The sequence below is a fragment of the Copidosoma floridanum genome, unplaced genomic scaffold, assembly GCF_036245765.1.
Source record: "Copidosoma floridanum isolate Cflo_tuat_1 unplaced genomic scaffold, Cflo_Japanese_pri ptg000019l, whole genome shotgun sequence".
In the NCBI taxonomy this organism is placed as follows: domain Eukaryota; kingdom Metazoa; phylum Arthropoda; class Insecta; order Hymenoptera; family Encyrtidae; genus Copidosoma; species Copidosoma floridanum.
Genome location: NW_028321896.1, coordinates 15,131,359 through 15,250,076, shown reverse-complemented (window position 1 = coordinate 15,250,076; position 118,718 = coordinate 15,131,359). Strand labels below are relative to the sequence as shown.

Sequence of the window (118,718 nt, the reverse complement as noted above, 5' to 3'; positions counted from 1 at the left end):
AACTTTACGAGGTGCGAGAGAGAGATAAGGGTGGCTGCCCTTTATTGGTGAGGGAAGTGTCCCCAAATCAGTTAAATTTTTAATCGTTTATTTTGGCGTTGTTATAAAGTTTTACATATATATGCCACTACACTAAGTATACTGGAGGAAGTTCACATTGTGATACAATAATACATACGTTACATTAGTTTAAGTGTAAAAATACAATTCAACAAGTAATACATGTACATTTAGGATTCCTGTAGAGGGTGGAACAGCCAATAAACTGATTACACAGTAGGTTTGATTCTTGCGTATATAACTAAAGTGCTTAAATACATTACATTAGTTTATACTTATTAGTTCAATTATTTTAATATCAGTTTACAATTAGCTTTACCCAGTGCGACTGATTCCGAATTAAAAAGAACCGTTTAAATCGTTTTCGATCTCAAAAAAGTTTCCACCAGACAGCGCTAGTGAAAATTTTTTTTGGCGCTACTAGCGCAACGAAAACAGGTGGCCTGGCCGGCAACCTGGCGTCGCTCAAGATTTCGCCCACTTCCAGTTCAACTCGGAGAAATGAAAAAGTTTGTGTCACAACGTTATAAAAATATTAAACTTAAATACTTACTTAAGTGTATACTGTAACTAACTTGGTTACTAATTTTACATCACATATTGTCATGGGACATGGAAGAGTGTTGGAACAGTCGAAACGATAGGAGTCAAAGTCAAAGGTGGATGTGAGATATACTCAAAAGGATGTAACAAGTACCATATCTGTTCATTCGTTTCAAGCCAAAACAAGACTATTAATTTATTTTATAAGTTTACCTAAGAAGCCTTTAACCCTAGTGAAAATTATCAGTACCACTTACGTGTTCGTTGCATGAGTTGAGACAAACTAAAATGTGGGGGAACAACACTGAAGAGTCAATACTGGAAGAAAAAAATGTCAATACTTCATTAAACACATCCGGTGACAGTAAGTCATTTAAATGTGGACAAAATTGCATACCCCTTATGGTTGCACATCTCCAGAGATATCACGACAACATCCAAGTTTGGGGGATGCCAGCGAGGCTTATGACCCTTGTGGTGATACTTCGCCAGATTGAAAATCTTAGTACAAAGGTTTCGTTTCTTCTTGAAGATGAGACAGGTTTTTTCTTTTTTTTCGTTCAATAGTGACATTATGAAGTAGTGCTCTGAATAAATTTTTTTTTATGGATTTTCCAATCGGCTTTTAGGCACCATTCAAGGAATTAAATGGCTGGATGGAGAATGCAGGTCAATGTTCCAGTGTCCAGTTGCACTTGATTCTTATGCCAGAATATACGGCTACGCACGCCATCAACACAATGAAACGCATGTGCTCGTAATGAATATCCAGCCTATAGAACATTTAAATGAACTTTTGGCTCACCTGATGGAAGTGACTATGATTAGTCTTGCGGGTGAAAAGATGCTAGACCAAGTCCAAAATGTAGCTGTTGGCAATACATTCGCGAGCCATTCTGAAAATTTGGCCAATGCAAGTAATGAGGCAATTAATATCCATGCTGGCCTGAGTACTGAACAAATACTCATCTTTGATATCGTTAAGAAAAATAGTGATCAAGAGTATGGAGCCGATAGAAAAGAAATAAAATCGAAAGCGCCTCATTACTTGCTAGACAAAGTTGATCAAATCTTGGAATTCTTATCGAGTGAAGGACATGTGTATACCACCCAAACAGATGACTATTTCAAAGCCATTTGAATGTTTTTTCTTATTTATTTTCGTTTTGTCACTTATTATTTATTCAACAAGACAACGGTGCTTCAAGCATATCAAATTTATTAATAGATCACTGGTCCAAAATAGGATTATTTATTCATAAATGAATGGCTATTACTTATATTTTAAGTCTCCACTTGAATGACCAAAGTACTGGGACACTTTGTCATTTCTCTATTTAAAATGTTTTGCGTTTTGTTGATTAAAACTACTCCTCGATTCTGCTGCTATCCAAATATTAGAGTTTGTTTACTCACTTAGATACATGGAATAAAAATCTATAATGAAGATTTAAATTAAAATTTTTTTTCCATTAAGTTTTGTAATTCTACAACTATTAAAACTATATGTGTAATTAAGAGTGAATACTAGTTTTTTTACAAAATAAAAGTTTTAAATTGAAATTCAATTACATTTATTTACAAAACCTTTGTAACATATAAACCTTTTGATTAATATGATCAACAAATCTTTTAAAATATGAAACTTTGTAACAGGTATACATATATATTAATCTTTATAGTTTCAACAAATAACTCGAAAATCGAATAACTCGAGTTAATAAAATTCATTATAACTACACGTGGCATGTAGATTGCAAATTAATTTAAAATACAATTAAAACTAATTTCAGATAAAATAGACAATCATAAAAATGGCGTTGAAATTGATATAGTACCGCCATTTTCTAAACTTAAAACTTCTTGCCATTGATTTTTTTCGTCGTTATCAACAATACTGTTGCTCGATGAGTCTTCGACAATCTGACAATTATCTCCCAAAACTGACAAATCATCCTGAAAGACAACTTCAACATTCTGATCCACCGTTAGGGCTGAAATTCGTTAATTTGATTGGTTACTCATGCAGGTTGGTAAAAACAACAAAAATCAATACGTTATTTATTTTTTTTTTTACTTTCGTATTTTGGGAGGAACGATTCGCTCAGAATATTTGCATTCACCAGTTGGAGCCACAATTTCTCTCGTTTGTACAGCAAAGTCGCTTCCTCCAAAGCCTCGGTAAGTGCAGCCTGAAAAGATGAGCATTTTTTTTTTCACTCATTCAAATACACATTAAAATTCGATTTTGATGTAAAGGAAAGCCGTCTAGTTAGATTCACCGAGTTTTTCCTGCCCCACTGCAAACAAAAAAACAATCGTCCTCGAAAAGACACCCATATAGTACAATAAAAAACAAACAGATTTTTCCTCGCGTTCGAAATATTCTCATACAACGAACGCGCTCCTCTCAACTCTCAAAAATTAAAAATCCCCCCCCCCTAACCGGCCGCGTATGTATATTCCAGTCCCTCGCGAGCTGCCGCAGACGTACCCGACACATTTGTAGCCGCGAGCGTTTCTCCACGTAGTGCACCGTCTCCAGCTCGTCTTTCTCCTTCTTCACCAACGACGTCGTCACCGCGTCAACGCCCGGGTCCACCGACACAACTGACTTCTCTTCCGCAGCTCCCCCTTTCGCCGGCTGGGTAACCTTTCTCTTGATCGCGCACTTGGAAACTGTCGTCGTCGCGAGGCCGGTCTTCTTGACCCCCGTTTTCCGGCACACCCTGGACAGTAGGTCCAACCTGCCCTCGCGGAAGTGCTCGTGAACGAACTCGTGGATGTCCTGCTCCTGAGCCGTGGGTATGGGGCCGAAGGGATCGCGAGTGTTGGTGGCGAGTTTGCGGAAGCCGTAGAGGTTCAGCTGTCGTATGAAGCTCGCGATGTTGCTCGTCTTGAAGATCGACGCGCCGGCCGAGAGGTACTCGTTTTGAAAACTCTTGTAGTTCAGTCGGACCGTTTGACCACTCAAGCCCCAGGTGATGGCTCCGCTGTTGCACTCGTTCACAATGCGCCAGAGCTTTTGGGGAAAACGCAGCGATGGGATTGCCGAGTCGTCCAGGGTCCAGCTGTTGTCGACCACGACGCTACCACCGACGCTGCTGCTGATTGCGCTTGGCATCCAGGGTGACGTGGGGACGAGGAACTGGTGATCGCTGCCGATGTCGAGGTATTCCGTCATCGTCGAGGTGAGTTGCAAATTTTTTACTGCCGCGGCAATATGTACCGAGTGGAAGAGCTGGATACGTTGCGGCCGTACTTCTGCTGCCGATGTGTTGTTGTTGATGCGAGCGAGGAGTCGGCCGAGGGCTTTTAAACAGAAGAGCGTCGGCCGCTCTTTTCCCGGAAGCCTTGCCAAAGCGCACGTCAGTCTATTGGAGAACGAACGGTGGCGGAAGCTTCGTTTCGCCAATAGGGCATTCTCAATGGGTTTAAGTAAAAAATTGTTGCCAAAACGGCCCATCTCATAAATATATGGCTCTTTTGTGCGTTTTGAAAATTTAAATTTGCCTATTTTACTACATATATATATATAGTCCAAGCGTCGTTACTCCCTTTTTTCCAACCTGCTCCGTAATTTTGACATTTTTTTTTTTCATTTTACTTTCGAACATCGAGTGTCCCTATTGAGTGTAAATAATACAAGAATCATCAGTTGATTGAATTTGAAATCTGGCACAATCATTTTTTTATTCTTTTCAATTAAATGGAACATGTATATTATTTATATTGAAGTAAGTTTTCGTGTATCCGAATTTTATTGCTAATGTAAGAGGTTTGATAGTAAAAAAATAAACGCGTTTCATTTGAGATATTAAATTTATAGCCCTCGTGTGAACAATATATATTTCAATACTTTGATCGCATCTGAACAACGTAATACACATCGCAAGCACACCATTTTTTTTAAAACACACATTCCTATCAATTAATCAGCGCAAGAAAAATCTACTCTATGACAACTATTTACAGTAGATTTAAGCTTACATATATCATCCTAGTGAATTATATCGAGAAAAAAAAGTAGAAAAATATTTACATTGCTATGAAAGTTGAATTATATATAAATTGCTTTACGTAACTACGCGTTACAAGTCTCATGTAAGTATTTGATTTTTTCCAAACTTTCCATTTGATTTTCCATTATACAATATACACACGCGTGTGTATATATATTATAAATAATTTATGAAAAATTCAGAGTTACAAGTATGTCTCGTACATTCAGAACTATTCGCCCCAGTATTGTCTGAATATACAAAAACTGTGATGATAAAAAAAAATGGATACTATTCGTTTTCATAAAGCTCGAAACACCATAGACTTTCATTCTCGTACATATACATATAAACGCTGTACAGATCTTTCGGTCGTAAATTGTAATTGTCATTATACATCATGAGATACGTTAACCGCACATGTTATATGGATTAAATGTAGCCATCGAAAAAAGAAAAAACCGTGAGATTCTCATGGAAATTCGAAACAATTATCGTAGACAGCACACCCCTGCAATTCCAACTGATGTACCTCTGATGAAAAGAAAAAAAACACTTCCACAAGTAGCACTCTCCCACACAACCTGGACAAAAGATCACACTCGTGCGGTGTTATTGTAGTATCAAAGGGGAATAGCTTCGATGTACTCGCGCGTCGCGACTGGCGAGGGCAACAAGTAGCCATCGGCATCGAGCAGCCCCGGGGTACGTATGGTCACCGGGCCCTGGGGCGGCCGGGGCAGGGTACCGATGATGGCGCTGTTGACGTCGACTTTGTCGCTCACTCGCAGACGCTCGATTATCTCGGCAAAGGCCGGCCGGTCGCGCGGCTCCCTCCAGCAGTCGCGCATCAACTGGCAGACGAAAGCCGGACAATCGTCGGGCGGCACCAACTGGATACCGTCCATGATAAGCTGCACCGACTTTATCACCGGGAAACACAAAGTTACAGTTTTTTAATACCTTGCGCGGTGTAACTTGTGTCAAATATCGAAGAGAGAAAAAAAAAAAAAAAAAAAAAAAAAAAGAAATAATAATCACGTACCTCCTCGTTGCTGTGCCCGTAGTAGGGCTGCTTGCCAAAGGTGTAGACCTCCCAGAGCAAGACCCCGAAACTGTAGATGTCGCTCTCGAGGGTGAACCTACCGTAGACCACGCTCTCGGGCGCCATCCAGCGTATCGGTAGCATACGCGAGCCCCCTATCTGCAAATTATTCAACTGGTCGTGAAGATAATGTATTAATTTTTTTTTGACAGTGATGAAGTGTCGAAAGTAACAACAACAACAACCACTTGTGCATCATGTTTATGAAATGGCATATACAAAGGGGTGGGGGTATTCGTGAGACAGTTATAATATAAATGCAGGTGTTATGATGAAAGTATTTATACCCTGTAGTAGTCGCAGGTGTAGACGTCCCTGCTCATGCCGAAATCGGCGATTTTAACGACGAGGTCGTCACCGACCAGGCAATTGCGACAGGCGAGATCTCGATGGACGAACCTCTGGGCCGCGAGGTACGCCATTCCGGAGGCTATCTGAGTCGTTATCCACAGCAGAGAGTCCTGTATATATATTACGTTGGCGGTTGGCATTAAAACGTTAATCGTTTGGAGGGGGGGGGGAAGGAAAACAAAAAAAAAAAGGGTATACCTTCGTGAGGGGCTGGAGTACGGGGGTGCGGACGTTGGGGGCGCTGTCGCGGAGTACCTGGGCGAGGTCGCCGTGGGGCATGTACTCGAAGATCATCCATGGCCCGTTGGTCTCGTCGCGCCCCACTACGCCCAGCAGGGACAGGATGTTCTCGTGACGGAAGGTCGACATCGTCTCCACCTCGCGCATAAAATCCTCCTCCGCTTCCTTGTTGGCCGACGACTTCAATACCTTTATCGCCACCACTTCGGTCTTGTCCTCGTGGACCAGTTCACCTGTAGAAATAAACAATGGACATTAGATCGATATATATTACTGTTTCACAAAGTAGGTACTTATTTTTAACATAAATTATTGTCCTCACGCTAAACATGTAAAACTGAACAAAAAATACACCAGCTTATGGTCACTCTATCGGTATTATCTATCATATTGGCAGAGTGATCATTAGCTTGCGCAATTTATTTATTTACCGGGGTGTACATTTTATTTAACATTTTGCTCAGTGTACGTAGCACGAAAAATGGCTTTATTTTTGTGCCAAAGACCCATATCTCCTAAACTAGAAAGAAAACTTGTACAGCATTCGTTATTATCTTTATTCTGGAAAAGCTTGTAAAGCTTCAAATTGTTTTGCACGAATTAAATAAGTCATTATAAGTTTGAAAAAAAAGTACGATTTATTTTGCAACAAGTTAGCACACACCTTTCCTCATATTTCGAACCAAAGTGTGCTCTTACTCGTAAGTTATGTATGGATTATTATGAATTATGAACATTGCCGCACTTGCCTTTGAAAACCTTCCCGAAGCATCCTTCGCCGATGTCTTTGAGAAAAACGAGCGAGTTTCTCTGCAGTATCGGCACGTCCGGCGACGCGCACGTAAAGTACTGTGGATTCGGGGCGTACTTGTTGGCCAACAGGAGACTCTCCTTCAAGCTCATCGGCGACGCCTGAAACCTCATTCATCCATGAGACTCTGGTGTAAACGCGCCTACGAGTTGTTCAAATAAAAACTCCCTCCTCCCCCTCCTCTAATAATAAAATCCTTTACGATAGTCGTGGAAAGGAAAATAAAATATATATGTATATATTACCTACATAGAATTTTATCATTCGGTGCACGCACGTTAGACGCATCATGCAGCTCGCGTGTAAACAATAAAATGATGACGATAATCGGGAGGGCGAGAATAAGCGAGGCGTGTATTAATTTTAATGTCGAGTAGCAGCAGCGGCAGGCAAAATAGTGATTGATTTCGCAACAATATATACATATATTATAAGGGAGTTGCTCATGAGCACGCGTGTTCATTATACATCAACTGCAGCTGTACCACCGCGAACGCGCGCGTGTATGTGATGATTGATCGTGTGTATATAGCGTTTGGTCATCAATAATTTTTATACTTCGAGATCGCCGTTGGTCGACTTTGTGCTGAAACTGCGCCGTCTGAAGTAGAACATTATCAAACCGATGATGAACGTCAGGACGAAAGCGCTGCCTATCAGAAGGACGGTGACCTCGGCTGATCTCGTTTCCAGCGTTTCGATCTGCAAATTTTGTTTGCCGTTGTTCAATCGCACAAACTTGTATTTGCCTTTCCGAAAATATTCCTATGGTATAATGTAATATAACGAGATTCAGGAAATATTGACAAAAAGTTGTTGACTCAAGTGCACATTGGAGCAAAGTTTGGTTAAAGAGTCTTTTTTTTTTTTTCAGCTTCTCTGGATGTTTTCTCGAAATGTTTTCGGAAATAAGTACATACGGCTGCAACAACTATATTGTTACCTGTTCAGTTTCCGGAGTGGCCGTCGTGGCGTTGGTTACATTCATACTCGGCGGTATGATGTCGTAAATGGGTCTCGGGGTGAGAGGTACTGCAACGAAACGTATATGGATACATTAAAAGTACACAAAAGGAGATGCGTATATATGTATGTATATAGGTATGGACGCGTCCGCTAGAGCTAACCGATGATGCGATTGGGACACTTGAGATCGGCAGTGGGCGGTGACTTGTCGTGCGGGCAAATGCACCGGGACGTGTAGTTGTCCTCCTCCTGGCAGGCGGCCTCGCCGCATATGTGGGGCTGGTTGAGGCAGTCGACTATGTGCGCCACGTCGGAGCCCTGATGCTGACCCCATCCCGGTGCCGAGGCTGTATGCTCCTGTTGCGTTGACGACGAATCCACGGGCAAGTGCTGTGGCAACAGTCCCGTCAGCGCTCCCGACAGGGGAAATCCTGAAACTAAACCCACGTGACATTTTGGCACCCACACGCGTAGTGGAAGACCCTCGCGATTGGGCAGGTGAGTGGGCCATTGTAAAAAACCACATTGGATTTTCAGGTCTCGATTTCTTGATCCGTATCTTCAGTTAACAAAGTCCCTCCACGAGTTTTCCAAATAAATGTATTCATCCTCGCGCGAATTTGCAAAGTGACGTTTATCCCCCATCATACCGATACTGATCGAATAGTTATTATTTCAAATGTTCTCATACCATCGATACCCAATCCAAGTTTTTTGTCTTTTCAAACTACTTATGTTTACAATAATTTTTTTACTTCCATACTACTACTAATAAACATCCTTGAAATGGATTATCGAACGGTACCAGAACCAATGCAGTTTTTTATCATAATTTCAAAGCCAAAATTGCAAAGCCAAAATTGCCACAATTCCTGGTTTCAAATACACTTTCTAAGTATACGGATCTCGTTTTGGCACTGCAAGTATATAATATTAGGGAAGGTCCGTGAATAGGCAAGCGTTTAGTCGGAAATTCAATCGTTGCTTCACTCGCGAGTTTTCGGAAGAAGGAAGGAAGAGAGAGTCAGAAAAGGGTAAAAAAAAAAAATCTCTCCGAGTGTATATTATGTAGGACTAGCAGCCCCCCGTCTCGGCTTCGCCCGAGACTTACTAAATAAAACACCGTAGTGTGTTGACACGTAATGTGAAACATTTTTAGTTAGAAAATTTTACACATATTACCGATACATCTCAGAACAAAAATCTTCTTATTAAAAACATATTTTTTCGGAATCCATATAGTTTATTTGGTCAAATAATAAGGTGTACAAATTCAAAAAAATAATTATGCTGAAAAGTACCGTGCGTTCTTTATGCCATAAAATAATCGATGGCTATAAGAAGTTGTTGATTTGGTTTCTTCTGTGTAATTCACGAAAAGGGCTATTTTTTAAAGCTGTTAAGATTTAAAACCCCCAAAAAATTTATATTAAAAAAAAATTGTTTTTTCTCATATTTCACAATTTTATTACCAGAGCAACAAAGTCCTGGACCTTAAACCCAACATCTTTATTGCCACAAAAACACAAATACATTTTCTACTCATTAAAAAATCTGAAGTAGGATCTTTAAAGATTTCAGAGATTGCTGTGAGGGTACAATGAAAAGCTGATCTCTCACGTAATGGACTCTTAAGTTGACGATTTTGACGCTGCTGTTTCAATCTCGATAAATTTTCTGCGTCAGTTTCTTGACGCCTCAAATTGTATTCATTAGATACATTTGAGGTTTTCTTTCCAATATACCCTTTTGCGACTATTGGCATGCTTACGACTTTTATGACCCCTAAAGGCTATTTTCAGTCAACTTTGTTAATTTTAATACATTTGTTGGCAAGGTAGTTCGACGTCCGATGGCCCTAAAAAAGACCGGTGAGCTTCTTAAGTTAACTCTTTCTTGACTGCAGTTAACAGCAATTGTGACTGCCTGGATACCTCAGGGTGATCTTCTCTGGCTTACTGTTGAAGACCCAGACTGATTGGGAGAAAAATTACAAAGTCCGAAGCTTTGGGGCTCTTTTCCAACGTATCCCGGTATAACGTCGAAGACGTTGGTGTCTAAAGCACCTTTTTTATTTTGCAGATTTAGTTGTTTTGGTGATCTTAGATGGGGAGATTGGTTAGTGATACTTGTCCAGTGGAGGCTGTCCCGTTGGCTCAAGTTTTTTTTTCCTTTATAGCTGTTATAGGTTTGCCCAGCGCAGACCTTGGAGAGGATCAGTGATTCCTGGTTGAATGCTTAGAGTCGAGAGGGTAATATAGAGTCGTCGGTCACCGGGTTTCCCAGCCTTGCGAAGAACAACTCCGCAGGTGACGTCTGCCAGTGAATAGCTGACTTGGTTTAATAGTGCCCGTCTTTAGTTAATATAGTCTTATAGTTGACGAATCACTTCCGGAAATGGTAATAAAAATGTATTTGTTGGCAAGGTAGTTTACACTAAGGTGGCCCCTAAAAAGAACCGATGAAATTGATGGTTAAGTAGGGAACGTAAATACTTATAATGGCCCTAAAAAGCGCCAGTGGTGAAACTTCCAGGCTATTCTTTATTATTATTCCTGATGATGAAGAGCTGGCTACGGGTTGCTTGATTCTTACCCTGGGAGTCTCGATGTACGGAGACTGTGATGGAGGGAGGTACGCCGCTGACCAAAGAATATCTCGTCTCGGGTCGTTCCCCGGATAACCAATTGCTCATCTTTAGACGGGAACATGTGGGTAAGCGCGTTGGGGACGCGACTACCAAGAAGGTAGCCGTTGTGGCTTCCCGTGCCCATCAGAGCTGTTTTTCCTTGCTTACATTTGTAGCCCCAAATTCTTTAATTACACCAGGTGGGATGTTGGGACTGCCACACAACTCTGAAGAGTTGGTGCAGATTGTGCTCTGGCTAGATATGTCTCCTGGTATTCTGGCAGAGACGGCATCGGTTGGAATTAATTTATTTTTCTTTGATCGCACTCGTCGAGATTCAGGTCATTCAGGGTGAAGGGACACTTGGGTTCCTTCCCCCTTAGAGAAGAGTGTCGTCCGTAACCGGGATACCCAGCTGCAAGACTATCACCGGCATTCTCTGAACAGCTTGATGAGCTGCTGAAGCTCGACTATACAGCTAATGATACGCTCCGGCCTATTATAACCACACTTATTTAATTGTGTTGCAGGTAGCTTCGATTTTATGTCGACGCCACCTAGCGGATTTTACTGAACTAAAGTGAAAAGCTGGCGTATTTTTGCAAAACTTTGAGCTCATTTATTGCTATTGTTATTAAATTTTTTAAGATAAAAACTATACTAAAACCATCTAGGAGGTATCATGAATCAGTGTGCAAAATTTCAGCAAAATCGGTTCAATAGTTTTCGCGGTTAGCGATTACAACGGTTTTAGCGACTTTGCTTTATATATTAGTAAGATAGACACGTGAAACGTCATAAGAGGTGCACTCTCTTCTAAACTAAACGTACCATATATGCCACAAGAGGAGTAGTCCGAAGATGTATTATAGATAGACCAAGGGGACACATACATGGACATTTATATATTTATATATTTGTGATGATATGGATTTAGAGATTCACCGCGCGGTTTATTTGGTGAGCCCGTAAGCACCACTCGCACGAAGGGATGAGTAAAAAAAAAAAAAAAAAAAGAGGGTTGGCTCTCGGGCCAATCGTTCGATTGTTATTCTTGTCCACGTGGGCAAACACTCGGGTGGAAGCACTACTCCCCCGCTTTCTCGTTTCCTCTCACGTGTTTCTCCTCTTCCGAAAAGAGCAAGCTACGCTTTCTGGTGCATATAGATTATATGCATGTAAGCTCTGAAATGCGTGCAAGACCCCTTGTGTCGCACTCTTGAATTTCACTTGTTGGAGAGGAGAGAGAGAGAGAAAAAAAAAGCGAAAGTACGGCCGTTTTTTTTTTAACGCCTATAAATTTGTGTACAAACGTAATGCATGCATCACGCACCGTATATGTATGGCGAATAAAAAGGTCGTCCAGGTTCACGTACCACGTATATAAATATATATGTACGAACGAAAACACTTGCATTATCATACCCACACAGGGTCGTGCATCGCGTGTCTAGAGCCAGTTAGATTTCACCTTGCCTGCCCTACAAATGCAAATGCTGTGCCATATATACACATACACATAGTCGTACCGAAACGATGTACGCTCTTGCTTTGTGTGAGTAGTTGAATCTTTTGGTCCTTTTATCGGAAGGAACTGTTTTTTCACGATAGATTGAAAATTTTAACTTTCGTCATTATGAATATTCCCCCAACTCGAATGTTGTACCTGATTTCCCTGGGACGTGCGTGCTTTTTCATGTACATGATTTTAATTGTCAATGATAATTTGAATTTTCTAATAACAGCATATTGTATATTTTGCATTTGTGTATCATATGCCTATGGAAAAATGTCGCGTGGACCAAAGTAATGAATGAAACACCCCAATCACGAAACAGTATGAGTGACGATTCGATCGAGCCTGTATATTATAGTACCTTTAACCCGGCAAATCCCAAATTATTGCGTTGCATCGTTGCACCCTCCCGTGAAATCGAACCCAACGAATTTATAGCCATGAAAACGAGGATCGCCAAAATTACCGAGCATATAATATTAGTGGGATATAGAGAAGAGCCCATTAAAAGAGCGTTAGCGGTTTATTGGATCGATGGTGCATATACAAAACACATCAGAGCAACGTATACATCAACGTTTATCTGCAGCTCGCCAAGCTCCCCACCCCCTGTCTCTCTATCTTATCCTCAAGAGCTTCTATTTTTATTTTGCCCGCGAGAATAATAACGTCACGTTGAGGATATCATATCCTGATTTTTCTCACCCCAACCTCGTTTTCGGTGGCCATCCGTATATTGTGATGTACGTTAATTAGATTTCAACTGCAGCGAAAATGAAGGAAAAAAAAAAAATTTTCTTTCCCGTAAAACTCGACGGCACGGCCGATGCTCTCGCTCTCTCGGTACGTGTTGTTTTGTACGTATACACACTCTCGCCGAGCAGCACATTACGTATAGGGTATAGAGTCTAAGGCCTTGTTTTCCCCCTTCGAGAGCGTAGGTATTATCTAAGCGATTACACCGCCTCGTGTACACACTATTTACGAGACTTTTGTGTTTTTGTTGTTAAAGTTGCCGTGTTTTTTTTTTTTTTTTTTTTTCGCTTCGCTTCGCGCTATAGATCGCGATTACAGTGTTTATCACAAGTATAGTTACTGATCGGTGGATATTTGCACAAACAAAGACGTTATACTACACATTTACCCTGTACGATTCGTATATTGTTGTAACAAAAAAAAAATCGGTATTGCATCTTGGCAAGGATTTCGAGACGTACGTTGATTATCGCTGGTTTGCACTTGCACTTTACTTATGAGTTTACCTATTAACTGCAGAGGCCATGCACAATTGTTTGCTCTTCGTTGCTTAATATTGCCATACTTGGGTTTTCTCGACGGTTGTACCGGCTCTTTTTCGCGGTAAACGAGATACCTGTATGTGTGGAAATTAATTATTATGTGCCATATAGTGATATCAGTGGACACGAGTTACACAATAGGATTGCGATTGTACAAACGTAAGCCAGCGATGGCAATGGTGTCGAGTGCAGTGCATTAGTGGTCCCATTGCGGTGCTCGGATCGTATATAGTTTCATGCACCGTTGATGCAGTGCGGTAAAATGGTGTGGAGCCTCTTGAGCATGGCTCGTTGAATATTTTAAAATTACGTTACAAAAGCTCGTTACGTAAACCGATGACGAGTCGCAGCCTCAGATTTAGAAATGTTTACCTTTAAAATTATTCTTTTTTTTTTTTTTTTCTATTTCAATTGATTTTACCTTCTTTGTATCCCACCTACTCAGCACAATTCATACCATACAAACGTACATTATTTGTTTAAAGCGTTGAAGTGAACATTGAAAACACCGATGAAACCCAGCCTCTTTCTTTTCAAGGTCGAGATACTTGTTGAAAAATGCGAAATATAAACAACGATTTATTTAGGGTAAACGTAAAAAAAAAAAAAAATTATTATTCCTTAGACATTTATATTCAAATTTTCAGATGGCAGACAAGTAAATGTTTTGTTTACAATTAAGTAAATTTTTCTTCGATGAAGTATTTGCCTTAAAATGGTAATCGAGGGGCCTGACAATATCACTGTTTTTTTTTTTTTTTTATAAATCATTCGCAAAAATTCAATTGTCTATAGAAAGTATTGATTCATCGGTACCCAATGAAAATAATTATCCTACAAAAAACCACAATAAGTTGGGGAAAAAAAAAAAAAAAAAAAAAATTCATGGTAAACCTACAAAAGAAGCGTATCCATCAGACTGGCTGAATCAGTAGTGACCCGAGGCCAAAACACCCGGGAGCCACGTTTATTATAATATATCCCTCAACTCGATTTCCAGAACGTCAAAGCCGCCCAAGAAGGACCAAGTATAAGCCCAGTCGCGCCCATCAATCGCTACACACACACTGCACCGATGTAAATTATCCTCGGGGCCTCCTTCCTTCTCTTTTGCGTTCACCTCCATCCGTCTCGAGGCGATGCGCGCACACATATATAACTCTTACGAGCGTAAAAGGGAAAAGGGCCTCCTCCTCCTCATCCTGATGACTTTACGCACATACATCAAGGTTTCGCGTTTACGGGTACCACAGAGGCTGTATTCATTCGGGAGCACAGATGCACGTAACGGGTCGGCGAGTTGTTATCTCGCGGTATACGGTCAGCGGTCCCCGACAACAACGGGCCTCCCTGTATATATATGCGTGCTTTGCAATGTTATACTATACTGTATTGGACTATATTATAAAGGGTTTTCGACCATGAAGTCACTATATGCAGTTTCGTGAATCGATTTTTTTTTTTTTCATCTATAATGTATGCGCCTTCGGTGCATCAACTAAGAGAAGTGATTTTTTTTGCGCATATTTTTGTTTGTCGTTGGAAGATTAAAAGCAAGAAATGTTGTTCGTGACGTAACTTTTTCACGGAGCTCGTAAACAAAACGTAACGAAATCTAATCAGACGTTCTCACTAGTGCGGAACACGCGTGGAGCTGATAAGGTTTGAGAAAAAATTTAAAGCTCCAATCTTATAATTTTTCTCGCTCGAGTCCATCTGAAAAATTATTGCGTTTCACTCGAGTCTGGACGGAGGACGGCTAATTTTCTGTAACGCCTTTCCATCAGCGCGATCGTTGAGTCCAGAGTTTCCGATAAGATGTATCTGTATAGCATATATATATGAGCTCTCGAGACCCTCTTTTTTCATCGCATATACGGCGCTTTAAATTTACCGATATTGACTCCTTTCAGAGCTTGTAACTGTGTAAGTCAATATTATAGGTCTATGAACCATTTGACTTGACGTCACTCACAGCTACTTGAAATATTTATATGTATTTTACACGATAAACACGTTTAATATATTTTAATAACACGAACGAAATTTAATGATGAAAAAAAATCATCGAATTTGCGGAATATGAAAAAATATGTGTGATGGAATTCAGTAAAGTAATTATTCATTAGCTTAATTTCATCCACCATCGTACAGTTTGAAATTAACAATTTGGTGCTGGTTGCAAATAGTTAAACAAAATTTTTAATTTAATCAGACGTTTATCGTATACCAGTGATACTTTTAATTCGTAATCGAATAAATGTAAATTAAAAAAAAAACTTACTTATTTATTACATTGTTTATTTGTATTTTAAAAAGTAAGATAAAAAATTTTAAAAGTATTTCTTAGTTTTAGCTATTTCAAATTAAAAAAGTACATTTTTCGTAAAAGCAAGTGAATCGTATTTCAATGAAAACGTGAATCAGATAATTATTATTTTTTTTTTTTCTAAATAATTAATTTAACGGACTAAAGGTGTGATCAACTCGTTAAATTACACAATTATTTTTTAAACTATAATTTTACTTTGAAAAATACGGACGATTCGTATAGGTACTTTATCCTGAATAAAATCCGCACCCATCAGTATACTTTAACTTGTATAACCTTGTAAACTAAATTTCATCCTGACTTGATAAAATTCCATACGGATATTCTACAGTCATATTTGACTCTTCTGAAGACGATCAACTACAAAATTCAATTTGTTTTTTTACTTTATCCATTTCCAAAAATTGAACACGAAACGCATAAATAACTTAATTGGGGGAAAAAAAAGAAACAACTATACAGTAGAAAAACAAAAATGTTGATTGACTAATGAGACAGTGCACAGCACTCAGTTGGAAAAAAAGAAATACTATAGATCCGATCCTCATAGACTGAATAGCCGCATTGTCCTAGCTAAACATATAAGTCACGCGTTGCACCGATATACACCCTACCGCCCAACCGAGTCAACAATATCGACACATATCCATCAAAACCAAACGTACATGCAAAATAGATCAATCGTTCATTCATTTCAGCTGGGGAGAAAAAAAAAATTGCATCGTGGCTAAACAAAAATGCACCCTTAACCGACCTCTCATATAATGTACATCAGTTAACCATGACACACATCACTTGAATCAGAGATCATCATCATCATCTTCTTCTTCTTCTTCTTTCACAAGTGCGCGCATTTATACCCTACACCATCGACCACTTCAAACTATACACACACCATAGCGATATCGATACACCCGAGTTATACACATTACGCAATACAGCTTACAGGACAAATGGTGAACTATTGATTGACCGGCTGTACACCGTCATTATATTATACCGATGTACTTGGTATATGCTTGAACTCGTTGCCACACCGAGAACTCATAATGACACTGTCTATTAATCCGGGAGCGCTAAATAATAATAATGGGCGTGCGAGAAAGGAAAAGAAATAGAGTATAGGTGTATACGTATATACATGTATATAGGCGCGACCAACAACAAGCACCCACAGAGAGTGAGCCATTGTGCATGTGTATTTATATACCGGTTGATTTAATAAGAGAGAGAGAGAGAGAAGGAGATCGGATGAGGGAGATTGCAAGCCGGTGTATTACCGATCTCTCGAAACGAGCGCACGTTGCGCAAGCCGATGCATATAAACAAACAGGGGGCCACTGTAATGCGCGCTGTGGCTGCATGTGTGCACGAGAGTATCATTTTTTCCTTCCACTTTTGCAGAACGTCCGCGAAATGAAAAGTCTGGCGGATGCGTATATATGTATACCGATTATCCATTGTAGCGCGTCGGTCCGTGGGTTTTTCTTGATTTCGATCGGTTTACGGGGCCACTGGATAATTGGAACGGGCCCCTTTGGGCTTGTTCGCGCACATACACTTTATTGGGCCTCCTTTTGACGGACACCGTAAAGATCCGAGAGTAACGAGCGTTGCAACAACGGCCTTTGAGAGAATACTTTTTTTTTTTTTTTTTTTTTCCATCGCACGCGTCCATTGTGAGAGTCGATTCAGGTCTCGATAGACCGTTAAACTTTCGATTTGCGCTAATAAAAATCGGCGTGTCTGTACATTACGGTGCAATAACTACCAGGGCTTGGTAGACTTGGTACGGTAAGCCGTACGATTTACCAGTTTTTCCATTCGTCCCTTTGAACATCAAAATGTAAATATATATGGGTCTTTCACGAGTTTGCAAACACTCGTTACTTCGAAAATCATGATTATTGTTCAGCCATTGTAAACCAGTGCTCTAAATTACAATCGGATAAAAAACCAACAAAAAAATAAAACTAAATATGTATATTTTATACGCGACACCCGCCAAGCCGGGAGGTTTTTCAGACTCATCGTTACACCTACGCGTTTTCTGCGTCGTCATCAAAGCCCTGCGCAGGACGCGATGCTTATGTCGAAAACTCCAAATCACGAAACCGAGTCGGTGCATCGAATTAAAACGTACTAGAGAGGAGGGGGGGGGGGGGAGGGAGGGAAAAAAGTCTCGAGGCGAGATGCTGGAAGACGCGTATCTCCAGTACGGACCGCAACGGAGCCGATAAGACGCGCTGATAAATCACTCGAATAGACAAGTCGAGAGAGATTAGGAGGAAAGGGTATATATTATATACATGTGTGAGCACCAGCGAGATTTTATAAGCTTGGAGATGTGCGTATTAGGCTTGGACCCTGCAGCATCCGTCGTGTCACGTATATATATGTACAGAAGCCGTAGCTTATTTATTTTTTTTTTTTTTGGATTTACACACAGGCCTCTTGGAGTACAATCGCACACTTACGTATACAACGCGTGTAGTGGGCGCGGGCGCGTGTCCCGCGTCCCTACGTAGACTCGACAGATGATGCATCGTGCGACTTTTGCACTTGCACATATACCTACATGTATATTGTATAGTGTGCTGTTGCTGTGTTGTGTCGCGTGTATACACATCATGTGTGCGCATTGAATCGTGGGCGGCAAAAATAATGTAAAGCGCATCGGCTTCCGGAATAAATTTTTCCAATGGAGCCTTGGCTCGTTTGTTTTTCGTTTGACGAATGGTGCGCCTTTGTTTTCCACTTTTTTTTTTTAACGTCAATTTTAATTTATACCCCCGCATACGCGTCGAGAGGAAGAAAATATTATTAAAATATTATTAAATTTTTTTACACGCTCGACAATAATTTCTATTGTGTAGGTGTGCAATGATCATAAATGTTACTCTATACCGAATGATAAAAATTAATGTACCAACGGTGAAACGTCATCGGACGATAAAAGTACATCAAGTATACTCTAACAGCGCTGGCATCGTGATTAAAAAAAAAATTTTTTTCTCTCCTCCCAATGTACGTATACGATTTTAATGTACCTACCAAGCTTTTTTTAATTTTATTTAACTGTGCATAATATTCTAGCCACGTGAGATGTTTGTTCATATAAATTTTAAATCCTATAGCACACTGCAAATCAAATATTATTTTGAAATTAAATACTCAATCGCATTTGAAACGCTGAAAGCGTTGTAAGCATTTTAAAAAAGCATAAACAAATTGACGTATATTTTGCATCTGTGATAAAAAGTTATGCGCTCGAGTGGTTATCAAATATTGCGATTAAAAGTTTAATATCTACATCAGTCAGTCATAGAAAAATGCCGACGGACCTGACACAGTTCGCTGTTCGTTATTGAGCAACTTAAATGTTATATGTATAAGTCATGGAATCTACCCCAGCCACAAGTTACAGAAATGTATATAAATCAAAGTAGTGCAGAATAATCATCTAATATTTTTGTTGAAATCACTCGAATGAAAACACAATTAACTCAATTCAAACTTTTTTTTTCTATTATGTAGACAAAGCACAAAATTAGGATTCCCTAAATTTCAATATATTCGTCATTGAATACTTGAAAAAGGTGTCAAAAAAAAAAAAAAAAAAAAAAAAAACCACCGATTATTCCAAGATTGCACAACCCCTGCTCTCGAGCCTTGATGATACACACTCGCATGTGCACAAAATGTTCATTAACCGAGCTCTGATGATGGCACGCGAGACAAATCGGTGGCGGCTTGAGATATCTCCATCAGCAAGAAAACATCCCCCTGTACTTCGAAACAGACGATCGCTTGCCCGCCCAAGGTTTTACATCCCAAATAAATCGATTTTTCTCCGCGACGCGCAACATTTTTTTTTTTTTTTTACCAAAATTAATTAACTCTTCATTACGCATCATAAATTGTTTATCCACCACCGACTAACGTATGTAGATAAAATTTTATCGAATCAGCTTTTTTTTTTCCTCCCCGTATGGATTCCTCGTGCGTTGGCAGATAATTTTATTACGACCTACCGATCGAGACGTATATATACGTGTATATATTGTAACAGAGAGTTCGCGTGATATGCGCGTTTTTCGATGCACAGCTGCTCGAAAAATGATCGTCGGCGCCTAATGGATCCCGTACTTGTATACAGCGAGAAAATCGAATTCATCGCGAGGGCTAAAAGAAACAAAAGGTGTGTACACGCGGTCGCGCTTTCCGAGCAAATGGATTTCTCGCGTCACTTCGATTTAATGACGCGTTATTTTGAATATGACCTGCACGCGGTAAACGAGCCGGTAGTTCCGTAAAACGCCAAGGGCGTCTTTAGCTTGGCTCTTTCGTTTTGTACAAGTGTTTTTTTTTTTTTTTTTTTTTTTTTTCTCCACAAACCAAGGCACGCTAACGAGCTACTTTTTTTTTCCCTTCCCTCGACTCGATCACCAATCGTACGGTATCGGTAATTGGTCGATGGATTAATAGAATCCAATAGCTCTGCTGTATAGGTGTGTATCGTATTGGGTACATGTGTCCTAAGTAATGGCGCATTGTGAGGGCATTTTTTGTTCCCCGATAACGTGCAATTAAGATTTATACCGATTTTACGGTGTATCGCACGGCCACAAGTCCCAGTTAAGTTATTACACGACTAGTAGAACAGACAGTCGATTAAAATGTTAATTCAATCGGCAATGATTTATCGCGTGGAAAAAAAAAGCAATTGTATACGTGTACTGTATTCAACTAGATGAGGAAAAAAAAAGGAAAATCGAGCAACATTATGATAATATTATAGCAATCGGCTTTGCAGTCGGAGATAATGGATCGGTAATACTTGGCCTTTGCCCTATACTATATACACCGCGATCGAGTTGTACCGAATCCGAATATACGTACTTAACATGTCATGTCGGTGGGATCGAAAATGTTTTAAATCCCTCTTCTCGTCACGAACTCGTAAGATAAAAAAAAAAAGACACAATTGACCTCCAGCATAATTGGAAAACAAGCCGCTGGCCCGCGATAAACCCCTGTACCGATACTTCACGTAAAAAAACTAACTCTTGGGGAGAAAACGAGCCTACCTGCTCGCAGCTCCGTGGAGCCGGTGTTTCCCTTCCTCGGGGGTCTCGACCAGTCTGGCATCTCCTTCGGCTCCTTGCGCTGCTTCTTCCCCATCGAGAGCTCAAACTCGGTACATGGAGAGCCCGGCTACTGCGCAGCGGCCGGCCTTTGATCTCTCCTTCGCGGTAAACTGCACCGCTGTATAACCCGCGCTCAGTCTCCAAACGCGCCCTGATGGCTTTTTTGGGGCTGCATTTCTTTTTCTTCCCTCTCCACGCGCGAGTTTATCGTGAGGCGGATGTAACCACCCCCCACCGATTTCACTGAACTGTACGACGCGCTCACTTTTTTTTTCTTTTCTTTTTTAATGTCACCAACTGAACTCGTGCATTGCGTATCACTCGAAAAATCGGCAACCGAGAAAAACCGGGGACGCAATGCGCACTAAACACCGAGTAGCAATTTGACAGTTACAGCACGCCGTAGTAGTCTTATCAGGGTTGCAAGCTCGCGCGAGGGGCACCAGTAGACATTCGAAAAAGAGCGAAAGTGGCGCGTCGATTTGAATCCGGAAGCGCGTGGAAGTCCTAGTCGAGCAGCGGCTTACTAAGCTCGGCTCCACCAACCGACTGATACTCGAGTCCTCAGCTCCGTCAACTCCCTCGCAGCACAGGCAACGTCTTGGTGCCCGCCTCTGTATACGCGCTATCTCGCTTCTGTGAGCCGCCACTGTGTGCACGTTATACAAGAGCTCGCGGGGCTATCTCCTCCGAGGCTGCCTCTCTCTCTCTCTCTCTCTTGGGCGAGCGCTTGCTTTTTATCTTCGTTTATCTCTCGGTGCACTGCTCTCCTCATCTCCTTTCGCCTCCACCCCCCCCTTTTTTTCCCTCCCCCGCGCCCGCTTTCTCTCTTTGCTCGTCTATTGCTTTCTCGACTTTGCATCGTCTTGTTTGCTAACTATTGGCAATGCGCGTACAATATCACGAGGTAAGTTCGTGGTTTTTCATGAGCTTGAACTGCCTCGTGGGTTTTTGTCTCGATAATTGATCGCATCGCTTTCTTTTTGGGAACGAAAAACGCTAAAAAAGGGTATGGTTTTTTAATCAAGAGTTGGCCAGCCTTTTTCATGTCGAATTTTTTTTCTTTTTTTTTTTAATGAAAAGACAGGGAGCCCGTAAATATTTTTTGTTTCCTCGCTGCTTCGGTCGAAATCGGATGCTGCACTGGGCCTGGGTGGATTGAGCGGAGGATTTATGATAGTGGTATAGAGGTGTACGCGAGGAGGGGCTTCGTTTCGAATTTTGGCTTGTCAAAATGTACATAATGCCCGGCAGTGGGGTTTGTGTTTGCGGAAGAGGACCGAGCGTTTGTTTTTCGAATGAATAAGCACATGGTCGATCGGCTGGTTATAAATTTGATTTGATTTTTTTTTTTTTTTTTTTTTTTAATGGGAGTCGATGAATACGAGTTTGCAAATTTTCTGTTTTTGTCCGAGATTGGCATAGGTAAAAAGTCGGGGCCAATAGATAAACAATGTTTAATTTTAATTTATTTTAGGGGCAAAGAGAACGTTTGTTTCTTTTGTGATATAATACTGTACGTGCAATAAAAAATAATTTTTTTAATTTTATCAAGTTTTTACGAAATTTTTACTACTAAAAAGGTGTAAATTGTTTTAATAAACTGTTAAATACGTCTGTATTCGATCGAACGAATTGAAAAAAATTCATAAATTACTTTAATAAAATACGAATGATTTTTAAAAAATAATTTTGAAACAGCGATCTTGATGCTTTGTTTAAAGTTTTGTGTTTTAAATAATATATTTTAAAACTGAAAAACTTGTCGATGTCGATTATTTCATTGAATATAAAAAAAAAAGGTTCGTGATTGCAATTTATTATTACCGAACCGAAAAGAAAAGTTGACGTCTAATATATTATTTATTTAAGCTTCTGCTTCAAATGAAATATTTTTTTTGACCATTGTATTTGAATAAAGTATATTAAAATAACAAAATGGTGTTAATTAATGTTCAAACGAAGTATTGAAGAGTACATACCGCGTTAATAAATCTGCCATTTATTTTTAAATCGACACATTCATCATTAATTTGAACGTATAAAGTGTAAATGTGAAGACCTCGTGCGATTTGTTAATACACTTTCGTAATTTGCTTTGGTAACGAGTGAAATACGAAGCATCCGTCCGCCACGCCAACTTAACAAGATACACATCAATGCGACGGGCTGTTGAGTTTTTCAGGAAACGCGAGCGCCCGCACAATCGCTTCATTATAAAACTCCGGCTCATTCATAAAACGGAAGCTATTAAATTATAAATCCGATTGAAGCCAGTACAAAAATAATGACCACCTTATTCCGAAACAAATTGGCGAGAGATGAACATCAAATTGCTCCGTTGGCGGTCCATTGCTATTGTAGAAATCATCACAAAAATAATAAAGACAAAACCGACGGTGCGATGCATCGTCATCATCCAAAAATCAAGTAGTTCGTCAATATAATCCTCTAAGCTGTTGTATAGATCATCATGGGCGGGGTCGAGAGCTCGGGGCGATGGTGGATCACAAAAATAAAAATCTCATTATCTTCCCCTAATCTTGGCCGCACACCCGAAACGGCCCGATCGACAAAAACGCGGCCCGTCACGTCATGTCTTTCGATTCTGTTGTTGTTTTAGAAAAATCGGTGCTCGCAGCGGTAGGTGGGGCAAGTAGGAGCGCCTCAGTATATATGGACACGTACACTCACAACGTCGCTGTACGAGTCAAAGTTCACCGAATTCCGAAGAGAGAAAAAGCCAAACGAAAGAGGAGGAGAAAGAAAAACATATCTCTCTCTCTCCCCGCTGCTTATCAGTTTCGGTATTTTACAATGTCGTTTGGCCTTTGCTGCATCTTGCTGTTCCCTATGTATATAATATATCGACCGACGAACAGCTAATTTCGATTTTTTATGTAAAACCAGCCGATTCCGAGAACTTTTCTTCCCCTTCCGAATTATGTGGTGTCCGTTTCAACCAACATCCGAATCATCCGTTTCTTTCACCCAATACGAGTAATCGACGTTGATTAGAATTTTTCTTGCTCCTTGGCGCGTGTACTGTAATACTCGTACGGAATATGGCTACTTTTCCGCGCCAAACGATGAGCTGTTATCGTAACACACTTCAATGTTGATTCCGCGGAGTGTGAATGTGCTTAGTTCTCGAGCTAACTTTAGCACTGCCTTTTCGCGATAAGTTTATTTATGATAAAAAAAAAAAAAAAAAAAAAAAAATGGTTTTGTTGACCAATTCTTCATTGTTCAATGTTTTCTTTCTATTGAAACAATTAAAATGCAATCACATCTCAAACATATTTTAGTTTATAAATAAACTTAAAAACAATACGGTTCACAGTGTGCGTTAATGTACCTGAAAAAAAAAAAAAAAAAAAAAGAAAGAAAAAGAAAAAAACCGCCCTTCGATTGCGTAACTCTCTGACGAAATCATCGGGAAAGATTTCACGACTGGCGGGTCGCAGCGAAAATAAAATTTCAAAAAAACCTGAAAAATAGGAGGTGTAAAGTGAAAAGTGACAAGGGAGCACGCGCCTAATAGTCGTATTTTTATAGTAAACTTTACTGCGAGTACCTGCTACTGTTGATGCATTGCCACACCGCAAGAGTGGTGCAATTTATTTTCTTTGGTACAGCTCCTATAAGGAATATATTTTTTCAGCTTGAGTCCGGGAGTACTTGGTCAACAACCTTTGACATCTCATTTGCGTCGAACGAAAAATCCGAGATTGTTTTCTCTCGTATATGTGTCACCCAATCTACGCCTATCACGAATTATTACGTGCGCGAGGGTGGGTGTACAAACTTTTTTTCTTTGTTCACTATAACTTTGCGTATTTCTGGCTCGTGATAACTTATTTCTGCAAATATTTCTCTTACGCCAATGAAAGAGATTTGTCCGATTGTTACGATTTTTAAACTTGGATTTTGACAACATCTCAAAGGAAATTATTTTTGCTAAAAATATTTTTTTATTCATTACTATATTAACAATACAACATTAATCAAATTTTTTTTTTCAGGCAGATAAGTGCAATACATTTTAGATACTGAAGTTCAAACATTTATATACTTACTTTTTAAAGTACTCTTTTTATTCTAAATTGTTTTTTTCCTTCAAATAATGGCGCATCAAATAATAGACTTTACAATAAGTTAAAACTCAATGCGATTCAGCAGTGTAGGATGGACAGCACAATTTATGATTTTTTTCAATTTTCGATAACTGATAGAACGAATCATCTCAAAATCGAATACGTTGCATGGATGATTAAAAAATCTATGAAAAACTCCTGTTCACCCGACTTTTTTCAAATTCATAACCGAACTACTCATTATGAAAAAGACTGCTCGCAATTATTTAGCGGCGAGTCGCTTCCATGCTCTGTTTAATATTCAGGCGCCACAAACTCGCCGCCAAGTATGAGTACAGAAGTAGTGGCCCAGTGGCAGCAACCGTCCCGAGAAAAGAGCATCATCCTGACGCGGAGTGTGCGCGCATAATCTGCAAAGAAAAGAAACTCTCTCTCCTTCCGCAACAAGAGAATCGACACACACGTTACACGACGTACATAAAATATCCGTCCACGGGAAGGCTTTAACTGGGAGCATAAAAACAAAAAAACAAAAAAAAATATTAAAAAAAAAGGGGGAGGGGGCAAAGTTAAGAGAGAGCCTATACTTGTACTCTCGTTTTCTTGAATAACACGCAAGTATAACGGAGAGGGTCTGTGCGCGCTAAAAGAGTCGCTGCAAGGCAGTCTTGCCTGCTAAAATAATAAAGAACCATATTAGTCCGTGGCTCGTGTATGTGTTGCTCTTCCTATATCCCTATCTCTCTCTCTCTCTCGCTTTCCCATTCCCGAGAAAACTCAAAGTGCAGCGAAAGAGAGAGAGAGAGAGATTCTTTCCTCCAAGTGTGTTTGTATTTCTAAATACCGAGTGCACGGGGGGCTGCTCTTCGCTCATATTACGTGTTCGAGTGCAATTTCTTGCATACCTACGGCGCGTGGGTGGGGGTGTTGTTTAGAGATGGATATGTGTGCTCGAATATGAAACCTTGCAGGGGCAAACAATTTATCACGTGTTCGTCTATTAAGTTATGTAGGTGTGCAACACACGTGGGAGGGACAGAAAAAAAGGGGTTTTCCGTCGAAAGGGATTGTTTTTAATACTGCGCCGTGATTTACTGCTCGTGTTTAACGACAAGCTAAGCCGATTTTCGGGATTTTTTTTCCACAAAAGATTATATTTGTTATTACAACCCTTTTTTTTTTGTTTTGAGTAAAACCGGAGTTGTTTGAATGGAGAAGTTGAGTTTCTTGGGGTGTATTTTGTTTACTTATGAAGTACAACGCGATGCAACACAACAATTCGACGCTGCGGATTCCTCAAAATTAGGTGGATTACATTGGATGAAGAAAAAATAGAGACACTTTTATCAAATTTAAAATTAATCATCCACCAAGGCATTGCACCATTTATTTTATTTTTTTTCCACGAAACAACATACTTTTTTCGGTTATTAATGTTACATTGATTTTTTTTACACCGTAACAAGAACTAAAAAACGTACAGTAGAGAACAGCATGTAAGCCACTCTCAAATGAATGGAAAGAAGAAAAAAAAAGTTGTTCCACGCAAAAAAAAAAAAAAAAAAAAAAGCAAAAACTGGCAGAGCCAATCGGAAGAAAATAAAAGCTGCATCGCCCCCTCAACTACTTTTCTGTAGGCATAGATAGTCCGCAATTTTCCTGACTGACAAAAACAGTCGAGCTTCACTATATACACATACACTCCTCCTTCAAACGCAATATGTTATTTCCATCCATAAAAACAACTATAGACAGCAATTTTCTTCTGCTTCCTTACACGGTTAATGCCTCTGCAGCTACTGTCGCTATTATATAGTGGCTGGCTAATCGGCATCGAGGACAATGCAGGTATTATCGATTATCATGCGCGTTTTACTCGCTCATTATTTTTCCATGCCCTCCACGGCTGCATCAGGGAGTTAATTATCCACAGCGGCCGATACCTCTTAGGCTTCGTGTCCTGTGTGTGCTTTCAAGTAAATTAACTTACTTCAAAGAGAATATGGCTCCATTATACAGCCTCCTCATCGCGGCACTGCCTTGCCTCGGATGATTCACTGCTCAAAGGCGCCTATGAGTATTACTCGCAAAAATTGCAGGATTCGAGCTTCGTAAAGGAGGATATAGCTGTGTTGGTATACTTAGACGTGGGCGAGGATACTTTTTCAATGTTTTTTTTTTTTTTTTTTTTTTTTTTTAAACGTCATCTGTTATATATCTGCTAAAAAGCTGTTTTTACATTATTATTTACAACACGGTGCTTTACAAAAAATTTTTCTAACTAAAACAACGCGGTGCAATTAAAATAAAAAATAAAAAAATTAGGAGAAATAACAATGGTCCATGTATTTGAAAAATTGGTTAACTATTTAATCCTAAATAATTTACAATAAACTTTTATATCTAAAATGTATTGCATTTAACTGACAAAAAAAAATGTTTTCTTATTACTTTGTTGTATATCGTGATGAGTAAAAAATGTTTACCCCAACGACAGTGTATTTTATTTAAGAAATAAATTTTAATTTCAAAGAAAGGTTTAAGAATCCATAAAATAACCTTGCATAAATCTGTCTATCTTTTGAAAAACTAATAATTTTAATGAAATTGTTCGATTCTTTACAGGCTCACAATTTTGTCGAATATTTCGTTGATCTGTTAGATGTTGAGGAGAATATACACATATAATAAATTAATAGAGGGTGTTTTTGACTGTAATCCGATCGATAGAGTAATGGCCTCGTACTATTGGGTTATTGTACAATCATTTGTGAGCAGCTTCTTTTTATTTTCAAATGCCTCAAAAAAATATATTATTTTAGTCAACGAGTCATTCCGTGTTTATTCGGCAACAATTCACGCACAAGCCACCTCATCATTTGAAATCCAATCTCGAACCTTACAAACGCTTCGAGACGTACCAACGACCCCTCGTACCCGACAAATGCAGCGTAAAAGTGTTTTCCCAATCGTCCGCTTTCTCGCCGCACTATTTATAACCCTTCGATTCTCTCCGGGCCTATATGCACGCCTCCCCCCACTCGAAACCACTTTCTTCTCAAACCTTTCACCCTCAATCTCTGACGGTTGAAAAAAGAAAAGAAAAAACTCTTCACGCATCGATGTCAATGTCACAGAGTGAAGGGGGGGAAAAAAATGCTTGAAAAAACCCAAGGATCGGATGGGTCCCCCCCCCCTCCCGCACGACACAATAACGAGGCACACTCGTATCACAATCACTCGTAAATTCAATCGCTAAGTCGCGATAAATCGCCGCGCGACTTTCCCCGCACAATATACTGCGTACATATACCTGCACCACGAACACACATGTATATGCTACCTGCGAGCAATTACTTACACGTATACATGTATGCACCTATAGGCCACGCGTTTGCGATTTCGGAGCGCAGATAAGCCACGCGGACAAGTCACGCGAGCTCCTTTTGTGCCACGCTTTTTCGCCCGAGAGTCGAAGTTCACGTCAGTTTATACTTGCGACGACAGACGCGCGAACACGTACATACAGGTATATGGGACCAAGGGGGGGAAAAAAATAGAGAGAGTTTTCCGCGCCAGTGGATCGGATAACCCCGTGGTGAGAATACACCGGTTCCCATTAGACGCTTCATTCGCGCGGTGTTTCTCTCTCGCGTGTCCTTATTACACACTTTATGCATTAGCGGCGAATGATCGAGGATTTACGATTAGCGACGCGGACACGCTTAGGTTTTCCTTGGTAGGGGGGAGGGGGGTTGAAATTAGCGCCCACGGAACAGCGAATACACGTGTTTACGGCCCATTTGTACGCTAGTGTAGATTGTTATTATTTTTAACGGTTATTCGCGCTTGTTTCCGACCACCTCCTCTCAATTATACTCGACGTAACAATACAATGGGCTATTTAATTGGCCGATAAGATGCAATTGTCCCAGTCATCTGATTTGTAATGAGTTAATTCTGTGTGAATACCGTTTGTAAGGAAATTAATGGGTGCTAATTTTATGTATACTTCGATACAACGATACCGGTATGGTTATTTACATCGAGAGTATCTACAAGATGTATGTGCAAATTGTTTTTTTTTTAACATATAGAATAAATAGTAACGGTTGTATCCAGATTTGATTAAACTTAAATGTGGCTCCATTGATTTGTTTTTCAGCTTTTGATTATCATCCAATTTATTTATCACACAAATTTCTTTTAGACTTTGAAAATTTAATAATTATGGATTACAAGCAAATGATCGAGCAAGAAAAAAAATTTTTTTTTCTTCAGCATCATTTCTATTTTTATAACAATTGTTTCGAGTGACAGGGACAAATGATAAAAAGCAACTCCGAGAAAAATTGTTTCACTTGCAGTTGTGGTCTGCTCGTGGGCATGCGTCACCTGAAACGGTAGTAAAAAGAATGTTAATATTAATCACATGTCCGTTTCTTCCAGTTGTGGGTCGCAAAGTGCAATAAATTTCGCGAGACAGTTCAATTAGTAAGGAGAGTTTATCGACTCTTTTTCACACGGCGATACAATGACATTAAATCGTCTACTTTACATTAAGACATTGTCTTGCTCGATACCTTGGACTTTGTAAATTATACTGTAAATATCTTGTAATGGTGTACGCTTGCAAGACCTAGATTGAAATAATAAAAACTTTTTTTTTTTCATTTAGATCGTTTTAAATTTTATTTTTATCAAATGTTAAAGTGATGGTATGGCTTAAAACAGTCAATTTCACGACAAATAACAATTTTCTCGTAAATTAAGAGTAAAAAAAATACTGTAAGATTGATAAAAAAATTAAAGTTATTAACTTTTTGTCGATTTGTCAATGTATTTACTTCTATCAACAAACAATTAAGCATTTAAAATTTTCTAAGATTCATTATACAATGTACGGTGTTTTGATCTAATTTCAGTAATTAAAAAAATATTTTCGTACTAAAAATAGTTTAAAAAAATTTAATATATAAATAAATTTACAGTAAGGGACAGCATAATCATTGTTTAGAACTCTTATAACAGGGAAGTTCAACCTCTTCAGGTTATTATTAATAAATGGTATTATTATTTCAATCATACGTATTCAGTTTGTGTAGAATCGCATTCTGGATTCTATGTCAACATAAATTTGTACTTCTATCACATTTTAATTATTAATTAAAAGTCTAGTATATAGAAAATATCAGCTTGCACTCGTTGCATTCAAATAATTATCGTAGCTAAAAATATTATCTCCTATGATGCAGGTAACTTTCGAGCGCTCACTTCCAGCAGGTGATTTGGCACCTTTTGTTTTAATGATGCTGCGTGTGTATATTATTTATGAATTTCAAGACCGATCGGAACACATTGAACACCGTTCCATTTGCATATCGATCAGGCCACATTTTTCTTATGTAAACGCTCCAAGAATCTTTGCCCTTGCAGTCCGTGCTTGGAAAATGCATACTTAATTTTACGCCAAAGCACCACAGTTTCGTCGAAAATAATTGCAAGACAAAGAAGCTCTTACTTATCGTACAGCGAAACTTATTCGATATGCATCTTTCGACTTTCGCGATTTCTCGCAGTTGTAATAAATTACGTATTCATGATACAAAATTGTTCGATACGAATGTTTATCGATCTTCGGTCCGAGCGCAGAGCTGATGGCCGTGCCCATTCCTTTACACGATCGATAGTACAACCGGTGAAAATGCAGATATTTTTTTTTCTTGATTATAAGCATAGGTACCGGTTCGTGACTTTTATCGGTCCTGCGAGGACAGAGCTTGCAATATCGAGGAGATTGATAAGCTAACCAGTAAAACAAACAGCGACATCGACAGGTCGTGTGAGATAAAATTCCTGAGAAGTCCGTGCGTGCTTGTTAAGGCTTTTTCTTCGATTTTTCCGTTGGCCGCAGTCCTTGATGGTTTTTTTTTCTACTTGTACTACTAGCGAATAAGCGTGTCATTTGTTACATGAAAAGTATATGAAAAATACAAAATTTGCCAATCAGTACGTTCATGGGAGAAAGGGATAAAGTCAATACACACCAATGATTATAAAATAAATGTATATATTTATTTCTGATTTTTCAAATCCTTTGTTTCACTTGTTTCGCCTAGTTTTACATACTCGAGATAACTCTCGACTTAGTGAAAATCGTATCTATAATTTTTTATTTTTTATTTTCTTTATATATGTATACGTATATTTTTTAATAACCACAGTGTTCGTCAAGTTTCATCTGAGCAAGAGTAGCAGTGGCGAAAATCATTAACATCGTAATTTTCGTTTTTACAATTTTTGATGCCAGTGTAAATGATGAATCTAAATAAAAATTACGTCCTTAACTATTTTATGAAATGCTTTTTCCTAATTTTTTACGCTATACTTTTTTTTTTGGTTTTTTTAACTAACATTTTTTTGCAAAATTCAAATTTACATCAGCAGTACGCTTTTCATCTACATTTTTAATTATCCCCTTCGCACTTCCAATTTAAAAAATTCATAGATAATTTTCTAGTAACGAGTATAAATTTTTTTAAGCTTATAATAATTAATTGATTAAAAATAAAAAGTTTAATTTAAAGTACCTACTTGTTAATAACAACTTACGATCTTTAAAACTTATCAGATCGTGTAACTTTTCAGGTCCCTTTAGAACTGATAACCATAAAGCTTAAATATTAATTATTTATTTTATATTTATTGGTTTTTAGTTGTCCTAATTTCGTCAATTTAGGAAAATTTTTACTATAGAGGGAAACAAATTAAAGTGATATACGAACACAGTTCACTACCCAGATCAATCATACATCGCTAAAATCATAATTTTGATTGCTTTTTCTTCGTGCAAACTATTAATTTATGACCTGAAATCGCATGCATATAAAGTACATATTTTCTCGAATTTTGATATACTGTGTTTTTTTAAACTACTTTTGCTGTGCTGGACAAATAGTTTGATGAGTACTTTGTACAAAAATCTGCATTTGCTCGTTACGTTATTTTGGTTGGTTTTATATTGGTGTGGATCGTGCACGTTTACCTGTCTAATATCGTATCAAAATACATTTTTAGAAATGTGAAGCAACAGTTGTGTCTGTATTGTAGTAAAATTAAAAATAGTATAACCATTAATCTTGTGCATACATGTACATCATATTTCCGAGAGGTGGAAACATGAATGAAATTAAAAACAAATCCTGTGGTAAAAAGCAATGCTCGAGTTTTATGAAAGTACTTTTGTAACTTAAAACCTGTCCAACACTGTGTTAATTATTATTAAATTTGATTCTTTTAGATCTATTTGTCTAGTTAAAAGTTTTTTTTATTTCATATAAATAACTACTTAAATTTGTTAAAATAACAAAAAGTGTGTTATTTATATGCGTTGAAAAATCTCTTTTAGTTGACGAGTATTTATAAACTTAGCCGCATTGGAATGTTACCTCACTTTTTTATAATTATTCTTGTGAGTTGTTAACATATCAACTCAAAGCATGAATCGTTTCTATGTATACAATGTTATGTTTAATTTTTTTTCTTTTTTTTTTCGCAAACTTTACATTTTTTACATAGGTCCGAAGTGCGTAGAAAGTTGATCTAAATTAATTTTCTTCTGTATACAAGTTGTCAAGTTGTCCATATGAAGACGCGCGTATAAGAATTTAAGAGAGTATTATTAGTTTATCTATTTTATAAGCTATTGTTGGTTTAGTAAAATTTTCGCGTTACTTTTATTAACCTTAGTCCCTTTATATAAGTCACTTATCGTTGTTAACCGATTCTAAAATCTGTTTTCCTTAAGATAGTTAACTACCGATTTATTATAACTATTGTAGAAAAAAATCAATTTATTTTCAAATTTCAAACAATGATGGAAAAAATAGCTCTATAAAACTAGAATTATACTATGACGCTACTGTAATGATATATTTTTATCTAAATTGATGATAATATTTGTCGCTATGTATACTATTAAATTAATTTTTTAGTCCAAACATACGTGGATTTATAAAATTTTCCACGAAAATTTTTTGGGGCTTAAGAATGTTGTAGTAAGTGAAGTGAATTTGCAAAGAAAAAGTAAAATTTACAAGAAAAGACTAGTTGCATGGTTCACATGCTTTATGACTATTCTAAAAATTAATAGAAAACCATTTTAAGGAATACTTTAATATTGACTATCGATGTAAAGTTATCACTTGCATAATTTTAGTACATAATTTTATATTTAATAATAAAAACCGCTTTTGATTAAAAAAATTTCAAATTATATGTACAAATTGCACATGTTAATATGGACTAATAATTATTTTTTTTCAAGATTACGTTTTTGTACCTAATACAAATTTTTGTGGAATGATTTGTTTAATTCATGCATCTATGGATTATAAGTGTAATAGTGTAAAGTTATTACTTTCTGATTTAAATACTATGCATGTTCCAGGGCATTTTATAAATTTTGTATCAATTATGCAAGTATGAATTATGGTTATGATATTAGTTACCAAACATTAAATTGCGGATAATCGTATCAAAGTAACGCTTAAATTTTTATGGTTATTATAAAGTTACTGAAATTTCGAGTCATACGAGTTCCTCGTAATACTTTATGAGCAATGCAAATTTAAATTCACACTCGCTCTTACGTATATTTGTATATATAAATATGCATGTGACTATCAAAGGGATTTTGCTTTTTTAAAATACTTTATTATTATTATTATACAGCACTTAGAAAACTTTAAATTGCTGTTACTCGTGTCCAAAAATTAAGTAACTATTGGAGGCCCGCGCGAAATAAGTTCAATAGTATATAATATTCCCAAGAGTAATCGTCGTCTAAATTGTTTCTATACATATTCATAAAATCACGATACAGCATTTTTATATAAATGTTAAGTATAAGCGTCTTCATTGTGCCCTAAGTTGTAGTTTAATCTTTATTGTGTAAGTTTTTATTAATAATTACAACGATTTCTTTTTCTATTTTTATATTTAAAAAATTGAGCCCCTGCTTTTTCATCGACTATTGAAGAGCAATTGTAAGATTTTAATCAGCCATCGCGTCGAGTGTATGCATAATATAAGAGTGTATGTATAATTAGAGTTCTCTTTTTCTAGTTGCTACATTTTTTTACACGAGCCACAAATCAGATTGGTCTTTTCTCCTTCCGTTTTTTCATTTTCTTGGCCATTTTAAAACTAGCAGAGAAAAACTATTCTGATGTACATTTTAGTTTAACAAAAAAAAAAAAAAAAAAAAAAATGATTTTATTATTTTAATATTTCGTTGGCTATGTGAAAAGTAAAAAGTTTTCGCTTGCCCTTAAGTATTTAGTGACTAGTTACTGTACTTTGTTAATTTTATTAAAAACTGTAGTAAGAATTGTTTAAGCTTTTCATGTATGTTAATTTTTTGCGAGTTTTTAGTTGCTGTGATTTAATATCTTGTATTTTTATGTTACTTTTACTATCGTTATGCACGAAAATTTTTATAGCAATGATAATATTAATAATAATAATAATAATAATAATAATATTAATAATCTACGTGTTGTGCGCAATTATACTTCTCGCGTGGAAGACTGACCGGAAGGAAAGTGTCGTCGAACGCGAGCCAATGCTGTCATTTCACATTAATTGATTATTTTATTTTCTCGTTTATCAATTTTCATACACATTTGGTGTCTAATTGCGGCATTAAGTTCGCTGAGATTATTTGTATGTATATATAATATTAGCACTTTTAAATATCTACAGCTTACAGCTATTAGTAATTTTTAAAGTACTTAATTTTTTTATTTTTCTCTTAGCTCTAAAACCTTCTCCACAGTGGCGATGGAACTCTTTCGTTGTGCCACCTATTTATAGTTATTTTGCTCTTTGGCTAATTTATTTTTTAGGTATATATTTGTGTGTATAGCGCAAAAAATCAATAGTAAAATCTCTGTGAAAACGTTTAAACGATCAAGTGTTCTAGAAGATGTACCCTGCCAGAGGGTTATATAATTTATTTTATTTTATTTATTTTTTTGTTTTTACTATTAAAACGTGTACATATTAAATAGAAGCTGGACCCTGAATCGAAGTGAGTATTCGATTTTTCTTGTTTTTATTATTTTTTTTATTTTGCTGCAAACGTCCTCGCGTATTGATTTTTTAATGTAATTGATGGCTGTACGGTATTGGCCGAGTAATTATGTTTTATGGGATTAAAATTTACGCAAACTGAGTCTTTGTGGTAATGTTTAAATCATAAGAAACGAAAATTCGTGAAATTTTAAATAAAGTTATCAATAGTGCGTACCACAAAAAAATATCTCTCGTTTCTAATGTCCGTCAGAATTTCCGACTAGAAAATAAAAAAAATCGATTAATTAATTTAAGAAGCACTGGATGAAAAATATACTTCTATAAAAGTGAATTAAAAACGTTCATTAACCCTCTAATCTTTTTTTAGCCAGCACAGTTTTATGAAATAATGCAAACTCCAAGTTAATGTGTCGACAAGAGCTTTAAAAATTCTATGAATTGAAATTTCTTTTGCAACGCGTGCTATTACTATAAATTCTAATTTTACACAAGATCAAAGAGTTTTTTTTAATTTTCTCTTCCATAAATTTAAATAATTTAGGTAAAAAAAAACTCGTTCTCGGCAAACTGCATTCGTTTCGTTACATCCAGTGAAAAAAATTGCCGTTTCGTCCATCAATCGTCCGCGACACGCATACCTCTTATTTGAATAGTAATATCACTTGCAAAAAAAATTGCTTCGTTCAAGTGAAGACCAATCACGAATCACACTAAACTGATTACTCCTTTAAATTTATTGAAAAAAAAAAAAAAAAATAAAATAAAATAAAATAAAATATCAAATAAGCATTATTTACACTCTCATCATGAAATAAAAATTCAATAAATTCAGATGACGAGATTTCTTTAAAAAACTGTTGGAAAAAAAATTAAATCACACGTACCAATATCGAACCTTCATCGTCAAAAGAATTTCGTTTACGCCCACAGCCCTTACCAGGAGTTCACGCCAATAATCCAAAGGCACTATTAAAAGCCCGCGCCAAACACTCGCAAGGATCTACCTATAACAGCTCGGTTTATCGTTATCTACACAGGAGCGAGAAAATTTCCATATTCTAAAAATAAACAATACACCGTATATACGATTTGCCGAGGAGCTCGAAAACGTCACCGGGTAGCAAAAACGTAAAAAAAAAAAAAAAAAAAAAAAAATAGTAAGCCACCTCTGGCTAACAGGACTAGTCGGTCAAAGGTAACTCGAGTAGTATATAGGTGAGCCTCGTATCGATTTCCCTTCGGCCAATGCCGCACAGCCCACCGCGACAGAATAGCGTTACACACACACACAGACAGATATAGAGATATCTCCCTCGTCGTGCAAGGTCCCGCGAGTTTATACCCACATTTACACCCACATGCATCCCACGTGTAACAGCCCGCAATTTTAAATTAACCTAAAGCTAGAGCAGCGGTATATGGCAACAGCAGTATACAGCAAAACGATCGCGTGCCTGCCTGCCTTCCTGGCCTCCGTTTGCCTCCCCCCCCCCGCTCACGCTCGTCCTTTCGTCGCGACGTCGTCGATATATTTTTTTCGAGGGTATACATGTGTATATATGTTGTGTATACATACTCCCCGCGTTTGTTTTTGTTTTCGATTCGTAACAAATGTACATGACACAGTGACGCCCGAAGGGCCACATCCCTTGGGTCCGAGGCTGGACAGTAAGGAGCGACGCGGTCCATCAGCTAGGAGCGGGACGACGAGGAGGACGAGGACGAGGAGTGGTGGTGGTGGTGGTGGTGGTGGTCGTGGTTTGGTGGCAAGAGAGCCGGCTGTTGGGTGGCCTGCTGCTGGAGCTCGTGGAGGATGTCTTGGCTGCTCTGGACGGGACTTAGGCTCGGGGTTACGATTATCTGGGTGCGCATCGCCGCGCCCAGTAGGGCCGTGTTCTCGCACGAGGTCTCCTCCTCGTCCTCCTCGTCCTCCTCGCCTTCGTCTTCGTAATCGTGATCGCAAGCGTCCAGATCCATACCCTCGTCGTTGTCACCCTCTTCCTCGTATTCTTCCACTTCCTCCTCCTCGTCGTCGTCGTCGTCTTCCTCGTTTTCGTCGTCATCCGAGACGACTCGCGTGTAGATGGTTTCGCGATCCTCCACCCTATCTGAAATCATCCACGAGTTTATTCATTTCTTTTGTTTTGGTGGTGATCCTATTTTTTTTGTAGACTCAGTCATAAAGGTAAATAACATTACAAGTGTAATGGACGATGCTATTCATTGAATTTTGACAATTCATCGTAAATCTCGTTTTCTAAACTATGCTTGAATTCCAGTCGATGAAAATTGATGTTAAATAATTTTTAACTACTTTGTAAAATACAATAGCAAGTAAGATGTATTAGAATCCAGCGTATATACTTTAAGGGGAATAATCGGTCGGCCAAAACGTACATTGAACTACTTCACTATTATTACCTTTCGACTATTACTGAAATAGTACATTTTTATTGCAACTTTTAAAAGTTTGCGAGAAAAAAAATTTTGGTTTGTTCATTTTTGAGTAAGTCAAGTTGTAAATCTTTCAAATAAGTTTCAAAATCATCAAAGTTTATATTCGATTAAGCCAAAACGGATTAAATAATAAAAATTAAACGGATAAAAAGTTTTTACGTACTAGTAAATGATTTTCAAAGTTCACAAATATATTATTCATCATTACGTAATCACAACCTACTCCATGCACTTTTAAACGATCAATAAAAAATTAATAATTATTCAGTTGCTACGAATGCTAATTGTATCACTACGCTATGCTACTTAATTTAAAAAATAAATTAAATTCTTTGGTACGTAAAGTTGAAAAATCATTATATTTAATGAAGATTTGGAGTAAACAAAAATTGATGCTTTGACAGAATGGCCACTGAAAACTATTACCATTAGTTTGTCAATATAAGATTGTACTACTTACGTTTAAAAAAAAACGAATTTTTCCTTTCAATAGTATCTATTTTCATTCTTTTAACACACACACACACACACACACATTATACATGCTCCTGTTTACATAATTAAAAGCCATCAGTAATGATGCCTCTAATCTCATAAAGATAAAAAAAAAAGTGCAAAATGAGGATTCACTCGTACAGTTACCGTGAATTGTCATGCTAATAAGCTATATGCAAATGCGTAGTAAATTGCCTGAGATTCTTCTGTACAGATTTTAATTTCCGTGTACAAAAGTGCGTGACGTATCGAGTGCCAAAGTGTAATAGCCGTGGAGGAGCATCAGACTCCTTTGAAGGAAACGCGAGAAAAAACAGTTAACGCGTCGATTCAATGGAAAAACACGGAGGGGAGGAAAAGATCGTCGAGTCAGCGGGGTAAAGTTAAATATAGGAACCGGGCGAGTGAAATCGCAGAGATAGAGAGAGGCGAGTATATATATATAGCTTCGCTAAGTTATGTGCACCGAAAAGAGAGCTTGCGAACTTTTATATTGAGCGAAAGTTGCCGGGAGAACACGATAGTGCAGTGTTTGTGTGTGCACGCGCGCTCCAACTGAACAAGCGAGTCGTTTTATTTGTTCTCAAAAATAATTCGTGACTGTCGAGGACTTGTTCTCTCAAGTATACTGGTGGTTGTTACACATTGTATTGGTATACGTGATTTTTACGTACCATCTTAGCTATCAGTTTTATCTCATGAGCATTTCAAGTTTTTACTTTACTCCCTCGTTATGTTTTCTAAAAAATTTTAAGTCAAACAAAGCCTCTATGCACTTCCATCATTTAATAAACCAGCTTGTATTATACAATGATTTTTCAAAGTTGACTTGTTAACGATGTTGATTTTGTACAGTAACAAAGTAAACAGTCGATATAATTCACAATATGCCATGAAACAAATGAAAGAGCCAAACGAAAGTCGGTTAGTAGAAAAAATCGTAGGAGATGAGCGAATTGGCAACGTACACTAAATAAGCAATCTCTATAGTGAAACGCAATAAGGAGGAGAGAAAGAATTTGAAGAAGAGAGAGAGTACTTGGGAGGGATCTCTAAAGTTGCGGGTTTCATGCAATAAGCTGGCTAAATTTTGCGAAGCCTGCAGCAGTATGCACTGGATACAAGTAAATAAGTGCTGGATAGCGCATGTACAAGGTATGCGCTCTCTCTATAGGAAGGAATGCATCCAAACAGAACCAAAGAGGGCCGAGGGCGAGGAAGGGATTTTAAACTTACTGTGTTATGTCTGTTTCGCTATAACGACGTAGTAGACGAGCGAGCAGTGTTCGTCGATGCTGTAAAACGCACACACATAGATAAACGTACACAAATAAAGAAACAAACATGCTTTTGCTTTGTGAGTTGGAGTTAGAGAGAAAGGAGCTGTGGAAAGTTTGGGTTGGGTGGGAATAAGTATAGATAATGAACAGGGTATGGGTGCACAATTTGCTTATGATTTACTTCACGCTTGATACTTGTGTACATGATACAATGGGCGTTAGGTATAATCGCCTTGTACATTAGGACTTGTAAAACGTGCGATCGTTAACATTTTTATGATTTTCCTTATCTATGATATTTAAAATTGTGGTTATGGAATACTTTGTTGTTTTATTTAATATAGATCGCACGTTTTAATTACTTTGCCAAAGTTTAGAGAAGCATCTAGTACTCGATGCATCGCTAACTTGCTTATTGTTTGACTGTACGCTTGTACCTACATGAGCTGCTGTTATACTTTTCTACGTGATTCGCGTCCTATAGCATTTTATTGGCCGTACTTTTCGAGAAAAGTGCAACCCTTAGCGTGTTTCAGATGTGTTTGTCAATTTCTTGCACTTTTTGTTAATTTTGTGATTCTATCTATAATCGATGTGCTTTATTTCAAAATAAGTATTACGTGCATTATTTATTTTTTGCTGTCCGAAATAGAATTATCACTACGATTTCTCTTACTGTTCTTCAATCAACTGAATAAAAAAATCTTTGATCCAGTGCTACTGATCAAAAGTTACAGCGATTGAAAGAAAAATAATGGAAATCCCTAACTATGAGATTTTCTCATTAAACTACAATTTTTTTATCGATAGGGCTCCATTTTAGATTTTATTAATGCTACAAAAAAATTTTTTTTTTTTTGCGATTCATCTTAAAAATCGTGATGCGTATGAATAAATTAACTAATCAATAAAAAAAAAAAACAGCTTGCATCTACCTCAGCGAAAAGCGTTGAACAAAGCAAAAGTGGATAAATCTAAGTTTTTTTTCAATATATCCTAAAATCACTCAAGGACCCTCGCACGCTTTCTCCTATTTTACTTGAAAGTGTAGATGACCCACTTAATAAACACCAACACACTTTGGAACACATGAACTAACATCGATTCACACGAATGAACAACAAAACGAACAAAAACAGAAAAAAAGCTCGCATGCGAATGTTGGCGAGGTACAAACCAGTTGTGTCCTTGGAGCTCTGGTCCAGCTCGTCATCATCCGGAGCAACGACAATAGTCGTGGCCGACGACGAGGAGGAAGAGTACAGGTCACTCTCGCCCTGCAGCAGCTGATGATTGCCGCCCTCGAGCTCGGAGCTGCAGAGCGGAGGCACCATTATCACCACGTCGCCCTGGCGCGTCGTCACCACCGAGGTTGGGGCTACCGACGAGTGCGTTGCCACACCAGCCGAAGCCGGTGGTAACGCGACAACTGTCGTCATCGTCGCCGTTGTCGTTGGTATTCGCGGTGGTTTCGTCGACGGTGCGACCGACGATGACGACACCGGGACGCTCGACGAGTCGGTCGGAAGCACCAGGTGCGACGGTATGGAACTGCGGAGCAGACAAGTTCGTGACGGTTGGTGGGAGATGGCTCGGCTGCAAGGATACACAAACATTTTCGTTTGATCAGTCGTCACGTTGGCCCATCAATTATGTATACGGCATTGCGTACATATAAAAGTATTTCTTGTCTAAGTGTTTGTATATAAGTATATATATTATATATACATTTTTATTTTCATTACAAGCGCTTCTAGTCCTAGTGTAGAAGTTTCAAGGATCATCTCATGAAAGAATCAGCATAGAAGAGTCGTAGCGAAAATTTCTAAATATTTGAGGTTTTTTTTTTTTTTTTTTTTTTTTCTTTCTCACTAAAAGACAAGCCAAAGAGTTTTGTGTAAGCGATCAGTATGCGAGAGTAATATTGCTAATTTTTGCTGTCGAGTATTCATTTCAACGTGTAACTTATACAAGACATGACCAGTTTGGGAGAAATTTTAAATCTATGTGTACGAGAAAAATACAAGCGAGGTGTAGATAATTGTTTCATATACGTGTGTACTGCAGTTTACTGAGCAAAGTAAGTATCGGCAAAAGTGTAAAAAAAGTGTGTGTTTGCGTCATCATCCTTTGTGCCCTGGTGGCTTCGCATCGATGCAACAAATGCGCGGGTCTGTTTTTCAATTAATCTATTATTAATTGTAAAAATTTCACTAGTACGATTGCGACATCCAAGCAACAAGGAAATATCGTAAGATGATACCGCATTAACTTGTTTATGAAACGAATAATAATAAAAGAAAACAAAGAAAAATGTTTATGTAACTTTGAGAATTCTTGGAGTTAAAAAAAAATTAATCTATGAAAATGTCGATTCGAAAATAATAACTACTTTTCATGAACAATATTTAAAAAAAAAATCTCGTAATTATTCTTTTTTTTCAACACATTTACGTTACATGGTTTTTTCCGACGTAGATTAACTCGACTACGTAAAAAAGAGATTAAATTATAGAGAAATATAGAGCGAGCGAGAGAGAGAGAGCGAGCGAGTCTGTGATGTGCGTTTATCAAAGCACATGTCAAAGCTTTCACAAGAGTGCCAGTGTATATATGTATATGTATGTATCCAAGTACAAGTAAGCCCGGCGAGATTAAGTAAGACTTAAGAAATTCAGAAACTGAAAATTGACTCATACATTGTGCATAGTGGATTATCAGAGAGGAGAGATTATCTACCTTAAAGGAGTCTCATAATGCGCGGACACAGTTACAAGTTTTGGGCTAAAAATGGTAAAAAAAATTATTACGTCACAGAAAAGTCCATGTACATCACTGAGCGAATTTATTGTACCTTTAAACATTATTTATACCATTATAAATATTATTATTATTATTATTATATTAAAAGTGCTTTCAAAAAGTAATTCACATCGAGTTTGTAAAGTTAAGGATATTCCTGTTTCTTTATTTTCGTACTCAAATGAATATCCTAGAAACAATTACATCATCTCGATTTAAACTACGTTTGCACCCACACAGTCTACCGACTGAACTACTACTCCAGTCGACTGTTTGTTCCATCCACCTATTTAAATGGTGATTTGACCCAATGTCGTTCAACATAAACAAATTCCTTGTATGCTTAACTAACGACTAATGAAGTATAGACCTAAGGCATTTCGGCCGAATGGGGGGGAGGGGGTCTCTTACCTGAGGGTGACTCTCTTCTTGACACGACTGCCGAGATCCGAGTGGCCGCGGTGCATCTGCTTGGGCTTACCGGCCAGATGGCCGGGCCGCTCGGAGTCCCGGAAGTTGCCGGTCGTCGGGGAACTCGGCTCGGACAGTTGCTTGTCGACGAGGATGGGCTTGAGCACGAATCCGGCGGCCAAGGTGCCGGCGTCCGCGGATAGTGGCGTTTCCGGCGCTCCGCCGTCGTCCTCGTCCCCGTTGGGCTTGGGTTCCGGCATCGGTAGGGCCAACAGGCGCTTGCGGTCCTCCATGTACAGCTCGATAAGCTGGTCGAGTTTTGCTTCGATGTCGTCGACCTGTGGGTTATTTATTATTACCTTTTTTTTTTTTTTTTCTTTTTTGTTTCACTGTCACCTCGGTGCGTGTCATCATTTTCCCCATGTCACGCTGGAGGTTTTGCACACAAAAGGGAACAAAGTTTGCTAGATTACCTCGAATATCGCGGGACAATACCCCAAAGGAAACTAATCGTTTAATTGACACTTGAGAACAAAGTGTTTTTAATGTATTGGAAGGAATGTTGTGCAAAACCCAAAATTGCTATAGTATGAATTACATTAAAAAATGTGTTCAACATCGGAGTTAGACTCACCTGCCTTTCGACCTTGACGATTCTCGACGCTAAGCTAATTTTCGAAGCGTACACGTCCCTCGCTTTCGACCCTTGTTTACCCAGAATTTGATCTAACCTGTTTACAGTTCAGACAAGGAAATTAATATCAGCGGGCCTTGATTGATCTTCGGCGCTCAAACAGTGCAATCAGCCGCCCAAAACATACACCAAAGCCTCCACCCTCTACGGGTTACTCGTATTACAAGCTCGTGAAATAACAACAACGACACGTGCAAACAATGCTTCAGCTAAATATAAATATAAATCTATATAAGCTGTACACTTCGATCAATCAGAGCTGTGTAGTGTGCATGTGTATAATATATAATTATTGTGTGGAGAAATAAAAAAGTTTTTCGTTGCTATAGTGCCGATAAAAGTACTTCTAATAAAGTATCAAAACACATACTCGACGCCTAACGCAATCCTACAAACTAATAGATGCGTAGTACTACTTGCATACATTTACCACAAACCGTTACTGTTTATGTACAAGGTATTATTTACAGGTTTAGTTTTTTTTTTTTTTTTTTTTTTTTTTTTTTTTTTTTTTTTTTTTTTTTTTAATTACAATGAATCATTGCAGAGAGATTTACGGATCTTTTTTCAAAGTGATCGGTTTGCCGTACATACGCTTTTCTATTTCATGGTGATGATACATTTTTTACGATGGAAAAAAAAAAAAATATAAAAAAACAATGACACATGAACGAACATGAATGTATGGTAAAAAAATGAATCGCTTCCAGTGAGTGGAGTTTTTACGATTCTCGCCAGGTTTCCGCTTCAAAAAACGTTGGCGTTTGCAAAATGTATAGTGTCAAATGTACTTTTGACGAGGCAAAAAGTTGTATTTTCGTGTTGAAAAAAAGCAGCTTGTCTTGTGTGTGGGTGTGGTGGAAAAGACCAACTATCATATACTGCAGCATATATAAATATGCATATATATATATAAAAAGCGCAATACGACGACGGTATATCGGTGCAGAGAGGAAAAACAGCATTTGAATATTGTAACTTTTTTTATTTTTTATTTTTAAACATTACTTCTCAGGTTTTTTGTAATAGTGGAATATTTTGTATTATCCACAAGAATATTTTTTTTTGTTTTTATATTAAAAATTTCACTTTCAAGATAGTTCATCGTACCAAATCATATACATTCGCAAAGCTGTATTCTTATGATTGTTATATAAATGCAAACACTATTTTTCCCAGCTACTATATAAAATAAGCTGATAATTTAATAATAATAACGATGTAAAATAACAGTACGACTAGATGCTCGTGTCGTCGTTCAGATGTACGTAAAAACATTATGATAAAAAAGAAGATAAAAAGTACACATGTGATCAATAATATAATAAATAGTAATAGTAATAATAATATGTAAAAATAAAAACTATAAAAGAAAAAAAAAACAAAAACAAACTTTGATAAATAAGATGAAAAAGAAGGAGGCACGACTGCACCTGCGAGGCAATTTTTGTACCTGAAGTGCAGATTTCGCACGCGATTCAGTAGATCGGCGTGGCCGGAGCTGTATTGTTCAATCACGTCCTTGACGTCGTAAGGTTTCAGGGCTTCCCTGAATTTCTTGCGGGCCACGAAGTATTTCAGCTGCGATCACGCCCCCGCGGTTTCCAGACACATCATTACACAGTTTACGCTGGCGTTTTTTTTTATGTTTTGTTTGTTTGGCTTTTGTTTTGTTTGTTTGTTGGTTTTTGTTTATCTGTTTGAGTTTTTCTTTTTTTTTCCCCTCGACGAAGACTTTGTAGTTTTTATGTTTACGTTAATATGTTTGCTAATTGATTCTGTTATACATTATGTGATTTTTTGTTTTTCGTGTTTTTTTTTGCTCAATAAAGGCAACAGATCTTTGCTACCACTATTACTGATTCGTCATTTTTGTATTTTTCTGTTTGAACGACCTTAAAAAACTGTTAACGTGGACTTTGCGATTTAAAACTTATGAAACAAAACAAAAGAGTTAATTAATCACAATAAAATACATCGTTTTATTTTTATCCACACATAAAAATTAATTATAATAAATAATATCGATTAACATCATTGACTATACTAAATGATAAGTATTTTAATTAAAAAAAATCAAATAAAGCTTCTATAACAAGTCTTATAGTGACTATTTTTATAATGCATTGAAAAAAACATTTAATTGTTTATCTAAACTCTATTTATCAGCACAATGACAAAAGTTTTTTTGAATACATGCCAATTACGAAAGTGGAAAATTTGTGATAATTGAATAGAATCATTTATCGATACGAATATGTATTGTTTTTAACAAAATAAAATTTGAGGACTCTATAGAAGTAAGTATCAATTATAAAGGCTATTTTAATCATCAAAAATTATTAAAGCACACGACTGTTTCATGAAACGTCATAAAATTTTCTAAGAAGCAAATAATATTCTAAATAAACAAAAAAATAACTAGCTCATTAATCAGTAATCAATGCTAAGCTTCGATCTGTCGACTGTGTCGTATATAATTAATGTGTCAACTGTACTGCGATAACATTGTTTTCATTCGTTTGTAAGCTCAAGGTATTTTTTAAAGATTTGGGACGCAATCAGTGCACCAAAGCTATCCTGTCCTTTTTCGTGTAGCCCATCTTCAATCAACTCGTAATTCCCTACAATATGGAACGCTAAGTGCATCCGCGAAAGCATCCGAAATTTTTTTTCTCAAGTAGAAACTCAATGAAGGTGCAGCGAGAAAGCATTACCAACCGTACATTATACGAGCTTGAGATTCCGCGCACGAACCTTTAATTACGACGAAAAGCTTAATTCTGTTTGAATCGAATCTTCGAAACTCGACCCTCGGGACCGCGACAATCGAGTATGTATTATCTATGCATGTGTTGTATTTTATGGTATATGTGTGTGGAAAAAAGCGAATCGGTGGCACAAATATGCTCGCTTCTGTACTAGCGAGGATTTTCAAGTCCAGGAAGATCATCCGGTTCATTCGCTGGTGGTTAACGAGGTGAAATGAGACTTGAGCGAAGAGGTATTTATTTCAATGAGTTATTGACAAATAATATTTAAAGTAAATAAATAATACGTTTTCCATCTCTCAAACATGATATTTCACTGGCTATATTGGGAGGTGGTATTGTATAAATAATATTACTTTTTTTTTTTTTTTTAATTTACATGTAATTTTACTGAAATGATTTGATGATTCGTACCTTCGTAAATACCATAGCTGTAGCATATGTACGTAGTTTTTTTTAATAACTAATTGAAATCTAATGCATTCCGTCATATTTTAGTATATTTATTTTATTTTTTGTGAAATTAAAATTTTTTTACACTCGAGGATATTTACAGAGAGAGAGATGTATAAAATTAATGGTGCAAATTTATATTAATGGTTAAACATACTTGGTTAATTAATAATCGGTCGATGAAAATTTATATCGAAATTTCATTAAAAAGCATTCCATTTTTAAAAACCATGTACAGTTTAGTCATTTGCCAAAACAAAAGTAAATGAAGAAAAAACAAGAAAAAATTATTATTATTATCTGGCCTTGGGAAAACTTTTTTGTTCAGTCAATATACAATAGAAGAGAAAAAAAAACCCAAGGGCCATCAGAGAAAAGGAGAAAAAAAGTCAAGTACCATAAAAATGCGAGGAAAAAACGTAGTCACTCTAAAAAATCTCATGCCACCTGTATAAAGATATATATCAAGCGAAACGACGGCACGGAGAGGGCGTGTGTACACATACGATCGCACGCGCGGGGAGTTGAAAAAAGAGCCACGCGAAATCTAAAGTGCGATCGGGTGAAACAAAAGTTGATCGTCCGAAAGGTTAATATAGGTGGGTTATTGCACAGGCGCCTTAAAAGTTTAATGATACATACACACACACACACACGGCATATTTAAAATGGATTGCTTGAACTACATGCTCTTCGTTATATCACCATCATCACGCACGACACATGGCTAACAAGCAACTTGACACTTGACACTAACACAGAGCGAGAGCGAGAGAGAGAGAGTGAGAAAGAGAGATGTAAGAGGCACACGCACGTCGCAGCGTTATACAGCTATTAGTAGAGACTGAAAGGGGTGGTTCGGGCGGTCGAGGCAGTCATCGGGTGTGTCGTTACATGTATATATATTATATATACGCGTATAATATTTGTGATGGTTGAGTGATAGGAGAGTTGTTGGTAATACAGTGGAAAAAGAATGAAAGATAAAGACACACGACGTTGGAAAAGAACATGTGTACGAGGAAAGATAGCGCAAACGAGGTATAATAGAGTTTACAACATTGTATGTGATACTTCGTTGGCGTGTAAAAATATAATGATCGAGTGGTGGTTGTATTTTTTACGTGGACGTTGGAATTGTTTGATGGAAGAAGTTGGATTACGAGTCCGAAACAAAGTTCTTATCTCGATATTTATGCCCCACTTAGGGGCGATTTTTATGGGATTCGCGAAAAGTAAATTCGGTTTAAGAGCCTGTATGTAGATAAGTTCAAACTTTTTGTTTAAATGTAACAGTCGTTCGAAGGATATTTTTTTTGATTACCGCATTTACCACGACAATCTGAGAGCAAGGACTAATTTCCCTATTAATTTCTTTGAGGCCTCGTTTAATTTGTAAAGAAATATAAATTTCTATAGCCCCGGTGTTTCTTAAATTTCGCGATTTTTTACTTTAATCTTTTTCTCTCAGCTTCGCGAGCTTGTAAAAACTGTGATTAATGTTATTCAAATGTAATATTTCGCGAGAAATACGCATACATTTTTCTTGTGCCTCCAATCACGAACTTCAAAAGTTTTTTTTCATTTTTAAATAATCCATGTAATACATTCAAATCGCAAGATATCATTTAGAAGAAAAAAAGTTAAGAGTATTACAGTTCAAAAGCGCTCAGACGTAAATATTTCTAAATGAAGTTTTTTTTTTTTTTTTTTCTATACTTTATTTGCAATCGGAGTATTGTCAAATCCATAAAATGTCTGTGCAGCCTTACGAGGCCGAGAGAAGGATATGAAAAAAAAAAAAAAAACACCAACATTACGTTTTGAGTTTGGGAATTAATCAAAAATATCCAGAGATCTGAACTAATCATGAGACTATTTTTTTAACTTTTTGATTGTCTATAGAAACATCAGAAAGAAAAGATCGCACAGAAACTGTAATCGAAGGGCAAGATAACATAATCAACATCAGTAATTACTTTGTTTCGCATGTATACTCTTAACCCTCTAACTTATTTGAAAAGGAAAGTTAAAAATGTTTAAAAGCAATACATAAATGTATTATACCGTAAGACCTCAAGATCTAATTAACCAAGGAAGCGTCGATCGAAGTGGGCACGCTGAACCAATGGAAATTCAATTCAACGTCGGTTAGGTGGAACGGCTATAGGCAAAGCGTTGCAACGGATACAACGACGAACTTGGAACGTCACGTGTCCGCAGTGCAAAACCCATTGAGGAAGAGGTCGAGCAAATCTTCCACCACACGCACGTACACACAGGTATGGTACATGCACAATGTGCCTCACCATCGGGGGTAATTACGTGGAAGGGATGGAGGATCGATCGACACCCCATCCAGCGAAGCGGAGAAGAAATCAGGAAGAAGGACAACAACAACAACTTTGGCGACGCACCAGGCTTGTACCACATATAAATGTACACACACGTGGAGCACAGCAGTTTGTACATATATAGAAGAAGCTGGCTGATGATAACTCGGACGAATTTAATCTAAAGACAAGCGAGCATGGGAGGGATGCGCGACAGCTTAATGAAATGTGGCGCTCTCGATATATGGTGGAAGGGGTGAGTAATCGATAGCGGCAATTCTCGGGCAGTCGAGCAAGAGTAATATTCGCCGTGCCGTTGCAATGTACAAAAGGAGTCGATGTACGAAGAGAGGACGTATCGAGGCGGAGTGGCTTGGCTAATTGAATTCTTTGGCTCGGCGTGGGGAGAGTTTCGTTCTCTCCCTTTCTCTTGGGCTTTTTCTGGAATTATATCGTTGTTGTTCCGTTACTTCGTTATCATCGAGGCTGGACCAGGACACTTTATTCCGAGGCACTCGGGGAATCGTGAAAGTAGCAATAACCCGCGGCTTAGCGTCGTTCTCGTTATCTTCTTTCTTACGTGAGATGTACGGCAGAGTCTCTATTTTACTTTTCATTCGCGTGCCATCTGGAAGAACTACCCTTACGAGTCTTGTTACGACAATCGTGATTTACTTTCGAGATGTAAACCATTTTTGACTTTTTTGTTCGAGTTTTCAAAAATGTTGGAAGGGTTTCAAGAGCCCAGTACTGAGTGGGAAATCACAACGAATGAACATTATTGTCTCCCTATTTGAAAGTTGATTGGGTAAGTTTTAATTTCATCACAGGAAACGTCAAGTGTACCTACTCGAAAGAAATTCCACTTCGTCTGGGAGACAAAAGAAAATTTAAACTCGGGATGAAATTCTAAAGCAAGAAATGCAAAAGGATGGAGGTGATGTATTACGTATGAGGGACGTGATACGAGAGGCTCTAGATAAAGAAGAGTATAATTTATGAGCCAGGGCAGGGAGGCAGTTATATGTAGAAATGAGTAATCGATGGAAAGGGAAGTGAGGGGACGAGAGATACACAATGACGCGTCGATGAAATGTAAAGGCGAGGTTGGAAACTCTGGGTGTACTTTTAACAAGAAGTAAGAAGGAAAAGTGTGAAAAAAATCAGCGAAAAAAAAGTATACGTGCACGTGACGCGAATAAGTAAATATGGTCGAATAGGAGTCGAACGTATTATTTTTGTATCTTTTTATTGTTGGAGAAAGAAGACATATCGGGGTCTCATTGGGGGACGAGTATCCGCCCATCGTGAGAGCATCAATTAAATTTGAAAGTCCAATTTAGGAAACGCTTTGAAAGACAGAAAAAAGAAATAGAGACACGTGCGCATCTTTGAATTTTACACACACTTGCATGAAAACAGTTGGGGAAGATTTAAGTTTGAGGATGTTGCCAGGAGAGTATATAGTTTGAGTTCACGAGTTCATCATTTTCACGCTGTGCGGAAGGGATGTTTTTAATGACATTTCGAGTTCTCACTATTCCACGCGTAACTTTCATTATGTTTTCGAAATTTTCTCGTGCAACCTTGTACTTTATCTAAGCACGAGAAAGTGAGCTACCTGTGCATGTGTAACTTCGTACTGAACTTGTTCAACTCATAAAACTTATGTACAACGGATCCTCGTCACATTCATAGTATGATTTAACAAAATCTCTTTTATCATTCAAAGTTACTGTTATAGCTAGGAGTTGATTTTACTTGAATGCTTATGTGGTTTGAATGTTGAAAATAAATTGATTTCAAGTCAGTAAATGAGTAATAACTTGGAATCTCGTAATAAATATTTTTTTCCATCTGTTTTAAATATTAATATTTGCTCACTAAAAGGGTAATAATATACCACCTCTGAAGTAAAAAATACAATTGCAGCCACGGATGGTTTTTATTTCACTTTAAACACTCTGATTTGGCAAAACTTACTTAAAAATGTCTATCATCTTATGGTATCCGCCTATAGCTCATGTAATAACAATTATAACTTTAGAAAAAATTAATTTTTTTGCACGTCATTGTTCTTTTATATCTAGAGACTATCTATACAAATATAATATTTGGCAAAAATGTATTGTATAGCAAAAAAACCCCAAAAATTAATATTCTTAGAAAACATGTAAAAATTCAAGCTCCAACGGATTTTCTTGAATAATTTGACCCATCCAAAAACGTAGTAAAAATATATACTTTCAACATCCTTTCACCTTTGCATGTACACGGGGTAGTATAAATATATACATCTACACGGCATTCCAAGGAGGGGGAGAAAAATCAGGTTTCTTGATTGAACGCACACGAGAAAACAAGGTCATGCAAGTGCAAGACGGGGGACAGATAGAGAAAGAGATGTAGACACAAGAGCGGGGGGAATAAATTCACGGCGTACAATGAACACGTACATTCGAACGTGAGAAATAAAAGGGTGGTACAGGTGACTGGGGTGGGTTATTGGCGCCGAAGGCAATCCTTTCCCTGTCCCTTGGATGGGTCTGTATCACCGACGATAATTCCAAGGAAAGAGGTGGTGGGGAATTTTTTTGGCTTGTCGTCGGGCATAAAAGGACTCGAAGCAGGAGTGATACGAGTGAAAGTGCGGAGGTTGCGTATGGCATGTATTACGAGGGTGGAAGAAAAAAGGATGAATAGTCTTTCGTCCGTTGAGAATCGGGGAGAGCCAGCGCGTCGTAAGGGGCGGAGTTATTGTGAGACAAGTTTGAGGCAAAGAGAGAAGTGTAGCAGAGGAGAAGTAAGTATATAGCAGAGAGAGTAGAGTGGACTACCTAGTTTGGATATTTTTCACGCGACCGAGCAAGTCGACGTGGCCGGCGCTGTACTGCTCGATCACGTCCTTAACGTCATACGGCTTCAGCGCCTCTTTGAATTTCCGCCTCGCCACGAAGTACTTCATCTGGCATATATAAATACGGACAAGTTGTTCACACACGATTTGTTAGATAACCTTATCACATACCGGTTGTATTTTTTTTTCTTTGTTTTTGTGTGTTATTTTGTGGGGAACTATCGGGCTCTGCTCTACATGTAAGTTTGTGTGCGACCTTGTATGAGATATTATCCAACCAATGGAATACAAAAACTAATCACTATTTTGACAAAACAAAGCGTAATTTAAAAAAAAAAAAAAAAAAATTTTTTTTTACAGGACAAAAACTATTTTGGTTGGTTACTTTTAAATTTACTTATCCTCCTCGCTTTTACTTATTCGCGAAGAAAGCAAGTTAATTGCAATCTTAAACCTTTTAAGTTGATCAAGAATTTCATAGTAATTTTATGTTAGAAAATTTCAATATTTGCAAGGTCAACAAGTAAAATTATTTTATTTACATTTCAGTTTTAGACAAAAGATTTTTTTTATTCGTGTAGTTTATAAAAATAAGAAAGTAACAGGTTGAAAACGCTTTAGTACCAGTGATTATTTTTTGCACTAACATTTGATATTTTTTATTAAATGATCAACCCAATACCAACTATTGTTAGGAAAATACTTTCTTAGCAAAAAACACTGTTTTTAGAATATTTGAAAATCATAGGAAATAATTTTGTAGCTAGAAAAAGGGTTAAAATCGACAATACGTAATATAAGTTGATTATTGTTGTCAGTACCTGAATTGATCATTCGATAATGGTGATTTATCAATTTTGAATCAGTGAAAAACTACTGTAATGTCTTGTAGTAAATATGGCTTTGTTTAATTTAACAGATAAATTTACATTACAATTATAATGTTACATGTTATTTTTTTCACTGATTCGTCGCTGATATGCCATCTGTATTATACTTTTCAATGCAAGTCAATGATATTAGTGGTTAGAGTGTTCGTTAACTATATTTCCATTATTAATTGGCTGTGAATAATATTGAATTTTGTTTGTTTCATTGTTGTGTCAGTGTTAACGCGTACTTTCCTGTGTATGACTCCATTAATCTAGTCGACCGCGGTTTTTATTATTCTCACAAAATTCTCTAGACGCCTGTCCATCCGGCATTAAGGTGACAGTGAGAGTTACCATTTGGCTGCTATGTACAAAAGCCACGTGATATTCAATGTTTACAAAATATCGGTGTTACATGATAAAAAAAAAAAAAAGTGTATGATTACCCCCACTGTACTGATGTCCAGGTGAATAGAGAATCTTCTGTCAGAAACACGATTTTTATTTTTCAAATCGTGCATGTGATCATCATTAACTATAGAAAAACATCGATTATGATCGACGCAACAGCTCGATGAAACACTACAGAGAAAACAGTAACACTCCAAATGTTCATTAAAACAAATTGCTATATACGTCATGGCGTAGTTAAGTTATCGGTGCTGATGTTTGATCGAGCGTAACTCATCGATGGTTCTCTACACGCAACTTCATCAATTTCAATTTAAATGTTCACCATAGAATGATGATTCAGTAAATTTATCATGTTATACCAAATAGGAAAAAGAACGGGAAGTTGTATGGAGGACGAATTGGAAGCTCCAAAAAACTTAATAAAAATAATAAAAAACTGAAAGAACAACGATTTGCTTACTCACCTTTCGTATCGCCCTTATCGCACCTTTATGCTGGGGGGTAAGCTGAACGCATCGAGGTTCCTCGTCTTCATCTGAGGGCACAAATTTTTAATAGAGCATTCAAACATTTATCGTCAAAAAATCATCTCCCTCCCTTTCCATCTCTCTCTTTCTCTCTCTCTCTTTCTTTTCAGTTCATCAGTCGTACCACTAAGGATTCGCGTGCACATTACGTTCACTAATAAAACGTTATTCTTAATCTATTGTCATGGCATTATGATAAATGTAAAAAAAAATGTAAGTAGGGTTACGAATTTAAAATGTTGTATCATGACACAGTACTTGCATACGCTTTTTATGATAAAGATATCATTGATAACAAAGAAATTTTGTTAAACAATCTGAATTTCCTTGAAATAACCACTACACACTTAAATCATCGTAAAAACAGACGATATTGTCTGGTGTGTATAGTGTACATGTGAGTTTAAAAGTTGAAAAATGTCAAAGTCATAATCTACTATGAGACTTTTCAATCAAACACGTGCCTTGCTTGGATTCATAAATTTTACTGAATTTAGTTGATAATCAAAAGAATATTTCATTAACTTTGTTTAATTTTGCGAAATTCAGAAGTCTTGTAACTCAGATTCGGTGTAATTTACAATCCAAGTAGGTCTCGTGAATTTAAGTTTATTAATTTTTCAAGTTTCGTTGAAATATAAATGAAATCAAGCTGCAAACCCAAAAACAAGTGATTTTTTTGCAACCCCGTCCAACATTACAATATGTAGATTTATGTTTGCATGAGAGAAAAATACTAAATTATTTTGGGGTTTATCATCACACGTGATGTGCTCTTTGTGTCAGATAACTGGTTGCGTAAAATATGTATTAAGGACACTACAAAATTCATAGAGTACAAATGGCTCGTTAACTTGGAAATTGTCATACTGTCATTGCCATTAATCGCAAATTGGGTTCAAGCGTGCCATGCGTTTTAAAATACGGAGATGTGTCTTGTCCCATGTGTTTGGGGAAAGGTTACACTGAAATTTAGTGATGATTTATGTAATTATTTTTGCAAACAATCTTTTAACAACATTCACAGAGCAAGATGAGACTGGGTCAAATAATTAGTTTATAAATAAATTTTCAGTAATGTATTAGTAGTCAATCATAGTTAATTACAACTGCACACGCATAAATGACGTTATTCGTTGCAAATGTATGCGTTGGAAATTATTGCGTGTCCTTGAAACAAATGAATATGCATGTACTGCGACAAAATGATACCAGGTGATCGAAAACATGTTTGCATGTGACTATAAATTCTAGCAAGCAATATTATTAGATCAAGTATTTGTGTGTCAATCACTTTTGAATTACCATGCTCTAACTTTTCGAGCTATGATTTTTTTTTTTATTGCTTAAAACTCTTTTAACGCGATACAGAGACAAGTTTGTGACTCGTACCTAAAAAACTTTGTTTACACACAATTTCGTTTTCACATACTTTAGTGCAGCTATAATATGCAGCGTACCTCGAATTTTTTTTTTCCGAAACGTCTTTTGAATCAATAAAAAATTTACAAAACTCAAAATCTCTGCAATAAAGTTGAAAAGTGTTATTTATTGAAATACAAAAATGTCAATTTCTCAAGGATATGTAAAAAACGTGATTGAGAAAATTTCATGGAAACTGAAAAAAAATGTTCAAGCAAACACAAAAAAAATTTAGCTGTAATAAAACAGAAAGCGTTTACACCGTGAAATTCAAAGTGACTAAAAGTAAGCATTTGATGAAAAAACAAGTGATAGTCAACAAAATAAATAAATAAGTAAATAAATAAGAATCAGGCAATCCGATTTCACTAATTTTTCTCATAGGACTTTGTTGTCTTAGACTTGACTTTGATAATAGTTTTCTTCATAAACCTTTTGCAAACACCATAAATGCCCTTCAAACATACCTTTTGTGTTTGTACAAACAATTAGCCCTGACTATTAGACATATACTTACATTTATTGTTGATAAAAAAAATGTTTTTGTTACATTAGTCATACACTTTATTCTAATAAAACTTTTAAATAAATATTATGATGTGATTATTTTGACCGAATGAATTTCCAAGTCAAGTGATTTTTTGTTGTATTTACTATTATTACAAATGTCATCTAAACCAGTTTTTAAAAAATTTAGTTTTTCCGCATTAACAGTACTTTATTAGCACTAGAAAACATCATAGTGATATCAATTAAAAATCACAGTCGTAGTTCTTATCAAGTGACGATAAATGATAAATCATTTGAACATCTTTTGTGAAATGGGTAGTAACAAAAATGATCCAAGAACATATATAAAAAGAAAAGTGATCACAAGTCTCGCATTGCCGCAAAGCTCGTTTTATCGGGAAGCAGTACCCTCTTCAAAAATAACAATCAGCGCATTTTCCGCAGTTGCACAAATCGATAACGAAACCATTTAAAGGCTCCAGTCAGAAAACAAGGAACCGCAGTCTGTACCTTCTTTCCCTTGTTATACCGACGACGCGGCATAATTTCTCGGCTGCCTAGATTCATCTCCTCGCAAAATATGCAAGTGGGTGCATTTGCATGGGCCCACGGTATTATGCATCCTCGGTGCTCCCTCTTTCGCCATCTTCTCCCTCTATATACAACTGTAAATCCAATGACGACAGCTTTTCCCCGGCCCACACTTTGTTCGCTGGTGCAAAATCTCGGCGAAAGTTTGTGCCCCTCGAGAGGCTCGTCAAAGTCGCAAAACCAAGTGGGAGGCCAGGATGAGGCAGGGGGGTGCCGTTTTATTCACGAGCGACGTGGCGCGTTAATTAATTGCATCCGCAATGAGGCGTGCCGGTGCTTCAACCAGCCGCGTAATGAGGCAGGCAGACAGTCGTCGGCCATACCCCCCCCCCTCCCTTCCATCCTCATCCGACCCTGGCGATATATAATTGAACAGCCTGTAATTCGTATACTACTCTCGTTGCAACACGCTGCCAAAAAGCACGACAAGACTTTCTTCTTCACATGTACAAGCATCGCACCTAACTAAAATCTTGAATGTGTATACCATCCGATGAATCTTCCCTCCCTTGTTTTTTCTGTTTCATTGAACTATCTCTTGACACAAGTACTTAGTATACGCTCGAGAGCCTCTACGTTTTTACTCAGCTATTTTCGTTATAATTTTACGGATATTTATTTCAGGAAGGAGAGTTTATGGCTAGTGAAACACTTGAATAAGGTCTCTCGTCAGTGTTACCCATCATTCCTCAAGAATGGAAAGGTGACCACTATATGGAATGAACCAGAAAGCGGAGACTACGTCAATACATTATGTACTCCAGATTTGGCATAATCGACAAAGTCGGTGTCCGAGTAACGGACTTTGGAAAGTTGAGAATTTTGTATCTTTCAGTCGTTTGATGCATCTTCTATAGGTGCACGTATAGTGATTGGAAAGGCTGCCTCGATATTGTGTGTGGCTTTCTATTCATCATACATCCTGTCGAGGTATGTATAGCTGTTGAAAGTTGAAAATGTTGTCGAGGTATCAAAAAACGATGTCCATCAGAAGGTGCATTAGAGATTTGAGCTCAAAAACTTTTCGGTACATCAGTTTCATAATTCAGTATGAATAGTCATGGAAAAAAAAACTAGTGGACGGATAACGAGTTTTAAGATATCAAGTACATTACATCCAGATATTGAAAACGTTGACAAGATACCACTATTATGTACCACTAGTTAAAGTACCTGATCTACCGTATACGCATACTCAAGAATACAAGTTTTCCAGAGGGTCGTAACTAGAATTTGTTGTAACTTTTGGCGAAACTAAACTTGAACTTCTAAAAATTTGGCTAAAGTTTATCAGTAATCGACAAGTTTTCATTCGAGGCTAAAAAAAATGTTACGACGAATTAGTACGCAATAAATAGCGTGTACTGAGAAAAGAAGTAAAATCGGATCAAGATTAGTGGGACAGAATTTTTTTGTTTATTGTATAATTTCGTTTTGTAAATTTTTATGGAACACCATCACTTGTGTCAAACCTCCGTGAAAAGGTTGATGTTAAAACTTAAACCCACGTGGCGGAAAAATATATGTACAAAATTTGTTAAAAGCAGTTGAAAAAAGTGCACTCAAATCAAAAGCAAAAATGCAAACAAGACAAAAAAAAAAATCAAACAACTTTCAAGGCACCGACCGAGCACTAAAAACGATAGCATAAAGAAAGCTGAGCCTGAGCTCCTGGAAACGCGAACCATCCAACTTGTACACGTCAGACAATTTTTTTTTTTTTTTTCAAAGTGATTCACAATACGAAAATATTTAACTTGTGCGACATGTCAAGTATGAAATGGCTCACTGGAACAAGAATTAAACAAGAAAAAAAAACAATAGAAATACAAGAGCGAAACTTAGATGGAAGTAAAATAGTGTGTATTAAAGACAAAAAATAAAAACAAAAAAAAAAAGAAAAAATAGAGAAAGTTAGATTAGCGTGCTGGTTTTGGCTCTAAAGTCAACGGTACAGTACAACGTAAACTATATGACGTTGCTCTAAACTCTGATGCTAAAAACAATTTGTTGTCGTTCACTATACCGACACACATATACGTATACAGATAAACATAAGCCGGCCGTACTCTTCTCGGAAGTTGGAGAGGCATTCGGGGAAGTCGGGGACCCCAGAAGCTCCGGCAGAGGTGGTAGCGGAGATACTAGGCCCGCAAGTGCGAGGGGCAGTGTAGACGAGGTCTCACCTAGCCGGCCGATCAGCCCGTCAATGCGCAGCTCGTGCAACTCGAGGGTCGACGATGATCTCCCGAAACTCTGAGCTGTCGCTGCTGCCGCCGCTGTTCTTCTGTTGCTGCTCGCTACAAATCACAGACAATTTTTCTATTCTTTTCCATCACCTTTCTGTTATTTCGAAAGTGCGAGTACATGGTGTTAAGCTTTTTGCCGTGACGTTGTCACTGTAGCTGCCGATGTTTTTCTTGATCACATTTTGCTTACAACAGTCTTCTCGCATTGACTTGTACTTTTTTCGTTCCAGTCTCCGATTTCTCATCTGTTTTTTTTTTTTTTTTTGCTCGATAATTTTCGTTAGAGGGCCTCTATCCGTGGATGTGTATCACTCGGGTGCTTTGCGTAGTGCCGTCGCGTGCACGGCACAACGATATATTACGCGGCTACTCGAACAATGGCCCTCGTACTTTTGCTTTTTTCGTAGCCATACATCCCCTTATTTATTTCAGTTGTTGTAAGCTTCTTTGAAATTTTTTTTTTTTTTTTTTTTTATCTTAAAAATTTCCATAAAAAGGGGATATTCGTCATCATATTTTTTACACTTACTATTCCTAACTGACTAAGTTATAACACTTTCTGTTCTTCTCGTTTTAATTTAATCTATAATCTAAGGATTTTTTAGATTTAGTGATATTTAAAACTCCAGGGGCTCATTTTTGAGGAACGCCAGCTTAGTCAGCAAAGTCTTTTTTTTAAATAGTTTAAATATTGACATAATGGGATGAACGGTATTGAGAGAACTTCTTGGATGAATCTGAAAATGGTCAGGGTGTACTTAATTGAGATGGTTACTACAATGAAATTTCGCACTATGGCTTGAACGAAAGATTCGGGAATTTTGTAGAGAAGAGAGACAATGACAAAGAAAATAGGTGAAAGTGATGTGGAAATGAGATACAAGCTTGACGCGAAAAAATGGTAAAGGGAAATTTCATGAGCAAATTTTTAGTGAAAAAAGGTCAAATAAATACAAAAAGCAAATAGGAACAAAAACAAAAATACGAACTAATGAAGGTCTAAAAAAGAAAGAAATAGAAAAGGCAAAACCTATATAAATATTCAACACAAAGAAAAGTTTAATAAAATATTTAAAAGATATTAAATATAGTAGTGAGTATAAATAAAGCAGAAGATCATGATTAACGATAAAAAATTTTTAAAAACGAACTAGGAAACAAACTACATGAGTTTCTACAACAAAATATGGTATTTTGGTATTTCTCTGTCGGAAGTCTCAAAAAAACTATAAATTACAAAGTAAAAGGAAAAAAATTAACTAGCTATCTACTAACAAATAAACTACATGGTTCTCTAATACAAGTAAGCGCCTACATTTAACTCTATTATTCTAAATATTTGAAAAATGAGTTTTTTTTTGCATAAAAGAGATCTAGATTTTTTTTGTCTGCAGCTGATGATATACGGAGTAACACTATTGTATGTAATGTAAAGTATAGGTTTCAGAAGATTTATGGGAAATGTGGGAGGACCGTACACATTTCATAAGTATACTTCGGGGAAAATGAAAGGGATTACCGTTAGGGGAATCACATTTTTGCGTTACAACCATGGAAGTGCGTACGAATGCATGTACGTATGATTAAACACGACAATAATTTGTAAATTATGCCTACACTGTTTGATTAAATTAATGGCTTTGAATGAATTACTTTCTTTGTCATTGTATAGCTGTGAACGCATTTGGCAACTCATCAAGATAAATCGCATTTGAAATTATTGTATGAATTGTGACACAAAAGTTCTGCGTGGAAAACCCCTACTCGGAACGGATTATTGCAGAAAAGAAGAATAATAATAATGTGGTGAACGTCAGCTCAGATGTACAAAAGACTATCACTTTTTTTCTGCGTATCATCACATGTCGAGGGGTAAGAAAAATATGCGCCTCGTTAAATAAAATCGTGCAGGGCAAAGGGATGTAATACACAGTACAAAAAAAAAAAAAAAAAAAAAAACAAAGGGAAGAAAGAAAGCAAGAGAAAAAGGAGAGAGAGAGAGAGAAAGAGAATATATATCAGGAGGGGCTTCCAACCGTACTGCAACGGGGCGAAACATTAATCCGAGCCGGTGTGGAGTAAGTAAGTAGATGAACTCCGGCTGTGGTCAGACATTGCGACGGCAGACCGAGACGATACATTTTCGCGTCTATAACACACTCCTCCCTCGGCACGTGCTCGGCGCATACAAACCACACCAACGTATCCGTATACATACTCACCGTCGGAATTTCTTTTCGACAGAGCCGTTTCCGTCACGGAGTCCTCGGAATAGCTCGCGTTCAATTGCCGACCTCCTCCACCCCCGCTCGGCTCGTTGGTGTTGTTCTGCCCACCGCCGTTGTTGCTCGTGGGCTGGCCACCTGCAATAACCCAAAGGACCGTACTTATACGTTTCTGAATTTTTCATTCATCAATCAGCACTTTAATTTCAGCTGTGACTCGTCGTGTTTCAATGACAGCGCGGATTTACAACCGACCGCGAGTCATCATTTCTACCGCGGTTTTGCGTTGAATGCTGAATCTCTTATGCCATACCGGGTATCCGCGTTGCGTATATTTAATGTCAGAAAACCCCCGTGTTTGAGGGGAGAGACTCACCTAAATTTTCGGACGACGAGATGAGATCCCTGGCGTTGCCGCCGCGATGGCCCTGGTAGCCCTGGTGAACGAGCTTGTGGAGACTGGGACTGTGCAGCGAGGTGCTCTTGTGGCGGCGAATGGTCGGCAGTCGGCTGACGAAGGACGCGTTGTGCTTAAAGCTAGAAGAGGGTCGACTACTAAAATTGCGGGAGAAACAAAACAACAAGTTTTCGCTTTAATCGTCGTCGCGCTCTCCGACTCTGCAACGACTCTGTTAATTTAATTATGGGTTTTTTCGCTTATTAGGAGGATTTGTAGTTTTTTTTTTTTCTTTTTTCAATCTTATAGCGTCCAAGCGTTCAAGGCTGAAAGCATCGTCGTGTGGTCTGCTGTTGGACACGGTGACTTGCGGCTATTTCGTTTCATTCGTGTAATTACGTTTTTGCAGAGCGAAATAGGCGTGTGGGTTAAACGCGTGTTGTTACAGACTGAAACAAGCGTGCCCGTGTGTTATTCTTTCAGCTCTGTGAGTGGATTGTGTTATTTTTAGGGCGCAATCATTGTTACACGCATGCCCTGCAAGAAAAGGTTACTCAAGCTGTAAGTAAATAATGCCAAACTCGTGAGGTGTCGAAGCGAAGGATACGTGTCCTTGCGATTTTTTTGTGGGATGATTTTTAGTCAATCCATTTTTGAGTCATTCAACCCTATGGTTGGTCACGAGGTACTTACTTTATGTATATAATACTTAACTGTGCCAATCAACATAAAAAAAAATTTAGTTAACTATGTTGCCGGAGAGTCGAAAAACATTGGAACCAACTCGAAAGTCAAGTAAAACAACCGTGCAGTTGAATACTAAAATCGAGAGTTTCAAACTTAAAAGGGGCGGGGGGAAAGTATCAGCATGGCACTCGAGAGAAAAGTGAAACGGTATAAGTTGGTATCGTTTCGCGACTAAAATGAAAAAATTCCATTCTCGTAATATTGCGGGACTCCAGAGCGTTGACAAAGATTCAAGGTAAAATTTCCCTCGTTCTATTGTCAAGACAAAAGATTTTTCTCCTCCGTGGCATGATTGAAACGCATCCCCGCATACACTAGTTGCGGAGCAGCGGTGCACTGAAGTGGACGCCCGTAGTGCATGTATACATGTCCCACTGACGATCGAATGAAATTGTATCCCTACCCCTTTTTTTTTTCTTTCAATCTCAGAGCGTATATGTCAGGTCTTTTTTCCATCAAGATAATGGTAATACATTAAATATACATCCGCATCGAGGATATTGTATGGTGACTGCTCTACTCTAACAGCTGTTGTTTTTATTATTTTCTTTTCGATTCAGCATAAAGGTTTGCCCAGCCCTCTGGATATTCAAAATTATTTTGCAAAAATTTTCCCCTATTATGTGTACACATATGGTTCAAATTTTCCACCTGTACAAGTACTGCGTGTGAAAATGCGTACAGCTATTAGTTTGTAAGCAGGTGCTAAAAATTATTATTCCAGCCAGTTTGCGTGGATGTGTATTTTTGCCGCCTCTCGCCGTCATGCTTTGTCTAAAGCTTACGCTAATCTTATTAGTAGTAGTAATCTGTCCTTAACTTGTATCATTCCGTAAGTTTGGGGTTACTACGTAGAGCTTATTGGAAAAAGCTATTCAAAATTTTTTTGCAAAAACAAACTTATTAGTAAAACAACACATCTGCGGTAGGCCTGTGCGAGATAATATTTTTTTTTCTGTATTTCTCGTTTGACTTTTTTTTCCAAATGTTGTCTCGTCTCTCCTGAAATTTCATTATCTCGAAAACAATTTTAGGATGACTGGGATTTTTCGTGATCCCGAATGAAATTGCTGTCAAGCCGAGCTAGCCACGATATTCTGGCGTAAAAAAAAAAATCTTCTAAAAAAATTTTTTTAATTAGAGAACTCATGAGTGGAAATGATTGAACCTTATTATTAAGCTCTTATGTGCATTTCACTTTTTGTTTTGCTCTAGTCTTGTGTGATCTTTATAGTAATAATAATAATTAAAAAAAAATATATATACACATATAATTATGTAAAAATGTATAAATTATTTTTATTTCACGTATATTTTGTGTTAAGCTTTTTAATTAATTTTGATTTTTTGTGATTGCTCTAATAATATTTATTATAATAATTATTACGAAAATATATGTTAATTATAATTTAAATAAATTTGCATATATTTTACATTTAACTTTTCTATTTTTTGTGGCACTGCGTGATGATCATAATATAATGTTGGTAATATTAATAATAACGATACGAATAAAAATTTTTTTTAAAATAATAATAATAATTTAATTCTTGTTAAACTTAATATTTTCGAAAAATTTGTGACAAGATTTCTGTGTTATTACGAGCTATCCCGACTCATACCTCGTACAGGCCTACTCAACAGTATAAAATTATGTAGAGTGCATCCATTCCGTCTACCCTTAGGCAGTGGCAGCTCGAAAGCGTTCGCTTGTAGGCATTTTAATGTGCGTTAAGATGAGTATTACAAAAAAAAAAAAAAAAAAAAAAAAAATGGAGAAACAGTAACATGACAAACCTGGGTGGACTCGGCAAGGGTACTTGGTGGATTTTCCAAGTTGCTATGCTCATACTGTGCTCGTCCGCCGCGTAACACCTCCAGAGCGCCTGAATCAGCGTAGCTGCCGGCTGTCTTCTCCGGATCATGTGCTTCTGTCGCTGCTGTTGTTGTACTTTCAGGGCGAATCCCGAGCCCAAAATTCCCTAAGATCATTTACGTTATTTACGCCCATGCGCGTCGTCCTCATTTTTTATTTATTCATTCTTTTTTTGTGATTTTTTGCCATCTTTATCACAAATTATCTTGTCCTCTAATACACATCGTAGAGAGTAGAGAACATTAATTTATTGGCAGCCTTTGTATTCATAAGCAATTATTATTAATCCATAGCTAACGTGTAACCAAATAAACAGTAAAGATTTTACTTTTTCAAAAATAGCTTATTTTTCGAAAAATCATTGTAAAAAGAAAAAAATTGATTATTAATCGTAGCTATTAAAGATTCAGTGCATGCATCGCGTTGGTATTTATGGTTTAAACGGCTGTGAAATAAAACGAATGAAAAAGATACAGAATGAGGCATAAGGTCTTAATTTACGGGGGTACTGCGCGAGAGTAGAGGTGAAAGAGAAAAAAAAAAAAAAATAGTCAGTGGGGCTTAATCATAGTGCTCTGGCGAGGAATCATTTTGCTATCGAGTGCGATTCAACAGAGTGATAATTCAGAGCTTGTGAGCATAAATTGGAATATAATGGCGTAATAATGGGCGCGAGGTGTATAACTTACGGCGGGAAGAGCGAAGAAGGAGATGCCGAGGAGTGCGCAGAAGGAGGCGATAATTTTGCCCTGCCAGGTTTTTGGCACGGCATCGCCGTAGCCCACCGTGCAGAGTGTGATCTGGAACATACACGTACACGTGCCGTTGGATACATGAGTAACCGAGTGTATAAATATATACACGTGGAAATTTTTCAGTGCCTGATTGACACGCGAATATTCAATTGCAAGTTATAAACTTTGGCCGTAACGCAATTGACCTTATTGTAGCTTTTACCCCTTTTTTTTTTCGGTCATGATAGACTCTCCTTTTCAATCCTCGGTGTGTGAGTGAAGGTGTGCCTGCTGTTGTATATAAAAAAAAAGTGGCTCCCGTGTCTATGAATTATTTAGCTTTTTTTTCGGGTGCATAATATTTTAATTTGCATTCGATTTGTGTGCAAATTCCGGACATGGTTCGTGCCTTTTTTTGGACCATCGGTTATAAATACGATATGACCGATTCTAAATTTAAACTTATTCAATATTTATGCACTTTCTGACCAATATTATAGCAAAATTTAATAATATTTATTTATTTTGGAAAAATCAACGGGCTGCAAGTCCTGAAGTGTGAAGTGACTCTGGCACAATAAATTCTATTATTAGCATGTTTAATAATTTTAATTTTGTTCATTATATTTTAAATTTAAAAAAAAGAAGTGTTGAATTATTTTGTATTTGATGTGTTTTTAAATTTATAGATGGAGTAGGACTGATAATAATATAATGTTTAAATGACTCTGAATTTTTCTCCCGAGATTTAGAAATGTTAAGCCCTTCAACGCGACTGCACCGTATTTAGAAAAAAATCATATGTTCAATACACCAGAGTTTTTGTTTGAATCTCACAAAGCACACTGTACGATGACGATTAGAAAAAAAAATCCTCGAATCAAAAGCAGCAGGTGTACACACTTAACGTAACAATACAATTCCAGCCTTCTCGTCCGGTCATTGCGTTACTGCCAAGTCGTAATATCTTCCCTCCCCCGTCCAACGATCCAGCTCGGATCCAGCATTTCTCGGAGCAACGATGCGTGGGCTTAGGTATACATACAAAGGCTTACCACTCCCCACCAGAGGGCTTTGGCGAAGTTATTGAAGTGCTCGTCGTCCTTCTCGGCGAGGTAGACCAGGAAGCTGGCGAATATCAGTCCGAGGAAGCCGATGTAGAGTGTCGTTATTAGCTCCTGGAACAGTCGTTACGTGCACACGTGTGCGCTTCGTTAAAAACTTCAGCTCTGTTTGACTCGATGGTTATTCTCTACGAAAACTTGCTCCGAGCTCTGTGGGAGAGCCCTTTTTTTTTTTTTTTTTTTTTAATAAAAGCTCCGATTGCTCGAGGTATATTAGAGCAGAGGGTACGTTTTGGGCCGTACAAAATGGCCTTTGCCCTCTCCAAAGTAAATTGCTCGTGAAAACAGTATTTATAAAATCACTTGGGCTGTTATCAGTCATCGGCTTACATGTTCTATCAAATCTGAGACTGCACTACCGATTATCAAGGCAATCAGCTCACACTGACAATTTTCATTTAAATTAACTTGTCGAAGAGAAGCACGCCTCTGTGCGGAATAGAAAAGCCTAGCCTGTAAAGCTTTTCACCCACGGAAATGAATATCAATGAAAACCTTCGTACCCGGTTGGCTTTTGAATGTCAGGAGGAATATATTCGTAGAGAGAGGAGCTCCTGTAAGGGTAGTAAAAAAAAAAAAAAAACGTAGGAGGTACTTAAGCTCGCGCTAACGTTACGCCGTCACGAAGGGCTTCATGGAAAAAAAAAACTAATTAATTTAAGTTTCAAGTTTTATCATAATCCCAATGGTACCCGAAAATGATTCGGTTGCGCATGCAATTTCGGAAAACGGGCATTTCAAATTGATACAATGAGTTCGAAGGCTCTCGTTCGCGTGGCAAGGGCTAAAAACAAAACCTCAAACATCACATAATCGTCATTGTCACACGGCGACTGTAATATACATATACGTAATGACTCCAATAATACCGGCGATTTTGTTTCTTGCATCTCGAGTGGGGATGAATTTCCAAAAATCTACATGGTACCCGTAAAGCTCCACCAAAACCCCGATAAACCGCGAAACTCGCTCGGCTTTGAAGCACACCAGGTTCTTTGTCACATCTCGACCGCAGACCCGTACAGGTAGCTCGACTCACCCTTTTCGTAGACCTTGGACAGTCGAAATAGGTCGGCGCACGGCCTCCCTCCCACACCCCCGCCAATAACAACAGGGAGGGTCATTCGAGGGGGCAGTCCGGAACGTAGGTATCATAATATACGCTTGCTCTTTTCGATGCACGGCCCTGCTGGCGTCTGTCAAGCCAAGACCCTTTCTCTCTCTCTCTCTCTCTCTCCCTCTTTGTGTATGCACACACACACACGCACACGTGTCAGCTGCCACAGAGGGGAAACGCAATTTCCGCAGTATCGGAATCTCGTTCCGCGAGGAGGAGAAGGGGAATTAAGGGCGATTGATCCATTGTCGGCTGATGGGGTTTGTATATACATCTCCTCGTAGTATTATCGGGCCAACTCTCTCCCTCTCTCTCTTTATCATCGGGTTACAAACTCGTATACACGTACATGTATATATACATACAAAGTGGCCCTCCACTCGTTCTCAGACGTCTTACGTCTTGTGTGTGCGAGCGCGTATATATATATACATATACCGAGGACACCTAATAGACACGCAATTCATGGTGGCAGCGTGTGTGTGTGTGTGTCAGGGACGCGTGTACGCTTTTGCGTGGTATTGGGTCGGGTGGCTTCCGCTCGGCGGCAAATGAGTCATTGTAATGCGTTCTCTCGAGAATAGAAGGGGATGGTTATGTAGGTCGTGGTGTAGGAGAGTCTTTTTTTTTCCCCAGTACCATTCGGGGATCAGGAATCGTCGAGAGGGTCGTCGCTGGAGCGAGAGCCGATACTTACTAATATATATATATTATACCGAGGGGGTGGAACGCGGTGGAGATAGCGCGGAGAAGCCTCAAGAGCACGCGAGGAAGGTTGCGCCGTACTTCAAGTTACCAACTTTGAGGGAGAACCATACGTGGCTTTTTGAGGAGGATACGCCACGGAGTTCTCGCGACAAGCTGGATTTCGCTCGTATCCCCCCCTTTGGTAATGCATCAACGGTGGGGTGCGAGTGTGGATGGCGTTTATTCCCTTTTGTTTCTACTTTTTTTTTTTTTTTTTTTGGAACCATAGTTGGGCTTTTTCGATGGTTTTTTCTTGTTTGCCTGTTAAAACTAACCGGTGCCAATGAACCTTGAAACAATTTGCAATGTAATCCGTTCGCACTGTCGTTTTGGTATAACTCAACCCTTACTCTAGTCAACATTACTTGTACTAAATGAATTTCAAATCGTTACTTCACATTCCCGATATGAAGGGACTTTTTTTTTTTGAGACAATCATAACAAAAAAGTGTAATGTCATTCTCATGACTGAAATGATGATGTGTCGATTGAAAAATACATCGACGTCGGTGTCTCGTCCACATTCAAGAAATCCTTAAATAAACAATACCCAATGACTTTATTTTTTAGCCGTCAAAAATTTGAGATACTAATTTCGAGTTAAAAAAAAAGAAACTAAATCTAAAGTGTTTTCGTGATTTATTCTTGTGAAATAAAATTACGTGGCAACACTTTGTCCGAGCATTCACTATAGATGGGTAATGGTATTTTTTATGAAAAATAATCCAATTTATTTTTTTATTATCGTTGTACATCGATGTCCAACTGTAAAGTAATTTTTTCTGTTTTTCATTCCACGACACAAGGGTCATTGACAGAAAAGCACTTGAAGATACTCAATCCTTACGATGACGAATATAAAAATATGTAAAGATTCGCAAGTACACATAATACTTATCGTGGGAACTGCCGATCATTGTGAGTATTGAGGCCCTTGTTATTTTTACCATTATGAGACTATATGAATAAGAAAAGAAGAACAAGCTCTTGAGGAATCGATTTGTTATTTTTCCCCTTGCAAATTGCTTTTATATAACGAGAGGCTTGCTGTTACGTGTACACACTCCCACCGATTTCAAAACACGTTGTATGAGAGAGAGAGAAGGGGTTTAATTTATGGAAGGCCAACCAAAGAGCTGGCCCTTACCATGTAGATCTGTAATTATTGCTGAGAAATTTAATATCGGTACATGAATTTTAAATCACACTATCGTGCATGTACGGCATTATCTAAAATAGGCTCTTGCGACCTTGGCAAACTGACGTATATTTTCGGTAATGAGCTGATTTTCGAAATACCTTGAAATTGATTTATCGAGGATAAAGGGATTAATAAATTTCATAAATTATTGGGCTTACCGCGATATGATGTGTAAGCCATGTAAAAACATTGCATAGTACATTTTATCGAACATGCTTATTATGTCAATTAATCTTGTGAAATATTTTACAAAATTATATGATAGTTATTAACATTTTGGGCTGACCTAAAATCTTATGACCGATTTTCGCGTCAATTCAATGTTGTAACAAAAAAGATATACAAAATATGGCGTTGAACAGATTACGCTTTTTGCGATAAAATTGTGTAATGTGTTAAAAAATTTCACCTTAATCGGAAAGACCATCCAAATCAGCTTTTGATAATGAAAAATATATTTTAATTTCATATCATTGATAAATAACTTAAGTTACACTTTTGGTATTGAAACGTTCCGCGACAGATATTGCGTGACGAATCTAGTTATAATTTTTTACTCATTAAACATGCAAATATTCGCACAAAAAATGCAAAAGAACTTTTATCGGATGGTATGAGATAAATAAAAAAAAAAAAAAAAAAAAAAAAAAAAAATTAGTCCACAAAACGAAAATCAACTCGTACACCCTCGTTCTATCCTATTGCGTGTCTTTGTTTTCCTTCATTTCAGTCTTATTATCTCCTGCTGTGTCATCATCCCTTTGTCGAAAAGCTATTCTCATCACTTTTTCATTACTTTCCTCCCTGTGCAAGACGTTTCTCTTCAAACAATTCATTATCCAGTCAATGCCCTTACACCCAAAAAATTCAAGCTCAACATTTCACGCTCGTCAAGCTTTTTTCCTCAGTCACTTCCTACACGTGTCGTATTATTATTTCCCTCGAATCAGCGCGCAAATGTTTTTGAACCTTTAAACCAAATATTTTATTTCTGCTTCATTCAGAGCTGAACACTTATTAAATTAATAAAAAAAAAAAAAAAAAAATTAAATCGACGAAATTTTGTAACTATCCATCTATACCCCTTCACAAAATTTTCGTTACTTTAGTTGAAAAAAACAACTTTTTCCACCCTAAACTCCAACTTGCAAGCACTTATAAATTGGCCAGCTACCGCAAAAATTATCATCAACCCTCGGGTAAGATTCTGGAAGCACAAACAAGTACAATTGGCCAATCTCTTTTGAATCAAAGCACACGACGTCTCACCGGTACGAAGCTCTCGCGGGTCGATCGTGTGCTCGCACACATAAAAATATTGCGGCGGAATTTCACTCGTAAGGCCGAATTTCATCAACACCAAAGGGATCCTTCAGATGTGCCGAAAAGGGAGTAAAAAAGACACTCTTTTGTGCTCTTTCGTGGAAGTATCGCTCTAATGAATAAAGATCCATTTATGAATCCGAAGTTGCGACGGAGACGATGCAGCGGTGGAGCGACACGTGTACGTGTGTAAGGTAGACCCGAGGCGCCGTGCTCCAAATAACTCGACGAAGCTGCACCTTTGAGGCTTTCGATTGTAGCAGCGCGTGGTGACGAAGCTTTGAGCTTTCTCGGCTCTCGGAAATGGAACAGTTGCCATTAAATTTGCATCCTTTCGCCTATACGTTGCTTTTCACGCTCGTTAATTTCAATTGTTAATATTGTCAGCATCATGTTTTACGGCTATCGAATGTAGTAGCCATTTTATAACTTTTTTAAATACTAGTAGTATAAATTAACTGACAAGCATCAGCTGTCGATTTCTGATTTTGATAAAAGTGTTACTTTTGTACGAAACTACAGTCAATATGGATAATTTTTCAGCAAGAACTTGCCTAATCTTATCAGTGTAATCAAGATTCAAAATAAATTTATTCACGCGTATAATATAATTTTCATAAGATAAATGAAAGTAGAGGTAAGCTCTAGTGATGAAAGATATAGCCATCGTTTGCTGTAAATGATTTTATAATTAACTGTGGGGATGAGATAACTTATCAATTCAAATAGTTTCAAAACTTGCATCAACTTCTTCAATACCAGTATTAAATGATAATTGCGTCATCTGGCAAATTTTCGTAAAAAAATGATAATTAAAAAAAAAAAAAACGGTATTTATCGTTAAAAACAATGGTAAGACGCTTACTTGTCGATGAGCGTAAACGACACTGCCCAGGAGCTTCCATGTGCCGCCTCGTCGGTCCATCCGCACCATCCGTAGTATTTGGAAGAAGCGGAGGCCTCGCAGCGCGCTCGCCGCGAACACCTGGCCGCTGCTCCGCATCGCGAGCACGACGATGCTCGCGATTATCGTTATCACATCTGTTGGGGCAGACGAATTTTTGTTTGTCATTCCTTTTTTTTTTATTTACCCAGCATGCTGCCAAAGTATCACTGTAATGGTGAGTGGAAAATTTAATTGAAACCATCCGAAAGCCAAGAAAATCCCTTTTTTTTGAAATTGTACGGGTTTATTGCTAACATGATCGGTTCTCAATACTGGATTCATCAATTTATACAGTTAAACTTCATTTCCTTTGTTTTATTCAATATAGGTATGACTAAACAACTTTAGTTATTGTAAACAGCACAAGTACGTTACGCACTTCGAATGCTGTTATAAACTCAAACTAAAAATATGAATATAAAAGAGCAAGAGAACAGCTGTTTTTCTTAAGGGATTTAAGTTTACGCGAGTGATTTTGAATGATGAACTTATACGGATCTTTGTTTTATACTTTAGTGCATAAGTAATCCCATAAAACTGACACTTTTTTTATTCATTCTCAAAGTTTTGTAAGAGATTATTACATAAGACACACAATATACCTGTCTGAATAATGAAAGAAGTTCTATGATCAATTAAGTACCTCCACAAAACTTTTTGAAAATAAATGTTGGTACGAAAGTAAACGTGGGTTATTAGTGGTACATTATTCATCCGTCATAGTAAATCTTTACGCTACATACTTTATAAACTTACACTTGTCACGAAAAATTTCTACGAGAAAACCATTAGTTGTTGTTTATAAATCCATGCTTTTTAAAGACCAAAATGGTGATTACGAAGGTCTGCTTTGATAAAAAATAAAAATAAAAACCTGTTATGGAACCTGAAAACGTTTTTTTCCCCGCAAAATTCTTCAAGTATATGTACAGGTACACGATGCACGTCTACGTAAGACATACACTCGTGTATTTATGCGCATAGTCATACATATGTATGAAATGAGCGCACAGTACAAGATCAACTTCTCGAGCATTTGAATCAATGTTTTAAGCAAGAGGCGGGTCTCTTTAGTCGTTGTTGGCAATCATTAATAATCATTTCTCCAAAAGTTTACGAAAAATGTTGGATTTTTACGATAGTTTAACAATATTAGTAAATTGTTGAAAAAAAAAAATATTATCAACAAGATCCCGAAAAATATCCGTTGGCTGAAAAATAGTTGAAAAGTAATTAATGTTCTGATGGAATTCGTATCGGTGAGAAACTCCTTACTGGCCAGAGCTGCATGCCACCGATCAAAAAGAAAAGCAAAGTAAGTAAATTGACGTCGTCGCGTGTCGCGTGAACTTTGATGTTAACGCCACCGTGGCAGTAACGAGCATTAATTAACTCGTTATATGCGGACGTGCAAATTTTCGTTGGGCTTGTCGTATGTGTGTCCCTCTATACCATCTCGAGAATAAAGGCAAGCGCGTCTCCCTTTCTATCTCGCTATATACATCAGAAGCAGGTACAGCCTTGAAGTGGCGAATATACAAGGAGGACAAGAACGACAGAGCCTTGCGCCTTGCTCTTTCTTCGTGACAAGGCCTCCTTGCCTACTTTGACTGCTGAGTATTGCTCGCACCTTTTGTTGAGCTCGAGATCTTCAGTATAGGTATACACATCCAGATAAAGAATCACCTGACCAACCAACTTACCCTTCATCACTAATCAAACAGACCAATGATAGATTTTATACATATAAGTATATGAAAATCATTCGATAACCATCACCACCTGATCGATTCAACCCTTTGTGAACGACACGAGAAATCGTCATGATTTACTTTCTTTTATTATTGCATAAGATGTATAAACCAGTTGTGTTTTCTATGTGTAACTTTTCACTTGTTCGAGTAGATTACAGCCTATTCACATAAATAGATGACCAAAGTTCTATTCTCGGCAACAAACAGCGCGCCAGGTGGGAATTCCCCGGTCCAGCCAACCGATTCGAAAATCGGATTTATTCATCAAAGTTGGCCGACTGCTTGCTGATCGCTAAACGGATTCGGCCAATCGGATGAGTGTGTTCTCCCTCCACTGGACGGACCGTCATCCGTGGGGATTCCGCGAGCCCGAATACTTCTGGCCATTAGAATATTATATGGAAGCGATGGCGCGTAACCAGTAACGCGCCGCTGCAGTAATCGTATTAAACTCTGGGTGTGTATATAATGTGGCTCGCTGGGAGCACCTGTTTGGCCCCAGATTGTTTGTTGGACGGGCAGAATTAACGTCATTGTCATGGATTCGAAGGAACGACGTTGACTTTCAGTTGAATGGTGTATGGGTGTACTTAAATAATTTTATTCCGAAATGAGTGTCGAGCTCGGACTAAACAAAAAGGAGGAGAACAAAGGGACTCCTCGACAACAAAGTTCGTACCTAAAGAGCTGATTACGAGCCGGGGGCCAGAGAGAGGGTATGGATGACAAAGGGGCTGCCGAACTAAACGAGTCACGGGACTTTGCGGTGGACGGAAAAAAGAAAAAAAAGATGGAGATAGGCGGTCGAGCTCTTGCAAACTCGAGTTGTGCCATTCTTTCGGGACTGATCCCAGTAATTCCCTTGTGGCTAATAGCAGAGCCCTCGAGTCTTCGTTCAAAGGTCCCATGGCGGAAAGTCGATCCGGTCGTTGAACGCGCGGATTTTTCCCGTTTCTTCGCGTATACACACACAGACTAGAGCTCCCCCCGTTGAGCCATCAGCAGCTACTGCACCTACTTTTTACCAGCTGCACGGCCTATAGTGGGAGAGGAGGATGATGATGATGCCGGTGTGTGGCGTAAGAACTAGGTCACAACGTCGACGATCTTTTGATTCTACCTTTCTTGCTTGCGCTCGCATGTGCCTACGCTTGATTACTCGCACCGGTGGAAAAGCCAGTGTCCGGAAGGACTGTTTAATTAGCAACCATACTGTCTTTCTCTCTTCCCTCCCCCACCTCATACTTTTAATCGTTAGCTCGGTTTTTTTTTTTTTTTTTTTTTTTTTTCCGTCTCTTCAGGTGGGAGTGAAATGTTATTTTTTTTTTTCGTCTTTTCGACAGAAACTGAAAGCACAAACCCGGTGCTTGATTAGTATAATCAGTTTAATCGGGCTTTAGCTCACAATGTTTGCTGCTACTTGAATGCAAAACATCTATTGTTTGCTGATTTTGAGATGAAACAAAAATTTTTTTTTTTTTATCATAGAATATATTATCGGATGGCAAATAATATTGGGTGAGTAATAGTAGTATATGGAAATTTACCGATGATGCAAAACGGCCTCCGCAGAAACTTTAGCCGCCCGATGGCCGTTTGATACCTCGACCGACATCCTGACGACCATAACCTGGAAATGAAGGCAGAGATTGTCATTAAAAAAACAACTGTTGATTACGTGAACGGATAAAAAATGATGTTGCATCTGGTACCTAAAAAAGAATTCACCGGTGAACCAGACCACTACGACCATTTCCATGTAAAAAAGGAGGATCCCAGCCTCTCTTTCGTACTCGTCTATTGTACTGAACACTGAAAGAACCAGGCACGTAAAGACCATACAAAATCTGAAAATCAAAAGATAGATGCGAATGCAAGTTAGGTGTACACAAATAAGAGACAAAAAAAAAGAATAGTAATAATTTTTGATTGTATGGCAACGAAATTGCCGATACCTAAAAAAATTTTTATCAAATATTATTTCACAAAAAAAATGTTTGATCAGTCGAACCATACAATTGTCGACTCTAAAAAGTAACGCGCTGTTCGATTGGATTTTTGCTTTTAAAATTATGAATCAACGTGCCGAATCAGCAAAGTGAGTAAACTAACTGATGTAATTCAGAATTAGATTATCATGAATCGCAGATAAAACATTTTTACCCTTTAAAATTCAATATAAGTAGCGAATCAAATTTTCAATCAAGAACAGTTTGATTTCATTTCCCAAAGCAAGGTATCGCCATGCTTACCAAGACTATAATTTTTTTCGTTTTGGTGGCCAATTTGGCTTTGGCTGAACCGAGTAACAAAACCGATGTAGAGGTAAGGTTTACAATTTACTCTTGTAAATAATATTTTCATAATTTAATCATAACTTTTTTTATTCTTGTCCATAATAATTGCAGACAAATGTTTTCCATTATTTGTCCGAGTGGGAAGTCATAAAACGAGACCTTAAAAACTTATTAGACGTTAAAAAAAACGATGAGGTAAATTTGAATAATAACGAAGTTTACGATTTGTCTTCTGAAGATGTGGAAAAGAATCTGGCAGATATAAAAAATAAAACTGACAGCTTGTTACTCAAAGCAGAAAAGACGTATATTGTTATAATGATGAAGAACGAAGATTTTTATGCAGAATTTAATCAATTTTGTCGTGACTTGTACAAATTGTGCTATGACTCGAAACCATCTGATGTTACAGTTTGTAAAAGACTCAGGAATGACTTAAAAACCATCAGGAAAAAAATCTCTGATAAACGGAAAAGAGAAGAAGTAAGTCAATCACGTTTAGCAGTAGAAAGAATTTCACTAATTTAATTTAATTTTTTTTTTCATTATTCCAGCACAAAAAACATGGATTAAAGAGAAAGTGGAAAAAGTTGACGGACAACTTTCGTAAGGTGTCTCAAATGATACGACAAGATTTTAAAAAACTCGAAGAAATGGGACATGAAGCAGTCCACGTGTTGAAGAAGAACTGGGCTGACGTTGAGACTAAAACCGAGCGTGTATTCAGTGAAGCCACAACCGCATACAAGGAAACGATGCACGACGGCAAACATTTGTACGAGCAGTTCGAAAAATATTACAAACAATTGGAGCAGATTTTTAAGGATGTCGAGGGATCTGCGAAAAAAACCTTCAACGACGTTGAAACGACTTTGAGTGAAATAAAGATAGAATTAGAAAAGAAACGGGTCTATTGGGCACTTATCGAAGGATCAGAAACTGCTGTGGAAGTAGCGGAAGTTGTCGTATAAACAATGTTGTACGTGATGTACATATGTATTTTACCAGAAATAAAACAATTATAAGTTACCGTTCAAAATCATATTATAATTATTAAAATTTTCTTATCAAGACAATACAGTGTAGCAAATAGTGATGGAAAATAATGATAGTAAAAAAACTTTGCAAACCTCTAATCGAAAGTATACTGGTAAATGCCTGTGCAAAAATAAGAACATTTGGATCATTAAAATGGCTTGGATTCAAATTACAGTGTAAGTGAGCAGAGTTGGAAAAGTTGTTAAAAATTGGCAAGAAAGTTTTTAAGTATTGATCAGGTAATTGGTATTCAAGACCGTGACATTCTTAAATATTGATTTGTATACCTACAGAAGCACGAAATGGGCAAAAGCATTGTTGTGTATAAACTGTGAGCCACGTAGCATGAGAGACGATTAGCAGAAAATAATTGTACGAAACTTTTGTAATTTTAATCTTTGAAACATTTTTTAAAGACACGAACTTTTCGTACACGCACCAGAACACTTAATCACCATAAGTTGAAATGAGATTTTTTTAAATTAAAAAACATAAGGACGCAGGTGCGTTAATATTTGTATAAATTACCAAGTGAATAATAATAATAATAATAATAATAATAATAAAAAATAATAATAATAGTTTTATTGAAAGACACGTGTGTTTTGTCAAAGCAATCGTTGTACGAAAGACTCGGCGTTACACAGATGTTGAATATGACAAGTTTTGCGAGCCCGATGCTTCTAAGTACACATTGAAATATGAGGTATTCACATGTATATTTGCCGATAATACAATACACCAGCTACATGAAATCTCACGTTTAATCAGTGATAAACGGAGGTACTTTTTTTTAAATATAAGATAGTAGTCTCCTCTACCGCTACTATCCATCGACTCAAAATACTTTCCACCCCGAGGAAGTAAAATTCTTCGACAAAGCCTCACATAGTCGTATATTGTTTTTCGAGTAGTTGCACACTCGCGCCCGAGCATGTGCTCATCATAGTTGAAAAAAAAAAAAAAAAAAAAAAAAACAGGTAAAAAGAGCACAAGGAAATAAGAAAAGTACCCTAGTTCCACAGCCTAGGGGTAGGTCAGTCACGCAGCCCTTGCGACACAAAAGGGAGTTAATTAATACGCACCCGAGTCCCCTGGCTCGCACATGTGCGTAAACAACATAACAATAGACACATTCCACACAGAGATCATATATATTTTATACCGGCAAACATGTCGCGGTGCGTGTTTGTTGTTCCCCTATATATATATATATATTATACTGGTTGTACACGCGCGAATAAAGCAGTAAAACATGTACTCACACAATCATGTGATACGTGATGGCGTAGACGCCACGGGGCCGCTCGAGGAAGTTGTAGACGCGGGCCTGGAGACGTCGGTAGCGGGCATCGCGACGAGTCGCCCGATAGTTCACCGGGCGTCCCAGCAGTGACATCCGCGGGGCTGCCAGACGTCCACCTGCGCCGCCGCTCCTGCAATTTCACATCAAATCCATACACACCCATGTACGTGTCAATTTACGTCATTTTACATCCAACAAGGAAATTATACAACAACAGATGTTACTTGTTGTTAGTTATAGCACAGCCGCGCGTAATTATACATGTACAAAGCAGCGTGACTTTGGGAGTTCCGGGGCACGCAAGACGGCGCGTGCGAATTATGCATATCGGCTATACCAACACGCCATCGATGCACAATAGCTTTGGTGTGGTGCATCACGTGCCCCCTTTTATTCTACTTATTTATTATCGAATTTATGGCGCTTATGGGAGGAGCCTTCATTTCCATTTACGTCCCATCGCATCCGATCTCGAAAAAGCTCATGTCTCTCAAATTTCTTTATGGTGACTGTAATATAAGTGTAGATGTATAGCCTAACAGGTTGCTACATAGCTTTTCATGTTGAATGGACAAGTCAAGGTCACAGTTACGTCGTATATGCACTCACGAGCGCTATAGGGGATTCATGTAAGAAATGTAGCGCTGAGTTTGAAGGACAATTACAGTAGCGAAGCTCATCGAAGCCTCATCATCAACAACCGTTAATTTGGTGATGTTGCTGTTTAACTAATTTAGTTGAAAGAATACTTGATTTATCTACAGCAATTGGCGAAGATGATGGTTTGAGATTTATAAGTAAATTGGATTACTTGATACTTTTGTTAATTGCAGTTGGACAGTGGTATGATGAAATTTAAAAAAATGACAAAATTAAACGTTCAATGTGTCATTTTTAGTTTTTTAATTACAAATAAATAATACAGTGGCTGTGTTTATGCGTTACGTGCAATAAAATAGTTGTTTTAAGATTAAATTTTTTTTATTAATTTCCTTAGTTTTATTCACTTGTTTAAGGTCTTAGCTAATGTTATATGAGTAAGAATAACGTGACGTATAAGCAAATATTGTTTTCTTACTGGCTGCAACGGAGCTCGATAATAGAGCACACATGTGTACCAAATCCTACGATGTACTTTCTACATATTTATTTTTAGAAATTAAATGGCGCAGTATAATACAGGGTTATTTTAATGTGTCGATAATAATTGTTAAACGATGAAAAATTAAAATAATTTTTTTTTTTTTTATATAATTAAATAAATAAACAAACACCAAAATGTTCAATAAAATCGACCGCATTTCATCGTATCGCCATAGTATCACTCGACCCATTAAACCATTTATATAAACAATTAGCCTAATAACTTGTCCTTATCCACAAAATAATCGCCATAATGTACGTTTATCGGATACCGCGAAACTCCAAAACAATTAAGTCCCCACAATTCCATTTGACGTATGTTGACGTGTAGCCATTTTCTCGTAATTTGATCATCACACTTGACAATTTCATTGATATCGATTGACGAGGTATAGTAGCAATTAAAGTGACGATATCTATACCACAGCCCTCAATTGAAGCGGCTAAGAAAAAACAATTGCAATGGAATTGGCACGATTTGAAAAAAAAAAAACAAAAGCACGTGACCGAAACCAGCCTTATCACCGCGTGCGATAAACTTGCATCAATTGACCGGGAGTCATTACGAGAAAGAGGCACAATCGAGGTCAATGAAAGGAAAAACAAAGAATGTTCAACCAAATGCCACGCAAGTCCTATATTCAACGAATGTACACACAACGACCACCAAAGATATGATTATCTGTGACGAAACTTCCAGTATGGCATGTCGCTTTATATACGTATTAGTTTTCTTCGTGCACGCGAGATCTACGGAAAAAGAGAGCATCACCTTATGCACCTACTCCCCTACATAATGTACGCGTGTCGAACTTACAATCTCACTCAAAATGGTAAAATTTTTATCTCTCCCTCTAGCTCAACTTGAACGCGAAAATCATCATTCCTATGAGAAAGTGGTCGTGAGAGCGCTATTGGGAGGGGCATAAGTATGTGTATACCGTCGTCCGCCGCAACACTGCACGGGGCGTTAATGGCACAGCCGTTGTATATACGAGTGCCATTGTTTGCTGAGAAAACAAACGTTGGGCGCTTGATTATTTGTAGTTTAATTATCGCGACGTTGTTTGACATCCATAGCTTCGCGGAACGTTTTAATCGACGCCCGGCGCGTGCTCGTTGGATTGAGCACCCTGTATCATATGCACCCCGTTTTGCGGTGACCGTGTGCACGCGGTGCGCGTAATTTGTGTCAAGGCTGCATTGTTGTATTTATCAACAATGGCTTGAAAAACGAGCTCGGCTAATATTTGCCCTGATGGTATTACCCTCGAACGCGGTGCATCTCACCTCGTGATACATCGCACGAGAATGGTGATGTCGATGAAGCTTTCAAGTGATTGTCGACACGAATTGGCTCGTTATTTTAGGGAATATGTGTATTTGGGAGTTAATGAATGATCCGAGCACTCGCGCCATGTGTCGGATCGTCTCTGCCAACTTATCAGCCGGAGCTCCCGTAGTGCCAACGTCTGGAAATTCGTTCTGTGATGATAATAAAACCACGTGGGCTCCCAACAATGGAACCATCCCTATCTTCCATTTTTTCTTTTTTTTTTTCTTTCATCCATTCAGCCTTGCCGGCCTCTCTCATTTTTTATTCAGAACGCGGGGCCAAATCAAAAAGTCGGAGAACAGAAAGTGAAGTATGGAAGGAGGAGAGGCTGGCCGAGTGAATGAAAAGAATCTTTAAGTTCGGCCCGGGACGTCATTTCGAATTTTCAAAAGAACCGGGTGGGTCGTCAACCCTTGAGCCTAGATACACTGGGACTAGCTATCCTCTCGGCAAGTTCGGAAATGTTTGGCACACCCGCACGACAGTTTATGCTTTAATTTACAAAAATAAGCTTCGGATGGGACGATCGAGGCTAGATTCGACTTTTTTTTTCTATTAGATAATCAAGTATAGACAGCCTGAAAATATTTCAGCAAATGGAGTGCGCTTTGTTCAGAAGAATGAAAAATTTTCTACCCAAGTTCTTAAAAATCCACAAAATAGTCCAGTTTGACTGCAGGCATCAGCCTCTGAAATAGAAATCATACGCACACATACATGCGGGTCCATTCGGTAGGGAAAATCTAAGCGTTTAGCAAAAAAGAAAATCAACACGCACATACACAAGTCGATTAACGCTGCGATTCACGAGTCCGAGACTGCCCACATGAAAACAACGTGTGTATACGGTGCAGTTACTGCGGTGGTGCGAGGAAAAGAGGAGAAGCGCACAAAGGCTCCAGGGAGGGGAGCACACGGGGCGTAGCTGGGCGTGGGTGCAGTACGCCTACTTATTTATAGCTCCCGGGACCGCAATGAGAACCCCGACGATGACGAAGACGATTACCGCGTGTACGAAGAGCCAAAGTACACACAGAGAGCGTCTTCCTATGTATATATACGCGTATGGACAAGAATGCCCGAGGGGTCGGGGGGTTGCGGAACTTATGGCTGTGGTGGATATGAAGGGCGGGGGTGGCTCGTGAAGGGAAGAACACGTCACGAAGGGCGACCCGCTGCTGCTATATACCATACTGACCATGTTCTCGGACGCGTATATGTTTTTTTTTTTCATTATTTTCTTTCATCGGTGCAACGGTGGCTCGCTGCCAACCGATCGCCCATCGCTGGGCATTTGCAAGCGCTCTCAGTCTACCCGCTTCGAAATCAATTTTCGTATTATTAGTTCTCCTTCCTTCTGTTTCCCGGCCAATGCCGCGGACGCCGTTTTTCGTGTCGTTTTGTTATAATGCGGACCGAGTGAGCGCTTATTGCACCAGCCTGGCGTGTGGGTATTTTTGGATTTTTGGGGTCTTAGGGCGCGCAGTGAGTCGATTTGAAGCTCATAACATCGGAAATATAAATTTTCTTTTCTTTTTTCCATCTGACATTTTCGAGCGTACGACAAACAAGGGCAGGGGTTGGACATTGAATTTGTCAAATTACATCGCGATTGCTGGGCTCTATCCTATACCTATGAGCTTACGTTTATCGGTGACTTTTCATTGATTATGTCCACTTATCATTTGTTTATCAAAGCTCGCCGTGGCTCATCACGAATTTATCATTGCGATTACGTGATGCATCGGTATTAATTTATCCCTGCTTATTGCGAGTTTCCTTGTCTTTGCTTGTCATGAGGTAAATGTTGGTTATTGGTAGGTTTTAAAAAATGGTTGATGATTATTTCTCATCATGTATTTATTTCTGCATCTCAAGCATCGTCAACAGTTTTGCAATAGTTTCTGAAAAATACCTTCTTTTCCATACAGTATTACGAAAAAACATTTTTTTTTTTCAAAACCTGATTAATGGGATGATCTGTTTGGTATACTATACATTTTTTAACAGTTTATTGAACCAAGAGCGCATGACAAGAAAATGGAGTAATGATAAATTGTGACAAACTAATACACCCAATTGAAGCTGTACCCTTTATTTTCTCTCATTTCTCTATACACTTACGGAGCAGCGAGCACCGGATGCAGGGTAAAGGGGTATATAGAAACGAACTTTCACGGCTGATTATCCTAAAATTTACTTCGCATCTCCTCCGGTGGGGGAAAAAAAAAAGTACAAAAAGTACACACACAAGTAAAGGCGAATACGGTCTCAATAATTTATGTAAAGTCCGCACGGAGAGCCAGGTATATACATATAGGGAGAACAAGATGCAAAAAGTGCATAAAAAATAAATAAGAGCATGCATTTATTATGCATGCATTGTACCAGCTCTATCGCGCCAATTTATTCAGCTATTACGCAATAGCTTCCCCTAGCCGTTTCTCCTCCTCCACCTCCGCCTACTTTAATTTGATCCCGGCCTCCCTCTCTCTCTCTCTCTCTCTCGTATTGTCGGATTTGCTGAGCATCGAATTCAATCGACTGCACACACATATACACACACACAGAGTAATTTTAAAGTCAATAGCGAAAAGAGAGAAGCTCTCTGTGAGTCCGTACATGCATACATACCCCATCCCCGTCTCTATGCGCCTTTGCATCTCTATTTTCGAGCCCAAATCCACGACGCTCCAATGCCATCATGCGAATAGTCTTCGTGACCGGTTTTCCAAAATCCGACAAAATGATTCGACATTCCCTGCGTCTAAAAATATATATATATGTACATACGATGTATGCAGTACAAATAATGGGGATGGTTATTGTCATCATTCGCGCCGTTGACAAAGATTTGTTATTCCAACGAGAGGCCGCGACGGTCCGGCGTGGCTCGTCGTGCGTCCAGATTGATTTGTCGCTTTTGTGGTATAACCGCGACGAGCAAAATGACGGTTGGGAGTGGAATTTAACAAACGGACGAGCGATTGTTGCTTTCACGCGCTGATGGGCAAACACCACTGGAGTCTCGTCTCGAAAGTCACGAGGAATTAAAGTATAGCATCCGTCAGACGGCAAATCGATGGAAAATCTTTGGATGAACCAATCACTTTGATTGTATTGGAGTGATGGAGGTACGGGTGACGCGTTAATTCGATCGAGTTTTGAAACATACATTTGTGGAACGCCTGTATGGCACACATTACGCGCGCACACTTGAACTTGAAGCTCGAAAATATACGCTTCGCTCGCGAGTCTCTATATATATACACACATAAGTAATGCATATACGATGATTAATTAACGGGCCATTAAAAGCTCGTGAACGATAGATTTCGTTTCAAGCGTCCGAGCCGAGGCTAAGTTTCGCGATGGAAATCCGATTCCGAAATGGAGCACACGGCAAGAGGGAGAGAGAGAGAGCGCCACTCGGAAATTTATAACCGTGACGCGGCAATAAATCCGGCCGGTGAGAAATTTCGACGTTCAACAGCGGAGTTTTATTTACCAAATGAGTTATAACCGACCCCCCACCCCCCATCCGTGGGTGAACCCTTCGACTCTGTATATATAATGGACACGCTTGCAGGTGAATTGTTTTTTTTTTTAATACGGATAGGTACGTGGTCGATGTTACTTACAAAAATTGTTGCCGTGTTTGAAATTTTCACGCGGGACTGGCTTCGTACAGATGGATCGTCACCGTAAAGCCAATTATTTTTAAATGTTTCAGTACACCTAATGGTCGTTTATTCTTGAGTCTAAAATTTTTATAATGCTACAGAATGCTTTACAGAATTATTTAACATGATGCCCCCCCCTCTATAAAGGTAGAGTAGGGAATGTATGGAAAGAGTTGCCTGCCATCGATTCTATACTGTTCATTTGGTATGAAAAACTAATCTACGTAAGACAGAAAAATCAGTTTTCAAAATTTCCTCACATACTTTTGTTCGTAACCTCTTCGAGCTTTCCCGTTTTTGAAAGTGTTCGATCGCCTATTGCTTAAAATTCGACCCTCGAGCGTTTTAAGGGAGTAAATAGATTGAAGCGTTCAAAGTACGCAACATAAATCAAGCATTTGAGTGGACTGCTAGGAAAAAAAAGAAAAAAAAAAAAAAAAATTGAATTCGCAAAGTATACACAATACGCCATGTTCATTACCTACACTTACTGGCATTTCCATTGAACACCGATTCTCATTTCGTTCGCGAAACTTTGATCGTAAATATTTGAGCGAGCGCCGGGCCTCGATTTATTATTTATCGAGAGATGGAGGGAGGCGCCCCAGAGACTGGCTTGAAAATCATATCGAGGGGAGTCATTGGAATTAAATCCACTCAGCCCTCCGGTCGGTTTCCATTGCGCTAGGGCAGAGTTTTATCGAACGAAAAAAAAAAAAAATAAACCACCGAGGGGGACAGTTATATAAGGCGGGCGAGTGGAAGCGGGAAACTTTTTTAAAATCACTCTCGCGAGAGAACGGTTCATTTACCGAGTTCGGCTGTGTACGAGCGTCTCCTCGCAGGTTTGCCGCGTCACGTGGTAGGTACACACGCTGTTTGAAGGAAAACGCAAGAGAGGGTGGATAAAACATTGCGGGGATTCCCCGCGTACTTGTCGAAACGGTATGGTTCGTTTCGAACGAGTCGCGAACGCGCCTGACTGGCAGTGACGCCGACCTGCACGCCTCTTCCCCCCCCCCTCCCATTCTTCATTTTTCTCTTTTTTTGTTCTCTGCTCAACGATGCAGTCGGACGCTCTTTATGCGCCGCGGAATTTTTTGAATGTCCTTTTTTTGACTTTGTGGAATCTTTTTTTTTTTTTTTTTTTTTTTTTTTTTTTTTTTTTTTTTTTTTTTTTTATTGCTCGATTGTGTCTCGGGGAAAAATAATTTATGTAGGTTGGTACGGTATACCATTTTGATGTAATGAATGTAACGATACGCTTGGTTTTCCTAACTTAATAATGCAAAAGAAACGTATTCCCTTTCGTTGAAACTTTTTTCAAAATTTTGTTGAACATTAATATAAAAAAATTTGGTCCACTTATATGCTACTTTTTCTATGATGACTTTTCTTAATCTATTTATTCGGTGCAATTAACTCTGCAATTATAATGACTGTTGATTTTTTAGTGATTTAGTGCTTTGTAATTGTTAAAAATGTAGTTAATTTGAAATGAAAAATTTTTTTCGAGTAGATTTTTGTAAATAAATTTTTCATGAATATTTTATGGCAATGAAATCAATAAAAAAATAAAATAAAACAATTTTTTAGAAGACTGAAAAATATTGACTGACCTATTATGTTGTACATGCAATTTACATTGTATAGGTATGTACATCTGAAATCGGACAAAGGGGAGGTAAAAGTAGGCACAAACATCGATCGGTGCAATAAACGGAACGCTTTGTTCGTTGTGCCCGATATGATCTTTGACATTCACATTATCATGATTATTATGGCAGAGCTATTGTTGTTATAGTAACAACAACGATAATATTTCTCCGTAAATAGTCTGTTCTAGTCTGACTTGCGAAACACCCATTTTGAGGGATCGACGCTCCATCATCGTAATGGCTGAAATACTCTATGGTTCTTGAGACTATTAAAAATAAATTTTTCTTAAACAATTTTATAATCTACGTTTTTTCTTTATAAAAAGATAGTTATATTTATGCTTTCGAAGAATTAAAACGAAATTGTGAAAAAAACAGAAAAAAATTACTAGTATCAAGTCATTTCCACAACTTTAGCTATTTACTATTTTTTTTCATTGGAAAAAAAGCGTTAGGCAATGGCGAAAAAAAAAAAATGTATCCGCATCGCATAAATAACAAATGAGTAATTCTTAAAAAATTTTTCAACACCCGTTGAGCTCATTAAAACTACAAAAATACGCGGCAACTAGACAACTCTTTTTTTTATACACGATTTCCGCAACCAAAGTTTTTTGTTCTCGATAAAGAAACTGCGCTGCAGTCGGGCACGACTAAAAAAAAAAAAAAAAAAAAAAAAAAAATTCCACGGAACTGCACGATTTTTACTTCCCTGCACATTCGCACACACCAGTTGCAGATAATGAGCGAGCACAGATAACACCTGCAACATCGGCATTGGGGGGTGAGCTTTGAAGTAAGGGGATCGGATTTTCAGCGACAAAAATTGATTTTTTTTTTTTTTTTTTTTTTTTTTTCAATCGACGAGCCAACGCACGCGCTCCCTAAATTTGGGTCAACATAATAGAGCGAACGCCCAAAGTTATCGTAGTACCCCAAAGCTGTGTTCGTGTACGCGTGTGTGCCTAATGGCTGTTCTATATCCCGCGCACACGTACACAATACCTCTGTAGTCTCGTTCGGCCCTCCCTCTTTTTATTTCTCTTCCGCTTCCTTGGTTGGATCCTTTTCTGCATGATCAGGCTTTTTCCGGGATCCCTCCTTTTTAGACGATGCGCGGGAGAAATTCCGTTCCCTTTTTCCCTACTTTCGTGTCCGTAATTTTTACCATTGCTACCCGGAAAAGCTTGCACGTTTTTTTTTTTTTTTTTTTTTTTTTTTCCTCCAGTTTGCGTAGTTTAATGATTTTGAGTAAATTTGCCAGTAGTTATGTTCATCCATATATTGTAGGGCCAAACGTGCTGCTTGTTTGTCGGATTTTACTGCAAGGTCACAGAAATATAAAAAAAAAAAAACTTCGAAGCTAATTAAAACTTGGAGTGGAACATTTTTGCAATACATATACTTATGTAATTTTGGTCATTTTTACAGCTCATGAGCATCAATTTTTGCGGAATTGCTGATGACCCCAAAGTCCAAGAATAATTTAAACGTTTTCATCTTTGTATTCAATATTTTAATAAGTAACGAATTTTTCTTTAATTAGTCGATAAATCAATTGCGAAAATTTTCGGTGATAAATCAACAATTATTAGTTTAACTGGCGTATAATATTTTAGGAATTTTTTTTTCGTTTGATGCATCAATTGTTAAGCTACTATTGGATCTTCAATGAAAAAATTTGTTTCCAAGACACAAATATAAACGAAAATGTGGCTCCGAACCAAAATAAGTGCACGAAACAAAATTTTATCCAACTGCGCAAGCATCGTCGAATCATCGCCCAAAAATAAAGTGGATGCGACAATGGAAAATACCTGGTTATAAAAATTCGGCCACTGAAAAAAAAAAAAAAAAAAAAATCGACTGCGGCGAGAAAGCGCACATTCCATCGGCATTAGAAATTAATTCTAAAATATTGCTCCCAAGAGCAGGGCTTTCATCTGGTGATGAAAGTTTTGGCTTCGCGGGAGGACGGGAGGGGAAACGGGGACAGCAATAACAAAAGTGCGGCCCGGTCCTCTTCTTCCGCCGTACCTATATCCCGTAACCAAAGTGTTTCAGAGGATACCGAAAGAAAAAAAAAGAAAAAATGTTTATGCACGAGCTACTCTCAACAGTGCTACGAGACCTTTTTGCATTCTCCGTATTTTTTGGTTCCCGAAGCGCGTGTGTTATTTTCGTAAAAGCTAAAATGTACTTTTTTCTTAAACTCCACTATGTTGGAATTCCGTTTTTCACAAACAAATTTTTCCCAAGTTGCACCTTATTTCAAAACTGGATGAGACAATCTCTTGTGTTTCATGTCCCATTGTCTTGTAATTTAGACAAGTATTTTTTATCAGTTGCATAAAAAGTCGCCGACAACGGATGTTCTTACGTAGGAGCTGCATGTTGTCTCTACTGCCAGTATTGCTTATCGGTTCAGTAACAATCGAATAATTTATTGCACCCTCGCGGGGAACTTGGTGTTTTCCGAAATTTATCATATTATCGTGGATATACATATATTATACCCACCCTGGTGGTATTTACCTATAAAATATAGAGGAAGCGTGTATCGGAAATACGGCTGTTCCTCCCAGATTGCCCATAACTCAGGCTTTGTATTAGCCGCATTAAACGTTTTTTTTTTTTTTTTTTTTTTTTTTTACCCCCTAGGAATTTCCATCAAAAGCCGATATTGAGTATACCCATCAATGATACACATACTGTTTGTACGAACATTACCCCCAATACGTTTATTTTACTACACCATAATAAAGAAATCGTCAACTACATTCAACTCATCCCATCGAATGGAGTAATATCAATAAAAATCTCCGTCCTCCTTTTGGTTAAAGAACTAACTCGCCTAACTGTATACTATAGGTCCTCTTGCCTACGTGTCCAAGAAGAATAAAAACAATGTCACCCCAAGCGTATATTTTCGAAACTGCGTGGCCTCACCTTCCATCACCCTATTAACGCCATATTTGCTTGCTCTGTTAATTACCAATGCAATGTATTTACCTCTCGTCTGTTCATTAAAACGTCGCGGTTGCGCGTAATTGACCGAGAGCAGATAATTCGCCGTCAAAAAGGGATACGAGGGAACTTGTGTTCCATCAGTGTACATGTACACGCAATTGTGTGAGCGACAGCGCGAAAAATAAAAGCTCCCCCACGGGTCATTTATTCAACATGATGGATGAACGGAATTCGCCTCTCTCTCTCTTATAGTCTCTCGGTCTGCGGCTCGTAGCACTCTTCTTTTGCGGTCGCCACCCTCTTGATCCTTGTATCGGGGGAAAAAGGGCGCGAGAGCGAAAAGAAGCTTAAATTGGGGGTTGGGGGGGTAACCAACGCGAAGCAAGATCATTCGCTCGAGCCGCAAATCGATCGGTTCGTTTTTCGCTCTGTGTGTGTGGGTGGGTGTTCCAGCGGGCCGTGCATCATACCGGAGCTTCCGGTGTCCCAAGATTACTAATTGAGGCTGAGTGACGACCACCACCAACATTCTTCCATTATTTCCTCTTTTTCCCTCACCCCTTCTCCCCGCATTTTTGTGGTGCATGGCAATCTGCTTAAAAGCGGCCGGAGAAACGAATTTCGATTGTCACGAGCTTTTACAGTTGTGGGGCTGATGGCTTTTATTCGTCCGAAAGTTCGTCGCTCGGTTTTTAAAATATTTGGGATTCGGGGCATTTTCGCCGGAGGGGGGATAATTGTCCGATAACACTGGCGATGAATTTTAAGTTCGTCGCGATTATTTCGATTGGGGGGAGCGAGTTTTGAGTGTCATTATTCGGAGGAATGGACTATCGGATTGGAAAAATATTTCATACATTTGTGTATTCGGGCTTCAATATTCGAGAGATGTTTACAACATATTCAAGCTACATCGTTACGTCTATTGTGAAAAGGTAATCCAGAGTAATTTTCCAATTAATTTTCGTTATTCTATTGATGGATAAATAAATTGATCTTTTGAAAAGGCTAATTATTAATAAGAAATAATAAATAATAGTAGTAAAGTTTATAAAATATGATAGTTGTAAGAAATTTTGAACAGGACAAACAAATTTTGGTGGCACAGTTTTTAAAAGAAATCATTCGCATGCTATCTCCGGGACAAGAGCGCATTTTCAAAAATCAAAGATAAAAGTGACATAAATGAATACTATTAGGGAAAAAAACGCTGGTGTGGTTTGCAGAGACGATAAAACTATGCATGAATCAAGGAACACATAAAATGATACCGTAATATATTTTCCTTTTTAGTGATAGTAAAATGAACAAACTTTGTTATTTTTGTTGAAAAACTGATTTACTCATGAAAGTTTGTCAAGATAATGGGCACGTATTTTTTTCACCATCATATTATTCGTGTTACGGTCAAGACCTAATCATATTTATACTACTCGTACTTGTAAAACTTTTTGCCATGACTGATTTTAAATTTCATTTTATTTTTTCGAGATGTATACTTCTAGTACGGAATATCGTTTAATTTTTATGTCAAAACTTTTAAAGAGAAAATTTTCCAGTTCATGAATATCCAATTTCTTATTTTTTTTTACACGTTATATTGATATTATTTTTGATTTTCTTGCCCATGTCCTTGTACTCTTGATTATGTGAATGACAATTTTAAACCATTTGTACTTATCAATCGGCTTTTGATTATTATTCAAATCTCTGAATTAGCATACAAAACTGGTCAAGGTAACACGCAATGCGTACTGATATTTGGGAAACATTTCCACGAGGTGTTTGAGAATTAAATCGTTCCATAAACGCGACACATGTAAAAAAATGGATCCATTAAACGCGCAAGTTTTGTTTCTTGCAATCAAACGAAAATATTTATCAAAGGGTAGCACAATTTCTTACAAATCCATATACTGTTTTTTTTTTAATTGTCTTAACTCTAATCATAACTTTTTTTCATTCGAGCAAATTCAAATCCACAAATTACACTTATAAGCGTATTAAAAATGAAAAAAACCAATCGAATTACTTTTTCCCGCGAAACCCAAAAATTCCTAACTAATGAACAACTACATCCCGCTAACGAACGCCACTTGACTTCGCGTACAATGGCTCGTTACGAGACGAGTGCAGCAAAAGCTGAGACGAGTTAGCGCTTCGAGAAATTGTTTTTCCACAAACAAAGGATGATCGAGTACCAGCGCGTTAATGGTCCCCAATCGTCCAGTGTAACGCGATACGCCGCCCGTGAAAGAGAAAAAAAAAAGATCGATAGTTCCTTACTCCTTTGCATGGACTCGGATTGAAAATCCCCCCTTCCATATCTCGGATAGTTTTCATCCTCGGGGCTCCGTACGCAATATTATCCATCCTCCCCATTTTTTTCCTTCCTGGGTATTCACGGCGCGCATAAAAATTCAAATGTATTCGGTGGAGCATCGATATTCCGATACCGCGGAGGGGGGAAAAAAAATAAAAGGTCCGGAAAATTGGGGAAAAGAGAGTAGGTGCGCGGAACTAAGATGGAAACTTTGACGGCAAAGGGTGGACGATACAGCGGGCCTGTGCTCTCGACTTCCTCCCCAAGCACAAAGAGAAGTTTGGCGTGGACACACGCGGGGGAGACCTGACGATGGAGAGGAAAAGGAAAATTCCCCTCAAGGAGTAAATGCTACTCTCTGCTCTTGCACGTATCGTCACGCATGAAAATACATAGGTCCAGGTTTTTTTTTTTTTTTTTTTCTCAAGTACAAGTGTACGTGCGAACCTACCGTTGTAATTAACACTTCATCGGAGCCCGCTGCTGCCGGCCATCACACTTATTTTTCTCGCTCCCTGGTGTCGCGGTGGCGCGCGCGCCCTCGTCGTCTCCCGCGCTTCATCCTTTCACAGTTCCCGAGCACTGGTTCCTTTTTTTTTCCTTCTTTCTCCTCTTCACGCTTCACCGCGGACTCTTGCGTCGAATGCCGCGTCCTGACACCTGTAGACCGATCATCGATGCGAACATCAGAAGGGGCGGATGGAAAGAGCCGCGTGTGTACGCCGGGGCGTTTTTTGACGTGCCGAGAATTCAATGATCGAGACTAGAGGGACGCGATGGTTGTCGGTGCCAAAACAAAAAAAAAGGGTAAAATTTCACGTGTCTTGGAAACGAAAATACCGTAATGTGCTTTTGTGACGAAAATAGTTGTGTCAACAACACACTTTTTACGGATTTATGGCTTACATATAGATTACCCTTACACGTGAATGGGGGAGCAACGATACTTATCTACTCGTTGTTTTGGGACATTTTTCAAAAATGGCACCATTACTCATTTATAAATTTCACGCGTCTCGGCACCCAAAAAAGTCCCCGAACGATAAATTATCCCCAAAATGGCACGAAAAAGGGGGAAAAAAAACGTACAAAGAAAACAAGAACGAGTCAGAGAAACGCTGCGAAAGAGAAGAACAAAGAGCAGCGAGAACAAGACGCGCTGACAGGGAGAAAAAAAAAAGGGAAAGAAGAAGCGCAAACACACACACACACTTTTGGTGGAACAGAGAGAGACACACACGCGCGTGCCCCCGGAGGTCAAAAGCTCGCAGTTGACGTGGTCGTCGCGTTTGTAGTTGACGAAAGCTCTCGGCGCGACATGGTCACAACGCCGTGGTGGACATGAAGTGTACAGCCGCGGTTGGCGTGCACTCGCAAGCGCCCACTGCTCCTCGAACGGCGTGTAACTCTCGTTGTCTCCGCTATATCGCCGCGCAACGGGTCAAGGGCCCTTCTTCACAATTGTGTGCACGTGTTTTCTTTTCTTGTTACTATCTGTTTTTTTTTTTTTTTTTTTTTTTTGTATTCTCTTTCACCCCCTGTTCCTCCGTTTGTTTTTAAAAACACACAAGCCAGAGGAGCACGCGCGTCGTAGAGCACAGTAACCGAGTTGACGCACAAGGAGCCGGAACGACACGCGGGGCGCTCGCATCCGCCGGTAGGCGCGCTCTTTAAGCTTCTGGCGCGGCTCCGCGGCTCCTCGAGTTGGTAGGTGGTCGCGGCAGCACACGCTGCCGACCGTTGCGGGGGGAGGGGGTGCTCTGCGCGCGCGCCGCCCCCTCCCAAAGAAATGTGTGTTACGAGGAGCACGATACACTTCCCTCCCTTTTTTTTTTTTTTTTTTTTTTTTTCGTTACGCGTGGGTGGAGGACGCTGTGCCGAATATTTTGCTCGCACCCCCCGTCCCTTGACTAACCCTTGGCGAGTCAACGTATGTGTGTACGTACGCGCGAGCCTCATTTTTTTTATTTAGCGAGTTGTTGCTCTGCGCTTACACTTTGTTGGACAATACGATACACCTGCGTCTGAGGGATGAGTGCGATGGGCCTTATTTCGTTTGACTCTTGGAAACACAAGATATATCGTTTTAATATACGTGCCGCGTACGGGCAAGGGAGATTTCGCAATCGATGACGGCTCGTGCGTGCTTCGACTATTAATAGGAGACATGATGCTGGGGAGTATCGTTGCGCCGCTTTGGGAGTGTATTTAGCTCGACAATGGGATCGAGAGATTTTTTGTGCCAGCAGCGACCAACTTTCTTTACAAGACTTGCGGTGTTAGGTCTCGATTGACTTGTTTAAATTTTAATCGCAGAGACGAAAAATGGAGAGGATTTTTCAATTCGCGATTTGGATGGGATTGATGCAAAAAAGTTTCTTCATGGATTTCAAAATGTCAAGTGCATCCCTTAAAATCATCCCTACATTGCATGGCAGTGGTACTCGACGAAACTTGCTCGTTCACCTACCTTTTATTGCTCTCCCCTTAATCAGTGAATTTAATTTTTTATCTTTGCCCTCAAGTCAACAAAAATCTTGCCGATGATAAAATTCATTTGAAAAAAAAAGATGAAAAAAAAGGCGTTGATAACGGTGCCAAAAGCAATTTACCATTCGGTCAAGCGACGAGTAGAGCCAACAATTTAGCTCGAGTAACGGGGCTATGAAAATACAAATCAATCGCGAGCGCTCTTCATATCCCGAATATTAGCGGCGCGAAAGAGGGAGCGAGCTTTTACAAGCTCGCGATGCAGATGCACGTGTAGGTATATATATGCGCGGGCGTCATCGTATAATATTTATAAACAATTTTTCTTCTTTAAATCTCGGCCAACGGATGAAAATAGAAGCGAATAAAATTTCGCGCTTGCTCGGCATTTGAAAATAAAATTCTTTGATGTCTCCACCGGGGGGGGTGCATCGTACGAAAAATCGCGCTTTTTCGCTTGTTCCTCATTTATTTCCCCTCTGTCGCGTTGGCGGTTCGGCTGCTATATTTAAAGCCGTGTCTCCTCTCCACTTACTCCTTCCATTGTTTGCTCAGCAACCATGTACTTTATTTTTCCATTCCAATGTAAATAGTGCGTGTGGAGCGTTTTTTTTTTTTTCCGCAATACACACGTTTTCCGCAGACGCATGTAATAAATGTGCACTTCCGCTGATGTTGACACTGCGTGTGTCTCTTTCTCGCTGGCGTAGAGTTTCTATTTTTTTCATACGAGGCAATGAATTTGCTGCACCGCTGATTTCTCGAACTTGAAGAGCCCCTCGGCGTATACTCTGAGCCCTAGGGGTATGTGCACGCCGACTGCGCGTCAGTTTGAGATTATTTTTTTCTTTTCAGTGTTTTATTGTCAGTAGGGATCAATTAGCTCGTCGTGATTTATGTACGCTTGAACTTGCGACCGAAATTTCAAAGATTTTTCTTTTATTGTTTCAGTGTGATGTTATTGTCAAGGGCCATGGATAGCGATGACCTTGGCTCCGCAAAATGAAGCCTTTGTATAGCATTAACTTTTTTTCTTAACTACTGGAAAATTCATTCGTCACCATGATTTTTATCGCGTGTCTCTAATTCGACGCTAAGTACATAAATCAATTAACATTCCCAGCCGTACTTTTCTCCATTCATACAGATTTTTTCAATTTTAAGCTTGTAAGGAAGCAAAGAAAAAAAAGAAAAATTGATCCTCCAAAAATAAAAGGTCGCTCAACCATATTGATCATAATGATGCAGGGGAAAAAAGTAGGAGCGGTTGATGAGGTGTGACTTAAAGATGGAAAGGCAATCGATTGCTGTGTGTGATGAGGGGAACTTTTTTTTCTTTCTTTTTTTTTCAAGTGACGCATACATAAGTACACGCCCTGTAATCGAAGGGTGTCTCCTTACAGCTACTTCACGCGTGCGCCTTACATTTTTACTGCACCAAAGGAAAGTGGCCGCATATAAATCTGGGACTCTATATTAAGGTTTATTTGAGACGTGAACGAAATTTTTACGTACTAACTAGGTCATGGTTAACAATAGGGGACGTTTCATCATAACGGAGAAACGGACATTCCAGCACGTTTTTGATATGTATTTTCTCTATAGAATGGCAGGTATACGCTTTTAATCGCTGAAGGGTATTACAAAACATTAAATATCAAGAGCTACAAATATAATCATAAAAGCTCATTGTTGTCTCGTATTAAATGGACATTAATGTAACTACTTACGATAGCACGAATGCAAAGGTATAGAAATTTCAAAACGTCGAGAAAACCAGGGGCTTTATCACGATTTGTGATAAACCGTAAATTATAACTCAAAAATATACTCCTTAGTGAGATATCACACGTTGGGATAAAACCTCAGCTAGAACATCAAAATATAGCTTTTGTTATATTGTAACAGTAGTGCTCTATGTGCATGAAATTCTTTTTTTTATTTTTTTTTTGCATTGTAGCCACTCGTTCAAAGAGAAGTTTCACTATCTTTTGTTTCTCATTGAAATTTCTCTATAAATCCTTGAGCGCCTATGTCGCAAGTTCCCCCTTAAATTTCTTCGATACTTGGATGTTACTTCACCTACAGATAGAAACGACACGAGATTTCAGTCAGCGCTTCTACCGCAGTGGAAAACTTCGACGTGTTTCAACAAGACCTGTTCCTCACCGGATCACAAAATGGTTGAACCGCATGTATGGACTGAAAAAAATGGCCCCTGCACAGATTACGCGAGTATCAGGGAATAATGATGTATCAATCGCACGGCTTATAACCTGGACCGCGACATGCTGGTATATACAAAATGTGGCCTTGTAGTCAGAAAAGCTAGCTTTGTAAATATGTATGTATTTTTTAGCAACAAATTTAAGGTGTTGCACAGCTTTTCAATTAAATTACACAATGGACTTTATGATTAGCAAGGATCAACCAAACCGTACCGAGTAACACTCGTCGATAGGGATGAATGGGCTTACCTTAGCGTTTTATGGTCCATATCGAGGGGATGGAACCGCACACCGGGTGGTGAGAAACGCGCGAGGTTGGCGCGACCGGCCCCGGCACCGGCGTAGGGACCAACGCCACCTGTACCACGAGTCCGACGTGGCGACGATGCCATGCGGTTAATGCAGGGCCCGGTTATGGTGGTGACACCGCCTCCCCTGCCGCACACGTTGCTGTCCGAGTAGGTCGTGAGGAGGGGCCGGTGCAGCAGTGCCGGACTGTCAGCTGCCGATGACGTTTCCGACGTCATTTTTGTTGTGGCTGCTGCTATTGTTGTTTTTTTCGTTGTTTTTCTTGCAATGTAGATTCGTCTCTTCCGCGTTGGTGATGATGCCGTCGTTGTCGTCGTGGTCGTTGTGGTTCTTGTTGTTGTAATTAGGAGGGCTGCTGACGGTGAGTTGTTGGTGTTGGTGGTGATTGAGGTCGTGATGGTGGATGATGGTTGCGCTGGACAAAAACAGCGTCGTATTCATGACGATGGTGACGATGCTGTTGCTGGTTGGTAGTGGTGGTGGTGGTGGTGGTTGTTGGTGGTGGTTGTTGGTGTAATTTACTGGTTGTTAAGTGGTCTCTGTTTTGTTTTTTTTTCTGTGCTTGCTTTGTTTCGTGAGATTTTTTGGACAAATTTGGTTGCAATTGAGAGCTGATGTGAAGAGCGATGGGATGCACAGCCACCAGCCAACACATAGAGACACAGACAAAGACAGATACACCCACGGAAGCGTTTGGAAAAACAACATAGACAAATACAATCATCATTTAGTGTTTATGGATATAAAGTGAGATTTTTAATACGATGTGTTAAAAGGTTGAGTGAAAGTTTTTGCCACTTTAATGGGTTATTCGACAAACAATTTGAAATATGCGAATTGTTTCTTTAAAAAAAAAAAAGACATTTTTGAGTAAGATGCAGAATATTAACAAGAACATTGATGATTTCATGTATTAAAAAATAATTTATGCAACGTTATTTAAACAGACAAATCTCTTGTATTACCATGAAAGATACTTACTATCTATTCGTCAGCTGGGTAGCTTTCTTCTTCTATCTTTGCGAGACATTTTTCAAGATGATTCAGCAGCACTTTTTCACTGAATCGTTCCCCATCTGGAAAAGACAAAAGTTTTTATTTTTCAACTTAATTATCCTTAAATTCAATTAACGTCAAAAATAAATTTTATATCATTAATTTTGGATCATTTATGTTTATACATTTATGTATGAGAAGTTTTAAAATAACTTCTTCTCTGCAAAATTCAATACTTTTTTTTGCATTGGTTTGTTTACGTTTCATTATGTGTTTTTGAAACAACATGTTGTTTTAATTTTTCCAAAGGCCCTAGCGCATCATGAAAATTTTCGTATCAATTGAAAACTCGATTTAGATTTAAAAGTTATGACTAGAAAAAAAAAGACATTCGAGCATTCCACACCCAACAATACACTTCCACAGACATCGGGGGGTCTTAAAAAATTCGAGAAAAGCCCTAAAAAGCACTTTTTGAGATTAAAAACGAGCGGGGGTATAACGTGTACACCCCGAAATTGCTTCCTGGTTCTAATTTAGAATGTAATTTTTTTTGAAAGATGAATTGTTTTAGAATCGCGAGTAAACAACGAAAACATGAATTTTAGGCACTGCCGTTTCTGTAGAACAAAAAATCCCACAATCCAGCCCAGGGGATCTCCTTCGCCGGCGCCACGGAACCCCACCGCGAGACAACGTGCGAACAGCAGCCCAACGAAGCCAGAGACCTCGGCAAAACATTGGCAGCCAACTAACCCTCTCTCGCACGAACGGTGCCGGACCAGTTCGTTAACCAAAGAACGCGACCAGCAACAAGTTCATTGGCAAAAATTCAACGGGTATGCCAAGAGTGTGCGCCCCTCGACGTATACGCGAGAGAGACTCGACGACAGGTCGGCGAGAAAGAGACGCGCGTAAGGAAGATTAACGCGCGGACGGGACCGTTTAGTTATACTTGGTGAGCTCGTACGTTTCAGCGCAGTCAACTGTACATACACACACGCTTTTTTCTTTCTCCCTCCTCCGCGCGGCAATTGGCTAATGCCATGTGCGCCGGGGATCGTCACGGAGTCACAGAACCGCGATGCTCACTCGTGTGATTGTTTCACGCTCCATTTTGTACTCGACTTATTTCCATTTTCAATCATTTTGGCACTCGATCGACCGATTGTTTTCTTTTTCTTTTTCCAAATAACATGATATCTAGCACGCAACATGGTACGAGATGATTTATTGTTCAGTTGTCCGATCGTCAAAACAAACAGCAGCCGGCAATCAAAGCTCGGCAACGCGACTTGGGAAACGAATAATCAACCTCTCGAGGGGGGAGGGGAAAAAAAAGAAGCGTCCCCGCCAATATTTCGATTTCCATAATCCGAAATGGATGGCTTGGGAGGGAGCGGTTCTCCAAACGCGTTTCGCTTTTTCCCGTGCACGACAAAAGGGTTTTGGCAAGCTGACAAATCCGCTGAGCGATCGATGAGCGTTGGCTTGTTTGAAAAATCAAAAAGATCGAGGGAGAGGGACGAACAACACGCAGAATCGCAGTGTCTCCAGCAGGAGGAAAAAAAAATTAATCTCCCGAAACGCCGAGAGATCGCTGCTGTTTGTCGATACGGACATGGTAGAGGAAACGAAGAAAATGGCTATGGTCATTGGCTTTTCGCGCGTAGCTGTATTCCGCCGGGGAATCGTGTGTATACGCGTCGAAGGGATAAAGTTTTTACGCCACTGCGACCGAGCTCTCTTTCTCTGTGTATGCGTGTATAACCAAGCAGTCGTTGGATTTGTCATCTTGCTTTTTCTCCCCTCCATTGGAAGTACGAAACAGAGCGTGGGGGACGATTTCCTCGGTACATGCGGATGATGTCGCTGAGGGAAAATGCAGAAGAAAAGGTTCGGAGGGGGCGAGGGAGCTAGTTGACTTTATGACAACAGTCCATTCGTGCTGATTGGAAAAGTTACTGCAGCCACTCTGTTACAGGGTGTCGTTGAGCCTCGGCTGTTTCTTTGGAAACGTGGGTCGGGGAAAAATCCCCTGGAACACATTGTGCACCATTGCATCTCGCTCACGTGTTTCTTACGACTAACTGGAAAAAATGAGCTTGTGCGTTGGGAAATTGGGGCTTTTTGGACGATTATTACTTTGGATTGCTCAACAATCAACAATGTACCGTGTATTTTTTCCTATCGATAAATCAAACGTTTTTCAAAACAATCGTGTTAAATGAAGACGCCAGGATTTTATTTACTTTCTTATTTTTTTTTATATTATGCATTCTTTTTAATTCATGTCTAACTATTGAAAACAAATAAATAAAATAACGCAATGATGTGCGAAAAAAAACTAATTCACTAAATTGTCATGTCTGACCGTACGTACGTTTTACTACTTAAAATTTTGCATTCGCGTACCCTACAAGATTAGAGCGAATTTTTTCAAACTGATTTATTTGCGTGATAAAAAATGAACAAAATGTGAGGTTTAAAGAGTTTTTTAGTGCATAAATAAATTCTGCATTTGTGAGTTATTTAAAAATCACTAAAGAATCAGCAGTACAAAATCATCAGCCAAATTCGGTAATTAATGGACGAGGGTCGACTTTTACCAAATTCAATTTGCCTATAAAGTTCCAATTATCAACTTGTTTTTAATTTTCGAGGTCTCACATTTTATGATTGGTTTACCTACTCCTTGAATCGAAGGCAAAGTATGAGTATTCACTCTGTTTAGCGTATCACCTTTGCAACGTAAAAAAGCAAATACGCAAGTACAAAGGGCGAAGAGAGAAAGCTGCAGTATCGACGCCGGCAAAGAAAACTTTCTAGTCGTCCCGAGAGCTTTTTCGTTCGAAAAAAGCTTCGCTGGTCAGCTGCAAGCTCCGTGATGGTATCGAACCTCGATAAGGCAGAGCTCTTCCTCCCTCTTTTTCGATCCACTCGCGTGGGTCAATAACATTGTAACCACCGGTGATACTTTATCGCGCGTTTTTTTTGGCACGGACCAGGGCGCGAGTGAAAAATGACGTTTTAAGCTCCTATGAGTTCGGGCCAACAAATATATACACTGGATGGAGCTCGCTGCCAAAAAGCTTTTATGATTCATCAGCGGCGAATGCTTCTGTTGGCCCTTTTTTTTTCATCGGTGGGACAAATCTATCTCAATAAATTTTAATTGCTATTGAACGCACAGTTAACTTTATGTTCAACATTTTTTTTTTTTCTTATTTAGTTGCATCAAACTTCAGTTTTACTTCTGACTTGGGAAATTTAGTACGACTCGTTTGAAATGAGACATTTTCTGTAAACTCACTGATTTTTTAAATATTTTATAGCTTGTACCGTGTCAAACGAGCATCGTATTTATTGAACCAAACACTTGCTAGTAGTGTTTGTTTATATAAAATCTGAGTAGTACCGGGACAAAATAGATTACAGATTGCAAAAAGCTTACATACGTAAAGGCAAATTTTTTATTATGCTCTCTAAAATATTTATTCTCACCCTTAAAGTTAGTTAAAATAACCAGCTAAATGCAATAATTATTTTCAATCATTTACATACATTTTTAACAAATCATGAAGGACAGAAAATTATGTACGAGAATTTTTTTTACCAATTATAAGCTTGCTGTTAGATTTTTAAAACTCAAAACGATCCTACATTTTTTATTAAAAATATGCAGATTATTTTAAAAAATTTCCATACTAAGCATTTTCTAATTTTTCTCGTAATTTTTCGTGTGTAAAATTTATATTAATTATTTGTTGTGTGCCAAGCCTATTGTTTCAACAGTATCCTATGTTTTCATGATCAAGAGAGATAATCATTTTATTTTTTGTGTTTTACATAGGTATCCTCCTAACGATGTATACACTGCATATCTGACAACTTCAAACCTCCGTCGTTAACTTACTACGAGGGTAAGTGTTAAAATTTGTTCTCACTATTTTTATGTCAAAGTATTCCGACTTAATTAATGTCTTCGATTTTTCAACGAATTGAGAGTATAAAAAAGTAGAAATTACTAGTTCACGTAATAATCAGAATGAGGTTGCTTCAAACTATAGTGTTAAGCACACGCATGTATGAAGATAATTTAGGAGAGCTACGAAAAAGTTCTACAACATTATGTAGGTAAGATTTCATCAACAAAGTTACCATCTAGTAAACAGAAAAAATTACCGTGAACGGTATACGGATTCTCTAAACTTGGTCCTACGCGGTACAGTTTTACTTGAACTAAAATTTACCAACATCTCTTCCCCACATATAGGTACAGGCATTTTTTAATTTCATGGTAATTAATTTACCACCGCCATTCTCCATTTATCTGCTCCTTTCACCATCCCACTCGTAGAGCTAAATTCTCAAGCCCGACGATGGCAGTGAGCTCCTTCCGAGCGGAACGCTCTTCGTCTTTCTCGTTTTTCCCTTCACCGCGACCACAAAGCTCCCGTGGAGCGCGGTACACGCGAGAGAGGAAAGCAAACGAGGGGCTACGCGTCCACCTGTCTTGGCAAATTTGCCCCAACTTTCAAGAGGCTCCACAGCTCCCTGGCCGAGAAACAGAATGGAGAGGGACACAATCGCTAAGGGGAATGGCTCAAGGCAGGCTTTGCAAGGCTTACTAATTGTCCAATGCGGCTGTACCTCCCTATATATGTGTTCTCGCTTGCTTCATTAAATTTCAGACCATAAACACCAAACGACGCCCAAGTATGTATAAATGGTACGTTGCACGATCATAGCAATAAAACCATTAATTCGCGTGACAATATCATTCATGTTACCTCTTTTAATCGCAACGATCTTAATTCCAACCACTGGGCCATTCCCCCAAGAAAAAGCGCATGGACGGTGACACCCCAGTAAGATTGCAAGCCCCGGCTTTTTCTTCGTTAAACTCATCTTGTGCCCGAGATAATATCTCAGAGAAGGAGATACCGAGTGTATGTACTTACACAACACCCGGAGACTATTTCCTGTTTCGCTTGCGTGCGTCGCGTTGCGTACCTATACGCGTCCGGGGACCTCCCCCCCCCGCGTCCTCTCTTTTCTCATCCTCCTCGGCAAGTGGGTCATGTTTGCTTGTTCCCGAGCACAACAAAGCAAAGATCAAAACGTTACACATCACACCATAACTACATGTATGTTGATAGAAGTGGCGGAGCTTTTGCCATGGAAAAAGATAACTCGAGTCGTTGGGCTTGGCGCCTCTATATGTGCTGCTGCTCTGATGCGTTATTCACGAGTTGATCTGATGCGAGAACGTATATATGCACCTCCGGAGATCATACGGGGGGGGGGAGAAGCGACGACACTCGAGGACAATCATTTTTTATTATCCCTCGTCGGTCTTTCCTGTTTCGTTTCTGGTTTTCTCAAGTTTGGAGGATGATGATTGATCGCGCATAAGTAACGCGTACATGGACTTGGGAATGAGGGTGATAAATCTGCGGTGGCGAAAATAATGTGTGAAAGAACGGGGAGGGGGGGGGGCGGGGGAGAAAAAAAAGAAAAATAGAGAAGCGAGAGACTTGCATGCTCGGCCTTCGGGTAATAGATTTTGATAAAACTTCGGTCGATATAATTTATAGTGTATCCGTGGAGAAGGAAAACATCTCCCGTGGGCCTTTGTGTGTTAGAGATATACCGCGTGCTTCGATTTCAGCTTCAGATACCAGTGACAGTTTGTAGCCAAACAGCTGTCGATACAATTTTTAGAAATAAACAGGTTATAGTTTTAATGTTGTTGGACAATTTAACAATTTATACAAAACGATAATTGGTACGAATCTTTGTCGTGGGGGGATAATGTAATTTGTGTAGATGTACGTCAAATTAAAAATAAATAAATAAATAAACATCGAAAAATACCCGCAACTTTAGTGTACCATGTATGTTCCAACGTTAACGAAAAATCGCTCCGAGCTTTGACGGAGAAACAAATCACGTATAGCATAATATCTGGAGCATCCTCCTCGAGGTCGATATAAAAGTATAGCCACCCCCGTTATTCGCTTCCAGGAGCGTTGGATGAATTTGTATTTGCTACGTTGCGCCGGAGAATCCATTTTTCTGCCGGTCCAGTGGGTCAACCACCAGACACGTATACAAAAAGGAAAAAAAAAAAATGAAACCGAGAAGAGGATGGGAGGAACGGCGTCGATGGATTCTTTTTTTTCTCGTGACGTCATGTAAGCGTGAGCTTTGTTTTTCTCATCCGTGGGCGATACAGTCCCCCACTTATCTTTAGAAGCAACCGGGGGAGAATAGTTTTGCTCCGCTCTCGCGAAAGTCGAGATGCGCGTGCTACCGCATACACGCAGCGTTGGGAAGCGTCCTCATCCTCCCTTGAACTTGTTTTCGAGGTAAGATTAGAATGTTTGGATGGGGGGTGGGTTCTCGTACGAATTGGTGCTTGCCACGTGCTGGAATCAGGAGGATACCAAATGCATTTTAATGTGCTTTGATTCATTCATGTTAATTTTATATGCCGTGAAAATAACAACTAGAACAGAGAACCTTCGCAATGACGAAGAAAGTAGTTGCTGAATCAAGACAATGGAAAAATTGTTGATGTAACTACTTTGTTCGAACTTGTAGTCTATAATTTTAGGGCTGCTTAAAGTCAGCGCTTTAACAACTTTGGAAACGATTCAGGTCGGCCATTCTTGTAAAATGAAATTTTCTGTACGACTTTTTATTCACTTTAATTTGGGTAATTTTACCCTTCATACGGTGTATTTTTTTTATCATTTATACACACGAAATGTGTTAAAACAACCCTTTTTCCACGTTTAACTGATAAATACCCTCTTAAAAAAGGTGTAAACTTATACGCACATAAAAGCGAGTAAAAAGCGTCACACTCAAGAGGGTTGAAATCACAGAATGGATATTCTAAAAGTGATCCATGGCTCGTTCGCAAAATTTAATTGACACTAAAAAATTAATGCACCAACCTTGTTTCCGAGCCCTATGTGAGTACCTCTATTGGCTCGAATGATCATAAATGCCACGTCACCTGTACGACCATGGAGATAATATAAGCCTGTAAGTGATAGCAACACATACAGTATTCCTCTAGTCCAGACCCCACACCTCCAAGCCAATCATCGAAGCTTGATTTTTCGGTCCGAAGCACGCTCAAACAGCCATACGTAATATCTGCTCGATCCACGTGTTGGAGAAAAAGCATCAAAATACGCACGAGGTCGCTTGGATAAACAGACGCGCGTACTACATTGCGTCACAGCAAGAAAAGGGGCGAAGAAACGCGGAATGCGAGCGCTCGGGTGGAAGGGAGTCAAGTTTTGATAAACAGAGAGACTCGCGAGATGGAGTCGTTCGAGCGAACGGGGCGCCTCGAGCTCATTGATTTTCGGATGTACGGACGCAAGAGAGAGTGCGGGCCATTGTTTTTGCAGGCGGTCGTTAATCGAGCTACTCGCTTACGGATTTTTTTTTTTTTTCCCCCCCGAGTAAGAGAGTTTAATTTAGTTCACCTCTGCTGTGATGGTATATATATTAAGCAAGTGAGAAGCTCATTTCTGGTGTTTACTTCGAAATGGACGTCTACGACTTGCCAAAGAGTTTATGTTCCCTGTGGAATCCAAAGAAAATCACGAGATAGGTGGCGTGTTACTTATTGCAATAGCTGTGAAGTAAAAGAAAAGAAAAGAAAAAAAAAGAAAAAATTCCAAAGTGAAAAAGAAAGTTGAAGCGTTTCGCGCACATCCGTGTCGACGACAAGTGAAATACGAGGGGTTATCGCTTTCCAAAGTACAGGGGAGAACCAAAGTTATCGTCTCAAGGCTGTAAAGTACGTACATGGTCCTGCATACCCTCCGGCCGAGGTATTTCCAAGTTTTCCCCCCAAGGAAGCTCCCGAGACTCTCCTCCGGAACTTTCCAAAATTCGATTATTCTCCTTTAAGTTATACACTCACCTGCGCGTTATTAATACCATTTCCCAATCCGAGCGCGGAGAGTTAAAATCGATGGACGCGGTCGTGCTCTTCGACGCGTGCTTTATCAATTCACCCTGTGTCCTGCGCTATTCGGGCTTGGAAAAAAAATCTCTCGATGAAACGAATAAATCACCAATTTCGAGTATTGGTCTCGTGGCAGGATTACCATTTGGCACGTGGAAAATCCAAAAAAGGGTCGAATGTGTGAAGGGACCATTTTTTCCAGGGGCGCCGTAATTTATTGCACGATATTTACCCGGCATTTAGAGCGACGGTGTTTTGGTTCAGGGAAGGAAGAGCTCGGCGCCTCGGGGGACAAAAAAAAAAAAAGTTTCTCCTCGGCGCGCTTACGCAGGAATCCGATTTACGTAAGCGTTGGATTCTGTTATGGCCCATTGTTGTCACTTGCACATCTGCCTCCGTGAAAGTTTCATGCAGTTAACTGAGCGCGACGCTGTTGCTCCGAGGCAGCTCGATTGACAAATAAAGTTATTCAATTTCTAGTAAAATATTTTTCCACTCCGTTAAAAATTGTCTGCTTTAAAACCTTGAATCGTTACAATATGGTCTCACCATGGGGGTTGACAGTTACCACTTGCGAATAATAATTTTTTTCTTTTTAATTCATCTGTAATCAATGTTATTTTGCCATCTGAGTTTTTATCCTTGATTTTTTCTCATGCGTTAATAAAAAAATGTCTTAATATTAATGTAGACGATGGTATTCCTCGACAGCAGTTATTTTTCAAGGCACTGGGTTCACAAAACTACTATGCACTCGAATCTTGGTGAAAAATTATTCTGTATAGATACATCGATATCCAAGTAAATTTCCCTTCAGATTGGAATGCGAGTTCTACCGTAATCCATCATCATCAAAAGTGTATCACATTAGCTACACTATCTTCCCCAGGGCGTAATGTATTCCTGAAACTTACGACGAAATTCAGCCTACTCATACGGTGTACAATACACAGTTTCCTCCTCCGACACACTCAACCCTCCTCCCCTCATACTTACACTATCGGCTGTGCTCCCCTCCCCCTCCCTTATTCTCATCGGTGCATAAACAGTAACATCATCCTTTCTCTAATGCAAAAATTGTGATAATACGTATGGAAAGAAAAAAATTCCCCTCAGGATCCCTACATTCGTAAAATAAATAAGGCAAAAGCCCGACGCGGACAAATACGCCTGGGGTACAGCAGAATTTTACAATAATCGTAGGTTCAGTAGCAAACGGGAAAGCGGCATGAACCAACATTTGCAGTCGCGATGAGAGAAAACACACTCTCGTGACTAAATAAACAAAACTCGAGCTCACAAGCATGTATATACGCGCTCCTCCGTTCAGAGGAGGAGGAGGAGGACGAAAAGCTCGTATACGATGCCCACGTATGTACCCATATTATCCGTATATATATGTACCGATGACGACAGCTGCGCTGGAATAATGCGCCGCGCAATTGCCCGGGCGAAAGTATTTTGTTGACCCGACAGTCAGTGGTCACGTGTCAGCTATTGCGGGGACATTAAATTTTTACTCGCGCTATTTTCATTGCAAATCGCCACCGGCAAATCCACCCGATCGTGCTACCCGATGCAGTCGTGGTTGGTCAAATTATAATCATCGGATAATTGGCGCCGGATATCATTTCGCGTTACATTGTATTAATTTAGCTGCACAAATACACCCGAGGTGCAATATATATCATGAGAATTGCTAAAAAGGGATGATGCGACATTTTTCCCGATGAAAGTGGCAAAAATATTTTCCTCGAGGTAAATCACTTCCAGCCTCGAAGGCACCTTTTCCCTTGCAACCCCGCAAAGAAGTCCCGGAAAAAAAGGCTCGGACGCTGATTCACTTTGCACCGGTCGTGCGCGAAATTAATAAACGTCCGGATGAGCTCGACCGCCCACACCGCCAAAGGCCTTCCAATCGAGAGAAAATTAGACGCTAATCAAGCTCGATCGCAACCCCGTGCCCGGAACTATCGGTGGCTCTCCTTGGCCAACTTCCGCTTCGTATATATATACACACGCTTAAGGGATGCCGACCCAACGTGCAGTTTCATCCTTTTGTCGTCCTGAGACGAGATTAAAACGGAAACGGAGTCAGGCGCGCGTGAGATGCAAACGGAGTTGGCTGCCTTGGTGTGTGTGTCGCCGTTACCGTTAGGTACAAAATTAGCTTGGGTTGGCCAAATTCAATCGACAAGTGGAGGACCACCGGATTTTTCTGAGCTCCGGTGAGCTGGTTTCTTAAATATTTTCTCCAAGAAAAAATAAGGGAGCTTATATACTTTCCTCTCGTCGGACAGGGCAGTGGAGGTAAATAGCGTTTAAATTGTATTTTAAATCCTTCAAATTGCGAAATTCGACGGCTCCAATCTTTGCTGTAATTCAAAGATAATATTTAGAGAACCACGGCAGAGTTTAGTTGACTAAACATCGGCTCCCACGCGAGCCCTCGAGCGCGAATCGAGGTCACACGCTACATTCAATTCCCGAAATCCCTACCAATGATTCGAATAAATTCTTGTTTCAATCGAATCGTTTCGAACGTAGTAAAAAAAAAAAAAAAGTCAAAAGGATATAAATTTACGTGACATCTCCATTCATTATACTGGAAGCACCCAAAATTGCCGTTTGTCGCAACAGTAAACTTTTAACACCGCTGCAACATGGTATTATTTGCATTTTGAATTACTTACAATAAACGTGTGTGTGTGTACAGTACATTAAACGTTCTAATCACTTTTCGGGGGAAGTTAAGTTGCGTGTATTACGAGACACTTTGTTCATCCCTCTATAAAAATGTCCCAAAAACCCTTTTACTTTGCCAGAGCGAATTACGCCCGCTAGCAAACCACAAACGTCCACTGCCAACAAATAATCCCCACCGTATGCGCCCAAAGCCTCATTCGGCGTAAAGCTCGTGCAAACGGTATCAGCATATCAGCAGTACAGCGGGATAATAACGGCCCGGCAGTAAATCCCCCCCCCCCGGCACATGGGTGTTTCGAGGGGGTCTGATGTCCCTTGGTTTACGAAAACTCGACGTTTGCAGCTTACATGCAGGTGTATGAGTGCACGTGTGCATCTATGTATATGCCGCTTGTAACGGGAGAATATGTGGTAAAACAGCTTGTACACAATGTATACTCGCAGATATAAATCTGTTCGTTATGACGAGTCTGTTTCTGGGGGTTGAAACCGCAATTTTTTTTTTTAACGGGAGATAAGTGAATTGCATCTACTTTACTGTACGGTAAAACTTGGAAATGCAATAAAAAAAAAATAATATACCTCGTAAGGACGAAATGTACGAGAGCGGTTGGGATTTTTATTGCGCGCAATCTGCTGTGGAGTCGCATCTAATCTGTCCGATGTGGCAGGGGAAGGATCGGGTTGTAGTTTATGACGTGATTCAAGCTTTGGATTTTGTTTTCATGAGCAAGGATTTTCACGAGAGTGTCGAGGTTTTGTTTTCGGTCCGACTAAACTCGATTTTTACTACTTGAAATTAGTTTGACTGCGTTATTTTACATTAAAATGCTTTTTTTCCTACTCGGGGAGTTTTCCGTGAAATTTTGACACGTGTAGTAGGAAAAATAGGGTGCACCTAGTTTTTAGAGTTGTATTTTTCAAAGGTTGAAGAATAAAGTATGGAATATTCTTCATGAAATAAAGACAGAGTACGACGTGTTTGTAAATTTAGACATAAAAGCTGATTCTTCAATTTGGAAATGGAGGGAAAATGAAAAAGTAAAGAGTAAGATAAATGAGGGACAAAATCCCAAGCACAAAATCTAAGATAAAGAGGATACAAATAATTCTCACTCACCCCCAAGCACAGAAAAATACGATTCGAAGAAACGAAAAGGAACTCAGTCCTTTAAAGACGGAACGCCCTTATATCTTCACGAGAAAAGAAACTTTATTGGTTATGCTTCCATAAAATATACAAAATTTCTTGTAAATAGAGACACGATTACAGGATACACTACTATATGGTATACTAAGCCGTTCAAAAAGAATTACAGTTTTATTTCGTTTCCTTATTTTTTTTTCTTATAGATTTTGTAGTCGCATGAAAGAGGATTCTTACACCACGTGGAAGTAACCATTTCGTAAAAGCTTTTCCTGTGCTGAGAAAAATGCTTGTTCCACCTCGGGCTTTTTTTCAACATCCGCACGTTCATTGCCCCCTCGGTATAGCGTTCACCACTGATGCGCATCCGGCCATGGGCGATCACAAAGGTCCTTTGGGTGTTGCTTCGCAAGAGATAAAAAATTACCTCGAGCTTGATGATCACCCTGGAAGTGAATAGTCCGGGCCATTTTCCATCGAAAAAATTAATCAACCAGCACTGAAATACTAAGTCAAAAGTAAATTCACCGTTTAACATATGCATGTTAAAGAAATAAAACGTACAACTGAAAAAATGTTTCGTTAACTCCACGAGCTATTCTACAGGCGCCCTCACGGAAAAAAGCTCTGGTAAGTGCCAGAAAAGCTCGCGTTATATACTTGAACGAGCTTCAACCCAGCCTCATAAATGTGAACAATATCGGGTCTCTCTGTGCCGTCGTTGCTCGGTTGGGACGTGCTTGGCTGACCAAATAGCCGCTACTCTACTAGTTTTCCCCCTTACCCACGCACCCTACCAGACTTACTCGTCCGATAACATAATGCATGTGACTTTAGGGTCAAGCGAATGTCTAAAAAAAAAACTCAAAGGTCAAAACAGTGAGGTAGGCAGGTTGATTTGGCCATGTAATTAGAACGAGCACGGTGGTATTATTTTTGGTAAAAAAAAATCGAAAGTAATGCATCACAAGGCTGTCTGGTAATAGTTGATGCAGAGGGTCATTTTTAGTGTGGCCCTGGAGATTTCCTAACAGAGCAGAGGCTTGCTTTTACGGTTTCCCATACTCGCTCCTTCTCTCAGTTCACCTCTGTGGCCTGACATACGTTACGGATCGCTGCTACTCTCCGTTATATTCGTAAGGCGATTTATTAACGGTTAAATTCGCATTTTTCTCTCTTTTAGCTTCACTCCCTCGTCTCCCTTTTCTCGCTTTATTTCACCACACGATGCTCCATTCCCTTTATTGCCTATAAATACTAATATACTACTTTAGTAGTTTCATCATGAGAGTTTGCACTTTTTTTTTTTTTATTTATTCTTAGCGAATTGATTGGTGTTTTTTCATCATGTAACTAAAGAAAAGTATGTGCGAAATACGTGTCTAGTTTTTACACGTGCAAAAAAAACTTGTATCTCCATTATTTACAGGTAATTATGTAAATATAACAATACATAGAACAGCGATGGACTCGAAAATTTGTTGCACATTGTTTAAAAAAATATATAATGTTTAATCACCAAGTTATCTTCTATACGTGAAACATTGATTTGATTACTGTAACTACACACCTTCTACCAGCCCTTGTAAGTCCTCATTTAACCCACATGTTATAAATAATTATGTAATTAACAGTATTGTTTGAAGAGTTATTTATTATTATTTTTTTAATCGCTAATACTGTGGAATCTACAAGTGGCAGTTTCAAAAGTCTCAAAAAAATAAAAAATAAGAGTCACACGTTTCGACATATCTGAGATTCTGGAGATGCATCGGTTGTCCTTGGCACTCTCATCGAAGGCGAATACGAGCCGGAAATCCTCGACCCAGGTGCCCTTAAGAGAATTTATACGTGTGTAGCCGGAGGAACGGGAAACAAATGGCTCCTCGGGTTAAAATACTCTTGAGACTGAAGTAGCGATCTGCCGATAAGAGGAGGAGAGGCGTTTCGCTCGGCTCGGGATGGAGGCCAAGAAATAATAAAACGAGAAAGCAACGGAGAACTTCGAGATAAGCGAGAAAACCACAGAGAAATTCATACTACGCTCGTCCAACTCTGACAATAATGCACGGCTAGCTACGCATCGTTTACGTAAGCACTACATTGTTTTTTTTTTGTCTCGCTCTTAATTGCACTTTTTATCATGTGTAATTGGCCAAAAAAAGTGTTCCTCTCACGCTTTTGTTTCTGCAAAAACCAACTTTTCGTTAGAGTATAAATACTTAAAACCCATACAATATTTTCCGCAACTATTCGCTGTACTGCATCAGAGCCCGTATTGGTAAAACTTGGACGCGGTCCATTAAAACTCTTGATTTCTCTACCATAAGAATTTTATGATAACGATAAAAATACCACTCCCCGCCGTTTCTCTTTACTCGCACATTGAATCCAGTTATTCGACGTATCGATCAGAAGTAATCCGATTTTTCCTACTGCACACAGAGCATTTGGGAAATTAATGTACTTGGAAATTGTACAAAGCGTGCCGGATGTCGTTAAGATGATTTTTATTAGTTACATAGAAGAGAAACCTATTTTCTTAATAAACTGATTTGCTTCGAGTTTGATTATTTTCGGAGGGTAAAAGCTATAGCTGTAGCAAAGAATAGATTTTATTTGGATGGCCAAAGGAGTGGAAGAGTCATTTGGGCACTCTCGGTAAATTAAAGGTCACGCAGGGGTGTCGGATTGATCGATGGGCTGGAGAGAAAAATCTGAGAGTAAAAGTAAACACCGTCAGATTTTTTTTTTCTGAACTTGAACGCTAGAATTACCCCAATTTTTATCAGAATAATATAATACGATTGTTCGTAATTTGGGAATATATGCACTTCAAAATATATTTTATCAAAAATGCAAGCTTCATTAATTAAAATTTTTTTCAAATATAAGAATATTGCTCTTGTTTATATTTTACGTAGTATAACAGCTCTTTTCCTTCGAAAGTGTTGGGCTTTACCGTTGGGATACTTGATTTTTAATACTTTACTATTTTACCTATTTGATTGAGATATTCATCCTAACAATAATTTACAGAATATAAACAAAGAATAAACGTTTTCATATCTACACTTATAGTACATCTATGCTATGGGCTACATTAGCTTTGCAAATTGTAGTAACTTCAATTAGTTGAATTACTAATCGTTTAGTATATTCAATAAATTTTTCTTACCCAATTCGCTTCTCTATATTATTATTTTTTTTGTCGCAAAACTTTAGCATAAACTTTCATTGGATAATAATTACAAATGCAACAAAAATCAGTGATAAAAAAATGTACATTTTTTCAGTGTCGGTGTAAAATAGTATATCGCTTCTGACTATCAATCTAAACTTTCATCCTCATAAATAAAACTTTTTGAAGCTCGCAATATGAGATTCAGATAAAAAATAAAAGAAAATTTTTTTTTTAATGAGGAATGAGATGATCTGAAGAATATTTTAAATTATTTTTTAATTGTTTTTGGGATAAACTAGTTTTAATTTACAGGACTAACTCATGAGTAAAAAAATAGTTACAACCTCTAAACTTGTGTGACCTACTTTTTCAGGACTTTCTAATTTTTTAAAAACACATTACAGGTTTTATAGGGAACTTGTTAAATGAAAACACCAATCAACAGCTACTTTTAACGACAAGCTTACTCTTTGTAAAAACATATATTGGTCAAATTTTATCAAATTCGTTAAAGGTGAATAAAACTGTGGTAGCTTATTTTGTTCTGGACTAGAAAAATTTCAAAGGTACAACTCCATGGAAAATCTATGCTATAGCCAAAAATAAGTTCGCATTTCCCAACCGACAAGTCACAGTCGAATCTATTACGCAACTAAACGTCACGGACTCGTACAAGGCAAAGTGCACCGACGTATGCACACGTTCTCCACCCACACTCCGTATCGAAAAGCATCTCGCGAATTCCGTCAAACTTGTGCATCGCGACTAATTGAATCTTCAAAGTTTTCAGGCCACACCAACACATGCATACACAAGTACATCTGTTGTATATTATCCCACGTAAGCGCGGGCCAGTGCAAACCAAGAGCTTGAAACAACAACACTCGACAATATGTATGTATGGCGAGTAGAGCAAGCTATACATATATATACGTTGAGCAAATGTTTATGGATGGCAGGCGGGCGCGCATCCGCTCAATCTCTCTCATTCCTTCATCATTGCTTGTTGATTGATTTTATTGGTCTTGGGTGTGCGGGCGTCATAGCGGATTGTACGATATCCCATCGCCACCACCCCCGCGTTTGATTATATGGTGGCGAGCCGAAGAGCCATTACGGATGTTACGCGACTGAAATGCGTAACAAGCTTGTGGATGTGTATATAACATCCATGTCCGAGGAAAAATGAGGGGAGGAAGTGAGGTAAGGGTGGCGTGTTGTATATTTTTTTTGATGTCCTTGAAAAACACTCGACACGTTAATGATGCCCAACATAAAAGCTATTCGCGTGCTTAAATCAAAGCGCAGCACAGTGTAGGGCGAAAAAAGTTGTTTCTTTATTTTTCATCCATAAAATACCTCTGAAGAATGTTGGCTCGTCTGGATATTGGTATTTGCAAAAATTATATTTTCTATTTTCTTTCAAGCATTTTTGAGGGTATTTAGTATCAACTCTAGAACTTAATTTCAACAAGTCCTTTTTCCATCTCTGCTACTTTGAAGTCTTAGAATGACTTGTAAAGTCTTTTTTAATGACTTCAAGAGTGCACAGCCCCTCGACTTAGTCTGCAACTTTTAAATACTTTTTGCCAGTGTTGGTGATGAATGTCAGAAAAAATGTATACCGGTAATCACGATGATTTGGGGCCATTTTATAGGGGTAAGTTTTAACTTGTTTTACCTTTTGGATCGTATTTTCCGTAATTGAGACAAAATCTGAAATAAAAAACCATAATGATTCAGATTAAGCTACGTATCGATTGCACACGTGTGAAGCAGTGACATTTTCAACTGTTGCATTAATTCGGTTGGCGTGTAGGTATATTATTCTCACTGACTTCGCGCGCTCCGATCGACCCACCTAATTCCACAAACCGTACGTACGTATACTTGGCACTCGGTGAATACGTCAAATTAGCCTCCGTATGCCTAATGAAATTTTCAGAACGCCGGCAGTGCAAATTCTCCAGACTATACCCCGTTGATTGTCGTCGCGAGTCCCATTGACTATTTCATCAGCGACGGAGGGAAGGGAAAATGACGCGAATTCCTCCGACGTCGCGCGTGTACACACACACACACACACACCCACGGTTAAATCATAAAACTTTAATTACACATCTACTTGAACTAAGTATTCGTATATACATACTCGTATAGTTACGGGGAATGGCTGCGCGGCTCTCCCGAGTCCGCGTGTTGCTTACTTTAGAGACGGTACGTGCGTTCATTCGTTGGCCCGGTCCCTCTGTTTCTGCGAGCCACGCGCTCTCTGGGAGTCATAAAACGCCGGTAGCGCGGAAAGTGACTTGGGAATGGCCGAATAATTCAGTGCTGCTCTTTGTCCCCCCTCCCTCTCTCTATATACAAACTACCCTCCCACTCTGTCGGTTTCTATACCATATATTTTGTTGAGCTTATTTGGAAGCAATTAATGGATCCAGCAATTGTGGATGCGTGGCCTGTTTTGATGGTTACTCGGCAGTTACCTTTGATAAGCGCACCAGTATGGATCGTGACAAGTTGTCTAGGAAGTAACGCCTTCAGAGTTTTTTTTTTGTTTGTCAAAACAGTATTTCACCTATCCGTAACTTTAATTATACTTATCGGTCGCGATGTTATTTTGAAAAATTATAATTACATTGAGTGCAGGTTCGAATGTTTCGTTGTTTCGTAATAATTTCACGCGTGACCTTTTGCTTCCCTTCTGAAGATGGAAATTGAAGTTTTTAATTAAATTATGAATATGTAAATTTCGACCGCGCCGCATGAACGAGTTCGTGTTGAATGCAATAAGTGACATTAAATTGGACCACCGCGTTACAGTATAATTTTTGTTAATAACTAGTCTTTTGATGAATACTATAATGCCTTCCTGTTACTGAGTAAAATAAAAATTTTTTAAAACTAACTGGTATTTGATTGATGAAAAATGCGTGTCTATCAGTACTAAATAATGTAAAACAATTAAAAAAAAAGCAATTTCACTTACGAAAGTAAAGTGACCATTGAATGATAACGTTAAACTTTTTGCTATAAGTTAAAATGTTCTCTATCGATAACAGCTGACTGACTTGCAAGACGAATCGAAGATAAAAGGTATTCCTCGCACCACCTCAACTTGCAGGGGTACACATGTGTACCCCATCTTAATTACGGTCTTCTTTGTAGTTTCGGTATCTAAATTTTTCTCTTATAAGTTATTATAAGAAAGTTTACGAGGGGTAATCGTCCAATTTCCAACTAGTGAAGAGTCATTGTCTTATTCCTGCCAGTATACCTTCAACCATCAACAAGGACTAGCTTTTCATTATTTAAAACAAACAGCCTAAAAAATGTTATTGTGTTGCTTAAAAATGTATGACATGGCAACACTCGAAGAGGGTCATGTTTGAAGTCTGATTGAATATTTTAAAATAAATTTTCGAACAGACCAAAAGGATTTTTGATAATAACAATAGTACTGGAGCAAGCAAAACCGACGAATATTTCAAGAATCTCAGCTCAACGTTCCCCACCGTGCCCTTGCACGAGCCGAGTAATAATTTATTTCCCTATTCTTGCGCACGATGCTAAGAACGTTCTGCTCTTAAGTAACCCGTTCCCGTGACATTAAAAACGTCTTGTGCAAGTAAAACTCTCAGCCAAGTGCCAGCGATTAAAACTTCCGTCGGGCTGGACGACTAAACGAAAAAGCCCCCTCAAGACAATTTCAGGGCGCAACTCGGCGTCTTTGTGAATTGTTTATTCGAGAGAGAGAGCTCCGCGACCCGAAACGCCGGCTGAGCAAGCGCTTTTGCGGCAAAGCCCGGGACAGAGGTGCATTAGCCCCGCGAACCCGGGAAAGGCAGAGGAGCCTCGATATCCATTATCTCGCAAAATACCAGCTTTCCGAGGATCTCCAAGGCGTTCCATTGTAACGCGAAATCACGATGTATAGTCGATATACACCGCGGTCGAAGGGTGCCTACTGCGCGGGAGCTTTTGAAAATTGCGCCGCTCCTCAAATCCTAAGGGATGGGGTCCATTGTCCTCCGTAAAATCCTGTACATAATAACGTGTCATTGGTGCAAGTACATTTTTTTTTTTCATTCGAGCACACTGGTATAATTTTATTCAGCTCCACGACAAAATAATATGCTCGTCATTGTCCAAAAACCGGAAGAACGTACTTTTCATCGCGAACAAAAAATGTATACCTTCATCCTTTGGCCAAATCAAAGGGAATAACCATGTCGTGTCGTTTTGCTACGTAGTCGTACAAAAAGCTCGACCAAGGGAAAATACCATATCGAAGGAGAATAATGGATCCTTTGTTACCCTAAAAAAATTGGTGTAACATGTGAGAGAAAAGGAAAAAAACGGGTCCATGAAATATTCAAATAGCAAATTCCACGTGTGTACGTGTACTAATTGTGCCGCGCAGAGCCGTGAAATTCAAACCCAACTTTCGTAGCGTGTTTCATCGAGGATTTTTAGAGAAAAAAATATTTAGCCTTAATTTACTCACGATTCGATATTTGCAAGTAAAACATAATATATGTCTTGGCGTGACAAGTTACACATGTCTAACAGGATACAGGTGTTGTGGAGTGCAGTCGTTCATCAAAGCAAGTTTTAATGGACAACTAAGCGAGTCAAGATTGGGAAGGGGGGAGGGGGAGAAGAAAGATCAATCACTGTGGGTGAAATGTCGAGTGTGCCAATGTTGGCATTACCTGGTGTATACGTGAATGAAACAAACAATACGTAGGGCGTCTGTGTAACAATAATAAAAAGAGTGCCGTTGCTCCGTTATTAGACCTAATTAAACGAGGGTGCAAAATTCGTGGCACATAGTCGATGAAACTCGTCTCTCGGGGTTTCAAACAAACGGAGCTTTCGTCTGCATCGTGAGAGCTTTTGCGCGCTTGCGTGGAGCAAACTTATCTGAAGGGGGAGCGACTCGAAGAAAAGTTCCTCGTGCACGCCGGATGATGGTAAGGATTACGAGCGTATAAGAGCTAATGGCTAATGGTGTGGGATATAATTTTTAAGTCGACTGGATGAAGAGAGCTTGTAAATCATTGGTGACTCCGTTCTCGATAAGAACTCCCGGGAAGTTCAAGGTGCGTGGGACTTATTTGGTGGAAACTGTGATGTTTAGGGGAAACGTATGAGGGATACTTTTTTTTTACAAGTTAGCTCGTTGACTGGTTTGGAAAAAAAGATAAAAATGAGATCACTGCTATGTATGTACTTACAACATGCATCAAAAGAGTTAACTCCCTGATCATGCTGCCTCTAAATATTCAGTGTTGCATTTACCATTTCAAACTGGCGTCTTTATCAACAAATCGTTTCAACAGGAAAAAATTAAAAATGTACTGTTTCAATTAGTAATTGGCCAGTTATGCAACAGTATCGTCTTAAATTTTACTGATGCAGTAGAGATTGGCAATTCAGTATAAATATTCTTTGATTGGCAGTGAGCACATCATTATACTTTTATCTACAAAACATTTGACATAGTCTTGGACTCACGGAAGCGGGGCAGTGTATTTTAAAGACTCGTGTGTTAATTCAACAATTAACTAAAAAAAAAAAAAAAAAGAAAAGAAAAAAAAAACGGTTAAAAAGTTGTTTCACTACCACTGTATGTTTAGAGACGTTTTAATACGCCCGTTTGCATTTACAGAGGCCAGGAAACGGTTTTCTTGCGCGTCGAGCCACGACACTTTTTTACTCGCTCGAGAGGCGTTGTTTTAATCGCGAAGCAGCAGCCACTGTGAAAAAATCTGCAACGAAATAAAGGGAACAAAACGACGCTCGAAAAACAGAGAAAAGCTCGTGTTGTCAGAGAGTACGGCACTTGTGTCCCACGCGCGCTCTGCTGCGTATCGCGCGCTAAAAAAAGTCCGGCAAGAAATCAGTGATAGTCCCGAAGGAAGCTGCGAGGAAATCTACACGCACATACTCGCGGGTCGAAAACAAATTGTCGCTTCTCGTGTATGTATAGGGTTCGGACGAAAATTGCAGTCGGTTCTACGCGTTGATCCCACGCTTGTTTGTATCTCCCTGGGAAAGCAGTCGTCACAGCAGACGAGAACGGCAACAAGAAGTACAAGGAAAGAGTAAAGAAGAAGAAGAAGCAAGGAGGAAAAAAGTGTCGTGTGGTGGCAAACACACGCGGGAAAAGACACAATCTGGCTTGAGATCCGGCGGAGGCGGGTGCAGTACAAAGGGGGTAGATAGACGGAGAAAGCCGTGGAGAATATATTGTCACGGACAGTCCAAGGGTGGATGGGCTTTCTTTTCTTTGTTTTTTTTTTTTTTTTTTTTCTTCTGCCCGCCCGAGGCCCTTTTTTTTCTGATGCTTGCGAGCAGCGAAAGATAGCATACGAGTATGCGACTCCGCGAGCGGAAAAAGGGTTAATCGGAGAGCCTAGTGATGGGATTTTTTTTTTTATTCTTCAAAACTCTCTCTAGTATAACCAACGTGATTCGGAGAAGCAGAAGGTGGGAGGATTTTTTTTTTTTTTATCGCTGGACCCGAGGATTTTTTCGCGGTCGTAAGTGGCGTAAAAATAATCATCAGGCTAGACCCTAAGGAAGATAATCATTCAATTGTTGGATACAACAACAGTCTTGTAAACTGTATATTAATCTTGCGTCTTTTTTTTATCGATATTTTTGAAAAAAAAAAAAAAAGAAAAAAAATGTATAAAAGAAATTGAATAACATCATGCGTTACCAAAAGTCACGAAAATCAAAGAAAATCGTTGAATTGGGGCATATATTGAAATATTTATCGTGTATCATTACGACATAGTCGCGAATTTATTTGGCCTTTCGTTCTGGAATAAATTAGCCGAGCAAGATAAATTGGAAACGGTTTTCAACAGTACACGTATTCCAATGTGTTTTTGAATATTCGATGCCCGAAAGTGCCGAAGGTACACAACGAACATCGAATTAAATTCGCATACAATCACAAGTGATGAATATTCACTTTTGTGCCAAAAGCAGCTCAAACGCGTTAAAAATACTGTTCACATGATGAAATTAGCAGAGTAAAAATTTCTTTTACTTCGTCTGAGCAACTTCAACGGGTATTGCTGTTCCTTTTCACTCATTTCCGTAATAGCTCGAGACCAACTAAGCTAACGCGGTTTGTTTGAAAGAAAAAAAAAAAAAAAAAAAAAAAAAAAACACAGCATAACTTCATTTTCCGCGACGAAAGTTTCAGGACAGTTATATAATTAAATCAAGCACCGGCACGGAGCGCAAAATACACATTGAAACGAGGTAGTCCTTTTAAGGAGAGAACGTACCCAGAGGGCGCAAGCTGCAGTGCACCCCCGATGCGCAACGGAACTGCACAAACAACAAAGATTCTT

The 118,718-nt window shown here is 38.7% G+C and overlaps 4 protein-coding genes across 4 annotated transcripts; 1 reads left to right on the top strand and 3 right to left on the bottom strand.

Moving 5' to 3' along the window:
- The first annotated feature begins 520 nt into the window (after positions 1–520).
- LOC106636507 (replication protein A 32 kDa subunit-A-like) lies at positions 521–1,922 on the top strand. Its single transcript, XM_014348904.2, has 3 exons — positions 521–753; positions 838–1,144; positions 1,233–1,922. The coding sequence occupies exons 2-3, from the start codon at positions 892–894 to the stop codon at positions 1,742–1,744; spliced, it is 765 nt and encodes a 254-aa protein (XP_014204390.2). The 5' UTR covers positions 521–753; positions 838–891; the 3' UTR covers positions 1,745–1,922.
- Positions 1,923–2,409: 487 nt separating this feature from the next.
- LOC106636506 (uncharacterized) lies at positions 2,410–4,069 on the bottom strand. The gene is made up of 3 exons (XM_089592636.1): positions 3,098–4,069; positions 2,681–2,795; positions 2,410–2,597 (listed from the first exon to the last, which is right to left on the bottom strand). The coding sequence occupies exons 1-3, from the start codon at positions 4,067–4,069 to the stop codon at positions 2,410–2,412; spliced, it is 1,275 nt and encodes a 424-aa protein (XP_089448762.1).
- Positions 4,070–4,210: 141 nt separating this feature from the next.
- On the bottom strand, positions 4,211–21,536 carry LOC106636587 (high affinity nerve growth factor receptor). The gene is made up of 9 exons (XM_014349002.2): positions 20,943–21,536; positions 8,239–8,514; positions 8,055–8,143; positions 7,670–7,813; positions 7,050–7,212; positions 6,259–6,533; positions 5,997–6,170; positions 5,650–5,808; positions 4,211–5,527 (listed from the first exon to the last, which is right to left on the bottom strand). Exons 1-9 carry the CDS (start codon positions 21,034–21,036, stop codon positions 5,228–5,230), a joined length of 1,674 nt encoding a protein of 557 aa, XP_014204488.2. The 5' UTR covers positions 21,037–21,536; the 3' UTR covers positions 4,211–5,227.
- Positions 21,537–36,509: 14,973 nt separating this feature from the next.
- LOC106636543 (KCNQ potassium channel) lies at positions 36,510–95,711 on the bottom strand. The gene is made up of 17 exons (XM_089592542.1): positions 95,248–95,711; positions 77,127–77,297; positions 74,239–74,373; positions 74,074–74,156; positions 70,692–70,867; positions 65,370–65,492; positions 64,270–64,380; positions 63,502–63,686; positions 60,937–61,115; positions 60,558–60,698; positions 58,156–58,353; positions 53,501–53,571; positions 51,731–51,858; positions 43,277–43,373; positions 42,643–42,980; positions 40,607–41,025; positions 36,510–37,305 (listed from the first exon to the last, which is right to left on the bottom strand). Exons 1-17 carry the CDS (start codon positions 95,523–95,525, stop codon positions 36,890–36,892), a joined length of 3,249 nt encoding a protein of 1,082 aa, XP_089448668.1. The 5' UTR covers positions 95,526–95,711; the 3' UTR covers positions 36,510–36,889.
- Between the last annotated feature and the right edge of the window lie 23,007 nt (positions 95,712–118,718).

Bases quoted from the DNA above. Each gene is read 5' to 3' on its own strand.
- LOC106636507 (XM_014348904.2), top strand. From the start codon at position 892: ATGTGGGGGAACAACACTGAAGAGTCAATACTGGAAGAAAAAAATGTC. The intron at 1,145-1,232 runs GTTTTTTCTTTT...ATCGGCTTTTAG, and splicing joins TCTTCTTGAAGATGAGACAG to GCACCATTCAAGGAATTAAA.
- LOC106636506 (XM_089592636.1), bottom strand. From the start codon at position 4,069: ATGGGCCGTTTTGGCAACAATTTTTTACTTAAACCCATTGAGAATGCC. The intron at 2,796-3,097 runs GTACGTCTGCGG...TCATCTTTTCAG, and splicing joins CGCGGCTACAAATGTGTCGG to GCTGCACTTACCGAGGCTTT. The intron at 2,598-2,680 runs GTAAAAAAAAAA...AACGAATTTCAG, and splicing joins GTTCCTCCCAAAATACGAAA to CCCTAACGGTGGATCAGAAT.
- LOC106636587 (XM_014349002.2), bottom strand. From the start codon at position 21,036: ATGGGGAAGAAGCAGCGCAAGGAGCCGAAGGAGATGCCAGACTGGTCG. The intron at 7,213-7,669 runs GTATAAAAATTA...ATGAGGTTTCAG, and splicing joins CGACCAACGGCGATCTCGAA to GCGTCGCCGATGAGCTTGAA. The intron at 6,534-7,049 runs GCAAGTGCGGCA...TTATTTCTACAG, and splicing joins CTTCGGGAAGGTTTTCAAAG to GTGAACTGGTCCACGAGGAC.
- LOC106636543 (XM_089592542.1), bottom strand. From the start codon at position 95,525: ATGACGTCGGAAACGTCATCGGCAGCTGACAGTCCGGCACTGCTGCAC. The intron at 77,298-95,247 runs GTAAGCCCATTC...GTGAAATTGCAG, and splicing joins ATGGACCATAAAACGCTAAG to GAGCGGCGGCGCAGGTGGAC. The intron at 74,157-74,238 runs GTACCAGATGCA...CTTCATTTCCAG, and splicing joins ACCGGTGAATTCTTTTTTAG to GTTATGGTCGTCAGGATGTC.